Source organism: Dermacentor albipictus, unplaced genomic scaffold (assembly GCF_038994185.2).
Source record: "Dermacentor albipictus isolate Rhodes 1998 colony unplaced genomic scaffold, USDA_Dalb.pri_finalv2 scaffold_68, whole genome shotgun sequence".
NCBI lineage: Eukaryota > Metazoa > Arthropoda > Arachnida > Ixodida > Ixodidae > Dermacentor > Dermacentor albipictus.
Genome location: NW_027225622.1, coordinates 125596 through 269774, shown reverse-complemented (window position 1 = coordinate 269774; position 144179 = coordinate 125596). Strand labels below are relative to the sequence as shown.

The 144179-nt window shown below is 48.2% G+C and overlaps 2 protein-coding genes across 2 annotated transcripts; both read right to left on the bottom strand.

The window, feature by feature from the left end:
• Positions 1-78386: 78386 nt before the first annotated feature.
• LOC139053091 (uncharacterized) lies at positions 78387-79193 on the bottom strand. Its single transcript, XM_070530236.1, has 2 exons — positions 78918-79193; positions 78387-78839 (listed from the first exon to the last, which is right to left on the bottom strand). The coding sequence occupies exons 1-2, from the start codon at positions 79191-79193 to the stop codon at positions 78387-78389; spliced, it is 729 nt and encodes a 242-aa protein (XP_070386337.1).
• A 6950-nt stretch (positions 79194-86143) lies between these two features.
• Positions 86144-114716, bottom strand: LOC139053088 (protein argonaute-2-like). Its single transcript, XM_070530234.1, has 8 exons — positions 114522-114716; positions 114289-114415; positions 98987-99282; positions 94035-95144; positions 92081-93004; positions 90795-91022; positions 86686-87032; positions 86144-86225 (listed from the first exon to the last, which is right to left on the bottom strand). The coding sequence occupies exons 1-7, from the start codon at positions 114669-114671 to the stop codon at positions 86721-86723; spliced, it is 3147 nt and encodes a 1048-aa protein (XP_070386335.1). The 5' UTR covers positions 114672-114716; the 3' UTR covers positions 86144-86225; positions 86686-86720.
• Between the last annotated feature and the right edge of the window lie 29463 nt (positions 114717-144179).

The following is a 144179-nucleotide window of genomic DNA, read 5'->3' as shown; positions in this document are numbered from 1 at the left end:
TTCTCCAACGATGCTCCCTGTCGCGTTGCTGGCGATGCCATCGTGGATAGCGGCGCTGGTCTCAAATGGGCCAGATGTGTCGAAATCCTCGATTATAGGACGCACAGCGGGCTGCCCCTTACGCGTGTCTTTTCAAGAAAAACAAAAACAAACAAATAAAACCAGGGCTGCGAATCCGACTATGATAGTTTCCAACACCCTGGTTGCTTAGTGGCGTTGGCATTGTGCTACTAAGCCTGAGTTCGCGGGATCAAATCTCGGCCGCGGCGGCCGCATTTCGATGAGCGCGAAATGAAAAAAAAGGAAAAAAGAAAAGAAAAAACACCGTGTGCCGTGCAATGGGTGCACGTGAAAGAACCCTAGCGGGACCAAATTATTCTGGAGCCTTTCACTACGGCGTGCCTCATAATCAGATCGTTGTTTTGGCACGTAAAACCCCAGAATTTAATATAGTCTGTGCCAGTACACCATATAAATTATGCGTCGCGGAGAAAGCTTCTTAAAGGGACACTAAAGGTTACTATGAAGTCAAGCTAAAGTGATAAAGCAATGCTCTAGAACGTCTAAGGCGTCAATATAATCGCGAACAGAGCTTTAGTAACGAAGAAATTGAGGTAAATGCATGACACGATTTGAGACCAACAAGCGACATTCCGGTACTAGCCCGATGACGAAGGCACTCCTCATCACAATTTACGTCGCTAGTACCCAACTACTCGTATTAAGCGAACATTGTTTAACTGCGCGAACAAACGAACCACAAAGACAGCAAGGGACAAGGACGGGCGCAGCCTTGTCGGTCGTCGTTGTCCCTTGCTTAGTGGTTCGTTTGTTCGCGCAGTTAAACAATGTTCGCTAATATCTACCAACTCGCCCAACAAGTTCTTCTAAACTACTCGTATTAAAAAGATCATTTCATTAGGTTATAAGGCGGAAGAAAATGCTACTTGTCTACTTCTGTTCGATTCTAAGAAAAAATAACATTTTGACGTTACCCTTCAGTAGTATGGGTGGTCGAAAGGTTTCGTTTTCGCTCGACTCTGCGCGGCGCGCGCTTTGAAGTTTCAGTTGTTTCGTTATCACCTCGTGCTGCGCTGGTTCTGCTGGCTCGCGAAACTTGCATTTGGAACAAGCAGCGAGAATGCCACGTCCATGTGATGTCGTGGGATGCGCGAATGGTCCGCGGAACTTGCCCAAGGGCAGTTGCAGCGGCGTATCCAATGTTACTTATCGCTGTGTGCCAACGAGTGAACCTCTCCGTTCGAAGTGGTTAAGCGCCGTACCTCTGCCACAGCGCGTTGGCAAAAAGCCGAAAAATCGCATAGTGTGCTCGCTGCACTTTCGTCCAGAGGATTACGAGTTCAAAGCCGACTTAATGAAGTCGTGTGGAGTGCCTTTCAAAGCAATGCTTTCCCGTAGCGCTGTTCCGTCGGTCTTGCCTGCATTCTCCGAAGCGCAAGAACAACTGCAGCTCGAAGACGGGGCGGTGAGTGCGGCATTTGGTTTTCACGAAGGAAAAGCTACAAATGTGCGAATATGTACAGCCATGACATACAGTTGCCGTCGTATACGTATAGTAGTACATAACGACGCCGGCAGCGCGAGCCCTCAGTAGCAGGTCTCGTTCATCAGTGCTTAAATCGCTGAAGTCGAGCCTAGCATCGGGAGGCATTGTGTCGTTGTCAGGGTCGTCCATTGCAACGAGCGTCAAAGTTGGCGTCATAAAATAAAGAACCAGCTTATCGTCGCGCGCTTTCCCTTCCGCCAGCCACCATGGTTCCGTTTTCGCGCTGCTGTCGGCTCTATCTTGGGTCTGTTTCTGGCCGCGCGTTTGCGTTTTGCGCAGAAAATACGGGCGCCGTTTTACTCACCGACGGTGCAACGTCACTATGAGGCCGTGACGTCGCCGCTCCTCGATTGCAGGGCGGGCGATTTGAACTGCGCTAGAGGTACGCGGACGCTTCAGAACGCATTTTCTCTTAAAATAAGTATCTTGTTCGCATAAAACATGCGTTTCGAGGTTTCTGGGATGGTATTTCATCAGTCCACGTTGACTTAATATTAACCTTTAGTGTCCCTTTAAGAGCATCTTTCGTCAGCGAGGTGACAGTTTATTTTATTACAGTTTATTTATTATTTTACAGCATACTGCAGACCCTAAATGGGTCCTAGCAGGAGGGGCAAAACAAAAAAGAGAATGGCAATAGCAACTCCAAAGAGCATAGCAAAACATCATTGCACTAAAGAATATAAAAACAGTGGCACATATCAGGAACAGAAAACAATAACTCTGCAACTGTAAATAAGTAATTTTGTCAAAGGCATCAAAGCTGCTTAGTAGATCAGTCGGGAGTAAATTCCATTGAGTTATTGTGCGCGGGAAAGAGAGAGAGAAAGAAACGTTTATTATACGAAACAGTGTCCCGAGCGAGGCCTGGTATCACCTTAAGGTGGAAAGGCTCCTTAGTCCAGGAACCCTCTGGCTTCGACTGCCCTCTTGGACATGGCGACGAGTTGTCGTTGGTCTTCCCCGAGGGTTAGCTTAGCCTCCCACGTTTCGAATAGGTGGTTTGCGTCTATTGCTCGTTTTGCGTGCGTTTCTGGTTGCATTTCGCTGCATTCCTGCCACGGGCATTCCAGGAGCAAGTGTGCCAGAGTGTCGGGTACGTCGCAGAGTGGGCAGAGGTAGCCGTGGAGCGTCGGGTAGAGGCGACGCATTAGCGTTCCGTGCGTATACGTATTACTTTGCAGGCGTCGAAGGATCAGGCTTTCTTCTATGTCGAGTTTAGGGTGCGGTGGAGGGTACACTCGACGCTCGAGCCTGTAATGTTGTAATATGGCCGAATAGTTGGTGGGTACGGTCTCCGCCTCTTCTGTCGCGGGTCCGAGAGCGCGTGGGGAGAGGGGAGCCCGGCTTACGTGCTCGCGGCGGCGACGGGGGCCGCTTCGTTCCCCTCTAGTCCCTCGTGTCCGGGTACCCACGTTACGCAGGTGTACGGGAGCAGAGTGCTTCGTCTTTTTAGTATTTTGAGTGCATCGGCCGAGATGCGGCCCCTCAAGAAGTTTCTGCAGGCGGCCTGAGAGTCGGTGAATATAATTGCTGCGTCTGTGCATGTGGTGGTGGCGAGAGCGATTGCCGCTTCTTCAGCCGTTTCCGGGTTGCGTGCCTTGATGGTTGCCGATGCTAGCTCGGAGCCTTGGGAGTCTACGACGCTGAGACCGTACGCGTTTCTATGCGGATGCTTGGCCGCGTCGGTGTAGCGGGCATTCTGGTCATGCTTGAAACTTCGTTTGATGGCGTTGGCTCTAGCCTGTCTTCTACTCTTGTGATATATGGGATGCATGTTGTGCGGGACACGTGCGATGCAAATGCACTCTCGAACGCCCGGTGGTATTCGCTCTTTCTTGTCCGTGTCTGCGACATACGTCTCGCTGTAGTTTAGGTGTCGGAGTACTGATCTCCCAGCGGGCGTGAGCTTGAGTCGTTCCATCTGGCTGTTCTTGTGCGCTTCGGCGAGCCCTTGCCACATGTTGTGGACGCCCATCTTAAGGAGACGTGATGTAGAGGCCATGGCGGGGAGTCCCAGGGCGACTTTGATTGCCTTCCTTATCATGATGTTGAGCTTTTCTATTTCAGCGTTCTTTGAAGCCAGGTACGGCATGCCGAATGTGATGCGGCTGATGAGCAGTGCTTGTATTATTCTTGTAGTGTCTTGCTCCTTGAGCCCGCTTCTTTGGCTTGAAATCCTCTTGACGAGGTGCATGAGTTGCGAAAGGGTGCGTTCTAGTCTCGGTAGGCTGGCAGCTCCCGATCCGTCTTTGTGGATGTGAAGTCCAAGTATTCGCATGGTGTCGACTTTCGGGATTGTTGTCCCGTTGAGTGTGATGCTGGGATCGGGCTCTTCGTAGTTGGGTGGTCGGCCTCTCGTTCTTGCTTTCAGGACGAGGTGCTCAGACTTTTCTGGGGCACAGCGGAGGCCGCAGTTTCGGAGATAGCTTTCGATGGTGTCGACGGCTTCTTGTAAGCTACTTTTTTGCCTTCCAATGTTCGTAGCTCTGGTCCAGAGCGTGACGTCATCAGCATACATCGCGTGACGCAGATCTGGTATGGTCGCGAGGAGGGGGGTAGCTTGATCATAGCTACGTTAAAGAGTAGCGGTGAAATGACCGACCCTTGCGGGGTGCCTCTGTTTGGAAGTAGGAAGCTTTCACTGCGGATGTTGCAGATTCCGACTTCCGCAGTGAAGAAAGAGTATTTAAAAACATTGACTTTAGCGTTGTACGGTGTTAGGGATACCGCGTGATGATTTCTTGTTAGGCGTGTTGTGGTGGACTTAATAAATGGACCAGGACTCATGGAGAGTTTGTTATTTTTGATTAAGAAAAGTAACTTCAATCTTTGAATCTTTCTTCGTATTTCCAGTGTCTGTATGTTATTTTGTGCCATGAGAGTGGTGGGGCAGTTAGTAGAGCGGTATTTGTTAAAGATAAATCGAACAGATTTTCTCTGGATCATTTCCAACGCCTCAATGTTATGTTTTGTGTAAGGGTCCCAGACGGTGCATGCGTACTCGAGTTCAGGTCTGATGATTGAGGTTTAGGCTGAGAGCTTTGCGCTAGTAGGCGCAGCTTTTAATTTGTGCCTGAGGAGGCAAAGTTTCTTAAAAGCTGACGTGCATATGTTTGATATATGTTTATTCCAACTAAGATTATTGGTTATAGTAACACCTAGGTAAGTGTATTCATTAACTTCCTCGAGCGGGTGAGATGGAAGGTTATATGAAAATGGTAGGATACTCTTCTTATTGGTAAATTTCATGAAGACTGTTTTGTCATTCTTACGCATCATGTCCCATCGATTGCACCAAGAATGAATGTTCAGAAGGTTAGAATTAAGAATGACTTGATCTTGAGATGACCTAATATCATTAAACAATACACAGTCGTCGGCAAAAATCCTAATCTGCACTGGTTCATTAATCATATCAACAATGTCATTTATGTATATTAGGAAGAGTAATTGTCCCAGCACACTTCCCTGCGGTACGCCAGAAGTGACTGGAAAAATGAGAATTAATACTGACGAACTGTGTGCGGGTAGAAATGTAAGCAGACACCCAGATAATTATGAAAGAAGGAAGCCCAGTAGATTCAAGATTACATATTAGTTTGTCATGTGGAACAAGGTCAAACGCTTTCTTAAAATCTAGAAAAATAACGTCAATCTGCCCGGAGCCGTTTAGTGTATCAGCAAAGCTATGAACTATAGATGTTAGTTGGGTGACTGTTGAAAGTCCCTTCCTAAATCCGTGTTGAAATGGAGATGGAATGTCCCTGTCACTTAGAAAGGTAGTTATATAAGTGGCTACAATGTGCTCAAGAAGTTTACAAGAAGAAGATGTAAGCGATATTGGACGAAAATTTGTAACAGATGATGCGGTACCTTTCCTAAGTATTGGCACAATTCACGCAACTCTCGAATCCGAAGGAACGCTGCTAGTTGATAGGCTTGCACGGAAAATTATGACAAGAAATTTGGATATCATTTCACTATAACGCTGCAAAAACATATATGGAATCCCGTCAGGACCAGGAGACACTTTTGTTTTCAAATTTAACAACATGGATAGCACGCCTGCAGAAGATACAATGCTTGTTTCGGGAAGACATGATGGAGCTGTTTGTCGTTTTGGGAGTTCGATTTCAAAAAAACGCTGTAAAAATATGTATTAAAATATTCAGCAATGCTTGCTTTATCGGTCACAAGAACGTCATTGTGCATAATTTGGTCGATAGGCTTGTTTTTCTTGGACAAGTGTCTCCAAAACTTCTGCGGAGCGTTTTGAATATAGCTCGGCAGCGTGTGTTGAAAGTAATGATGTTTAGATTGGCTCACAGCTTGACGCAGTGCAAGTCGTGCAGTTGCTATAGCGTTTCGGCAGACACGTGTACGCTTTAATCGATTTAGTTTTTGTTTTCAATGCAAGACCCTACGGGTGATCCAGGGATTTCTTTTGTGCGTTTTCTTTATTCTATAGGGAATAAAATGTTTTATGCAGTACGTGCAGATTTCTTTAAACTTATCCCATATATATGCACATCATTTCCTTTAAAATCGTTCAGGGATAGATCAAGGTAATCAAGCATGTTTTCGTCCCTGGCACGCGAAAGCATCTTACACAGACAAGCTTTGTAGGTGGAGAGTTGTTGGGATTCTGGATGCTGCATCAAAAATACACCATATTGTGATCGGAGAGGCCTTTTTCCACCGAGGCACAAAAATTTTCAATTCATCGGCTGATAAACACCAGGTCGAGTATGGAAGCACAAGTATCCTGGACACGCGTGGGTTGTGTAACTACCTGTTCAAGGTTATGTTGTAACATAATATCGAAAATGTAAAGAGTGCCAGGGGCAGAACCAGAAACAGGACAATTCCAATCCAATCCAGGCAGATTGAAATCGCCAGCAAGAATTATTGTATCGTTAATGTACTTAGACATGTGACCAGCCAAGTCGGGAAAAAACGTTTCCGGTGAATCAGGTGGTCGGTAAACCGCAAATAAAAGCAAAGACCGGCCCCAGCAGCACAGTTTTAAAGAGACACTCTCGTGATGAATAAGATGCGGCCACACAAAAGCTTGGATACCCTGCTTCACCAACACAGCTACACCACCACCCCTTGATTGTCTGTCGCAACGAAACGCGTTATACATCGGAGGAAAAACGTCTTCGTCATTTATTTCATCTTTAAGGCAAGTTTCGGTGATTACCACAATATCCGGGTTATAATCTATGACTAGAGCTTCAAGTTGGTCGCTTTTATTAGCTATACTACGGGCATTAAGGTTCAGTAGGCGTAGCTCCTTATCGCTGGAAGCCTGACGTCACTCACTGCCTGAACTGGACTGACGTCGGCGCAGTTTGACCCTCGCACATGTGGCGTCGTCCCAAGCGTAAATTTCACTGTCCATTTTCAGCTTATCGTTTATCAGCATTATTTTCCTTCCGTCTTTTTTCACCCGCTTGGCACTAGCCCAAAGAAGCTTTCTTTTGCGAAGTGTCTCGCGTGAGTAATCGTGTTGAACCTCAAGTCAGTTCCTTTAAGTTTGTAAGCGTTTTTCGTAATTTCCTATTTTTCATTGCAGTTTTGGAAGAATATTGTAACTGGCCTTTGCTTTCCAGGTTTTCCAACTCGGTGAATGCTTCCAATTGATTCGCAGGTGATGCTAAGCTTTTCAGTAAATGTATCGATAACTTTTTGTTTTAGTTCCAACGCAGTTTCACCCGCGTCTTCGGAGAAACCGAAAACCAACAAGTTCGAGCGCCTGCTTCTGTCCTCTAAACTGACGACTTTCGCCTGAAGTGTATTGAATGTTTCTGCAATGCTCTATATTCTTGCTACACGGCTTTCCAAGTCGGCAAACTTAGAGGTGAAATCAGACATCAGTTTTTCCATGTTTGCCTTTTGTACCCGAATAGCTGCAACCTCGTCTGTAAGTTTATTCTGTCCAGCCAGCAACTGCCTCAGCAGATCTTTTGTACTGGGGTCTCCCGTATTCGGACCGGGATTTAACTCTACGTCTCCGCAGAGCAGGAGCTTGCACACGCTAAACACTTCACAAACAATAGAAATGCACCTGTCGTGGGCACGGCAGAACCAAGAGACAGCGGGAATCGCTCACAATCGTGGAGTAATAATCACTGACCTGCGTGAAGCAGAGGAAACCCGTGTTAGGCCACATGCCAATGCTCCGTCCGACGTGCCCACTGAACTCGAAGGCTTGTTGATAGCCTTTTACAGTAGCATTTGATGACGTAACGCCGCTGGTAGATGGCGCTAGGCTGGTAGACACGAATCACAGGAGGGCAGCAACAGGGCGTCGCTGATACGGATGAGGCCGCCAGGCATGCGTCGTTCGTTAAGTCATTTTGCTGAGGTGGCGTTCCGGCAAGGCTGACCAAAAAAACCTGCGTAAAGCAGAGGAAACGCGTGTTAGGCCACATGCCAATGCTCGGTCCGCCGTGCCCACCAGGGTTGGGTACTTGTGCGGAAACACTTTCGTTGGGATTTGTGCGCTTTGGTGTGTCTGAAATCGGTCTTGATCGTGATCTTCGTTCTGTTGCACAGAGCGGGAGCCGGGGACGGGACTCGCCAATTGTCCGACGCCTTCGCTGTCGTCTCGCCATCATCTCGTGCGATGTCAATGGCAGGCTGAATCGAGCTCGCGCGTATTTCATGCCCAGAACCGTTTCCGCCCATTACTACATCAGGTAAATAGGGGAAGAGAAAAAAAAATTTGCTGCCGATGTATAAAAAATGTTCAAAAGACGTACCACCGGCTGGCATGTACGGTACCGTGGGGCCGCGCAATGTGTGCCATTGGGTATGTGCCCCAAGGGCCAGCGGGAATCTGCCGCTCTTCAATGAACCTTTTTCGACGTAAATTCTTGGATCACTGCAAGTATCACAGCACCATCACACCTAGGCGGCGATATTCACGTAACGCGATTTTTCTTGCAAAGGAAGGTCATCGTCGACGAGATCTTTATTTTTTTTTTCGACTTGCCAAATCTGACCATCAACATCGCATTTGTGCTCTTTATGGGTTCGCCTGGATGATATTAAGCTAAAAGACTTTCGCCGCTAGCGAAGTATTTCACCAGAACTGTTTTTATTTTCCCTTTAGTCATACAAAGATCAAATAGTTGTCAGCAAACTGCGAAGATCGCCAGAGTGAGTGCTGCGGTTACGAGCGGTAACATGTAGGCCTGTGCGCTTGTTCTTCGGCTCCACTTGCAGCACTGACCGTTTCTTTGACGCGTGCGATCATTGTCTCTCAGCATCGCTACGAAACAATGTGAAGTCAAATCATTATAATGCACTATCGGCCAAAAAAGTAAACGGACCACGGCACAGCTGGCCGGAGCGGCTGCGGGGCCGCACCGGGGCGCTGCTATCTCGCTCCGCGCGCTGACGGCGAGAGTGCCCCGAGTGACGCCAGACTTCGCCCTCTCTCTCGCGCGGATCCTTTTCACCACGGAGGAAGGAAACTAAGGAGAGGCCCTGACGTCACTCTTTGTGAAGCAAAAGTGAAGCCGGAAGTTGGCGTTGCTCATCGCGATGCTCCGCCTTTTGTGCCACCCTCTTCTCTTGTTTACATCTTTCGCGAAACCACGCCGCGCTGCGCGTGGTTTCGTGCACGCTCGCTCAACATCCGGCAGAGCACGGTGCAGGTAACACAGCGCAACAAGACACGGTGACTAACGCAAACCCGCCCACACAGCGCCTTTGCCACGGCACGAAACCTATCAGAGCAACACGTGTGAGCGCTCAAAATCAGAACAACGCCGCCATTGTGGCCCAAAAGGCGTGGCCATAGAACAAAAAAAAGCAGCAAAATAATGAGAACCTACTACGTCATTTCCGCCACACTTTTCTCCTAGCGCGCGGAGAGGGTAGGGCCTCTCCTTAGTTTCCTTCCTCCGTGCTTTTCACGCTTGATAAATTTCTAGTTCGCCGTTCGGTTTCTCTGCTACTTACGGTCGCATCGCCGGTAGTTTAGCACATGGCGCTGTCGAACAGTAGTGGACGGCCGCGCGGCGTCAAACCGCGCCACTGAGAAGGAACGAATACTCGTTCTTAATGTTGTTTTGCTTATATTCACCATACCTCTCATATTAGTGCATTTCGCTGGCGTCTACCGCTGCTTGATTTTAGGCAACACCACGAAAGCAGTGGCGACGGTGGCTACGGTGACGCGCGCTTGCAGGTGCCAAGCTTTGCTGCCGGTGCGGGTTCTCTGTCGATATTACTTTTCCGGCATTGTCTCCAGCAGTGGGTTTGTTGGCTATAGCAGTGCGCCTCTCCACACTGCTTTATTTCGCTACTACAATACACAGTGCTTTATGAAACTTTCTTTACAAAAGTACCGTCAGAAAGAGATGATTGGAAAGAATTAACCGGAAAAACAAGTCGCTCGTGAAAGTTTATTCACGGAAGAAAATAAAAAATGGGGTTCCATGCGTTGACGAGGTCCTCAATGGGATGAAAATTCGCCGTCGACCGCCATTACTTGGCCTACTCGCCTTGGCATCGAGTCATAGAGCGGTGCTACTAGCTCCGGTCGTCCGCGCAGCGCTTCCCACCCTTCTTTCACGGTATGATGCAGCTGATCCGCGGTGCCACAGCAAAGGTGCCAGTAGGACACCGGCGTTCAATATTTCCTTTTTATTCTCTGGAACGGTGTCGGTGACGCGCTTTGTAGTGCGCGCTGCTATCCAGATGTGGTTGTGTCCAGCCATCGGACACTGGAAGACTAGGAAATGTTTAAAAACGAGAACGGTCGCATTCGTTTCGTAGCAAAAATGCCATCTCGGGTGCCGATCGAGGAGAGAAGGCGCATCGTGCGGCTTAGCATAAAAGGTGTCCCTCAGCAGGAAATCTGCCGCCGCACCAGGAGGAGCAGAACATCGGTGAACCGCATTATTCAAGCCTATAGGGATGAATACGGTAGAATTGCTGATGCTCAGCGCAGTGGGCGGCCAAGGCTTACAACGTTGGAAGAGGACCAATAGACAGTTGCTACCGCTGTTGTTGACCCCTTTCTGAACGCCAGGGCAATTCGCGACGCACTGGACCTCAGTTGCTGCAGCGAGACTATCAGGAGCAGACTGCGAGAGGCAGGTCTCATGAACTGCGTTGCCGCTCAGAAGCCGCACCTGACGGCGAAGCAGAGGGAAGAGCGACTGAATTTTGCCCGAGCGTTCGAGCAATGGACTGCAGAGGAGTGGCAGGAGGTCATCTTCACGGATGAGTCAACGTTCAGCACACGCTGGGACCAACAGCAGCGTCTGTGGCGTCCATTGAACAGCAGGTACGACCTGTCATCCTTGCAGCTGAGTGAATCTGCGGGTAAAGTTTGCATAGCTAGTCAGTGTTAAAAAATAGGGATAGTTTGCAACGCATACTAGCCTTAAGAATGCTGTACAGCCTCATTTCTCGTCTTACTGCATGATTACACGTAGGTGCAGTATTCACTTGGAAGTGTTTCTTTTGCGTCATTGCAGATCAGCGAGCTGAATGTTAGACAGGGTATGATTTTAGCCTTCATTATTTTCTTTTCTACAGCAGAGTGAGGTGGCTGCGCGTTAAGTTTTGTACCCGACATATGTTAATGACTGCTCTCTCATATGCCCAGATATGACCCCGGCCACATCCACAGCGTGCGCAGCAGCGGCCGCCGCTCGGTTAGTGTTTGGGGCGCCATCAGTAAGCACGGCCTTGGCCCACTCGAGCGGATTGAGGGCTCGTTCACTGGGTCGAAGTACTGCGAACTCCTCGTCAAGGACTTGAATCCATACGTTCTGGACGGGCCATTCCGGGACGGGTGCTACATGTTCCAGCACGACCGAAGCCCTGTGCACAAAGCTCGCGCTGTGAGCGCACTTCTGGAGAGCTACGCCGTGCGTCAGCTTCCGTGGCCGCCTAACGGGGCTGATCTTAACCCCATCGAGAACATTTGGCCAATGTTGAAGAAGACTCTTGCCTCGGCGCCTGTGTGGTGGCACAGCGGATCAGCTTTGGCATGCCGTGAAGGAAGAGTGGGAAGCGCTGCGCGGACGACCGGAGCTAGTAGCAGCGCTCTATGACTCGATGCCAAGGCGAGTAGGCCAAGTAATCGCGGTCGACGGCAAATTTTCATCCCATTGAGGACCTCTTCAACGCATGGAACCCCATTTTTTTATTTTCTTCCGTGAATAAACCAGCGGCGATGCGCAGTCCCCTTCGTCGCGACCGTCAGCAGCAGAGCAACCGAACGGCGCACTAGAAATTTATCAAACGTGACAAGGATCCGCGCGAGAGAGAGGGCGAAGTCTGGCGTCACTCGGGGCACTCTCGCCGTCAGCGCGCGGAGCGAGATAGCAGCGCCCCGGTGCGGCCCCGCAGCCGCTCCGGCCAGCTGTGCCGTGGTCCGTTTACTTTTTTGGCCGATAGTACATACCCTTTGCGTAGGCTGTACATGTTGAACACCATTTTGTGTATTGTGACGATTAGTTCATGTGTAGCTGTGCGTTTCCGTAGGTCTATGTGGTTATATGTTAGTGAGTGCGTACTCGGACACTTTTTTTTCATAACGTGTCATGTATACAATGCTTCGTACTTTGTATAAGTTATCGTCCTGGAGGAATTGTGACTCTGTGTTCGTATCGTGATGAACTTCCCTTTGAGCTATCATAAATTGTTTCTTTCCTGATTTCCTTTTTTCCTCTTTAAGTAGTTACTCATGGCAGTTTTCTTTTCCATTGCCGCCGCCCATGAGATTATATCAGCCTCTCTGACTTTCCGCTTGACGTTGTTTGTTGCTGTGTTGCTCACCCTACAGGCTTCATACTTGCTGGTATGCAACGCTCACTGTAGGGATGTGTGATCGCCCCCTATGAAACGGGGCGAATCTCGGCCGCGGCGGCCGCATTTCGATGAGCGCGAAATGCAAAAAAAAGAACAACAAAAAAAAACACCGTGTGCCGTGCTATGGTTGCACGTGAAAGAAACCTAGCTGGCCCAAATTATTCCGGAGCCTTTCACTACGGCGTGCCTCATAATCAGATCGTTGTTTTGGCGCGTAAAACCCCAGAATTTATTATTTTCTGTGCCAGTACACCATAGAAATTATGCGTCGCGGAGCAAGCTTCTAGAGAGCATTTTTCGTCAGTGAGGTGACAGCTTCGTCCCGCGCATGTTCGGGAACTTGTGCGGAAACGCTTTTGTTGGGATTTGTGTGCTTTGATGCGTCTGAAATTGGTCGGGATCGTGACCTTCGTTCTGTTGCACAGAGCGGGAACCGGGGACGGGACTCGCCAATTGTCCGACGCCTTCGCTGTCGTCTTGCCATCATCTCGTGCGATGTCAATGGCAGGCTGAATCGAGTTCGCGCGTATTTTATACACAGAACCGTTACCGCCCATTACTACCTTTACTAGCTGTTTACTACCTTCAGTAATTCCAAATGAGAAGGTTCTGCCTTTACTACGTGTGTAAAAGCTACTACCTCGCCTCAGCTGCGACGTTTAGATAAATTATTGTTTATATCAGTATGTTGGATTAATACTACCTGTGTGCTGCGTTGTCGCTCACATATGTGCAGGCTGTACGTTATACAAATACACGTTCGTTACTTTGTTCATTTATCCAATTACATAAGTGCCCACATAGGTGCACACCTGTGCTCCTAAATGCTATCAATGCATAAACTCAGAAGTTCGTTATAAGAAACAAGTCGCGTGTAGTGACGCGATCATTGCATGGTTTAATGCGTTGTTCCCCTTTCTTCGCTTCTTTCTCTCTAGACAGTAGCAGGTTTATTACACGTTACCGATCGGTCAACGAGGCTATTGTGAACATGTGAGCCAAATGTTATTGCACTGCATGCAGCAGAAAAAAAAATGTTCCTGTCACGGCCCTTGTGTGCCCTTATTTGACGGTATTATAGATACCACTAAACTCTGTGGCTATGTGATCCTCGTGTTTTCTTTTATTTTTATTTTCATCCGTATTGATAATACGTACACTCACAGAACAGAAGCGACCTAATTATTTCGTGGCAATTGAAGCGCCCATAGTAAGCAAAACTGTTGCCACTATTTTAATTGGGTAGCAAATGCCACCATATCAACATCATTATACTATATACGTACTACATAAAACTGTTTTCCCAAGCATGAGAGAAGCCTGAGAATGCACGAAAAGTGCCTCGAGCGGCCAGTCGCGCGGCAATTTTTCGTGTATTCGTGGGCTTCTTTCATGGGTGGAAAAACACCTTTATGTAGGACGTATTGAGCAACAGAAAGCTGTATCGGAAGTTTTTCATGTTGCTCTACAATTTTCTCGTTGACACATTTAATCTAATTGTAATGTTTGAGAGGTTGATTAATTAATTGTTTATTTAAATAATTATTTGAATAAGACTGATAATGGGATTAAGCGGAATGCGCAAAATATTTCAGCCTCTCCAAGCGACGGCAAACAACATTACCTTGGTTCTTTCCAGCTACGTGGCATTTGCGTATCTTTAACTCTTGGTGCATGATAGTTGAGACAGAATGTGTCCATGTGCCATCGTCGTCGTCGTCCTCTGGTAGTCATAATCATATCGTCGTCGTCACGCTCCCGTCATCGCTGTCATCATGTGGTCGTTCTTGTGTTGCCGAAGTCTTTATCATGGTTGCATATAGTTCAGGCTGATTGTAAAGGGTTGCCGGAGTTTCTCACAAATCTGGGGCCGTTAGAGTGAGTTATAGGAGCAACTGTGGTCGCAGTAACCGAGTTCAGAGGTACAGAAGTCGCCGAGGTATGCTAACCTTCTTTTTTGTTTTTGAAGCCTTCTTTTTTATTATTTGTAGTTCAGCATCTGCTGCGCGTTTAGAACACACGAGAGCGCACATTCGCTGGGGTCTGAATGGGAGCTGAATTAACACACGTGCTTCCGCAACCATATATAGATGCAAAAGAGAGTCGAGTTCACACTATCGAGCGCCGTGGAATCTAAACGAACGTTTAGCCGCTCGAAGACCACGTCAGGCGGAGCGGCGTTAATAATCCCGCAGTTCAGACCAGTGCGACGCGATCAGCACTACGCGACAGTGCGAGCTCCCGGAAGGATTTGCTTGTGCAAGTGCTTGTGCGTTGGCTTCCTTGTGCTGGCCGAGCACCGGGCCGGCGGGAATGCACTTGTACCTACTTTACAGGCTTTTTTTTACCCTACCGCAGCCCTAGTCTGCCTACCATGGCAGCGGCGGATGCTCGACTATTTCACCATTGCTGTGGTGAGATAAGAGGCGCCCAGATCCCTTTCAAAATTTTATGTATGGCCCCTTTCCAGATGAAAACCCCTTATGAATATGCCGAGCGCCGAGCTGGGCGACATTTCTATCCCATTAGAAAAACCTGCGGGCACCTGGCGACACTGGAATTCGATCTGAGTACCTCTCGCATGCGAGGCGTACGCATCGACCGTTTCGCCATCGTTGTGTGGTCTGTACGCATAAGCACAATGCACAGAACCGTCAACTCCAATAGCGCTGTTTTCATGGCAAACCGCCCATATCGGAGTCCCCCCCCCCCCCCCCCTTCTTTTTTTGTCATGGTTATTGTTTTCTGCTATCTCGCACGCTGCTGTTGTTGCCGATCGTTGTTGTTGTCGTCGTCGTCTTGTGTTCCTTTTCATGCGTGATGCGTCTTTCGTTCTAATTCCCGGCTGGTACGCACACTCAAGCACGAATGAAAGAGAGAGCGCGATTTATCGACCCCTCGGCTTCCTCGACCTGCGGCAAGTTTCCGAGCCCAATCGCGACATCACAAGATCCGTGAATTTGGCGGATAGCCCGCGTGATTTTCGCAATACCTTCTAAATACATGCCCTCCAGAAATAGCGCTGGCCGTGCGACTTTGCGTTAAGAAGGAGGAAAAAAGAAGGCGAAATTTGCGCAGCTGCGATTGTGCGCCGTCGTGGGGCTCAGGGGAAAAAATAAAGAAGATAGCTCCAGATCACGTTTTGCGCGACACGTCCAGCGATTTGCATCAGCATCCAGCATTTGTTATCATCTGTATAGCTCAGATGACGTAAGTGGGGACAGAGGGAAGAGTTGGCTATCGGTCGACATAGTAGCATGCAGATTTCAGATTATGCTCGTATTCAGCGAATCGCCTGCAGATTTGTAGAGAAATCTTGTTTTATGTCATCTGGATACAACGTGCCAGGGATATAGAAGCTCTCTTACGCAAATTGGAAACACATTCGACAATTGCTCAATGGAGTCAAGTGCTTACCTGATAATACGTTTTGAACGCATCGCTTCCGTTAAAGAAGTGGTCAATCGTGACGTGATATCATGACGTCATAACCAATTCGCGGAGGCGGCAGGTGGCGATAATTCGTGCCTGCGTTAAGAAAACGACCTTGTGTGATGAAGTACGCGCGTCGCCGATAAATTCGAAAGTTTGCTCGGACTTTACAGTTGACCTACGCGTGGCAGTGATCGGGAGAGCTGTTGTTCCGCTCATAGGTGCAACGTGAAGAGCCGAAAGGTCAACCTCTATATGGTATAACAGCTGGTGTAATGGCGCCCCTGTAGAGATTGCGTGCTCAGAACATACGACACCCTTTTTTTTTGTTTTAGCGGTTGTGACAATGGAACTCTTAAAGCACAGGAAAGCTGCACAATATACATCGTGGTAAGACGCTAACCCACTGCATGCCTCTATTTCTCGTGTGATTTCGTATCAGCGCTATATCGCGCATAAAATTAATTTATGAAACATGCTGGTGCTCCGATTTGTCTGAGTATAGAATAACTACAATGCTATAGACTGCTCTCTTCTCAACACCCTTAACCGAATGATTCGACATTACGAGAATACGATTACTATGTCGTTTGTCAATAATTTGCATGTTGCTCTGTATCCAGTTAACTGGTCGGTTGTCGAGGCAAGCAAGAGATGTTTAGAGTATTGGTAAAAAAAAAAAATACAGGGAAGAGAAGGAGGAGGGTCGTTACAGACATATTAGTAACAGTATACTGAGATAGAAGCTTTAATGAATACAGATAATATAAAGTGAAGATAGGGAAAATCCTAGACTGCAAAAGATGTAGCGAGCTGGATTAACTCAAGCTGGCTAAATGACGATTTGTCACCGCCTCGTTTCAAGCGGGCTGTAACACTAAGGATCATCATCATTATCACCACCACAACTATTTTATAGAACTTATTATTGCCAAAGAAACAGAGAGAGAGAGAGAGAAGACCTTTTTGTGGCAACTGGAGAACTCTGCCATGCGGTATGTCTTGCCTACCTCGCACTGGGCCAGCATCAATATCGAATATAAACGGGTTTCATTTGGACCGTACAATAGGTGTACAAAGGAAGAACGGTAACGCAAAATTGACCGAGCATAATAAATATAGTAAACGGGAGCATGCTGCTTGCGAAGCCAACTTATCTCAACGATTAACAGTTTTGGGGCTTGAGCCAAAATATGAATATATGCGCATCGCTGCAAAATGAACATTCATCGCGCGATTTCAAACCGCGCATGTAGTCGACTAAAGTGAAAAAGAAATAACTTCGCAACCGAAGACACGACCCACGATGCCTCCAACAATTAAGGTGCGCCGCAAAAAGACTGAATCGATGCGGTAGCCCAAAAGTTCGAATTTGCGCAGGCTGAGTGTGAAGGAACAGGACAAAACAGAAGAGCGAAATAGCACGTAGGCGATAGTGCAAACGGGTGCGGCTGCATACCTATACAGAGTCGGAGTCTCCACTCGCAATCTCGTAATCGACGCTTTGCCACGTCAAATAAAGAAGAAGCAAAAAAAAAAAGAACGTGAATCGGCGGACAGCTAATGCAGGGAAGCGCTTTCCCGTTGCTGGGCAAAGAAATTGCGGCGAGCGTGCGCGCAGCTCAGTCCGGTCACGATCCACGGAAGCGGCTGCGGCGAGCCGCTATGCAGGAGACGATGGGCGGCACGCAGCGGCCGTTCCGCTTCGTCGAATGCCGTCCGGGAACTCTCGCTTTCTCCGGCCGCTAGTCGCTATCGGAGGCACCTCCTCGCCGAATTGCGCCGTCCCGTGCCGCAGGCAGGGCAGCATCGGGTGCTCCTGGGCCTCCTGCCTTGATCGGGGCCTCACCGGAACACGAGACGACGTCGTGCGGCACTTGAAATGCGCGGCAGCTTCTCGCCGCACGTTTCCGTCGCCTGGTATAGTTTCGTCTTTGGGCCCCAAGTTTGTAATTAGATCACCCAGTACAAACAGTCAGTTTCTTCGAGTTTACCGGCCTCTTGTACGGCTGGTATGGGTCTGCCACTGCACAAGGCAAAACAAATGGAAGGAAGCCCGTCGTCTCAGGGTCCACCCTTGCGTGATAATTGCGTCCGAGACATCATCGTTACAGATGTGTAATACCCCAATCGACACACTTTTTTTTTACAGCGAAGCTCTATATGGCTATAGGAATCCATGTATTTGTCGTGTTTGTGCGCAAACAATAAAAAAAAAAGGTGAGCATGGGCCGATCCCGGAGATAGTGCAATACCGGGCCGACCCGTGGCGAAGGCGGAGCAGGCTTCAAGCAATCCCCGCTTATTATTTTATTATTATTATTATTATTATTATTATTATTATTATTATTATTATTATTATTATTATTATTATTATTATAAATCAAGATGCATCGTTTGAAGTCGATTGGTATATTGAATCGTTTGTGAACAGCACATGGACTCACGAGCAGGCGGCGTTGCCATATACGCAAAGATCAAAATATATGTACAACCACACACCCTTGACTCGCAAGAGCACAATGCCACCGTCTAAGGGAATGTCTGTTCCCTACAAACGAAAGACGGAAGTGTGATAACCACTGTGTATATATCTCCAGGCATACAGAAGCGGGATATACAGAAGTGCATGACCGCGGACTTTGCATGAGCTAGCCGTAATGACACTGCCCCTGTGATCATTGTTGTATATTTCAATGTGGAGAAATGTGGACATTTAAAAACCAGACAAGAAATGGTGCACTCAGTTTGTGCTAGAAGATTTTGGTTTGAAATGCCATACGAATCCAATAAATGAGAAGAAAGGCCAGCAAACATTGACACTAAGGACAACATAGGGGAAATTACTTGCACTTTACTAAATGCATTAAAGAAATGAACAAAAAATGGAAATGAAAGCAACAACATCTTGCCGCAGGTGGGGAACGATCCCACGTCTTCGCATTACGCGTGCGATGCTCTACCAATCGAGCTACCGCGGTAGATCATCGCATGCGTAATGCGAAGACGGAGGATCGTTCCCCACTTGCGGCAAGTTCTATTTTCATCCATTTTCATTTCCACTAATTTATAATTTCTTTAATTCATTTGATAAAGTCCAAGTAATTTCCCCTATGTTGTCCTTGGTGTCAATATTTGTTGGCTTCACTCAGTGGCTATGGTGTTAGGCTTCTGAGCACGAGGTCGCGGGATCGAATCCCGGCCACGGCGGCCGCCTTTCGATGGGGGCTAAATGCGAAAACACCCGTGTACTTAGATTTAGGTGCACGTTAAAGAACCCCAGGTGGTCAAAATTTCCGGAGTCCCCCACTACGGCGTGCCTCATAATCAGAAAGTGGTTTTGGCACGTAAAACCTCATTATTTTATGTTTGTTCTCTTGTTATGACACACCAATCCAAATCACTCAACAACACAGCAAACAACGGGCGTGCATAGATCTAACTTTGGCGAAGATCGATTCTGTCTAAGGTTGTAACCGAACCAATCAGTGTATATTGCAGTAATCCCAAAGCTATCGTCGTTACAATTACCATATGATGAAACTGAACACATGTGCCCTTGTCTAATCCTGTGGGGTGTTCTACAGCTTCGCTGGTCATCCACCTTCACAGAACGGAATATCTCCTTACTTTTTTTTTTTCTTGGCGGCCGAATGTACGAAATTTAAAGTGAATGAAGTGCATGCGTCTTAAAATGTAGAACACAATGGGAAATTCATTCCTGCTAAACAAGGTATAATTCTGATATTTCTTGCCAGCGGGTATGGTGTAGTATGGTCATTCCGATGCGGTCATGACGGCTGCTTTCTGCGACTGCGCAGCAAGGTGTCGTAGTCGTGAACAGCCGTAATAACGGAATCCTCGCGACGAGTAAACTCATCCATTGTGCGCAGCGCGTCCCCACCAGCAGTTGAAAGTTTTTGCCGCCGTACGTCGCTCGCACAGGCCTACGAGCAGAACAAGTATGGCAGTCCCCTCTGCTGCTTTGTATACTTCACAGTCCACAATGAAGCCTGACGTTGCATTGCGCATTGTATCATTTGTTGGGTCTTAGGGTCTCACAGGAGTACCGACCACCGCGGGTTCGAGCTTAGCTAGCCACAGGGCCGCGTCAGCCGTCAGCCTCTAGCGCCGCTGCGCGCGAGCTCAGGCCACAAGGGGCTACCGAGCGACGCACTCAAGAACACAGTATTGCCCTAAGTTGACGGAAACCGTTTATTGTCTCCAGCGGCACCCAACACTGCACGAACGCCCGGTCCCGGGACGGCGGGGATCCAAAGGGGTCCCGCACCAAGGGCGAAAAATACAGTTAGGGGCGCCTGTAGCACGTCGCTGCGAGAGCACAGGCTCAAGGTGGGACGCGCCGCTAGGAAAAGTCCCGGCGGCTATGCTACTTGCTCTCGCGATAACCGATGGGCCAACTCGCGAGAGCTCGGGCAATCTCCTTCGGCTTGCGCCTCAGATGAGTGCGGCTCGGCGAGGTACGACTCTCGCGCGAGCACTAGGCACACGTTCTTCGGCTTAGCATCGGGATAGGAACAACACGAGGTCCGCGCTCCCCGCACGGGCAAAGGCACCGTGCGTGAGCTCAGTCCCAGTCACAAAGGTGTCGGCGGACGAGAGGAAGCATGTACGTACCGGGCGCTGTCCCAAGGAGCAAGAGAGTCGTTACCGTCACGGCAGTAGCCACCAGGGGCCGCTCTGTGACGTCACTAGCTCCGCCCTCACCGCGAACCACCACGAGTGGAGCGCCACCGCTAAAACTGGTTCGGAGCGGGAACGAACGTGGCGTAAGGATTGCAGACATGGGTGAAATGCGCCCGCGCAATGGCGCGTCGAATTCCCCAAATCCCCACACATTATAATGATCAGTAAGAAGGCCAGATACGGTAGTATCTACAAGGTGCTTTGTCAGTTGGCAACGTAGAGCAGGCACGTCAGATTATATTGGTTGCGGGAGATGAAGAAGGGGAACAGATGGCAACAGTTGGTTGCTCACTCCTTCAATGGCCGGTCAGGATCATGAAAGAGACAATAATAGGGCCCACTGACCCCCTTTTCTTGCTCCCCGCTCCACTTTCGATGAGATTGTAGGAGAGGCAAACAGGGAGCTGCTTAAGGTGCACTCTCCCGAGGAAACGAACCATGACCCGAGGGTCGATTTAGTACAACGGCCATGGACGATGGAATGGCGCCTCTGCACTAGCGCACGAGAAAACATGCCCGGTTCGGAGGCCGAGTTTACATGTTCGTGAGCCACCCTTGCTTCGGGTACACCTGCAGGGCCCCCTTTCCGGATGTTTACCCTCGAGGATAATTTCACTTTCGCAATGTTTGATGTGAGTATCACCCGACGCAGCGGACTCTATATGCGGGCGACATTTTTGGAACAGTGCCAAACAAGATGTCTTAGCATAATTTCCAGGAACCCTGCCGGCTGTAGACGCCTGCGCTTTCGACGATAAAAAATGCGAGATCTGTGTACGAAGACGCCTCGAGGGTTTATCATCCAGTTGCGTTACCTACTTGATGCACAACCGTACCCGTGAAGAAAAAGAGCATGAGCATGCTAAACGTATTTGGGGTAAAAAAGTCTAGCTATTGCATCATCTCCAGTTTTTGTATTTCTTTTACTTTCCGTTTATCGTCCTCAAATGAGAATTTCCTTTAGCTACCTCCTGCCGCCCGATTCTTGGCCTATCTCCCTTAGTGAGTGCGAGCCATGACAGAGGTTCATCATCATCATCATCATTAAAAAAAACTTCTTTACCTCTAAATATAACACGAGTAAAATAGTAATTGTTCAGGCGGGCCGAAAGAAAGTCGCCGCGGCCAGTTTATATAGCCCAATCATGGTGCCAATGGTTCCGAGAGCGGCTGGTAGACGCGGCTTCTCGGAGAAGGCGCTCTAGCATATTTTTATTCTCGCAATAAATCCTCGTCAGCATTCATCTATATTACTGACGCTGAAGGGGAATGTCATGGCGCCAAAAGTGAAAAATACAGAAACTACCGACCGGCCATAACACAACCGAGGGAGAAGCATGGCGACCATCGGCATTTATCTTATCGAATATGAATATGTTGTTCCACATAACAACCTGAAAAGTATATGCAGTGGAAAAGTATGCAGTCAGAGCGAATGTCAAGGCAGAGCACCATGGACAGGAGCAAAGTAAGGCGGGTCATCGCGATGTGGACAATGTCCAGGGGCATCAAGTTGGTAGGCCTCGCTTCATCTGAGTAGTGACGTCTCCTATCTTAGCAAAGTCAGCGGCCAGGGTCACGCAACTCAGGCTGCCTGTGTCTTCGGAGATTCCCAGGCACAGGTGGTTGGCAGTGCGTTCACTTCTACCAAACACTTCTGTAACCTTCATCTCCAGATTCCTAAGTGTTGTGTCCAGAGCGAGCATCTGTGAATTCTGCCGAGGTAGTACATCCCGATGTTTCCTGTTCGCCGCTACAACTTCACACATCCTTTCGGTGTCTGCCAATGGTGAACCACCCCTCAGTGTATTCAGTGAATCGGCGCTCACCAGGCACATGTAGGTAGTTAAACAATTAGGCAACAGATGAACATCGAGTGATGGCACGGTAAGGACGATGCGAAGGTGGTCGACGTGACGTGCCGCCGTACTTGGCAAGAAGATAACCGAGCTTCAATGTCCAGCCTTGCCGAAATCCGAGAACGCGTTCTCCTTGCTCGTGGCTCGAGAGGCGAGCTCACGGGATTAGCGATGGTTACAATGACGAGTGATGATCGATCGCGATGATGATGACGCTATATTCGCCCACTGAGTGGATGGCATAAAAAAAAATTGGAGGACGCTTAAGCTTCGCCTTCAAGAGTGGGACGCGACAGCGTTCCCGTCGACCCGCCAAGGGGTATAAGACAATGCGCTACGGCACAGCAATCACTTACGATGCGCCCCGCATCGGACTTAGCGCTCACCTATCACGCGGTGAACGTCGAGCAACGCAGCGTTCGGCGCGACAACGAAACGTGCGCCTGAGCGAACGAAACGAACCAAAGAACTCGGTGTCTCGGAGGGAAAACGATCTACGCCAGCCAAACGTCGTGATCGGCACGGGCAGAGAGATAGATAGTAATCTAAACCGGAAGCACGGCGAAGCGTCGTCAGGGGAGAGGGAGTCCCGCGACGCGCCTGGCAGCGGTCCCAATGCGCGCGCGGCGCGCCTCCTGTCGGGGCAGCGCCGTACATTGAGAGGAGGGGGTCTTCTGTGTTTGCCGCAAGATGGCTCTGCGTGTGCGGAAAGCGCAAAAGAAATGCAGCGGAAACGCACTTCGCAACTCGTGTAATTGTGACTTCTGTACGTTACATGTTCATAATTACCGATATACACCGCAGTATAACTTTCCACGGCTGGTTTCGAAGGCAACACCGCATTCACTAGAGGCGCGTTTGCACCGCTTGGAAGCATCGAACTCGTGGCTGAGTGGTAGCGTCTCTGTCTCACACTCCGGAGACCCGGGTTCGATTCCCACCGTGCCAATCTTGGAAGTTGCTTTTTATTTATGAAGAGCCTGCCGTGATTTATCGCTCACGGTCAACGCCGCCGACACCCGACGCCGACGACACCGGCTTTTCTGCGACACGAGCTCCTTAACGCTATCGCGTTAAAAGGAAGGGGTTTCCGCAAGCCTCTCCGCCAAGGCACTCCCCGGAATACGCGGGGGCCCCTTGCCAGCTCTACAAGGGTTTCCGTGAACCGCCAGTTCTGAAGTCCAAGGTGAATTCTGGGCCGCTATTCTGTAGCGATGCCTTTTGCCTTATTCTATGCTATTCTTATCATCCACCACACACGGCCGCCTGATCCGGTTGATAATGCGGGCAGACCGTCGCTCTGACCACTGGCCAAGCGCGAAAAGCCTGAAAAGGCATAGAATCGGAAAAGGCATCGCTACAAAATACCGGCCCTGATATAAGATAGCGTGTCCGTGTTCGGTAGGCCCGCAGCCATGCACATGCAGCAGCTGTGCGTTGCAAAAGCGACTCTGCAGCTACTTATAGGTGTAACGAAAGAGAGCCCTATACAGTGTGTTGGCTCGAAAGAAAAGTCACTTCTTTGTCATGCAGCGCCTTTCGAGGTATATATAGACACGTGAACCGATTGACTATATTATCTTGTGTATGAACTGATTGACTTATACAGTCTTTCGTATGATCACGTAATACATGATCCTTTGAAATAAAGGCTAGTTGTCAGTGTAGCGCCCGTCCGTCCTGTCATATGTGCTTCTTTCGTATTCGGCTTTAGCGCTGTTCATGAATTATTATATATATATATATATATATATATGTTTGTATCTAACCACTTTCCCGCGTACCTGGATCACCGGGTAGTCAGTGATCGAATGCTTAGCGCATCGGGCTGCTACCTTGAGGTAACAAAGTTCGAAATCAACTATCAACCAACTTAGCCACTGAGTATGTGGCAATATACTGTCGTAGTTGGGCGTCCTCTACCAGTTTTTGAAAAGCTGCGGGCACACGCAAGAGACCGTGCGTGCTCTTGCGCCCTGCGCCTGCGCACTGTCGCCTCAGCGGGTTTGCTGCGTACGCAGAACTGTTGCGGAGGCCTAACTAAAACTGTCTAATGTGAACATACGTGTCGCTCTTCAACTAACCTCTTTCATCCCGATATGGACAGTGCAGGCGCACGGCTGGGTAGGTACTGCTGTTTGAAGCAACTCTTTGACGTCGACTTGGAGTACTGGGTGAGTGGCACTCAGTCTCAGTGCTGGTCTCCAATGAACTTTTTTGATGCTAGCTTGGGTCATTGGGTATGTGTCAGTAGGTGCCTGCCGCTCTTCAATGGGCGTCTTTGACGCCAACTTGGGCTGCTAATGTGCCACTGGGCATATGCCGCTTTGCAATGAACGCCTTTCACGCCAATGCTTTAGCGAGTTGCACCAGCAACTCACTGTGGATGTGCCACTGAGAGTGCGGCGAGCGAGGGAGCAATTCTCAGGGCTCGCAGGCACCGGCGCGCCACGCTTCTCGTCTCGGAGGCCATACGCGGACTTCTCGACAGCGCTACTAGATGGCACAGCGTGTCCAGAAGCCAGCGCGAGAGGTGGAGTGCGGTTGTCGTATCACGCGTTTTATAGCGAAGTTGTTAGCCTCTATAGTTGGTAGGGATTTTAACGCGACAGCGTTAAGGAGCTCGTGTCGCAGAAAAGCCGGTGTCGTCGGCGTTGTCGGCGTTGGCCGTGAGAGATAAATCCCAGCAGGCACTTCATGAATAAAAAACAACTTGCAACATGGGCTGGGTGGGAATCGAACCAGGGTCTCCGGAGTGTGAGACGGAGACTCTACCACTCAGCCACGAGTTCGATGCTTCAAAGGGGTACAAAAGCGTCTCTAGTGAATGCGGTGTTGCCTTAGAAACGAGCTGTTCTTCAGGCTCAGGCGTGCGTCGCTTGCTCAGGCGCACATTTCGTTGCCGCGCGGAACGCGGCGCTGCTCGACGCTCACCGCGTCCGATGCGGGGCGCGTAGTCGCTGCCCCGTAGCCCACTCTTACACCCCTTGGCGGGTCGACGGGAACGCTGTCGCGTTCCACTCTTGAAGGCGAAGCTTAAGCGTCCTCCATTTTTTTTTTTGAGGAGGCGTGCTCACCCAAAAATGAGGACCAATCCCGGAAACAGTGCCAAGAAGCAGCAACCGCACAATGTGATGCTTCTCCAAGAGGCATCCCATGACGTCATGAGTTCTATGAACGCGTGGTGGCTCTATGCGCAGAGCCAACTGACAAGTAAAGCTTACTATTCTTCGCCTCTGCAGACGGCAAATTGGCGTAATTAAACAGGAGTATGTTTGTATTCTAGCCACTCTAAATATGTTAACAGGTTGCTCTATATTTATTCTTTATTTACTCGTATACTTGCAGACATCCCTCTTGGAGGTGCAGAGCTGCGGCCAGCCTTGCTGGAGCGGCCGAAAAGCTATCCATAATAAAAATTTATGATATATAGTCTGTCCCACGTAACTTGAGCCAAACATTAAAAATATGCAAGTGCCATGTTGCTGGACAGAACCAAGGTAATGTTGTTTGCCGTCGCTTGGAGATGTATAATTTTTTGATTCCGACGAATTAGATAATTAGTCTTAAATAATTAATCAATCAACTTCTCAAGTATTATAGTTAGATTAAAAGTGTCAATCAGAAAATTGTAGAGCAAGATGAAAAACTCCCGATGTAGCTTTCTGTTGCTCAATACGTGCTGCATAAAAGTATTTTTCATAGCGTGAAAGCAGCCCAAATATATACGCAAAATGGCCGCGTGAATTGCCGCTCGAGGCATTTTGCGTGTATTCGCGGGCTTCTTTCACGCTCGGAAAAACACTTTTATGTAGCTCGTATTGGGCAACATAAAAAGCTGTGTCAGGAGTTTTTCTTGTTGCTCTGCAATTTTCTCATTCACACTTTTCATCTACCTATAATACTTGAGAAGTTGATTAATGAAGTTATAATTCTGCAAACAGGCAGAATGCAAAAAATTGTCTGAGTATCTCCAAGCGACGGCAAAGGCAAACAACGTTACCTTTGTTCTGCCCGCCAAGGTTGCAGTTGCATATGTTTAAACCCGGGTGCCTGATAGTTGCCATTATATATATACATACGCTTGGACCAGGAATCATTAAGAACATAAAAAGGAGCCTTGCGACACTAGGTTGCACAAAATACTCATTCGCCATGAAAAACCTGGCATGCATTTTAAAGAAAGTATCACCCGCCGTGGTTGCTTAGTGGCTATGAAGTTGGGCTGCTAAGCACGAAGTCGCGGCCACGGCGGCCGCATTTCGATGGGGGGCGAAATGCGAAAATACCTGCGTACTTAGATTTATGGTGCAGGTTAAAGGACCCCAGGTGCTCCAAATTTCCGGAGTCCCTTACTAAGGCGTGCCTCATTATCAGAAAGTGGCTTTGGCACGTAAAACCCCATAATTTTTTCTAAAGAAGGTATCTTACGGGTAAGTAGGGCATGGCTGTAGAATTTTTTCCTTTATTATTTTCAGTGTGCGCAAATAGACATATTTAAATCTGAAGCGAAAAGGATTCCAAAATTCGTAGCATGGGATCCGATCAGAATCATATAATACTCATAGCGTCGAAAAAAAAAACATGTTAAATGGTTTGCGAATACCCTCCGAATACGGTGCCAACATTTCGGATAGTTTTGTCAGCACGCCGCCTTCTTCTACATTTCTGGTCCACGTAGCCTCGATTCGGCAGGGAGGTCACGCGTTTCAAATCCGGTTGTAAACCATTTTGATATAATCGCGGTATATTCGAAAACGGTTTAAATAAATTCTAAAAATTTCAAAGTGCAAATATATCGTTCGATGACCTGATAAACACAGCAACTGCTCTATTCTAGGACGGAATAGAATAGAAAAGTTGTTCCGCTGTGTATTCGAAGCTTCGGAATATTCACGCACTGCTACTTGTTTAACAATCCTGGTACTGTCGTACTTTGGCAATTTGAGCCTGACTGTTTCGAATGCCTATCCATGATGCTAAGCCAGAAGTATAAGAAGATCCGATGGTCTCGATTTTCTTTTGTTAGTTAAAATCAAATGAAGAAAAAAAGTTAATAAAACCAGGGAACGCTGAAGCTAATAAGATGTAGTTTTCTCTGGCTTCATTGTCTGGTTTCTTTGTATGGTTGTAACTATCCCTTATCCTGTTAATTAACATGCGTTTCATAACACCGAGCAGAACTGAGGACACCATTGCTACTGACACCATTTCTGAAAATAAAAGGCGCTGGGGGCATTCGTTACGCACTGTCACACTAAACGCAACTGACGAATTGTCGTTCGGTTTTTATGTCGCACGTTATATACGCACTCACTAACATATAACCACATAGACCCACGGAAACGCACAGCTACACATGAACTAAACGTCACAATACACAAAATGGTTTTCAACATGTACAGCCTACGCAAAGGGTACGTACTATAATGATTTGACTCCACATTGTTTCGTAGCGATGCTGAGAAACAAATATCGGAACCGTTGTCAGATGGGAAGAGGACTTGGCACCTTTGAAGGCACCGCGTCCATGAGCATACATATCTCATCAACCATGCGCCGAAGAAAACTGTCACTGTTGCACATGGAGCCAAAGGACTAGAGCGCAGGCCATATAACCACATAAACCTACGGAAACGCACAGCTACACATGAACTAATCGTCACAATACACAAAATGGTGTTCACTATGTACATTATAATGATTTGACTTCACATTGTTACGTAGCGATGCTGAGAGACAAAGATGGGACGTGCCAAAGAAATCAATCAACGTTGCAAATGAAGCCAAAGAAGAAGCGCGCAGGCCTACAAGTTACCGCTCGTAACCGCAGCACTCACTCTGGCAATATTTACAGTCTGCTGATAAATATTTTGTCTTTGTATGACTAAAGAGAAAATAAAAACACTCCTCGTGAAATACTTCGGTAGCGCGCGAAAGCCTTTTAGCTTAATATCATCCAGGCAAAGCCCATAAAGAGCACAAACGCGATGTTGATGGTCAGATTTGGCAAGAACACGCTTTCTGATAGTCGAAAAAAAAAAAAAAGATCTCGTCGACGCCGACCCTCTTTTGCAAGAAAAATCGCGTTACGTGAATGTCGCCGCGTAGGTGTGATGCTGCTGTGATACTTGCACTGATCCAAGAATTTACGCCGAAAAAGGTTCATTGAAGAGCGGCAGATTCCCGCTGGCCCTTGGGGCACATACCCAATGGCACACATTGCGCGGCCCCACGGTACCGTACATGCCAGCCGGTGGTACGTCTTTTGAACATTTTTTATACATCGGCAGCAAATTTTTTTTTCTCTTCCCCTATTTACATGATGTAGTAATGGGCGGTAACGGTTCTGTGCGTGAAATACGCGCGAGTTCGATTCAGCCTGCCATTGACATCGCACGAGATGATGTCGACACGACAGCGAAGGCGTCGGACAATTGGCGAGTCCCGTCCCCGGTTCCCGCTCTGTGCAACAGAACGAAGGTCACGATCCCGACCAATTTCAGACGCATCAAAGCACACAAATCCCAACAAAAGCGTTTCCGCACAAGTTCCCGAACATGCGCGGGACGAAGCTGTCACCTCACTGACGAAAAATGCTCTCTAGAAGCTTGCTCCGCGACGCATAATTTCTATGGTGTACTGGCACAGAAAATAATAAATTCTGGGGTTTTACGCGCCAAAACAACGATCTGATTATGAGGCACGCCGTAGTGAAAGGCTCCAGAATAAATTGGGCCAGCTAGGGTTCTTTCACATGCACCCATAGCACGGCACATGGTGTTTTTTTGTTATTGTTCTTTTTTTTTTGCATTTCGCGCTCATCGAAATGCGGCCGCCGCGGCCGAGATTCGCCCCGTTCCAAAGGGGGCGATCACAACATCCATCGCTCCATCCCTCCAGCGAGCGTTGCATACCAGCAAGTATGAAGCCTGTAGGGTGAGCAACACAGCAACAAACAACGTCAAGCGGAAAGTCAGAGAGGCTGAAAAAAAAAATGGCTGTGGCTTAGCTAAGGTTAAGCCCAGGATGCGAAGCATACTAGCCTTTATTTTAACGCGACAGCGTTAAGGAGCTCGTGTCGCAGAAAAGCCGTTGTCGTCGGCGTCGGCTCAGGCGTGCGGCGCTTGCTCAGGCGCACATTTTGTTGTCGCGCCGAACGCTGCGTGGCTCGACGCTCACCACGTCCGATGCGGGGCGCGTAGTCGCTGCGCCGTAGCAAAGCCTCCTAGAAACAGTCTCTGTAGCAACCTGCAACCTTCGCTTCTCATTCCAACGAGCATCTCTGTCTACAGGAGGCATCTCACCACGTGAGTGTCTAGCAGGGGCAAGCGCAGCTGCTTATATACCGAAGCGACGCCGCGAGCGACGGCGCGAGTTGGAGCCCCGTTTCTCCTCTGTCGTGACGTCACGGTGGCACGTGGTATTGAAGGCGACACCGCCGCGCCTGAGGAGCTGGGTTGAGCTCTAGTAATATGCTTCGCATAATAATCTCATGGGCGGCGGCAATGGAAAAGAAACCTGCCATGAGTAACCAGTTAAAGAGGAAAAAACGAAATCAGGAAAGAAACAATTTATGATAGCTCAAAGGGAAGTTCTCGTCGTACGCGAGGAGACAATACGCGGGGGAGGCGAACCCTAAATTAGACGAAGATATAACGTACGCGGAAGTGTATGAGGCGGCACAATCCGCAGTTAAAAACTCGGCACCGGGCCCAGACTCGATCACAAATGCAATGATTCGAAACATGGATTCGGTAGCCCTAGCGAAAATCACAAAGATATTTAATAGCGAGTGCTGGGCCAAGGGAGACTTGCCCCAAGAGTGGAAATTGGCTAAAATAATCATGATCCCCAAACCAAAAAAGAATCCCTCGATTGATACACTACGGCCGGTGTCGCTCACGTCCTGCCTAGGTAAGCTCTATGAAAGGGTTATCCATAGCAGATTGCAGCGATACCTGGAAGAGCGGAGCTGGTTCCCGGACTCCATGATAGGATTTCGCACGGGTTTATCTTGCCAGGACGCGTTCCTCCTACTTAGAGACGAAATTCTCACTTATATACCGTACGGCGACGAGAGACTAGTCCTAGCACTAGACCTTAAAGGAGCCTTCGACAACGTGTCTCACGCCGCAATATTGGAGGAACTCGAACTCGCGGGTTGTGGTGAGCGCACATACAATTACTTAAGAGCGTTTCTTTCCAACCGCGAGGTGAGCATCAGTATTGGCCAAATCACTTCGGATTTATTTAAAATGCCTGACAAAGGAACACCTCAAGGAGCTATATTATCTCCTCTTCTCTTCAACATTGCGATGTGTCGCCTCGCGCGCGATCTGGATCGGATACCCGACCTAGGTTACATGCTCTACGCGGACGACATCACGCTGTGGACGAGCAGAGGTTCACTAGGGTATAAGGAATATACGCTCCAAAGTGCAGTATTAGCGGTGGAGAAATTTTCTAGATGGAGTGGCCTGAAGTGCGCACCCGAAAAATCTGAGGTTGTACGGATACACGCGAAAGGCTACGAATCCAGAGGATCGATTAACATCGTGATTGAGGGCCAATCAGTCCGAGAGGTACCCACGATACGAGTCCTGGGTTTGTGGCTTCAGAGCGACGGGAGAGCACTACAGACACTCAAGACCCTCAAATCCACAGCCAACAACATAGCCCAAATGATACGTCGCGTGACGTATCGAAAAGCGGGAATGCGAGAAGACGATACCCTAAGGCTCGTACAGGCCTTAGTGGTTAGTCGAATAACGTATGGCTTACCGTACCAAATCCTGAACAGGGAGGAGGAAAAGCAGGCTGACACAATAATCCGAACCGCTTTCAAAGCTGCTCTGGGCCTGCCTAAATGTACTTCAACGGAGCGCATGTTAGCTTTGGGAGTGCACAATACTTCCGACGAACTGAGGCAAGCCACCCTGATGCGACAGAGGGAGCGCCTGAGCTTCACAAAAACTGGTAGGGCAATATTGGCTAGACTCAATATCCCAGCATACCCCATTTATCTCACAGAGCAGGCCGTAGCTCTCCCTCCTTCGATGAGATCCAAAATTACAGTAGCCCCAATTCCAAAGAATATGCATCCAGAGTACAACAAAGAAAGGCGCAAAGCACGTGCACAACACATTCAATCAGCGTACTCTAACAACCATAGGTACAACACGTACTACACGGACGCAGCTATGCATGCAGAGGCGACCGGGCAGCGCTACCAAAGGAGGTACGCCCTGGCAGTCGTGAACGCTGTCAGCCAGCAGCAAATTACCGCGTCGGCCACGGCGGGATCCCCAACCTCGGCTGAAATATTAGCAGTGGCGATCGCACTCACTCACGCGGAGCGTTCGCAAAGGGACTCGGTCGTGGTCACGGACTCCCAGGAGACATGTCGCATGTTTCTCAAGGGGCACGTGACTGCGGCTAGCCTCGCGATAATCCCCAAATCCTTCAACCACCATCATCGCCTACTCTGGTGCCCGGGCCACGCGGGGGTACAGGGGAACGAAAAGGCTAACGCGTTAGCTCGAGGGTTCACTAACCGAGCGACGGCGCCCTCTTCTAACCCCAACCACCCGCACTACCCCTCACAAAATTCCACCAATTTAAATGCCAAAGACATCCTTGCTCATCAGCGTGGAGTCCGAAGAAAATACCCGCCGCCTCACCCACAACTTAACGGGGAAGAGGCCGCCGATTGGCGTAAAATACAGACCGGGGTGTTCCCCCATTTAAAATTGCTAAACGCCATGTATCCCACTCGTTATAGGGTCAACTGTCCTTGGTGCGGTGGCATACCTACCCTAATGCACATAACCTGGGAGTGCACTAAGCACCCTAATAGGCCAAACACCAGTAGGACAATGGAGCAGTGGGAGGCACAGCTCGCCCGCTCCGACCTGGCAGGACAAAAGTCCTTAATTAGCCAGGTCAGGCAGGCGGCAGAGGCCAGTGGGGGCCTGGACTGAGAGGCTCCAACCACCCCTCCTTCAAATCTTTAGAATTACAATAAAGTTTCTCTCTCTCATCACGATACGAACACAGAGTCACAATTCCTCCAGGACGATAACATATACAAAGTACGAAGCATTGTATACATGGCACGTTATGAAAAAAAGTGTCCGAGTACCCACTCACTAACATATAAACACATAGACCTACGAAAGCGCACAGCTACACATGATCTCATCGTCACAATATACAAAATGGTGTTCAACATGTACAGCCTACGCAAAGGGTATGTACATTATAATGATTTGACTTCACATTGTTTCGTAGCGATGCCGAGATACAAAGATGGGACGCGCCGAGGAGAGAGCAACCGGTACAAATGGCGCCAAAGAACAACCGCACAGGCCTACAAGTTACCGCACGTAACCGCAACACTCACTCTGGCAATCTTTGCAGTTTGCTGACAGATATATTGTCTTTATATGATTAAAGGGAAAATAAAAACAGTCCTTGTGAAATACTTCGCTAGCGGCGAAAGTCTTTTAGCTTAATATCATCCACGTAAAGCCCATAAAGAGCACAAACGCGATGTTGATGGTCAGATTTGGCAAGAACACGCTTTCTGATAGTCGAAAAAAAAAAAAAAGATCTCGTCGACGCCGGCCCTCTTCTGAAAGAAAAATCGCGTTACGTGAATGTCGCCGCGTAGGTGTGATGCTGCTGTGATACTTGCACTGATCCAAGAATTTACGCCTAAAAAGATTCATTGAAGAGCGGCAGATTCCCGCTGGCCCTTGGGGCATATACCCAGTGGCACACATTGCGCGGCCCCGCGGGTAGTACATACCAGTGGTACGTCTTTTGAACATTTTTCATACATCGGCGGCGAATTTTTTTCTCTTCCCCTATTTACATGATGTAGTAATGGGCGGTAACGGTTCTGTGCGTGAAATACGCGCGAGTTCGATTCAGCCTGCCATTGACATCGCACGAGATGATGCCGACACGACAGCGAAGGCGTCGGACAATTGGTGACTCCCGTCCCCGGTTCCCGCTCTGTGCAACAGACCGAAGGTCACGATCCCGACCAATTTCAGACGCATCAAAGCACACAAATCCCAACAAAAGCGTTTCCGCACAAGTTCCCGGACATACGCGGGACGAAGCTGTCACCTCACTGACGAAAAATGCTCTTAAGAAGCTTGCTCCGCCACGCATAATTTCTATGGTGTACTGGCACAGAAAATAATAAATTCTGGGGTTTTACGCGCCAAAACAACGATCTGATTATGGGGCACGCCGTAGTGAAAGGCTCCAGAATAAATTGGGCCAGCTAGGGTTTTTTAACGTGCACCCATAGCACGGCAGACGGTATTTTTTTATTGTTGTTCTTTTTTTTGCATTTCGTGCTCATCGAAATGCGGCCGCCGCGGCCGAGATTCACCCCGTTCCAAAGGGGGCGCTCACAACATCCATCCATCCACAGATTAGGCGAAAAGGTTGTTGAGCAACGACTACCGGGTTTAATGTATGCGGACGATATTGTACTGTTAGCAGTTAGCCAGGAAGATTTGCAAACTCTGGTTAATTACTGTGGGGACGAAGGAGACAGTTTAGGTTTAAGTTTTAGTGCAGCTAAGTCCGGTGGGATGTTTTTCAACGATACAACTGATCAGGAGCTTACAATACAAGGCCATGAAATACCCCGAGTGGCCGAATACAAGTATCTCGGGGTATGGATAAACGAAGGGCAGATGTACACGGAAAAGCACGAACAGTCTCTAATAGCAAAAGGGCGAAGAGATGCCGGGATAATGAAACATAAGGCATTGTGGGGTTACAACAGGTATGAGGTACTGAGAGGCATTTGGAAGGGAGTAATGGTGCCGGGGCTTACTTTCGGGAATGCGGTCCTGTGTTTAAGGGCAGAGGTTCAGTCGAGACTAGAAGTAAATCAGAGAGCTGTGGGAAGGTTAGCACTAGGTGCCCACGGGAAAACCACAAACGAAGCAGTACAGGGAGATATGGGCTGGGCATCATTCGAAGCACGGGAAGCTCAGAGTAAAATCCTATACGAAAAACGGCTGAGGAAATTGGATGATAACAGGTGGGCAGCTAAGGTGTTTAAATACCTATACAGAAAGAGCGTTGACTCACAATGGCGGAAAAGAACTAGGAAGCTAACCAGTAAGTATGCCAGACACGAGGACGAAGAAGGACAGAGCATTAAACGACAGGTTAAAAATGCGGAAGGTAAAAATTGGATAAATTCAATGGAAAAGAAGCATAGCGTAGAACTATATCGATACTGGAAACAGTAGATCAGGAAGGAAGCGTTTTATGATAACTTAGAACACGGAGCTATAAAAAGAAATTTAACGAAGAAGAAGACACATGTACTGTGTGTGGTAAATATGTAGAAACAATGGAACACCTCATACTAAAATGTGATGGTATCAATCCCGATGTCGATGCGGCCACAGTCACCCTTCCTGAGGCCCTAGGGTTCAGAGATAATGAAAGTCATGTAAATAAATGTGCGGTGGAAATTAGCAAAAGGCGATTGGAGGATTGGTGGCTCAAAAGCAGAGAGGTGACATAACGTTAAAAGGGTAGGAAGACGTATTTAAAGAAAATCGAGAAATTCAATAACACACAACACAGATAAAAATAAAAGGCAAAATAAAAATCTGAGCATGGTGGCAACTGCCATCGCCCCGTTTCAAAGGGGACGCTCCTACCTTCCATCCATCCATCCATCCAAACATTCATCCCTCCAGTGAGCGTTGCATACCAGCAAGTATGAAGCCTGTAGGGTGAGCAACACAGCAGCAAAGAACGTCAAGCGGAAAGTCAGAGAGGCTGAAATAATCTCATGTGTGGCGGCAATGGAAAAGAAACCTGCCATGAGTAACCACTTAAAAAGGAAAAAAACGAAGTCAGGAAAGAAACAATTTATGATAGCTCAAAGGGAAGTTCATTACGATACGAACACAGAGTCACAATTCCACCAGGACGACAACATATACAACGTACGAAGCATTCCCAGTTGAAAAACACAACAGGAAATTTCAGTCTGTCGTATTTTGGGACGTTGTTTCTGTAGTTCTGTTGTCTGTAGTGTGACGTCCTGCAGTAGACAGTTCTGTAGTTCTTTATCAATATCTCATTAAAAATTGACAGAGACCTCCTTAAGGCTATGTAAATTTGTTTGTACAAAAAAAAATAAAAGTAAAAAAATGAAAAAACATCCCCGCCAAGATTCCAACTTGTGACCTCTCGATCACGAGCCCGGCATCTTACCATTGCACCACTCCCCTTTTTTTTCTTTATTGCCGGAAGTTCCAACAAGCTAACACAAAGGGCATCATTTCTTGAAATAAGGTAAGCGATTCATAAATAAACACTAACACACATTCAACTTTGTGCGCATGCATATTGTGCGGTCAGTCACATTGTGGCTGGCCATGTCAAGTTTAAAATTCCTTTAATGTGGCGAGGGGCTCAATCCTCGCCAGCCAATCCGGAGGACATTCTTGTTCTTTAATTACATCAATGAACTTGGAAATAGCTTCCCGGAAGAGCAGCCGTGCACGCCGGCTGTCAGGCTCACAAAAGAAACCGGCCATTCGAGCCCTCCATAAACAGTGGAGGCCCATTAGCATAATTAAGTCCAATGGCATGCCGTCCTCATTTTCCACCGTCAAAAATCTAATACCTAATGGGCTTAAAGGCAATTCTTTCTGTAGTGTTCTTTAAAGAACGTCCCTAAAGAAAACCCCTGCCCAACAATGCAAAAAAGCATGGTCAATTGTTTCTAATTGTTTACATATAAGGCAGTTTGCTCCCCATAGTAAATAAAAATCATTCTCTTGTAAAAAGGCCCGTACCGGCAAAGTTCCGGTATGGAACTTAAAGAAAAACGATTTAGTGCATGGCTGCACCTGCACTTTCTTAACACGCTTTAACACGTCGTTTCCCTGTCCTCCACTGTTTATGGCTCTGTACATCGGAACCGGCATAATCATGTCAACTACGTCCCTGTACAATTTCTTCCGCGACACCGAAAAGAGATAATCATTAGAAAAACGTACGGACAGAAAACGGACACTGTTAACGACTTCCCTTAGGTACCCTCGAAGAGCACCAGGCATACTTAAATTGCAGACCACGTACATCGGCAAATGCTTGCTCAGTCGTAACTGGCACATTGTGCGCAAAAAGGGGTCATGCACGTCTCGAAAGAAAGAAAACCGGGTTACTAGCTGCTTCACAAAAAGATGTGACAGGCCTATGCCCCCGTCCTTGACTCTCCTAAACAAGTTCGTGTGACTGCACCTCTCCCATTCTGATGCCCCAATGAACACCGCAAAAACTCTATGGAACCTTGGCACATTTAAACGAGAGCAACAGAAAACTTGCATAACGTGCCATATTTTGCTTATTAAAAACAAGTTACATACAGTAGCTCTCGCAAACATCGAGATGTGAGCACCTTTCCAATTTGTTGTTTTTTCCTTGAGTCGTTTGGCCTCTTCTAGCCAATAGTCCTCATTCCGCCGGTAATGTTCGAGCGGAACGCCCAAGTATTTAGCTGGCGCTTTAATCCATCTAATGTTGGCGAACATTTCCGGTGTTGGCTGCCATTCACCATGCCAAAAACCGAGACACTTATTCCAATTTGCAAAGCTCCCTGTTGTGTTTCCGAAACGTTTAACAATGGTTGTTACCTCTGTAAAGCTTTCTTTAGTTATACAGCACACCGCTACATCGTCTGCATATGCGAGGAGTTTCACTTCGACTTCCATGAGTTTGACGCCCTTTATGCTACTGTTTTGAATAATTGCCAAACAAAAGCTTTCTAGATAGATGGCAAACAAAAGCGGGCTGAGAGGACACCCCTGGCGCACGGAACGCTCTATCTTAATGGGGGCCCCCAGTGTCTTGTTAATAATCAGCCGTGTTGAGCAGTTCCGGTACGCCAGAGCTACCCCATCAGCGATGATTGATCCTACATTCACGCACTCAAGATCTAATAACAAAATTTCGTGTGGGACAAAATCAAAGGCTTTTTCTAAATCTATCTGCAGGATGGCAACGGCGTATTCAAAATCGTCACAGCATTCCAAGACGCCTCTCATCGTGTGTACATTTGTCGCAATAGTGCGTCCTTTTATACCACAAGTCTGGTGTGGTCCTACAAGATCCGTAATTATTGACTGTAATCGGCTTGCAAGGACTTTCATTAAAACTTTGTAATCCGTGTTGGTCAATGAAATGGGTCTGTATGCTGTGACTAGCCTCAGCATTGCTTTTTGGTTCGTCTTAGGAATAAGGACGTTATGGGCTTTAGAGAAAGACGGTGGTAATCTGTTGGTAGCAAAAAATTTGTCAAACAACGCTTTCAACAAAGGCACCAACTCGTTCTCGAACGCTTTATAAAAGGCCGCGCCAAGACCATCCGGGCCTGGTGACTTATTAGGGCTCAGGTTATCTATAGCACTTTCTATTTCAGCATGCCTAATGGGTGCTTCTAGAAGTGACTTCGTTTCCGCTGATAGTTGAGGCATACGGGAAAGATAGTTTGCTCTGTATGCCTCGATATCGACTGGCTGGTATGCAAAGAGCCGCTCGTAATGCCGGTGAAAAGCACCTGCGATGCTCTCCCGGTCATTCAGTTCTTGGCCATTCTCTTTCGAGTGAACATTTTGGCCATGTCAATATAGAGTTTTAGCAGAGCGTTTACGGTCCGCTCCGCTCAGACAGGCCTATCACAACAATTGGCACGCAGGCGCTCAGCAAAACGCTACCGGGAACACTGACGCGCGTGCGCACAGCATACATAGCGGCAGCGGAACGTGGGACCGCTGACCACGTTCCGCTAGGAACCTGATTTAGCGGTGCGTCAGGGGGCGTGTAGATGCTTTCCTAATCGTTTTACCGTCAAGCTGAGAGCACGTCAGTGGCGTCTCTGGGAGACGCGCTTGTTAGATAAGCGAAATCAATGCATTCTATGGAGCCACCGGTGCGCGTGAAACGTGTGCGGAGCGGAGCGCAAGCAAACGCTCTGCTAAAACTGTCTAATAGTACGATGCGCTGATGTGTACATTTGCATTTTCTGAGCCAAGTTCCGCTATCACTCCACCGCGTCAACTGCCGCATCTCTAGAAGAGCAAAAGTGTTGTTGTTATCGACGGGTACATCGTGGAGTGCTAGAACATCAATTTTGATGTACGATATCCATATTAAATAAGAAATTCAGAAAAAGACAACGGTGACTGTTAGCGTTGTTACTGCTAATTTCTACAGTTGTCTCGTTCTTTACCCTTTTGAGCGCGCATATAATTCGTGTGTTCAATGCAAAGTAGCTACATAAACATTCGTGGATGAGTGTTCTTTCTGACAGCATACTGGCTTCTCACGACAGCGCTGTACCAGAATAATAAGACCAGAGCGAGACAGCTTTTCACGCAACTTTAAGGAACAACCCAATACTTCATTTTCGCTTCGCAAAAGAAAATGTTCTGGGAAATTAAGTAATGTGTCAGTGTAACGGGACATGTAAGTCTACAGGCCTCTGTGCCACATCTTACCAAATAAAGTAAAACGGATACCCAGCCATTCCCACAGACGGTATGATTTTGATGAGGCCGGTATGGCGTTTCTAGTGCCTCGTCGTAAGGCACAATTATAACAATTGGCCACGTCGACTTTAATACCGGTGTCGGTGCTATCAGCATTGCCGGCTTCGGTGGAGCACGATTGAATACCCTGCAAGAGAAAAGTACAGTGTACACCACCAATGCGAAACTGACATACAATTTTAAAGCGTCTCGACGGAAAGCGCTTCTGTCGAGGCGTCAGTACTTATGTCGCTGCGACAGAAAGTAGCACATTTCTGCGCAGTCCCGACAGAGAGTTACTGTTGCGACGTCAGAATCGCTGTTGTGATAAGAAGTTGTTGTTGCGACTTCATACACTCTTGTGGTCGCCACAGAACGTTTCCGTTGCGACTACAGAACTAACTCTTGGCCGTCGCCAACGAGTGTTTCTGTTGCGACGTCGGAATTTCTGTCGTAACGTCAGAATCGCTGTCACGATAGAAAGCTGTTGTAACGACTTCAGAACTCTTGTTGTCGCGACAGAACATTTCTGTTGCGACTTCAGAACTCTTTGTCTTCGCGACAGAATGTTTCTGTTGCGACATCCGAAATTTCTGTCGTAACGTCAGAAATGTATGTCGCAACTACAGAAACAACAGAAATTTCTGTAGTTGCGACAAGAATTCCTGTTGTCTTTTTCAACTGGGTTGTATACAAGGCACGTTTTGAAAAAAGTGTCCGAGTACGCACTCACTAAGATATAACCACATAGACCCACGGAGACGCACAGCTGCTCATGAACTAATCGTCACAATACACAGAATGGTGTTCAACATGTACAGCTTACGCAAAGGGCATGTAACAGCGCCCGTCAGACGGCGTACGGTTTTTAGAAGAAAACGCAAAACGCGTGGTCATGGAGAATCTGAGCCAAAGCAGAGTGCTGAATTCGCCGATGCAGCTGCATTTGGTCAGGTGGCGTCGACTGTTCAGGCATCGCGCGGCATCACATGGAAGTGGAATTCTACTTGCAGTTTGCGCGAGTTTCTCGAGCTAGCAAAACCAGCGCAGCCCTACGTGATAACGAAACTACTGAAACGCAAAAGCACGGGCGGCGCAGAGTCGAGCGAAAACGAAACATTTCAACCGACCACGTCGTTGTCAAAGGTAAGTTCAACGGTTTTTTTTTTTCTAAAAAGGAAATAGAACTGGATAAGTAGCATTTTCTTTCGTCTTATTATGCAATACAATGAAGTTTTTATAACGAGTGGTTCAGTACTAGTGACAGAATATAAATGAGAGCCTTCGTCATGGGGCAAGTACTTGAATGTACCGGTGGAGTCCCTAATCATGTCCTGCATTTACCTGAATCCTTATGAAAATTCTGAGTGCTATAAACGCACAGGACGTAGATACGCAACACACACCACACGCGCTCACTCACAACTGATGTTAATTTTAATACACGTATGGAAAAAATACCTATATAGAAAATGGAGGCATCACGCATGTCAAGACGAGGTACAAAACAAGCATACATCCAAGGCACATGTTAACACCGAATTATAAAACTGAATTCTTTGTCATGCAGAAATAAGGATGGTTGGCTTATACACCCAGTGCGGCGTTCTTGGTGATATGATAGGCTTCTGAGATTTCTCGTGTGGTTTGGTTTGGGTGACGCAACAAAATGACCGTGTTTTCGAAGATGGGTTTACAGGGACAGGATTTACAAAGTGAGACAAGATGAGAGGATGGTGTACTGTTTAATGAATTTATGTGCTCTCAGAGACGTACGTTGACACATCGGGCTGTTTGGTCAATGTACACCCGGCCACAGCTTAGGGGAATCGTATACTGCTATTGAGACAAAATTTAGCAGTTGTTCCATACGCACATAAAATTTCGCACGGCCTAAAAAATGTAGCAAAGCGTTATGGCGTTCGGTTGGCATTTTCTGCACCACACAGGCTTAGTCGCATTTGTTCCAATGTGTACAGAAGGGCACAGCCCTCACTATTGGGTGATAGAAAATGTAGCCAGAAACATGCTAATCATTTTTTCGATTGTCGATTCGTTTTGTCGATTTTGTCATGCCGTCCGTCAAACTGCTAACCATGGCCGCAGCCACAGGCATGGTTAGTGGCCACATTGCCGGGGGTGGCCACTCTTATCGTTTACTATGTTACTCTGTGGCTATACGAAGTAAGGATAGTAGCTTTATCGGCCTCAATAAGTCGCAAATATTCGATGGCTTACTAAATTAACAAGCATGGTGTCGCGCGCACACAGGCAGACATAAACACCAGATGCTTGATGTGGGCGAGTTGGTTTAACATACTTAAAAAAAAGGGGGCTCTAAAGACGCGGACTATAATAAGAACATGTACGACGGACAGGCGCCTGTCCGTCGTACATGTTCTTCTTTTAGTCCGCGTCTTTATAGCGCTCTTTTCGTTTCTTCAGGACATAAACACATCTGACTCGATGAGCGCGGGCACTCGCGGCCAAAACGCTGGCGTGATGAAGAGCGGCAGCAGTAGCGAGCGAATGAACCTTCGGGCTCCCTCTCGCTTCAACGTGAACTAAGCGGCGTGAACACAACGCACACGAATCTATCAGCCCTAGGTGCGCCCCTACTCTGTCGCTTTCAAAATACGGCCATCGCGGCTGCGCTGAGGCGCACCACACGCAGTGGCGGCCGGCGTGGAAACCCCCTCCCCGGGGTGGGGCTGCGCATGGTGGAAGATGGCACGCTTCCTCCCCGCGTTCCTCCTTTGCGCGCGAGGTCAAGCCACTGTCCTGGGTTCGCGTAAGCTTTCGCTCGCACTTACACCGTACAACGCGCCGCCATGGTGTTATCGAACTTGCACTTTATACAGAACATCACGGCGACGCCGATGGTTAACATGCGCCTGGAGTATCCATGTAATTTCTATCGCAGTAATAATAAAAAAATGAAATGCAGGTGCATTTATTACTCACTTTCTTTACTTTGACATATTTGAATATCGCGACCGCCATCAAGAAAAAGCAGCAGAAAGCAGCCTTTCTTTTCTTGCTCGACGTCCGCTCTTCGTGATGTTCAAACTGCGCCACAAAGAGGAATAAACTTGTGTTGTATTGTAAAAAAATTGACCAGAGAGCCATTGAGTGAAGCCATGTTCATTTGACTCCTATTACAATATTTCACTAATTTATACTCATTCTTGTCAACTTTGCAATATCATACAGCATCGAATGCCAGCCACTTCAGAGACGCTAGCTCTGTGTCATATGTCACTCAACACATTTGTAGCAAGTGGTGAGGCGAGGATTACTAGTCAGAGTCTCTATTACATACATGCATTCACATATACTTGGCTGAGAAGAAAAAAAAATCACCGATGATTACAATGCTCCATAATGCGAATATTGAGCGCAGTTGTTTAGGTGTTTTGAATTCGCGATGTATGGTGCCAAAATATTTGGTTCTGCACGACCGGCTACTCTGCTCCGGCAGCTCGTTTAGCAGCAGCGGCAGACGAAGCATTTCCACCGGTTGCGTCGCTCATCGTTGAGAGAAAGAAAGCGTGAACTCGGGAACGCGTGCTTCGCACGGCGCGCATTCTCTAGCGGAGGCAGCGCTGCAAGCGAAGTAGCGCATGCGCAGTGGGTCCGAAGCCCGCGCCATCGGTGTTTCCGTGCTCGCCGCATGCCTGGTCGCCGCGGCACTCCGCTTTCCTTTTCACCCTTTTGCCATCCTATCCTCCGCTTCTCACCTCGCAGCTCTTCGCTTTCGCCGCTTTTTTCATCCCCCGCTGGGCGCCGCATTCGCTCTCATCTTTCGCTGGGCTCTTTCGGTCAATTACAAGCGACGCCAATGCTCGCTACAGGAACGCGCGCCTATAAGAGCTGCACTCTAAAAAATCCGCTATGTAGCAGCTTAACGTGCTCACTACCTGCAGGTATGCATCCGTATGGCAGTACGCACAAAACGATCAGTATAAAATACAAGCGAAATATCTTATAAAAATATTTTAGTGATAAAATACATTCTATCATGAAGAAATATTGCATGACATGTTTTCAATACAGAACAAAGTAGAGAACAAAGGAGTGCACAAACAAAACAATAAAAAAAGGCTTTTAAGCGAACTGTGGGAGATTCGGCAAATCAAGGTGGGACTTAATTCGAACTTGTTGAGTAAAAATGGCCACATATAATTTAGACTTTGAAGACCACAATTTGTACGTGAGCGAGGTACATCATGTCACTATTCATAATGTCTTGTTGAGTAGTAGCGAGCGTTGGTGTCAAGCACCGCTATATCGGATAAGAATGCTGTGCGATGTTCGATGTATGACTTGCATAGCTGTAAAAGGCGGAAATTGTACAACTTGGACAGATGCATGATACGATAAGCTGCTAACAGTGGCAGGGAGGCTGTTGCAAGAGACGCGCTTGCAGTTGCTGTCAGCGCATTCTTTTGTAAAACCGTGCAATAGTTGTGTAATGCTTGTCCGTGTAGTACTGCCCCAAACCAGAGCAGAGTATCTGCTATGTGACTCAGAGAGTGAATGGTGCAACGTAAGCTTAGAATTCGCGGGCAACAAAAAATAATGAAATTTTCTGAAGCTGCTGAATACATGGGAGAGTTGCGTTCCATAACAAGTATTCGTTAAAGTATACCCCATACGTTTCGAGTAGGGCTGCAATAATAGTAACAAATGAGTGAGGCTCGGTTTGTCCAAGCGTTGTGTGAATGAACGTTTAAGGGAAGATGCGCAAAAACTAGAGAAAAGGCAGGATAAGGGCGCACATTTGGTGGCTCATGCTAGCGCGTGTGGTTGTGACACTCGATTTTCTGCGACTACTATTCTGGGCAGGAGCGGCAACGCTGGCAACGCCTCTTCCAGGCTCGCTCTTGAGGCCTTCTTTGTCAAGAAGAATAGAGAGAAGTGTGTAAGTGAGCCATCTATCACATTACTAGATGCCGAATTTAGCTTCTTGCGCAACCGCCTTTGATGTGCATGTAACCGTTTCTCTTCTGATTGGTAGCCGCATGCGTGACAAGAGGATATATTTATGTACTATCCGTCCTTCCATTAAACAGTTGTGAGTAGCGCTTGTCCTTGTCCGTCTTGTTTCCGTGTTTTTATTCGTGCTAAGTTACTACTTCAAATATGGACGACCAACTAGCCCAACAGTCAACTCTTCAGTCATCAGCTCCGACGGAACTCTGTACGGATGCCCGTGGCACAAGTATTGGTGCCGTCCAAGTACAACGCTATGGTGACCGCGAACACCTGGTCGCATATGCAAGTCGCTCATTAAGTAGGCCCGAGCAGAATTACACTGTCACGGAACAAGAATGCCTCGCGGTAATATTTGCGGTTCAGCGGTTTCGTTCTTACCTGTATGGACGCCCTTTTACAGTCGTCACCTACCACCCCTCATCGTGTTGGCTTGTGAATCTTCGTGACCCTTGTGGCCGCCTTGCGCGTTGGGTGCTCCGACTGCAAGAATACAGCTTAACCGTCTCTTATAAGAGCGGTAGAAGATACGCTGATGCGGACTGCCTCTCGCGTATGCCACTTAGCACTACGGCCCGTGACGCCGCGTTTTCTAGACTTCAACTGTTTCAAAGCTGAACAGCGAAAATGCGTTAAATTAACACCGCTCTTCACCGCTACGACCACCTCGACGACAGTAAACCGTTTCTGTGTGCGTGATGGACTCCTGTATGAGGAGAACTTTTCCAGCACTGGCGCACGTTTTCTCCTAGTGGTACCGGAGAGCCTTCGCTCGGCGATTCTGCGTGATATGCACGACGACCCGACGTCTGGCCATTTAGGTTCGGCGAGGACGCTCTACCGGATTCAGGAACGCTTTTATTGGCTTGGAATGCGACAGTCTTTTGAGACGTGTATGTATACGCATATGACGTATATGAGACGTATAGTATGTTGAGACGCATGCAGCTGGCCACATATATGTGGCCAGCTGCATGCAGTGTCAGCGCCACAAACTGCCATATACTGCTCCAGCTGGTCTCCTGCAGCCGATCCCGCCTCCAAGCACGTCTTTCCAACAAGTGGGTATTGACTTCGTGGGCCTTTTTCCAAAATCAGCTAAGGGAAATCATTGGATAATTGTTTGCGTCTACTGCCTCACATGCTATACTGCGAGACAGCGGCTGTGCCCTCCACAACTGCCACTGACGTTTCAACATTCCTGCTGCAATATGTCATCCTGTGACATGGTGCGCCTCGCGTGATCATCAGCGACCGTGGACGACAATTCACAGCGGATGTCGTAGAGGAGCTGCTTCGTTTGTGTGAATCCCATTTGCGTCACTCGACACCATACCATCCACAAACGAATCGGCTTATGGAGCGCACCAAACGAACAATTGTAAACATACTATCAATGTATGTTTCATCCGACCCCAAGAACTGGGGTCACGTACTGCCTTTTATCACGTACGCGTTCAACACCGCAAAGCACGAGACTACCGGCTATAGCCCTTTCTTTCTGCTGTACGCACGGCCACCCCGGTACACAATCGACACTGTTTTGCCTTTCTGTAGTCACGAAAATCCGACTGTCGCCGAGACTCTTTGCCTTGCTGAAGAAGCTCGTCGTATTGCTCGTTTGCGGACTTTAGCATCGCAGGACAGATCAAAAGCACGCTACGACATTCGCCACCATCCGGTAACCTATCGCCCTGGTGACTTAGTCTGGCTTTCGATTCCAGTACGGAAACGCGGGTTATGCCAAAAGCTTTTGGCCACCTACGATGGACCGTTTGTTATTATTAACAGACTCGCGGAAGTCACTCAAAGCAAAGCTCGCCTCACGGCAAGTGGTAGAAGAGCTGCTAAGACCCAAGTGGTCCATGTCGCCCGCTTGAAATTGTTCACTTCAAAACAAATGGATTGACTCGCGAGGCGGGCTTCGTCTGCGACAAGAGGAATGTTACGCGTGATGAAAACGAAGACCGGTGAACGTGCTTGCCGTCCGGAGCGAGAAAAGAGGAACAGGACGATGCTGAGTTCATCAACCACCTGGCCGCTTTTGCGCTCACCTTAACAGACCGTTTATAGTGTCCTTGTGTTTGGTGTTCCTCCCACACGTACTCAGTGTTTACTCTCTCTCTTTCTTCCGCTTTCTATTCCCCTTTCCCCCACCCCCAGTATAGGGTAGCAAACCGGATGCTGTTCTGGTTGACCTCCCTGCCTTCCTACCCTTGTTTTCTCTCTCTCTTCGCGACCTAAAGTAAACGGCCCCCTTGATCCGCAAGGGTGATAAATGGTCTCCTTCGCGCGCAACATTATATACATGTATATATTTTGCAATCATAGATTTAACTACCGGCTTGTAATGCACCCTTATCCATACGTTTCGAACAGCGCATTTGAACTTGTTGCGATGCATGATGCATCGCGGCAACGTCCATAGCAGATCATCCGTCGCATGCGGGATCCCTACTTGTCCCGAGTCCCACACTAGTCGTGAGACCCGCACGGGTGCGTATCCCGGTCACTCCCCTCACTCAGTGGTGAATTGTTATGAGCGAAACGGAATGTGATGTGCTCAGAGGCCATATATTTTACAGGCGGCCTCCATCTGGCACGTTTCCTGTGTTCAAGGGTGTGTGTGTGGGGCGGGGTGGGGGGGGGGGGTGCAGATGGGCCACGCCTTCTCCATCCCCGAAGTGGTTCTCTTCGCCCATTTTCGCAAGCGAAAGAGGAAAGCAACTACAAGCAGTGATGCATTCATTGCTCTCCCGCAATGAATAAATACCCGCTTGCGTGCGAAGAAACTAATTATTGCCATAGGCGGCCTACCAAATAACATTATCGCTAAAGTATTCGCTCTTATCGGGCAACAGCGTCTGCTATAAGTATCGCAGTTTCTTTTTCCTTTCAATACAAGCCTGATAATTTTGTTCTGGATTCACGCACAGCCACCGAGTTCGAAGTGATGGGCGAATTTCCATGGGTGCGCGGTCGGTATAGAGGAATAACGTCCCAATTATTCTTCACGTTCGGCAGGGGAGTACTACAGGCGAACAAGTTCATTCCCTATATTGACAATCTAAAAGGCTGTCTCGAAGTTGCAAACCATCGGACACCGAACAACATTATACAGAGCTTGAGTAAAACGAGAACAAGGGGAAAGCAGGCACCAACGTTTCGTCAAGTGGACTTGTCTTCTTCAAGGCGACATAAGGTTTTCTTGCCACAGTATATATTGGTGGGGTTCTTCTAAAGAGGAGAGGGCGTAAGGCGTGTGGGTGCGTCAACGAATGAAGGTGTGTTAGCGGCGAGGGTATCGAATCACGTGTCAACGGCCGTGTGTCAGCCGGCGTGTCTCGTGGTCGTGGGCTATCGTGTCTTTTCATAATAGAAGAAGCGGCAAGAACCGGTGCTCATAAAAAAAAGGAAATATAAAAAAGAAAAGAATATATTGAAATGGAATGAATACATAAATAAATAATAGAAAAAAGAAAAAAGAAAAAAAAAACACTAAGCAACAAACTAAGTGTTGTTGCCTATAGCTTGAAATTTAGCATAGCGAAAAGATTCTAAAGCTCCCTTTGAAACATTTATGCCTATTCGTTGCAAAGCCTCTAACTTATCGATAAGGTATGATTATCTGTATTTTCGTTCTCGCTCAGAACGGAAATTCGACTGTGAGATGTAGAGTTTAAGTTCGTCAAAGTTATGACCTGGTTGCTTGAGATGCTCGGCTACGGCTTTGGAAAGCTTTTTAACAGTGTGTGCGCGACGTCCGTTTAATCTGACGTTCATTAATTGTTCCGTCTCACCGGTATATTGTTTCTTACAGCAGCAACATTCAAGCATATAAACACATCCTAACTTGTAGAAGTGAAGCTAGATTTGACTTCGTGTGTAATGCTCGCCGCGGACTTGGCGCGCATAGACGACATAGAAGCGAGGCTGCCGCCAGCTGCGGGTAGACCAATAAGAACGATGAGCAAGCCCTACTCTAGACAACAACAACACAATCAGCCGCAGCAAAGCACGCTCACAGACGTAGAGACACAACCGCAGCAGCAACCAAGTCGCCTCGATGGCGACGGGTTAAATTAAACACAGGCATCATCATGGCTTCACATGCAACGAACCACACTAACACTGGGAAACAACAACAATACACCATCTGGCAGTGGAACTGCCGGGGCTACAGGAGGAAGCGCGCTCCTGTAGCTCCAGCAATTCATACGCAGCCGCGAGACAAAACCGGACGTAATCCTTTTACAGGAGACAAACCATCCGGTCAAACTAGCTGGCTACAAGGCCATAGGTGCGACCGCGACGGACAACAGGCAAAGAAGGAAACGGTCTACACCCCACGTGGCAGATGGCGCGGGGCCAGGGGCGGTGGTGGCGCGCCGGCCGTCGCCCCCGCCCCGCCCGTTGCCGGTCGCCGCCGTGCTCGTTCGGCGTAACGTCACTGTAGCGCAGCGCGAACTTCCCTCCGTAAAGATACCTCACGTATTCGTAGAATTAATTCCTAAGTGTGGCCGCGGACTCTTCGTCCTTAACGTGTACAGTAAACCCACGCTGCAGCACCGCTTCGCGGACCTGCTCCGGGGCGCGCGCGCGGCTTCTGGCGGCGAGCCTCTAGTTGTTGCGGGCGACTTTAATGCGCCCCACGGAGCCTGGGGCTACGCCCGAGAAACACCCAAAGGCAAACACCTTTGGGAAGACTCGCAAGACCATGGGCTTGAACTGATCGCGAATCCCGCCGATCCCACACGCCGAGGGAACAGCGTGAGTGTCGACACGCTACCCGACCTCGCGTTCGTTTCGAACGTAACCACAGCGCACTGGCAAAACACGCAAGAAGATTTAGGAAGTGACCACATGCTGATTGAGATGACGATAGGCACGGGCCCGAGCGGTCGTGGGATTAACCCTGTAAGCAAAGGCCGTAAACTAAAACTTGTGAAGTGGGACACGTTCCGCAAGAAACGAGAAGAAGCGGGGCGAGGCGACGAGCCGATTACGGACATAGACAAGTGGACCGAGACGCTCAGAAGGGATGTAGACGCGGCAACGAGCGAAGTTCCGCCCGAGGCGAACCTTGAGATAATTGACAGCAGGCTGCTACACATGTGGCAAGCAAAGCGAGCACTTCTAAAGAGATGGAAATGTCAAAGACACAATAAGGCTTTGCGCAAACGCATAGCACAATTAGACAGAGAGATCGAAGAACACGCACTCCAGGTATCCAGGGCACAGTGGGAAGACACGTGCAACGGCCTCGAGAGGCAGATGGCCGGGGCGAGCGCTTGGCGCCTTTTTCGGCGCCTATTAGATCCGGAGGAAACTAGGGCCACTCAAGGCCACAAGACTCGTAGACTAGTAAGAGATTACAAAGGTGATAACTTCTTCGACGCAATACGTGATCGTTACTTTAAGAAGGCCGAAAGCATCCAACATGCCGAATACGACGGCGTCGCAAACGAGAAATTGGACGCGGAATTTAGCGAAGCAGAAATTCGGATAGTCCTGTTCGAAATAAACACCCGATCGGCGCCCGGCCCGGACCGGGTTACCAACAAGACTCTCCGTAACCTAGACGACGAGTCGATCTCCCGCCTCGCAACCTACGTCAACGAGTGCTGGCGAGGGGGCTCCCTTCCCGAAGCGTGGAAACGGGCCCGCGTTATCATGATTCCAAAATCCGGCAAGCAAGTTACCCTCGATAATCTAAGACCGATTTCGCTTACGTCTTGCGTTGGCAAAGTCATGGAACACGCAGTTCTCACCCGCGTGACCGACTTTCTCGAGGATCGCGACGAGTTCCCGCACACCATGCTAGGATTCCGCCGTAACCTCTCCTCAAAGGACGTATTGCTTCAGCTTAAACACCAGATCGTAGACGACACTACCAGCTCCACTAAGGCAATCCTCGGCCTGGATATTAAAAAAGCCTTCGATAATGTTAAACACGAAGCAATCTTAAAAACAATTAGAACGTTAGGACTTGGCCAAAGAACGTATAATTACGTTAGAGATTTCCTCGCGTGCAGGCGTGCATGCATCGTCGTTGGCGACGACGAATCGCCGGAATTTGAGACGGGTCCGTCCGGCACGCCGCAAGGATCCATCATATCACCATTACTCTTTAATTTAGTTCTACTCGGTCTACCCGGGAAATTAACAGAAGTTGAAGGATTGCATCATAGCCTATACGCGGATGACATCACCCTCTGGGTTCCCGGGGGAGGATGTGACGGTCACGTCGAGCGAACGCTACAGGCAGGGGTACATGCCGTCCAGAATTACTTGCGTGGAACGGGCCTCGAGTGCTCGGCTACCAAGTCCGAACTGTTAATCTACAAACCCACAAGGAGAGGTCGTAAAACCCTGCGCGACGAAGAACGGGAATACTCCAAAATACGTATTATATTGGCAGATGATACTCCCGTACCGCACGTAGACAAAATTAGAATCCTGGGGTTACACCTGCAGGCAAATGGCCATATGAACGGAGAGACGGTGCGAAGACTTCGTCGTTCGGTAGATGACACGATCCGACTCTTGCGTCGCATCACGAATAGACGCAATGGTATGCGTGAAGACTGCGCGATCCGTCTCGTGCAGGCGTACGCGATAAGCCGCATAACGTATGTTGCCCCCTACCTTAAGTGGATAGGGTGCGAAAAAAACAAGGTCGAATGCATGATACGAAAATTAAGGCTTTTAAGAGGGCGGTCGGCGTTCCACTCAACGCGAGCACCGACAAGTTTCTGGAGCTCGGGCTTCACAACTCACCTGACGAGTTAATCGAGGCGCACGACATTGCGCAGTACGAACGATTATCTAATTCAAAGACAGGTCGATGTATCCTCGAGACACTCGGCATCACGTACCACACTCAGCATGGAGAAAAGATGGTGGTTCAGGCCTCGGTCCGCGACCGCCTGATCATCCCGCCGCTTCCAAAAAACATGCACCCGACGCACCACGCCGCGAGGCGCAACAAACGAGCCAGAGACCTTCAGAAGAAGTTTGGCAACAACAACGAGGCGGTGTATGTAGACGCTGCGCGATATGAAGGACAGAAAAGTGCACATGCGATTGCGGTTGTAGACTGCACGGGTAAGTGCCTCGCGAGCGCTACAGTGACCACAGGACACACGGAGGCGGCCGAAGAAGCCGCAATAGCCCTAGCACTGGCCACGGTGCCTAGCGCTGCGATCATGATCAGCGACTCGCAGGCGGCAATCCGCGGCTTCGCGCGCGGTCGCGTCTCGCGGGAAGCGGTCCGCATACTCCAAATTTGTGACGACGGCGGCTCGTCATCGCCCTCGCAACCCCAAAATTCTACAGTCTTCCTTCTCTGGACCCCGGCACACACCGATGTCCCGCTCGCGGGCAACGAGGCGGCCCACGCCACGGCTCGAGGTCTCACACGCCGAGCCGCCGCTGATTATGTGGCCGCCTCCGCCCCCGAGAGCGGGGCATCGGATATGCCGGATCGGGACACTACAACAGAAACACAGCAACAAGAATCACAATGGGCGTGGGGCGATCGCCTGACCACGTTCAGAGATCTCACCCAACACCACAGACTCCAAAGACGCACATTCCCGCCACCACACGACAAGTTAAACAGGAATGAGGCCGTAACTTTACGCTTGCTCCAGACGCACAGCTACCCTAGCCCCGCGGTCCTACATCACTTCTACCCAGGTTTATATCCAACAGATGCCTGTAAAGCTTGCGGACAGCGAGCAACGCTGCGACATATGCTCTGGGAATGTGCCGGCAACCACGGTAATGGGACCACATGCGTTCGCGACGCGTCCGTAATCGCGGCCGTTACCACAGTACGGGAAGCCTCTAGCTCGCTTCTCCCCGACGCCGCCCCAGCTGCGGGTCCCGCCGGGGACCTTCTCCATCGGCGTCGCCGCCGCTGGGAGGCGGCTCTCAAAAGTTCAGAGTTGGCAGACCAACTCTGGGCCGTCCGGCAAGCCAAAGATGCCGCCCGAGTTCAAGGACTTGGAGCCGCCACCTGAGGCCACCACAACGAAATTGCCGGCCATTCATTAATAAAGTTTCTTCTCTCTCTCTCTTGAAAGTGCCTGCAGGTTTGGAACCTGGGGCAACAACATGCTCTTATTATGCGGGAACGATGTTGGCTTACTTTTGCGTGCACTAACATGTTATTAATGTTCCTGTTGCGGTGATAGGTGACTCTTGGTACATCTGGGAACGTTTTTCTCATACGCTTGTTACTTGATAATATTGGGTGGTATTTTTGTAGGATGTTGTTTATGTTTGGGAGTTCATTAGAATATTTTCTTATAAAGGGTGGCGGTCTGTCAGATTCTGATGTCGGCTGCTTCTTCGCTAATTCTGACTGTCTCTGCAATCTTGATGCGACATCATAAGCGCAATCGAGAGCCACTTGTGCATAGTTTCTTTCTGCCAGCGTTGTTTTAAGGTCATTTAGGTGGTGGATGGGATCGTGGTCATCGCTGCAGATTCTTCTTATTCGTTTCGCTTGTCCAACAAAAATTCCTTGCTTGCCTCATACCTTATGTACCTCGTAGGAACCAATCCCAGCAAACTGCAATATATCCAATGCTCCTCAGGCGCCCGTATCCCTGCGTGTTCTCCACAGCAACGCTTTTTTGCTGTGACCAACGTTTGGCAGCAAATGTAGCTTACTCCAACGAGAAAGAGTGGATATGGTTTTGGCTCTAGGTGCGTCAAGTGGACATATAAGGCGCGCAATTGAGCTATTTCAACGCTGGCGTTCAGGTACGCGTCCGTGATCAATGACAATTGTGCGTGCATATGAAGCGCTGAGACAGACTGGGACTTTTGCGAAGAAACGACATAAATCTTCAATCCTGTGCGAGGACGTGGAGACAGATATTCTGTCAAAGTTTTCTTCAGAACCACATGCAAGTTTTCGTAGTGTGTGTGCTGAAGCTGGAGTGTCCAAGTCTTCAGTGTGGAGAGTACTTAAGAAGAGGCAACTTCATCCGTACCACGTGTAGCTGCACCAGATGTCGGAGCCCCGCGATTTCTAAAATCGAAAGGACTTTGCAAACTGGATTATAATTAAGACGGAAGATACTGTGGACGAAAATTCCACAGTATTTTGTTGACAGGCTTTGTCAACAAAATACTGTGGATCAATGAAGCTACCTTCTCACGTAATGCCCAAGTGAACATCCAAAACGCTCACTATTGGAGCGACGAAAACCCTCACTGGATTTTGAAGACACATCACCAATATCAGTGGTTGGTTAATATCTGGTGTAGAATTTACCGTGGCACTATCATTGGCCCCGTGCTTTTTGATAACACGCTTACGTGTGAAAGATACGGGAAGGACATCCTTGATAGGGTGCTTGAGGATTTTCTTTGCGAAGTTCCATTGGCTAGGATCAAGGATATTTGGCATCCGCATAATGGTGCTCCCGCGCACGGCAGCAGCAAAGCTTGCAAATGGCTGCACGAAGTATTCTCGCAGCAGTGGATTGGACGGCATGGGCGCATTGCTTGGCCGGCATGGTGACCAGATTTAACTCCCCTCAATTTCTTTCTCTGGGGCTACGTCAAGGCTCAAGTATACCGGACACCAATCACAACATCGGAGAAGCTAATATAAAAAATAAGACCAGTCTGCAACTCCATCCCTGATACCATGATCAAGAACGCCTCGGAAAATGTACCTATGAGATGCCAAACGTGCATTGCAGCAGATGGTGACCTCTTCGAGCGCGCATTATAATCAAATGGCGCTTTTTGGATTGAAGGTCACTGGAAAATCATTCCGGCCCCCTAATGCCGCCTGCCTATCCAACCCCATTACACTCCGTCGGCAGGCTGCCAGCGCTTGGCCATTTCAAGCATAAAAAAAATATAATAAAGCTATGTTCTTGTTCTCTTTCGTCTCCTTAAACGTTTTATCGCTTCGGCACCGCTCGGCCAGCAGCACGCATTTGCGCCGTCATGCGATAAAAGCCGCATGCCCAGATACCTACACCAGACATAACGCCCTGTCGCGGGCCAGTCTCGCTGCAGCTGACCTTGTTCATCCATCGCACGATTGAGTGCAGCACAATAACAGTGTGCAATCGCCCAGTCACGTATTTTTTTCATATATCGCGGGTGTTCTTTGGAACGTGGAAGAAAGGAACACGTGAGATATGTCGTGTTGGAAAGAATTTATTGAGAGGTTTCTCAAGGCGCTCTAGAAATTTGCCTATTACACTTGGAGTCTGCAGCCATTACCTAAAAGGTTCATTGATTAAACATAACTAATCCGTTAGCTAAGGGGAAAATAAAAATAGTCTGAGTAACTCTAGGCCAGTGCCAACGTTATGCATGTGATTCAACTCGCGTCTGGAGTGCCTTTCATTTTGAAAACTTTGGCTCAAGTTATGTGGGGCAACCTGTATACAGGGTTGCCTTGCGAGCGAGGCTTTGTCTAATTTAAATTGAAGGGGCTGAGCCAGCTACGGGCTTGGAAACTCTGCTGCACATGTATGACCAACGTTCGCAAAATAAATTACACAAATGCGAAAATACACGCAAGTCAATAAAGCGCCGCATGTAAGGTTATAGAGCAAATGCATTTTACAAATTATAATTGGGACCTATACATTCACATATTACTAAAAGAAAGTACAGCATGCCACCTTTTCAAGTATGCAGCGTTGAACTAGAGGATGCCGACATACTGCATGAAGTACTAGCAATGAACTTGATAAAAACTAAGAATATCTAATTGACTAATTGACCACTTTTGAGTTCAAATTGTGCAACACACATTATCGATCCTGTTGTTGGTCTATGTTATCGTTGGTATAACGTGAACATTATTTTTCTATCTTAACAGCTGACTGTTGTAAAAGTACTTAAAACTAGGATAATTCTCAACACAAGGGTCTGCTAGTAAAGAAAAAGCTAAAACTTTTTTTCTACACACAGCGGGTACATACATCTGAATGGTGAAGCAAAAAGAAGAGCATAAAATCTGGTCTCGGAACTTTCATTTATGAGTGGAAGCGTGTGTGTAACTAAGGAAATGGTCACGAAGCCTAACATATAGGTATGATATACATAAACATTGACTGACTTGTTCGTTAAAAGCTTTTCAACGAGTAATGGTAACGTTCTTGTATATCTAAGGAACTTTGGCTTCGCTGTGCGTTTCTATGTAAGCTTTATTTTACTGTTTGTGCATGTTACGAGAAAGATGGGTTAATGAACTGTTGTCATGCTGTTGGTGATACGGTCTGCTCTTTATTCCAACCGCAATCTTTGAGAATTCGCACGAACTCGCATGAGCATTCGATGCTTGAAGGTCATGTTCACCGACTGCGTGATGGCTCAAGTCAAACAAAGATAAATGGACGTAGAATTTGGTGTAGTCCGGAGTTGATGTCGCATCGACGTGGACCGAAACGGTTCGATAATTAAGAGTACGGTATTAATTACACAGTGAAAATTAAGGCATGACGCGTCTCACCATGACTGTCCACGTTAATGCCATTGGCATTCAAGCAATGGAGCGACACAATGTATTGCTGAAGTCGCGTTTATTTAAAGTCTGTAGTGGTCATTCTGACGCTTCCATAGCTTCGGCTGCATGCGACTTGTGTCTCCGGAATTGGCACACTTTGCTATGACACTCACTTGCCAAGGTCGCCCATGAGCATGACGACGACATAGTGACGATGATGGTATGATCAAGAAACAATGACGTCGATGGAAAGAAAGAGGCGTTGTGATAACGATGGCATGACGAGAATGACATGCAATTATGAAATGATGCTGATAGTTTTAGGACGGCAGTGTGTCACAGAGTTGCATGCCCGCGCCCCTCTCGAGTGGGCCGACATTGCCTCCGCAGCCGCAGCGTTGCTTGCACGGCGATGAGGGAGAGCGCTCCCCATTGTCCCCGAACCCGCCCGACGGGTTGATCACGTGGGTCGCCTGAGCGCGATGGAGGGACGAGGCGGCTCGGCGAGCGGCAGAGCAGCTTGGAGGACGAAGGAGCGGGGTCGTGCACCGGGAGACAGCTGAAGATGTGGTCGGCAGGCTGAAACCTCCAGGCCGAAGTCTTCGCCGTTCGACTGACAGACGGTGCAAGTCCGTCAGGATCTTCGGCAGCGAGGTACCAGCAGCCCGATGCTCTTCAGATCGGGATCTCGGCAAGCACGCCCCAGATAAGCCTCGTGTTCCAGGTCGCTCTCAGAACTTTCCGCCGGACTCTCTTTTCTAATCGCGTTTAATCTTTCATTTGTTTATCCATCGCGTGTTAATTTTTGTATGTTCTGTTAGTGTAGTGTTTGCCCTATTTATTGTCGCGTGTATTTTGTATTTATGTCGCGTATTTTGTTTGTTTTCGCGAGTGTAGGATTTCCCACGTGGTGGGCTTAGTGTCGCGCGAGTGGCGTCAGGGGGTGTGTTGTGTGACCCGCACGCCTTCCGCGAGCTAGGACCCACTACTGGAAGTTGTATGTTCTTTTTCTTTCATTAAGTCTCGCGCATGATTTTATTTTATTATATTGAATGTGTGTGTCGTACGTCGCCTCCCGTCTCATGCCTCTGGTTCACGGTCGATCAGGCGTGGACCTTATCGCCGGTCAGCAGTCGAACCCTCACTAAACGCACGCCCCATCCCCTCCGGTTCGGAGAGTGCGAATTCCCTCACCACCAATCTTTGACACAGTGCGACGATGATGGCTTGAAGACAATGGGATGTCGACGAATTCATGTCGAGAACAGCTTGACTACTACTTAACGGCAAAGTTTGAATGACGACGATGGCACGACCACGACGTTATGACGACTAAAGTATGACCACGAATGCATGACAACTACTGTCTGACGACGACGCATTGACGACGACGTCTTGACGAAAGCGGCATAATCACGACTGAAGGGCGAGAACATGATTTTGGTAGAATGACGAAGAATGAACGACGTAGATATACTGACAATGACGTACAAACTGGGATACATAGCGTAAGAATGACACAGGGACAAGCAGGAACACGGGACGAGCGCTACAATGACGACCGCATGATGAAAATGGGATTACGTTTCTGAAGTGATAACGATGATAAAACTTCAGTGTGACGACGATGCCATGACGTCAATGGCATGACAACGGCTTTGTGACAACAATGTCATAATGGCGAAGGCATGACGAAGTTAGAACGACCACGATAGCATCACGACTAAAGTATGACAACGAATGCATGACGATGACTGTTGACAACGCTGCATTGACACTAATGGCATGGCAATGGTATAATATTGAGATGACGAGTGTGCGATGACGATTGCGTAACGACGGGTTATTACAAATATTGTATAATGACGATGGCGTGACGGCGACGGCATGGCCATATTCGTATAATGAATGCGGAGTGACGATGGTGAAACCACCACGACGACGTCACGGCGACGGTGACAACGTATGCATGGTGAATGTATGACGACGATGGCGCGACGATGACGGCATCGACTAGAGCGGGATGACAAACCTGCAATGACGACAATGGAACGGAGACGACGGCATCACGATCAAGAGCGCATATCTAGTGGCCCAAGCTTTTAGACAACTTGGGTCACTGGGTCAGCGTAGAATCCGTGATGACGACTACATGACGAGAGTCGGAAGACATTATGACGACGATGAAACGACCACGACGGCCTCACGACAGCGGTATGAAAACGAATGCATGACGACTGTATGACGACGATGGCATGAAGAGAGCGCGAAGACAAACCTAGAAAGACGACAACGCAGTGACCATGACGGTATCGCGGCCAAGAGTACCATTTGCTGAAGCTATTAGACAGCGTGGGTCACTGGGTAGAAGGCGTGACGACGACTGTAAGACGAGACTCAGATGACGAAACTTTCATGACGAGGATGAAACAACCACGACGACGGTATGACAACGAATGCCTGGAGGTTGTATGACGACGACGACGTGATGACGATTACGGCATGGCGAGAGTAGAAAAAACAAACCTTGTATGACGACAACGCAAAGACCATGATGGTATCGCGGCCACGAGGCGGTACCTAACTGCACAAGCCATTAGACAACTTGGGCCGCTCACTCCGCGTAGGAGACGTGACGGCGATTGCATGGCGAGAGACGGATGAAGAAGCTTTAATGACAATGATAGAACGACCACGACGGAATCACGGCCACAAGCACATACTTGATGGCCCAAGCTGTAGACAACTTGGGTCACATGAAATAAACTTATGGCAGAATCAATCTCACTATGTCTCTCGACGGTAATGCGATTAGCAATCAAGCATTGCAGTGACACGAACTATTGCAGAAGTCCCTTTTATTTAAAATTTGTAGTGGTCGTTCTGAGATTCGACTTCGACTACATGCGACCTACACTGTCTCCGGCATCGGTCCACTTTTCTGTGGCACTCTCTTGCTGAGGAGAGAGAGAGAGAGAAACTTTATTGCAATTGAAAAGATTTGAAGAAGGGGTGGTCGGAGCCTCTCAGTCCAGGGCCCCACAGGCCTCTGCCGCCTGCCTGACCTGGCTAATTAAGGACCTTTGTCCTGCCAGGCCGGAGCGGGCGAGCTGTGCCCCCCACTGCTCCATTGTCTTACTGGTATTTGACCTATGAGGGTTGCTGAGGAAGTACATGAGCATGACGGCATTACGACGACTGTGTGACGACGTCGCGGTGGTGACGATGGAATGAGGATGATGTAACGACAAAGGAGGCATGACGACGACAGCATGGCAAGAATATTGTATACCGACGGCAGCGTGATAACGATGCTAAGAGGACAATGGCATGACTAGGAATCAACAGGTGAACGATGGCATCACGACGATGGTACGACAACCGATGCATGACAGCGACCGTCTGACGACGACCCAGTGACGCCGATGACATCACAACGGCGGCATAATCATGATAGAATGACGACAGCATGATAAACATAAAATGATGAACTAGTGATGGCGATAGAAAGAAGAAAGATGTATGACAATGACTGCATGAAGACAATGGGATGGCATTTCTGAACCGATGACGATGGTTAAACGACAGCGTGATGATGATGGTATGACGACTATGGTGTGACGACGATGGAGTAAGGACGGCGGCACTACAAAGTGAGAGTGAGGGCGATAGAACGACCATGAGGACTCACCCCAACGTTATGACATCAAATGCGGGACGACGACTGTATGGCGAAGATTGCATGAGAAAGGTATGAGCCCAACAGGATGACGATGATAGCGTAACAACGATGGCATGCGAGAGTACGATGACAAAGCTAGAATGACGACGATGCAATGACCACGACAGCATCTCGACCACGAGCGCATGCGTAGTGGCTGAAGCTATTAGACAACTCGGGGCACTGGGTCGGTGTAGGAGTGACGAAGACAGCATGACGAAAGCCAGTGGGCGAAAAATGACGACGATGGAATGACCTCGACGCCGTCACGACGACGAGCGCATGCCCATTGCATGCCACATGCTAATAGACAACTTGCGCCACTGGTTCTGCATAAGAAGCTGAATAGATAGATATATCGGCCCAAAAAGCCTGAAGTAGGCAAATAATGCTAATCGCATTAATATCAGCATCACTGGGAGCTTGCTATGGCAAATATGCCAAGGGACTTTTTTTTACATGGCAGTTAGGAGATGCTGTCGCCTTTAGTTGTCGCCGGGTAGGGCTTAATGCTCCAACGTGGTGGACCCAACCTTGCCGAAAAATATGCAACGAGCAGCGGCGCTTTTCTTCATTGCTTCAATTGAAGGAAACACGCTGCACAATAACAAAACTGCGTGGGAAGTTAACGAGAAGGGACAAAAAAAGAAAAAGAAACTGGGATATACATCAGGCCCCGGACAGTGTGACCATTTCCGTTTCCCTGCCAGTGATGGCGCCGGTGTCGTATATTGCGTGGTGGCCTAGTGACTATAGCTCAAAGCCATAGTCACTAGGCCACCATGGTGGGTATTTGTCGCTCTCCGTTCTGTCAGATGCGCGAGTCATGAACAACTCTCCCAAAGATGTACACCTCAACATAGGAGCACACAGGTGGGATTGTGGCGTCTACAGATTTTCATTCGGGGACTTCGGCGAGCTACGCTGGAGCATCAGGTACGCTCTAGCTCGGAGGGGAACATTGAGGCACCCGTATCAGCGGTGTCGTTAAGGATGTGTGCTCTGCGAATACTCTCACGTAACTTAGACAATCATCATACATGTGTTGTGTCAGAAATTTTTTTAAAATACTTGGCGGGGGTTTCTTCAGAGCCCGGAAAAAATAATCGCCTTAAAGATAACGCAATAAAAACAACTTGTTTCTCAACCCTTTATACAGTTTTTCTAATTCATGACCAAAGAAAATATTTAAGACTTTGCCTAACTGAAGCTAACTTTATTCGCGCTTCAAGAAATGTTCTCCGCAACTAAGTCGCTCGCAAATATTATTTCATTCGTCTCATTCGGCAAAGACGGAGCACTCTTTTCTTTGTTCATGTGGCGTGCAGCGTCCAGTATAAGACGCCCAGTATTAAACGCCCTGTATGAAACGCCCCGTAAAAAATGTGGGTGTTAGCCACTTGATCCTCTACGTAGCCCAACAGAGGCCTTCAGCTCAATGCAGGTTGTCACTACGGACAGCTGTGCCATGCTGTAACAGCCTGAAAAGAAAAAAAAACCGCATAGAGGACAATGTAGGGTGCGGCGTTTACCGAAGCTATTCACTACATCTCAGTAGATGTTACGCTTAAATACTGCCGCTAGGGGGTTCAACAACCTTGCTCCCATGACTGGAACTGTAATCAATCTGCTTACTAGGGGCCCCGGCTCTAAATAATTATTTCAGAGCAATATAGGGAGTGTTCAGACTAACATATTGAAGGACACTATGAACGAATACCGAATCCGTTCCGACTGGTAAAATAAATTGAAAACCCTGCTTTCGTTCATGTGGAGGCAAAGTGGTAAATTATTACTGCGGAAAATAAAGGCCGAAGCCTTTTCTTTTTAATTCCGCGCCTCAACTTCACCAGAAGTATGTCACTACGATATCGCGAATTTCGATGCATTTTCTCGCGCTTGAGTCACTTTGTCGCATGAAAACGTCTCGAAACTCGTTTTATTCAGCCATTGCTTTCTTCGGAATTAATTGTCGCGGTGTATGGTCAGTGGAGAGTTAGAAAAAGGAGAAATTAATCTAAAGAATCAAACTTTTCATAGGTAAATAAAGATAATCGAACTTTTCATTGGTTAATATAAGTAATAGAATGTTATATCGGTTAATACAAATAATTAAACCTTTCGTCGGGCGAAATTGCCCTCATAAAGTAGTAATTGGCGTGCCAAAGCCACGATTCGATTATGAGGCACGCCGTTGTGCGGGATTGCATTAATTTTTACAACCGGGGGTTCTTTAACCTGCACCCAAATCTAAGTACGCGATGTATGTTCTTTATTACAAGCTTGCCAGTATAGCTTGCAATGGCATCCTTCAAATGCGTGTTGAGCGACGACCCGTTGTTAAAGGAACAGACCCCGTTCGGCGTGACGGAGCTAAGCGGCCTGCTACGCTTCTGTCTGGAGAGCACGTACTATTTAATGTACAACCGCACCTTCTACAAACAGACGCATGGAACGGCAGTGAGCGTTTTCATCTCTGTACCCGCGGCAAACCGGACGATGGAGACAATTGAACACGGCACGGAGTGCCTTCCCTGCGCCGACTTAAAGTGTTCCTGAGGTGGGCGGACGGCTGATTCTTCACTCTGGACAAGGGCCACGTTCAACGATTTGCATCTGAACAGTATGAAGCCTTGCGCAAAATTCACCGCAGAAAAGTGCGCCGGCGGAAGAATCTTTTTGGCAGACGCATATTATTACGCGCTCGGACGCTGGTGTACGAGCAAAGTTCACCATCTACTTGAAGTCCATGCACCCGTCTGCTCACAGTCGTTCTGTCGTTACAGCGATGTTTAACCGTGTGATGGACTCATGCTCAACGGCTACAAAGTTGATAGTGGCGCTGAAGACAGTCAGGAATGATGTCAAACGCAACACCTCAGTAAATTGCCCGAGGCAATTTACTGAGGTGATGCTGCGGAAAGTCATGACCCGGCATTCAAGGCAGCAGCGGATCCTCGGAACCAAAACGTACAGCAATAGTCTATATTCATGAAATTATTGAACGGCTGCCTACAATTTTTAAGAAACACGGCGTCCTGATTACACATGTGCCGACGAGCAAGCTAATTAGGAATGAGCTCACCAACGGGAAAGACGCTTTGCCTCGCTTATGGAAGTAGGTTATAAGATTCCCTGTGCAGACTTCTCATCTGTCTACATCGGAGAAACGGGAAACTTTCAAAGACGACAGAAACAACACAGGAACGATGCAGTCAAGAGCCAAGTGGTATCCAATGCCATCATAGAGCACGTTGAAAACATGCGCCACCCTATAAACTGGGACGAGGGAAAGGTGATTACCACGGAAAAGAACTTTTAAGCAAGACTACGTCTGGAATCCCTGGTTAACTGTATACCACAAGCAAGCTCAATAGGACGCATGTCAACCTGCACAACGTGTATTCTCTAACCCTGGGACCATGTGCTCAAGCATTCATAAAATACTGTCATCCTTTGAGCTAGGAAACGTCCTTGACCGATTGACGAACGCTGGCTGTGCATTTCCTCTGATACATTGGTATCAATGAGACACTTTAGTTTGCTCAGTGTTGTGCTGTCTTTTCTGTATGTTGTACATTTGTGTGATGTACTGTGCATATCATTTTATTTTTCATCATACCCATCTGGAGTATCATGCTAGGCATGCCGTCGGGCGAACCTCTCCAGTCCTCATTAAAGAGCCTCTGTGTCTCATTGATCTGCAATGACTAGCTGATTTACCAGATATATGTTACAATTATTCTCAAGGCGCATTTGAGAAACGGGAATAGCTAGTATAAATGGCTTGATAGGCGCAATGGCTCACTCATATAGAACGGATTTCATACAAGCATTGCAAGCGCGTCGCCTCACCGCATATTTCCAGATGTCAAGCTGAAACCGTAAGAATGGCGCACGCCAGGAACACGACCAGGACCAGAGCTCACTATATCAAACTGCACGGTTGCCTAACCAACTGAGACTCTTATAGAAGGGCTAGTGCATTTTGCCCTTGGCGTTGCCAGGAAAGTGTCTCTATGGCACCGGTCTCGGCTTTCGCTTTAGCAAAGGACGCCAATTTTTTAGTAGTGTGACTGTGTGCTGCTGAGCCGTTCTTCTATAGAGGACAAGGTACCTCAGCGACACCTGCAGGGAGCACGCGTTCGCATTGTGATACCGTCGATAAAGTGAACGAAAGCTGAAAAGAAGCCACCGAGCAAGAGTATTACTTATGCCAGCTTTTCAAAGTGCTCAGCGTACGGTGTGACGTTGAAGACTACAAAACGCCACTTAAAACACAATATCAGGGTGTTTGCTTTGTTCATACCCTCCGCGGTAGCTTATTAGCTATTGAATTGCGTTGCTGAGCTCGAGAACATGGGTTGGATTCCGGTCGCGGCGGCCGTGCTTCTATGCGGGCGAAATGCAAAAGAGAGAGAAAGGATGCAGAGAAAGGCAAGGAGGCTAACGAGATGTAGTTCCGGTTGGCTACCCTGCACGGGGGGGGGGGGGGTAGAAGTATGGGGATAGAAAAAGGGAAAGAGAGCGGAAGAGGAATGCAAAAAAGCGCGCGTACTTAGACTTAAGTGCACGTTCAAGTATACCTCATGTGGTTAAAATGAATCCGTAGTCCCCCGCTATGGCGTTCCTCTTAATCATGTCGTGGTTTTGGCGCGTAAGACCCGGGGAATATGACTATATATATATATATATATATATATATATATATATATATATATATATATATATATATATATATATATATATATATATATATATATGGTAGGTGGGGAGTTTCCGGCCCCGCACCTCGTTACAATGTATGCCTACATATATATGTTGACTTGAGACGGAGAGAGAGAGAGAAACATTAATGATGTACTAAATCGCACCGGACAGCTTCCCGCCGGGAGTCCTCTGCCGGGATAGAGCCCTCAGTACAGGACCGCATCAGCCGTGATAACTTTAAGTAGGGGACCGGGTTGAACCCCAGAACCGTTTCTATGCATACGGTACTACAATGTCACGTGTATAGTTCTTCACTAGCTGCCTCTAGATGTGATGTGATAACTTTATTTGGAATCCGGCGATTGGGAGGCCCGGGCCTGGGGCCGCCTAGATGGCCACTGGGAGCTGCTGCTCCCGTGCGGCTTCCTTGGCTCGCTGGACGGCCCAAAGTTGGTCTTGGAATTCTGAGCTGAGCAGCACGGCTGACCCCCGCACCCGTAGATTTTCTGGGGAGGCTGCCATATTATTTTGGTATATTTCACATCCTCACCACATGCGTTGAAGGGTGGCTGTAACAAACTTGCATAGCTTGCACATATCGCTCGCGTATATATCGGGGTAGAAAGTTTTTAGCTGCATGGAACTCGTATATAAGTTGCTGTTTGTAGTCGCCTCCAAGTAACGGACTCAGCTCTGTTCAGTTTAGTGTGAGGCGGTGGTAATAGTCGCCTCCGATTTTGATAGAATTCGGTAATATCGCCATATCTTGTTAATCTATCTATTTATCTCCAGATTTCCTCCTCCGCATTCTCCTGACCGATGGAAGTCACTCTTAGCTCAGCTCGGCGAGTAAGACCTCGAGCTTCGTGGTGTGCTACCTTGTTGAGGTTGACTGCGGGAATGTCTGGAGACGTATGCGCTGGGAACCAGAGCAATTGCCTGCCGTTATTCTCTGCATTGGAGAATTTTGCTTCATTGACTTTGATGATGCGCCGTGCCTCAGGAGAGATCCCACCTTTTGCATAATTTCTAATGGCTGCTTGAGAATCGCTAATGATATAGTGAGCATTCGTGGCGACCAATGCTAGTGCAATGGCTACCTCCTCTGCTGTCTTGGAATGTTTGGTATCAAGTGATACGCTTGTAACGGGTTTTTGGGTGTGATCTACAATTACTGCTACGTAGCTATTTCTGTGTGGGTATTCAGCCGCGTCTACAAAGGTTGCTCTGTCGTCTGACCCAAAGCTTCGGATCATTTTCTCTGCTCTACTCTTGCGTCTGCCGTCGTTGTAACCTGGATGCATGTTCTTGGGTATATTTGGTACTAGGAGTTCGTCACGAATTTCTCTCGTTATCCTCCTCTTTTCCCCGTATAGATTGTGGTAATTCATTCCTAATTTGCTTAGTATATGCCGTCCCGTTTTGGTTTTCGTTAGTCGTTCTGCTTGAGATGTTTGTTGTGCTTCTATGAGTTCGTCCAGCGTGTTGTGGAGTCCTAACATTAGCAAGAGATCCGTGCTCGTACTGATGGGAATCCCTAGTGCTAGTTTGTATGCCTTTTTTTCAGGTTGTTAATTTTAGTCTTTTCAGCTGCAAACCAATTGTGGAAGGCTGCTATGTATGTGATATGACTGATCACGAATGATTGTATCAGCCGTGTGATACTTTCTTCCTTCATACCCTGGTGCTTGTTAGTAATTCGTGTGATTAATTTCGTGGTGTTTGTTATGTCTAACTTCTTTATGGTTTCCCCATTTGTGCCTTTGTTCACTATTACTAGACCCAGCACCTTGAGCTGGTTGACTATTGGGATATTCCGCACGTTCTTGGTGTGTAGCTTGATTTCCTCATAAGCCTTGTTTTTGTCGTATCCTTTGGGAGGCCTGCCCATAAGTGTGGGGCGATACAAGAGAAGTTCAGAGTTCTCTGTAGAGCATGTGAGGTCTGTTCCTATGAGGTGTTCCTCTACTGTGTTAATTGCAGTTAGGAGTCATTGTTCTATTGATCCGTCGCTGCCATCACAGGCCCAGATAGTAATATCGTCAGCGTAGATTGTGTGATTCAGGGACTCTATGTGATTTCATTTTTCGGGGAGTCCCATCAAGACGAGATGAAACAGCATCGGCGAGATGACAGCACCTTGCGGCGTGCCGCCCCCCCCTCCCCCCTATGCCGATATCGGGCGACTTGAGCCCTCCGACGGAGGTGACTGCTTTCCTATCTGACAGGAAGCTCGTGATGTAGTCATACGTCCGTTGCCCTAGTCCTATTCGTTCGACGTTTTCCAATATGTTTACGTGGTTGGCATTATCGAAAGCCTTTTTAACATCAAGGCCCGAGATGGCCCTTGTAGAGCGCGTTTTATAATCGATTTTCTGATGCTTAAGTTGGAGCATCGCATCTTGTGTCGAAAGGTTTTTGCGAAATCCTATCATTGTATCTGGGTATATGTTATTATCCTCTAAGAAGTTGTCTACTTATTACATGTTCCATTAATTTTCCTACGCAGGATGTTAGAGAGATTGGTCTGAGGTTGTCGATCTCAAGCTTCTTACCAGGTTTTGGAATGAGCGTTATTGTCGCTTTCTTCCATTGAGTTGCATGGCACTTCTCCCTTTACCCAACACTCGTTTATGTATTCTGTTAGTTTGGATATCGAGCCATCATCGAGGTTCCTGAGAGTCTTGTTGGTTATACCATCCGGGCCTGGGGCGGATTTGGTGCTTAACTTTTGTAGGCCCTCGCGGATTTCTGCCTCCGTGAGTTCCTCGTCTAATTTTGCGTTTGTATTCCCGTTGTAGCTAGGATAGTTGCAAGGGGGTGCCTGTGTTAAATATTTCTGCTGTAATTCATTGAGAAATTCCTCTTTTGTGCCCTCATATGCGTGTATTAACTTATTAATGGCTTGCATGTGATTTTTCTTCTTATTGTCATGGTCAAGCAGGAACCTGAGCATGTTCCAGGTTTTGCCGGTGCTTAATTGTCCGTCCATGGAATTCATATCTCGTCCCATTGTTGTTTGGTCAATTGCTTAGCATGTTCTTCTATTTTTTTTTTTGTTGAGGAGCGCTATGCGCTTCCTTAATTTCCTGTTATGCTTCTGACCGCTAAGTCTATTCTCAAGAGACTGCTTAGCTTCCCACATGTGGAGAAATCTGCTGTCGCATTTATCCAAGTTAGATTCAGGTGGTGCTATTTTTGTGGCAGCTTTCACGTCATCACTGAGCTCCTTAGTCCATTGTTCTATGCCTGCGATTGATCGTTGTTGTGTCGTCTCTCGCATTCTACGAAATAGTTCCCAGTCTACTAATTTGATCTGCCATTCCTTGGGTCTATTCGGCCCTTTTCTGACGTGTAAAATATGCGGTGGTCACTACCCCAATCTTCCAGTGGGTTGTACCACGTCACCTTTTGAATATTCTTGGTAAAGGTTAGGTCTGGGGTTGTGTCCCTGTTTAGCGCCGTGCCTACTCATGTTGGAGTGGCGGGGTGTGTGACGAGCGTGAGGCCTAATTCTTGAGAGTCGTTCCATAAGTCCCTTCCTTTTGCTCTGGTATATAAGTATCCCCACGTGGTGTGTGGGGCATTAAAGTCTCCTCCTATAACTATCGGATTTTCTCCAGCAAGTCTGAGTGTTTTCTGGAATAGGTTCTTGAATTTGTGTTTATGTAGCGTGGGGTTGCTATAAATGTTGAGAATAAATAAGCTACGTCCTATCTTTTTTTGTGGAATGAGCTCCAATAGAATATTGTCAATGTGCGTTATGCCTGTGTTGTGCTGCACGCAAGTTATGTTTCGTTTTACGAGCGTGGTTAAAGCCCTGGTGTCCCCTTCGGCATAGCCAAAAGATCTGTATCCTGCTAGCTTTGCAATCCCGTGTGTTTGCTGCAGAATTAGGACGTCCGGTGTATCCTTGTCTTTTAAATACTGCTGCAAAACTGACTTTTTGTTTTCGTAACTTCTACAATTCCACTGCCATATCCTGAACCCTTTTTTAGCGCGCCCCATTTCGGGTGCGACCATGGGAGTGAGACGGGAGGTTGGAGAGAAGCTGATCTTATATAATTATGTGGTTGTGAAGTGGGTAAGGATTGTGGTACTGCTGATATGATATGATATGATGATAGAGGAACAAGAAGAATATGATATTATGCTTTTAGTACACACTGATAGTCCCGCGTGCGGCACAGGCAAACTCGTTCCGGCGATGTATTCAACTTCGCATTCGGAGTCCGTAATTATGTAAGGATTCTTTTCATCCAGTTCCATTCATATCTCATCACCCGCTTCGCTGAGTGGCTCATCTCGGCGACAACTGGGGCACGGCTTCGTGCAAACCAATAACGAAGGGCAAGAAGAATGGAAAAGGGAAACGATCGTTACATATAACATGGGTCCAGGAGTTGTAGCACATTGTTGCACGTAGTGCGAAGCGTATAACTGCCGTCGAAGAAAATAAAGCTAGGAAAGTGCGCAAGTACAAAAAGTAGGTACCTGCGTAGGTACATGTTTGTGCTAATGCTACGTTTAAGTTAAAGATAGCTCATTTACCAGGGTAAACATTTACGAGACGGTTGGCATTATACTATATGTCCTTCATTTTGCAGTAAAACAATAAGGGTTGTCATATAAGAATCCAACAGTGCATTCTCCTACGTCACGCCGCACTGCGATGCACCCGACTTTGCACTCGCTTCCTTGCCACCAACTTTTCTCCCGCATAGTTACGCTCTTGCCGACACGCCGCGTTACGAAGATGACCGGAAGCGATAATAATTGGAACAACAGCTGTTGTCCGCAAAAGACAAAACTGCGCCGTTCAGTGTCATCTGCGAAAAACGGCGCGCCGTTCGAGCGCCTCATACATGAAAAACAAACAGAAAAAGTCGGGCTCGCCCTAAAGGCGTAGAAGTGATAGGGACAGCAAAGTATTACACAACTACATGTAATAAGCTTTATTGGAAGTGTAAATTGCAGTAAACATTCACTTACTAATTAAACTAACAAGCACGGTGTCACGCACTTGCACAGGCAAACAAAAACAGATCTCATTCTAAGACCGTGAACACATGCTGTCATGAAGAGCAGAGGCGAGCCTCATGCTGCCTCTTGCTTCAACGCGTTTTTGGAACTTGAGATTACGCGATCTTCAGCACTAACTGTGACAGAAGACAGCGCACACAAAGCATCAGCTGGGGCCGCATAATCTTCGCAACCGCAGCAGATGGGCCTGATTCACCGGAGTTTTGTACCCACCGTGCTGTCACCTGGTGGCGAGTGACGAAATTGGCTGGGTAATACAAGTCGTGGCTCTCCAGATTGAATTACGCTATCGCAGATCTGCACTGCCAATCCTAGGTAAATATACCTGGTAGCGAAGCTTCCATAGGAGCCCATACGTTCAAAACATGGCGGTCCATCGCCGGTTCATGGGGCTTAGCGCCATCTGTATGTGGTGGGAACACTTCCGGCGGAAGAAAAAATAACGTGACGCCATGTCCGTTAAAAGCAAAAGTGACGTCATTTTGTTTTCGAAGGCGCGAAATTTGTTTTGTTCTTCCTTTGGAGCTATATATTTAAATGCCCCGCCATTCGACTTGATGGGCGTTTCGAGCTTTCAGCGTGGAAAGCGATGCAGGAAAAGGCCAGCTGTACGGTTGTCGAAATCACATCCCTGCACAGAACATACTTTTTTTGGAGGCCGACGAAAGCTTTAGGTGTAGAGTGCTGATCCTATTGTCGGATGCCAAGCCCGTCGGCCAGTAGTCGCACGAAAACAACTACACAATTATCTGGCGGTCGTAACTCACTACTTTTGACTGAACAGATTAAAGCAATGAAGCTACCCGCGTCACCAAATTCAGGCAAACTTCGACAAGCAAGAAAGCACTAATTGTGAGGGGGGCGTATTTCAACAGGTGATACGAGTGCGCCGGTGCGCCTTTCTGCCCATTTCAAGACGTGCATTGCACTGCGAGTGATAGTGGCATCAACGCCCCCTTTAGCGATGGGCGCTGAAAAGAAATGGATTTATTATTAATAATAAAATTAAACGTATTTTCTTAACTCATCACGAATATGTAAAATTGACTAGGAATTTTATTTTCGTGAATGAATCTAACTGTGTCTCGTTTAAATTAAAAACGCGTTTTCCTTTCGCAATGTTTGTTCCCTCCAAACATAGTCGCGCTTCAATCGCTGCTCCCATAACCGCCCATGCTGATGTCGGTGACAATCTGTACTGAACCGCTTTTCGCCCGAAGCTTCGCGACCTATTTGGATCGACCTTGGCCAATCTGCGCAGTCGGTCTGAATTACTTTGTTTGTACGTTCAGACTTCATTTCTTAGTTTATTTGGGTGTCTAGCTACCTGCAAAGGCACCTACGTTCTCTGAGAAAAGCCTGTGGGACAATTCCTCGAGACAGCACTTTGTTTTCCGGTTAACCATGCAAAAGCTAGAGCAAAAATGCAGTCAAATCTTAAACCGCGTTTGATAGTGTTTTTAATTTATTAGTGGTACGAGCATCGAGTGACACTCTTGTTTCTTGCGTAGCACTTCCGGTTCACCTCCTGAGACGACCGGGGACGAAATTCCAAATAGATCACACACACAAAAAAAATAGTACAGCGCAAAATAGATGGGTCTCATTATAGATATATCAGAGCATAAGTTCAATTACAAGTTGACTTATTGAAGTGTCTGGAATAAATAGAATTAATTAGAAATCACTGAGACGCGCGGGAACAAAATTCAACAGAAATAAAAAAATAGAAGAAATAGAATAGTACAGCACAAACTTCATGGGCTTCATTATATGCAGGGCGTCCCAGCTAACTTGGACCAAGATGTTGAGAAAAACATATGCCTTCTTCGGAACAGAAATTACGTGAATGATGTTAGCCTTTATCTAAACTTACAGTACCATGTTTTTTGCTTGTCTGTTTTTTTTGAGTAATTAGCCGAGATAATTTAATTAGCTTTCTTTAAATATAGCAAACGTCCAGGCGTCAATAGAAAAGTTGCGCAGCTCCACAAATATTGCCCAATCCAGGTACTTCCAACGAGATAGACTTAGCGTGGCCATTTTTGTACGGGAAAAACGAAAGCCCGCGGAGTTTAAAAAATACCATTACCAGTGAATTTTCCCTTTCTTTAGTTGTCATGACTATGTCATACACGTCGTCCAGTTTTGTGCAATATCTCAATGAGTATATCAGAAGCTCTCAGTGCGCATATCAGAAGCTCTTCTACACTTTGGTCTTCAGGGCATTATATAAAAATCTATTATATTGTTACGCAAACGAAGGATTAAAACTGGAAACTGTTTACAAAATACGTTTACAAGGAATAATGCAGCGCTGGCCAGTTCAGCCGACAGCTCGAGAGCGAGAGAGCGTTCTTCCGCGTCTTTTCTCGAGTGATGGCGCCCACGTGCCTCGATATAGCAATTAAATACCAAACGCGTGTAGCATATCCCCTGGCGGCAGAAGCGATGTCCCGGAGCCTCTAAATGTCATCACTGGGGGGAGGGGGGAGGTGATACTACTTCAGTCGTGTAACGTGCATGATATCACTGGGCTGGGAAGCAGATGGGGCGTCAGGGGCGATCTCGTAGGCGACGCAAGTCACGGCACGAAGCACTCGGTATGGGCTGTCAGGATTAGGGCTCAATCCCATCGCTCGTGATCCGTTGTCAAGATTGGAGTCCGGAATGAATTCGAAGGTAGCTGGCCCATGCCGTCGTCCAACTTATCCACGCTGAGGACGTTGATGAAGGGAAGGACTGCTTCTCATCGAGAACGAGGAATAAGGGCTTATTTACAGTAGTTACATGCAGTTCATCAGTCTAGCATGACTGCGAGAGAAAGTACGTCAGTCTAACACGACTGCTTGAGAGAGTGTCTCAGTCTAACATGACTGCTTAAGAAAGTGTCCTGAGCATCCGCACTACAGCCGTTTATAAACAATCGGTCCTCCCCCGATCCCAAGGTGGCGGTAACGTTCTTCCAGTCATCGTAAACACGCCGCCTCTCCGCGGGACGGTTTACACACACACACACACACACACACACACACACACACACACACACACACACACACACACACACACACACACACACACACACACACACACACACGCACACGCACACACACACACACACACACACACACGCCGACGTCAGAGCCGACGTCAGAGGGGCTTCGTAGAACTCGGAGCCGACCCGCGCAGTGCGCCCGGGTAGCCTTTGTCTTGCGTCTTGGTCGGCGCCTGGGAAGCGGTTTCCGACGACGTTGCCGCGGCAACTCCCCCACTCATAGCAGATCAGGTCCGCGTCGGGGAGTCCGGTAACAATAGTTGGCCCGCCAAACTCATTCAGTCACAACGGCGACGAGGCTAGAGCGTAACGCCAAGGAAAGTTGCCGCTACTGTCGAAACTGGCCGGCAAAACTTGCACTGCAGCTGGCCATTCTTAACAGGGTCTGTGTAACGAGAGAGCAGTTTTTCTGACAGGCCGACCTGACGCGACGGAGACCGTAGAAGCACCGAAGAACCAGGCGGGAAATGCACGTCTCGGTGTCGCCGGTCGTACAAACGCCTTTGACTCTCTTGGGACTTCAGAAGGCGGTGTTGCGTTCTCCAAGGTAGCTACCCCACCGCTGCCTATCGGTTCTTGCGACGCCTGTTTATCGAACCTCGACCGACGTTACTATTGGGAAGCGTGACGTCGTCGGCGGGCTGCAGGCATCCGGCTAGGCCATGGCGACAAAGCAAGGACGAGACGATGGCCAGTGCGAAACTTGCATGGTTTATTCAATGGTTGGTGAAAGATAAGAGAATGAAGTGAAAGTGTACGTTTCGGAGCCCCTTTAAGTAGGCTCTCTAAAATCGCGAAACGGATCTTGCTCACGTCAACGTCGCGTGACAGGCACTGAGTCTGGTTTCCGGATGGGCGTCTCCCACTTTTAGTGAGCCGGTACGGGCCCGCCTCCGCAGGTACCAAGCCCCCAAGTCCGGGATTGGAGGCGCTTATCCTTTCTTCTAGGCGACGTTGGTTCGCGAAAAGGGCGCCTGGTCCATCTCCCAGTTGACGTGGTAAGCCCTCATCATGGGTTTGCAGCTGCTCTCGTTTTCAGTGAGCCTGTAGGTCCGGGAAGGGTGGCTTGATCCTTTCTTGTAGGCGACGTTGGTTAACGGAAGTTCTCCTGTAAAGCTTGACAGTTCGTGGAAAGGGCGTCTGGTTGGGGATAAGCGGCTGATCCATTGTCCCAGTTTACGTCTTCACGAGCGTGTCTCCGCTGGCTCCAGGAGTCCTGTCTAGTTCGCGGAAAGGGTGCACACACACAAAGGGGCCTGTGAACACTGCTGGGCGTCCGTCAGACCGGCCTCCACTCGAGATGACCATAGCAAATTAGGAATTCACCCTTCGTTTCGATGCAGCATGGTGGTCAAGCATCGCTTTCTCACGGGGTGTTTCACGCCAGCCGTAATAGCAATCACGGGCAATTTCCCTTGCGTGCACGTACAGCGGGCGATGGCGTGAAGTGCATATTCACTAGTCGGTGCCGCGTGAATAGGGAGGGTTGTATCGAGGGGCAGTGCTGGTTCTCGGCCGAACCGAAGGAAAATGGGAAATAACCGACTGTGTCATGGCGCGAGGAATTATAAGCAAATGTGACAAACGGTAGAGCGAGGTCCCAGTCACTGTGGTCTGAAGAGACCTGTTTCGCGAGCATGTCTGTGAGAGTGTGATTGAGACGCTCCGTGTGGTCATTTGTTTGCGAATGGTATGACGTGGATAGCTTGTACCTCGTGGCAAAGGATTGCAGGATGTCCGCGGTAACTTTTGATAGGAATGTCTGGCCACGGTCTGTGAGTTGTCGCTGAGCTCCATGTAATAAGATCACGTCGCGTAGAAGAAAATCGGCAACATTGGTGGCGCAGCTTGTAGGAAGCGCTCAGGTGATGGCGTAGCGCGTGGCGTAATCCGTGGCCACAGCGATCTACCTGCTCCCAGAGGTAGAAAGAGGAAAAGGGCCAAGTAAGTCCAAACCAACCCGAAAGAATTGTTTCCCGGGAATGTCGAGTGGGTGAAGGTACCCAGCAGGGAGCTTCGATGGTGTCTTGCGTCGCTGACATTTCTCACGCGCAGCTACGTATCTACGAACGGAGCGAGCAAGCCCTGGCCAAGAGAAACGTCGGCGGATCCGGTCGTAGGTACGTGACACAACCATGTGACCGGCAGTGGGGAGGTCGTGAAGTTCGTGGAGAACAGCCGAGCGAAGGTGTTTAGGGTTCACAAGGAGTAATGCAGGGCCGTCGGGGTGAACGTTGTGGTGGTAGAGTACGCCATCTTGAAGTGTGAATAAGCGAAGGGAACTGTCGGCAAGTGACAATTCCAGGCGGTCAGTGATGATACGCAAGGACGGGTCACAGAGCTGCTCGTCGGCGACATGGAGCAGGGGAAAAACAGAGAGAACATAGGCGTTGGTGTCAGTACCAGACGTAGAGGTCGCGTCTTCGACTTGGTAGTGTTAGATACGGGACCTTTCCCTGAGCCTCCTTCGAGTTCACCAGACCACAACGAATCGCGTCACACCTAATTAAGGAGCGCAGGAGCACATCTACCACGTTCCCGAGGAGCGGCCCGTCCAAACAAGTTGGCATCCCCCACCTCGTGCGCCGCATGTGGAGCTATTCACTGCTTGACTTTTCCCGAAAGTGTAGGGGAGCCTGCCAGGATTCCAGGTAACCTGGGTCCCGAGCGAAGCAGCTTTGCAGCTCTGAAAGGTCGCTCGAAGACAAACCGTCTCCTCCCATCCACCTATAGTGACGGCGCTTGCAAGCCGCGAGGCAACGACGGCCGTAATGCACCGTAAAGCCCTGGGAGCCGAAAACCCTTGGTCGAAAACTCTTGGCCGAAAATGAGGACACCTGAGTGGGCTCGCCGATTGGCCGAGCGTGACGTGACTTCGAGACACCGAAGGGGTTAAAAGCCAGAGACCGGGAGCAGCAAGACAGCATTCCTTCATTCACCTCTTTCGAGCATCTTGCCACAGGCCGCAGCGTCCGAGTTGCTGCCGGCCCGTAATGACTTTACGACTGTTAATTTCTTTGTACTCTCACTGTAAATAGTGTAAGTAAACCTCCAGTTTTTCATCTCAAAGTCTTCCTCAACCTCAGCCAACTCCCGCACCCAACGGCAAGGTCCAATATCTGGGGGACAGCAATTTGAATTGCTGTCCCAGCCATTCAGCATTTGAATTGAATCCCAGCAATTTGAATTGCCTGGGGGGCAGCCGCTCCCCCCAAGAGGGGGGAGGGGCTGCCCCCCCACCGAGACAAGTGGTTCTTGTGGGGAAAGGAGGAAAGGCTAGCACTATCTTCTGCAAACCATGCGGGAGCACGGCTCAGCGCCAGCAGGGTGGGGGCGCTGGGAGTAAAGGAGAGAGAGGGTAGGAGAGAGAAAGGTAGAGGGTCGTCCTAGCAGCATCAGAGCAGCCCGGCCGGGAGGGCCCAGTGGGTTCGACCGGAGGAGTAGGCTGGTGGTAGACCGCATAGGAGTTGTCCCAGTAGAAGTGAAGTTGTGGCGGATCAGGAAGCCCGAGGTGGTGGGATGGCCACTGGCTATCCGTCTTTGTAGAAATTTCCTATAGTCTCGCCGTGAACCCCGACGAGTCAAGGTACTCGACGACATTTAGGAAGGCTGGTAGCTGATTACGACAGCGGAAGAGGATATCTTCCTGTCGTGAACATGGGACCCCCAGGCAGTGGAACTCGTGCAGAAGTAGGCCGCGGTGCTGCAGGTGAGCAGGGCAAGCCAGCAGGAGGTGCTCCAGAGTCTGGTTTACCACAAGAGGCACAGACTGGCGACGTGGCTTTCCCAAGGTGGTGCCGGCGGGCAGTGGTTCAGTAGCAGCCAATTCGCTGTCGGATCAGCCATGGTGCGGTGGAAGAGGCCGTGGAGGCCAGCCCAGGGATACCCGTTTGTCCGGGTGGCAGGCGATGATGTGCCGGCGCAGCCTGTGTCTCGAGAAGTCTGCGGCCGTTACAGCAGGGCTGAGGGGGACTGTGAAGAAGTGCACAAAAAGTACCGAGCGCAAGAGCAGACGACATTGCGGCCGTCCTCAACAAGAGGAAAGGGAAGACGAAGGAGGCTCGTGCAGCGCATGAAAAAGGGGCTCGCGCCACGGAGATCGTTCGAACGCCGGCGCGACTAGGGCCACCGGGCCTTCGGAACCGACATCTCCTGGCGAGGTTCACCTGACCGGGCGTCCGTCTTCGGGACTGGGAACGCCTCAGGTCGCTGCCTTGCACGAGACCCCGGAACGGCCTGCTGCGGCCTCGAACCCGCTTCTACGCGCGAGGTTCGGGTGACCGGGCGTCCGTCATCAAAACGAGCGCCTGGGGCCTGCTCGAGACTTCAGAGTGGCCTGTTCGCGTCCACGGAGCTGTGGGCCGTCCACCTTTTCCTGCCCCGTGCCGCTGCGTCTGCTCTACCACCACGCCGGTCATCAGTCGACGAGCGAGTGTTCCACTTCAAGAACTCTACGCCTCACCACAGTCCGTACTTCTACCGCAACCTCGTGAGACTATATTTGTCTTGTTTACGAACAACCGTGTATGTGTGGGGCTAGTTTAAGATATTTTTTTCGTGTTCACGTGCCGTCCAATATAATTGTGTGTTTGCTCATCATGCACCGTCTCCTCCATCTTCCTCGCGTCACACGCTTTGCAACGTGACGATCCTAACAACATCACAGGGACGCTTGAGTGGTGGGCACTCTTTGCAAGAGTGTCCGCCTCTTCATTGCCGGGGATCCCCACGTGTTCCGGTAGCCAATGCAGGGATAGTGAGCATCCTGCGCCCTGAAGGGCCGTCAGTCTTGCAGACAGCAGCGCAACCCCAAGGCTAGCCCTGTCAGGGCTCTGCAGGCAGAGCAGCGTCGCCTTGGAGTCACAGAAGATGGCTTCCGGGGTCGCTGGTAGCTCCTCTGCCAGTAGGTGTCCAAGTAAGGTGGAGTCCTGCTAGCTCTGCTGCGTAGAGCTTGCATGTTCCGGGAAACGGCAGAGATTGCTCTTTTGTAGGGCTGGTGTGACGCAGGCTGCTGTGGATGAGCCCGTCTCCGGTATCACGGATCCATGGACGAAGATGTGAAGGTGGTCCCCAAGTCTCTTTTGGAGGAGAGAGGCTGCCGTCTGCTGTAGGGCACATGTTGCAGAACGGTTCTTCGGGACACCTGGCAGCTCCGTCGAGATAGGGAGTGGTGGTCGCTGTGGTGGGCGAGGCTGTACAGTATTTGCAGGCGTGTCCCCTATGACATCCTTATAGAGGCCACACAGCCGTCCCATGTGTGATGCTGGCCGGGAGCGTAGGCGGGTCAGGGGTGCTTGACCATCTGCGGCATGGTGTAGGTGATCAATGTGTCGCAGCCCCTATTGCAGAAAGAGTAGTGACAGGGGCCAGGCACCTGCCTCAGCAAGAGCGGCGGCCACTTGCGAGGTTCGAGGAACGCCAAGACAGAGCCGTATTGCTCACCGGTGCTGCAGCTGCAGTTTCCGCCTGCGGGGCGGGGGCAGCGCCACAAGAGGGAGGCTATAGAGTAGCCATGAAGTGGCTCACAGCTTCAAAGAGCTTCAGGGCCCACCTGGTGGTACAGCCCTGTCCACGGGCAAGGAGCTGTGAGATCGCCTTGCGGACGCGAAGCGTCTGGGCACAGAGGGCCTTCGTAGCCGGCAGCCAGGTCAGCCGATGCTCAATGCGGAGCCCCAGGTAGGTGACTGCCTTGCTCCATGGGATCTGGAAGCCCTCCAAACGCAGCCGGGTATCTGAGCGGTGGGCTGCTACTCTGGGATGTAGCAGCAAGGCCTCGGTCTTCCTGGCCGAGATGGTAAGGCTGATGCTGCACAAGTAGGCAGCCGCAGTGTCCAGGGTGTCCAATGCCGCACGTGCATTGCGGATGTGTTGTGGTGGTCCCCGAACACATAGGGCGATGTCATCCGCATAGATTGAGGACTGCACGGGGAAGTGAGGGTCGATCAGCAGGGCAGCAGGCAACCGTGCCAAGGCCAGGTTGAAAAGGAAGGCGCTCACCACTGACCCCTTTGGCACACCTGCAGTGACTGGACGGGGGTGCTCTTCGATCGACCCACATGTACCCTGAGGGTGCGATTGTGCGTGAACGACGAGAGCAACTCCCGCAGGTTGCCGTAGATGTCGAGGAGGTCCAGGCCCTGCTGGGCGACTGAGTGAGGGAGGGTGTCGAAGGCACCCTGTACGTCGATCAGCAAGAGCATCATGAGGTCCCCGCCGGCCTTGGCGTCCTCCAGGGTGGACGCCAAGTCAGCGATGGAGTCCGCAGTGCACCGCCGCCACCGGAAGCCCGTCTGTTGGTCTGCCAGGAAGCCGCGAGCGCAGGCCACCCAGTCCAGTCGTGCCACGGTCATGATCTCCATGGGAGACCGGTCAATATGATGAGAGTTCGCCAGTCGGTTTTCTGTCCTTGAGGATGGGTGCCACAATGGCTGTGCGCCATGCCTCTGGCACCTGCCCTGACTGCCATATCTCATTGAAGCACTCGAGCAGGCGCTGTTGCTCGCTGGCGGCCAGGTTGCGGAGCATCTGTGGCGTTACACCATCTACTCCTGGTGCGCTGCGCCGTTTCCCTCGCCTCAGAGCCACCTGGAGCTCGTGCAGGGCAAGTGCCTCTTGGAAGAGGGCAGTGACCTGGCTGGAGGTCCAAGCAGGGTGGAGGCTTTGTAGACAGGTGGGCACCTGGGCAGGGTGGTGTCCGACCGTCAGAATGGCTGCACTTTGTGGCACTGGAGGGGCAAACCGGTCCGCCAGGAGTTCCGCGAGGGCCTCTTCGCTGATTCCTAGTGAGATGGCCACAGCGAGAAAGGATTGACGGCTCGTCCTCTTATCGGGGAGTGATTTGAGTAGTCGCAAAGCTAGGGGACCCCTTTAACGGTCCTTGATGCTGGAGCACAGGCTCACCCAGATCTGGTTACTCGTGCGCCGGGCCTGTCTTCTACAGCAGGCGTCCACTCGTCTGTACTCAGTCCAGCGCTCTGCCTTCCCTGTCCGAATTGCTCTCCGCTCCGTGCGGCGCCAGGAGGCACGGAGACTGAGTAGGCTGAGATCCGAGGCAGGGGTGTCCGGTGGGGCACAGCAGTGAACGGTAGCCGCCTGGGCGCACTCCGAGATGGCGTCTAGGAAGTCGTAGCGATCGGCCGCCTCACTACAGTGCTTCCTAAACAGAGACCAGTCCATGACGTGGAAAGTTCTGGTCTTTGGCTTCCTTCCGTGCACAGAAGTGACCACAATGGGGAAGTGGTCCGAACCCCAAGTGTCCGGAGTTGTGTCCCAGGAGTAGGAGCACTGTTATGTGGTGAGGGAGAGATCGATGGCTTAGTTAACCCCTCGGCGGAGATAGGTGGGTCCTCCGCTGTTCAGGATCACCAGTCCGGCTCTGCTGATGGCGTCGCGGAGCCTTCGGCGTCCGCTGAAGCAGCGGCGGCTTCCCCAGTCTTTGTGGCGGGCGTTGAAGTTGCCATACAGGACTGCCTGCCTCTCGAGGCGTAGAGCCAGCTAGACAAGGATGGAGGAGTCCCATGGTTTTCCTGGTCGTATGTATATGCTCGCCACGGTGGTGTCTTGGCTGCTGAGACGCACCGTGACAGCACAACAGTCCAGGGGGCCTCCTAAGACGTCGGCCACTGGAACCACAGCGTGCACCAGGTTGCACCGAACCTAGATGGCTGTCTGTGGCTTGCCGGGCTGGTGGGCGTCGTCCAGGCACGGTGCGTCTGTGCGGTCACGTGTCGTGCAGGTGCTGGCGCGTGCGTAAACGATGTATCCCGGTAGTCGCAGGTTGTCGGCCATCACGTACCCCTCCTGCAGAGCAAGCACGTCGTAGTTGCTCTGCAGGAGATTCAGGGAAAGGTTCGCGTGTCGCCGCCGCAGAGAGTTAGTGTTCCACTGGAGAACACTCGGGTGGCGGCGATCCTTCCTTGCTGTTGGCTGATCAGCAATGGTGGTTGGCTGGCTGATGGCAAGCCACTGCGTGCAGGCAGTGTCTGCAGGCAGCGGACGGGAGTGGGTGGTCAGCTGGCAGCATGGCGCTGACTGCTTCCATGATGAGCAGCAGGCTCGCTACCAGCTGAACCACAGTAGTCTGGGCAGGATGCGCAGCAGTGTCCTGTGTCTCCTGGCGGCACGAGGCACAAGGGGCTGGTACCGAAGGCTTGGGTGCCGGGCTGGGGCCCTTCAGCGCGCTGGCATAGGACGGCGCCAGAGGTGAGGACTGCTGCGGCCGCTGCTCCTCGCGGACTGCTGCCCTGACAGCATGCCTCGACAATGGCGAGATGGAGGAAGCCATGATTTTGCCCACCTTGCGTTCTTCCTTCCATTTGGGGCAAGCAGGAGTGTCCGCCATGTGGGAGCCCCCGCAGTTCCTGCAGCGTACAGTCTAGCAGAAGACGTTCGCCGCGTGGCTTTTGCCACAGGAGATGCAGTCGGTCGGCCACTGACAGGACTCCAGGATGTGCCCGAAGCGGCCACACTGCCGACACTGTACTGGACGGGGCCTGGCTGGCCGCACCCTGAAGCCGAGCTTGAAGAAGCGTACGTACTCTGTGGGGACCGGTCCAGCGAAACGGATGGTGACGGTGCTCTCGTCCATCGTTGCCGACAGCACAGGAATGCTGGACTCGATGGCTCCTAGCAGGTCCGTGTCTGCAGGCAGCCCGCTCACCCCGTGCAGGAAGCCCGTGCTCTAGCTGCGCTCGACCAGTAGTCGGGCAGTCACAGGGATCGCGTGCAGGTCGGTGAGCTTCAGCAACCCCTGCAGGCACTCTTAAGTGGTGGTGTCGGCGGCCACAATGATGCGCATCTGGTTGACGCGAACTGCTGATACACCGGGCCGCGAAGAGAGGGCCGCGGCAAGTGCGAGGCCCTGTGATCCTCAGAAGGCTCCGCCGGGCGCCGAGGAACGGAAGAGCTCCATACCGACGACCGCAGGGTCCACCGGGAGCGCAGCATTCTTCAGGGCCCGTGCACGCCGCCTGGCCCTCTTCGACTGCACCAGAGTGAAGCCGTCTGACGTTGGCTCACGAGCAGGTGGTGTCTCCCTCTGCACTGCCGCTGCAGGCACGCTAGGGGTGACCGGGGTAGCAGGTGGGCGCCGCGAGTCGTCCGTTGCCTCGGGAGAGGAACACGACACATCGGCAGGCTCCTTTCTCTGCTTCTGCTGCTTCTTCTTCCCCTTTGGCTTCGGCCGCGGAGCAGCTTGGCGTGGCGGGTCCTTCAGGAACCGTGCCAGGGGGTGCACGGGGCCCTGCGGTGACGAGACGGTGTTTGTCTCGTGTGCCAACTCCATCGCGTCGGTAGCGTTTTCATGTGCAGCCGGACAACTGGCAGACGAAGCTGCGGGGGACGCGCCGCCATCTGGAGCAGACGATGCGTCGGGGGTGGTGCCAGACACGCTTTCGCTCGGAGGAGGCAGCTGCCGCTCATTCCAGAAGGGCTTGCTCCACGTGGTCGCTGGCTGCCGCATGCTGCTCCGAGCTTGGGACAGCGCTCGACGGCTGCTTGTGACGCCCGGCCACCTCCTTGTCGTCGCTCTCTGTTTCGCGAGCGCGTTTTCTGGAACTGGAAAGGTCCATGTCATCGTCATCAGAGGGAGGGAGCGGGATTGAAGCTTGGGGCTCCTCGTGTGCTGGGGAACCGTCCTCGGGGGGGCTCCGAGGCTACCTCGGGGGCTGCCGGCTTCGTGACGTCTCCTAGTGTATTCGCAGGCTGTGGGGGGACCACAGGCAGATCGACAGAGGTGGCCCGTTGACTGAGCCGCTCGCCCAGCATGCGATTGGCACGGAGTTCCAGGCCTCCCTTGCCCGGGGTTGGCCGAGGGACGCGGGGCCGAGTGTCACCAGGCTACAAGTCAATCTGTTCGGTGGTCAACATTTTGCTGTCTTTTACAGCGAAAGCTGCATATGACTAACCTTCCGTAGTTTTTTCGACGTCCCTCAACAGAAAAAATCATCACGTGGGCCGATCCTCCTGATAGTGCAGAAATGGTCCAATCGCAATGGCACATACTCCTGTCGGCTCGGGAACCTGTACGGCGCTCTTCGGGATCTTTGGGATGGGCCCAAATATGGGGAGCGCTTAACGCCTGCTTCACTTCCGCCGCTGGTTTGCCCGGCATCCCACTACCTTCGGGAAGGACCCACGTATCGTTTAACGCCTGCTTCACCTCCGCCGAGGTGGACCCGGTATTGCACTATCTTTGGGATCGGCCCACTTATGGGGAGCGCTTAACGCGTGCTTCACCTCCGCCGCGGGTGGGGCCAGTATTGCACTATCTTCGAGATCGGCCCACGTCTGCGGAGCGTTTAACGCCTGCTTCACCTCCGCCGCTGGTCGGCCCGTATTTCACTAAGCATCTAAATTGTTGTCATTTGGTCTGGGGGGGAACATCCTTCGCGAATCTACGAAAATTACACGTTCAGCAGAAAAGAATGCTCAGAATAATATACATTGTAGCATATGACCACCCATCTAAACCGCTGTTTATGAAAGACAACACAATGCCGATTCATGATCTGTACGCATACCGCTTAGTCACTAAATACATTACCGAGGTCAAAAATAACGTCTCGTTCATTGCACAACTGGCATCACTGCAGAAAAGAAATTTCGCCTACGCAACCAGAAACACCGATATTTGGCACATGCCACATGCATTCATTCAGAACAGGTTACGGACAACATATGCTCAGAAACACTCTTCCACATCTCTTAAACCTGTGCCAACATTACAATTTAAATCTCCAACGCACCCGGTCAAAAGATTTGCGTCATTTTGTTTCACTTATAAGTGAAAGGGCGGCACTTTCTGTTTGAAATGTATGACATTTATTTATTTTATTTATTTATTTATTTATTTATTTATTTATTTATTTATTTATTTATTTACAAATACTGCAGCCCAGAAGGGCTATTGCAGGAGTGGGTGAATACAAATGCGAGAAAGAAAATCATTATACAAAGGAAGCATACGTGAGTAACATGACTAAGGGGAGCATTCAATGGCATCCCCAAATTCTCTATGTGGTAAACAACGGATGGAACCAGGCAGGTCATTCCAGAGTTCAATTGTCCGAGGAAAAAAAACTATATTTAAAAGTGTTGGTGCGAGCAAAAAAGACGGATAAGTTTAAGTCATTGCTGTTTCTCGTGATTAGGGGCTTTGCACGGGCCAGATATGTGTTAGGGGAAGCATAATGTGGAGAGTAAAATAGAGAGTGTAGAAGTTTCAGAGAATTAATGTGACGACGGTGGGAAAGAGGGGTTAAACCAAGCATATTCAGATGAGATGACGGTGAAAACATTCTATCATATCGGCGGTATATGAAACGAACCGCCTTTTTCTGAACAGATTCAATTTTGTGGATGTCCGAAATTTTGTAAGGGTTCCATATGGTAGACGCATATTCAAGAATAGGTCTTACAAGTGTTTTGTATGTGATGAGTTTAGTTTCTTTGGGGGCAGCACGTAGAGTTCGGGTTAGATAACCAAGTTTTTTTAGTCCTTTGTTGCAAGTTGTTAGAATATGTTCTGACCAGGATAATCTTGGAGTTAAAAGGAGGCCTAAATACTTATATTCATATGCGCGCTGCAGAAAAGTAGATTTATAGGAGTAGTTGAAATATGAGCAATTAGCATGCTTATGAAAGGACATGGCGACTGTTTTCTTGAAGTTAATGTTCATTTGCCAGAGTTCGCACCATTCACAAAAACTTATAAAAGATTGATTCAGAGTGTTATGATCGTTAGGTGAGGAAATGACATTGTAGAGAACGCAGTCGTCAGCGTAAAGCCGAATTTTTACTGAAACAGAGTTTGGAATGTCGTTAATGTAAAGCAAAAAAAATTTCAAATTTCGGTTTACAATGCGTAAGGTATACGCTGTGCACACAAGTGTAAATGGTAATTTGTGCACAAGTGCTGGCTACGTGCAATTTTTCGCGCGACCGCAAGCGTGCGGTGCGGCTTGCGGCGATGAGCGGCTCGAGCGTAAATCGGCACGCCTGCTTCACCACCGCCGCTGGTCGGCCCTGTATTGCAGTAGCTTCGGGATCTGTTCCCGTATGGGGAGTGCTTAACGCCTATTTCACCTTTGTCGCCGGTAGGCCCGGTATTGCACCACCTTCGGGATCGGCCCACGCATGGGGGGTGCTTAACGCCTGCTTGAACTCTGCCGCGGGTCGGCCCGATATTGCACTATCTTCGCGCCAACCCGCGGCGACCCTTCCTAAATATCACTCACACACAGGTGAAGCATTTTGCTATTGGTTTGAGCGTTTTGACTGTCGTCAGTTTTCGCTGCCATTCCATCTTCTCAGAGTAGAATTATTGTCAATTTTTTCACTCCTTTGGGTGACGGTAGTTGTCGGCATCTTCTGGACTGTGAAGGCCAGTTTTCTTGTCGATTCGGAGCCCGCGTGATTAGCACGAGATGAATCCAGTTGTGAGCATATATTCAACGATCACGCCCATCGCTGTTACTTTGTTAGTTCAAGCTCCTTTGTTTAGAATGATCCAGGGACTAGGAATGGGATTCGGTTCATTGTCAGCTAGTGTGTATGCTCGCTGAACGAGTTGCGGCCGGAGAAAACGCCAGTTGCGTTTACCTTTTCCTTTTGCGTCATTATTTCCTCGAGTGACGGCTCCCCACGGCGCTGGCAGATCCTCGGAACCATATACCCGCGATACGGGTCAGATAAGGTAGAAAATTAAATAATGCGAAACAGCGTCCATCATGAGACTCTGCAATAATCGTTAAACCCATAAGCAATATGACTTCACCCGTTACCTCATCTGGCTTTTCCTTAATTGTATAGCACTTTTCGTCCAAAATTGGCAACTGGAAACAGGAGCCGCAAGTAATTGAGAAATTAAGCGATCTGCTAAGTGAGTGAGGGCCAAGGCAACAGCCGTACTGGAGGGAAAAGGGAAAATTAACAAATTTAACTGTTGTTTGCGAAAATATTTGTGGAGCAACATCTTTTAATTTAAAATGGAAGTAGAGAAAACGCTGCCGGAAGTGGATAATAATTCCGTGTGTTTTGAATGACACTTCTACGGTTATCAGTCGAGCCGCCTGACGTAGCGACTTCTCTGCTGTGCAAATGTAGTTGTTTTCCTAACCTTCTGCGGTGGGCGCAGTACGTCTAGAACCGCAGCGTCCTGCGCTCTACGCGGTTGTACAGGACTAGTGACCGCGCATCGTTACGCAACTTCCCAAATAATAAGACCAGTCGGTTTTGGCGCTTAACTTGGTAGAGCTGTAAAGGAGGGATACTCATGACCCACTACAAACGGGCCCAACTGGGCTAGTGCGGAGTAGGGTATAACCCCGGGTCGACGCTTGGCCAGCGTCACGACACGTTAAATCGTCGTATGCCGGCACCTCATTAAAGTTATCCCTATCCTATCCTATCCTATCCAAAAAAAACCCGGAGATTATTCCACAAATATATATTTCTCTAGAGTTCTTTCTGAGCTAATTGAAGAAACGGTACTAGAATTCTTTTACACTTTCGCTTGTTTACTTGTTCTTGGCAGTGTTCTTCCTGCGTGAGTTGATTTGATGTGGTTCCTTGTTTGCCAAGGAAAGGAGAGGTGTATCTCACAGGCGTAACTGTGAGAAACATCTTATTTTAATTCTTTTTTGCAGGTTTACGCGTCTTTATGGTGAATGGTGGGCATTATTCACATTTGTACTAGTAAAGGTACCTCCCCCCCTTATTTGCATGGAAAGGTTACCATGGGTTTGGCCCTCTACCTCCGAAAATGAAATTCTGGATACGTGCCTGCGACAAACGCTATTCTGAAACTGTCTAACCGCCGGTGCAGCAATGGAGTTTTGCGTCGCTCCGCCACGCATTGCAGATCCCGCAGAATATTGCGGCTGACAGTAAATGTTGTGATGTTATCGGAGGGGAAGTCAAACTGTAGATTATGATCGCAGGTATATACGTAATATACGTGTATTAACATTACATTTCAGACGTGTTCTTTCGTCTTTGCTCCAGCATTCAGGGTCCGGCTGTCGGCACAGTTGCGCCTGTGTAGTCAGCGAGCCCAGCCAGATGCGAGAGTGATTGGTTTGCATGACGGCATTTTGCTTTTAGGAAAACTTTATTTCAAACTCCCCCCCCCCCCAAAAAAAAGAAAAAAAAGAACTGCCCCACGCCGCTTTATCTCTTGAGCCTTGCACATGGATCAATCGGGGCAACCTGCAACAAAGGAATGTAACCTACAATGAAGGGCACGAAACCTTAATTGTAACCGTACGTGATTAAGACTACCACTCGATTTATGCGAGTGAACAGCAAATGACTGCGATCTCGATTAAGTTAAATGAAACGCGGACGTTTGTGCACAGCGAAATAATAAATGCCTGTCACTAGCATGAACGCTAACCAACATGAATTGGGCACCGTTCGCGTAAATCCCTTCACTGTTTTTAAGATATGCGAGCTAAAATAGAAAGACCCAGGCCGGAGAACAAGCTTGCTCGTGCGCGTGATATACGCCACCGGTGCCTGCCCTTTCCGAGAGCACGATGACGCGACATAACTGTCTGCGCTGTTCTCGGTCTACAATTACTACGCCAGAGAGAACTTGAATGAATACGTTGTAACCAACGGTTGTACTATGAAAGATGCAAGAACACGTTGTTTGCGTCACACAGACCAAATCGCAGACTGCCGGGCGGCAACAGCAGGAACTCAGACGAAGTACATCGAGGCCTGGAGCGCCTCCAGGACCCGCACAGCCTCGACATACTGGCTGGTGGCAACGGTGTCCCCGCTGCCCCCAGATGAGTCGCTGCTGGAGCTGGACACGTCTACCTTGCTGATGATGTGGGTTTTGGCCCGGAACGCGGCCAGGTGCGCGTAGTAGACGGGTGCTGGGATGCTCACACTACGGGCGCACCGGGCGTACGTGTGGCATAGGTAATAGCTGAGCTTCTGCAGCTCGTCTGCGGTGAAGTTCGAGTCGTCCCAGAGGATGTAGTAGTGTGCAGGGCGGCTGGTGCCCTGCGAACATCACGCGAGGCATTTCAAGGGGACTCGGCTGACCGATGCTGCGTGCTGGCGCCGATGCCTCATACACTCGTAGCGAATCAACGTATATGTAGCCCCGCGTCTACTACTACTACTATACAGATGTGTTCTAGAGAGCGCTGTTTCCCAGGGAACTGCGCAGTGAATCAACAAACGGCACCTAAACATGCTCAGGGCAACAAATATGCGCCATCAAGCGCATAATTCCTTCATTAAAACCAATATAGCTATGCCTGATTTTTTTTGGGGGGGGGGGGAGGGGGGGTAGTTGGCGCATCTGCTCGTTAGGCTTGAACCCGCCGTGGTTGCTCAGTGGCTATGGTGTTAGGCTGCTGAGCACGAGGTCGCGGGATCGAATCCCGGCCATGGCGGCCGCATTTCGATGGAGGCGAAATGCGAAAACACCCGTGTACTTAGATTTAGGTGCACGTTAAAGATGCCCAGGTGGTCGAAATTTCCGGAGTCCTCCACTACGGCGTGCCTCATAATCAGAAAGTGGTTTTGGCACGTAAAATTCCATAATTTAATTTTTTTTTCGTTAGGCTTCATGCCAAGTGGTCCGATCCGACAGACCGTGCAATAGCAAACTGGTTTATCCCGGAGACGGCGGGACGAGGGGCCGAAACCGATCGGGGAAACAGTAAACCGCGCTTGCGTGGTGGGGGTTTGCGCGTCTTGCCGAGCAGGTACGTAATAGTTGTGTTGCAACACGCGTAGGAGATGATTAACAGTTTTATAGCACTTAAGTGCGCCACGAAAAAATTTGTTTTATCCTCAGATTCCAAAGTGCGCGTTGAACATCCGTAAGCTTTCATACTCTAGCAAATCATGCTGGGAGAGTTTGCGCTGAAACACTTGAGGTGTTTTATTTATTGTGCGGTTTATATGGTTAGGAAATATGGTGATGAATGTAGACGGCAATTATGATAAATTTAAGACAATTTCTAACCTAATTTAGAAATATGTACGTATGCCTATAAATATATATATATACAGTGGACTCTCGTTAAACGGAACCTCAAGGCACCGGCAAAATATGTTCCGTTTATCAGGAGTTTAGTTTAAAGGGAGAAGGTTCAGGATTTCGCAATCCGTTCCAGACTGCTTGGTCCCGACGAGGCAGGCGTGCGCGCAATTGGCAGTCTCCGCTGAAGCGGATCTCAGGTGCAAAATCTAGGTATTAAGAGGACGGTAGGCTATGGGCACAAACTTTATCGCACAAAAGCGGTAAGCCATGAACTTTATTTTCAGAGCATTACTAAAATTAAAAAAAAATCTCAATAGTCCACTCATTCCGCGGAAATCAGTGGGAACTGCGATTTATTGGCTTGTGAAAAAGGACTTTATGTTTGCTTGTTTGAGCTCTCGCAACCGTTTTCTTTGAATGGCACCACTCATACTAGACAGGCTGCTCAAAAACAGCTCAGAACCTACTGCTCTTGGGGACGGCGTGCTTCGTCGCAAGCGCTGTTTTTGTGAAGCGACCACTCTCGAAGTCGTTGATTATCTCCATCTTCCTTTCCAACTTAAGGGCATTGTGAGGTCGCTTCTGCGCTGCCATCAGGTGCTGACTTCGCGACGAAATGTCGCAGACGACGCTAAACAGCGGATGTAAGGCTTAAAGCCTAACAACAGCAAGCGCACCGTGACGATAGCAAGCGATGCGGTTACAGTGTGCGAGAAAGAAGTAGTGGGGGAGACAGTGATGCGTACCCCGATGGGGCTCTGTGTGAACGTCAAGTTGCGGTTTCGAGTCTATTTTCGGTTCCGTTTATACGGTGGTCTGAGAATTCGAGTTCTGATTAACGGGATTTTTTTTACATTGCCTTAATACAAAACCAACCAACTGCCAGGCGTTTGTTCCGTTTAAGCGTTGATTCCGTTTAACCGATTTCCGCTTAAAGAGATTCTACTGTGTGTATATATATATATACATATATATATATATATATATATATATATATATATATATATATATATATATATATATATATATATATATATACCCTCAAAGAACATACAACTTGGTACAACAAGTACACAAACCGACTTGCTAACAAGAAGACGAGCTTTTTTTTTCTACGAGCAAAAATCTCGAGAAGTTTCTGATTGGTCAACATAGAAAACAGTCGCTTCAACGTGTTCTTCATTCAACTTTGAAATATATCAACTTTTCATTTTGAAAATACACTTTCAAACATGCTAAAAGCTAGCGCGACAAGCCCTTTGAATACGCTAAAGATCAATAATCACAAGTTAGCTTTACTTTATGCACCTGAGGACCAGTCCTTAATATCAACGACTTGCCTAATAACATTTATTCTCGAGTTTGTTCAATGACGATTGTGTTATTTGCCGGAACTTAACTAACGATTCGGAAGTGATATTACTTTAGAATAATCTAGATAACCTAACTCAGTGGTGCCACACGTGGTACATGGCACTTAGTACTGATAAATGCAAAAGCATGCGCGTAACTAGGCGTGATGTCTCGCCATCGTATTTCCTTAGCAATAACTCCCTGCAAACCACATGATCCTTGGTGTTTTCATATGGGACCACTTCTCCAGGAAGCACCATATCGATCTCTTAATATCTAAAGCGAACCAAACCTTAAGCTACTTTAAAAGAAACATCTACAATTGCCTACTGAGGCTAAAATTGTTACTTTACACTACCAACGCTCTACCCCTGCTAGAATACACCTCGCCATGTACGGGACTCGCATAACCACGGACTAATACGGGCTGTTGAAGCAGTACAAAATTACGTACGCTCGTTTATTCTTAGACAACTATAATCGCACTGCTAGCATCACAGAAATGAAAGCCATGCTCGTAATCTTCCCTCCAAATATAGCCAGTCGCAGAAAGCATTAACGCATTTGTCTTGCCCAGAAAGTGCATTCTCACAACCCCGCTTTTCGTTCCTTGTTTATACTTTCTGCGCCATTGCGCTCACATCACCTTCATCATCCCCCGTAAGGGTTGCGTACCAACATTTTCGAACAACTGCATGCTCACAATCATTTGTTCTTACAACCGCAAGGGACTGGAATAATTACCCGCCACCATAAGCTGATCGAAGTGCTTTTAAAAATGCGCTATCAAGCCTGCTATACAAATATTATACGAATAGTTACTTTTGTACTTTTACACGTGTAACTTAATTCACATTATGTTTTTTCTGTTCTCTTCGCCTATGTATGCCTCTCCCCTTTGTATTGCATTTAACACCAAGGGTACTGCAAATAGATAAAATGTTTCAGTGATACGTCTGTATGCTGTTTAATCTGCTTTTGAAAGTTTAATCTGCGATTCTGCACCGTGTCACGTAGCGCTCTTTCGCATGCATTCTCCAAGGTGCTTGCACCCCTCTTCAGGTGCATTGTTAGTGCTACTCATAAACTAGAGTTGATATTGTCTGTATTCTTCACCCCGGCTACACCACGGCATTATATGCCCGCGGGCAAAGAGCTTCGAAAGGGGGCAGCACTTTCCGCGAACAGAGTATCCAAGGTAACTCGCCCGCATGGAACCTGTGCTTTGAGAGTTTTATTTGCACTACAACGGCTTTTTTTTTTGAAGTAAAACGTATAGCGCAAGTACAGTTGTCCTCGAGCAACTTTAAAGATTGGCCACGAGTAAAATAAAGAACCCGCTGGTGAAACGCTCCGCGCGAGGTGCGCCGGAAGGAAACGACCCCCTCCCTCGCACAAGACATTCCAGTCATTACCTGGATGCCGAAGTGGCTGCAGAGGAAGAAGTCGAAGTCCAGCGGGTGCGTGACCACCGAGTCGACGGTGGTGCCCGGCGGCACGTTGTGGAACTTGCCGACTCCGTCACGGTCCCTGGCCGGCATGAAGCGCGTGTGGTGACGCTTCTGCACCACGATGAAGGTGAGCGCCGGCTCGTACGACTCGTTGGGCGACAGCTCCTGGCACGCCAGTCGGATGGCGCTCAGCTGCGAGGGTCGTCAACGAGACACGCCAATATAGGTCGCCATTTCTTATATGGCGGGAGAAGTGACTCCAAGTTCTTTTCAACAGAGCGATGAATACAGCTAGTTGGTGTGTGTTCACTGTTATTGGGTTATACACATTAACGGGGACAAGATGAACATCGACTGGGAACGAAGACACAAACTGACGAAAAAGGGCGCTCATCGTGTCAGTTTTCGTTTCGTTCCCAATCAGTGTCCATTTTGTGCCCGTTAGTGCGCATAGCGCAATAGCCCTGAATAGAGTTTCCTATCTAAAATTTAGTGAAATCTGGCATTGTGATCGCTCAGTTGCATCGTGGGAATGATTTAGTATAGCCCGTGGTCTACACTAATTTTTGTGCTTGTGACTTGAGACATTCTGGTGGCATTAACATGCTATGCTTGCATTCCCTATATATAGCGTACATTTCCAAGGAGTCACAGTTTCCTGCGCGCATGCATAATCGTTGAAAATTGTTGCATTTGAGAGCAATATTGTGTTGGATGTGATAATTGGAAGTCAAGTCATTTCCATGCTGGCCTAGTCGCCATGCTTATGCATTTCCCTCAAGTCTTCTTGCAGGAAACTACGACGTTAAGAGCTTCGATCACTGGATATGCGGTTGCGCTACTGCAATGTTGCAAAATTCTGCCGGAATTAAATAATTTGGCTCAAAATGGCTCAAAGCAACCGATATGCCCCTATCATTCACAATGATAAACTTACGATTGACTCGATCAACAAGAAATGTATTCATCGTGCAGAGAATTGCGGTGTTGAGCGCCGAAGTTCGCGTCAAGTCAAGCGCTAACACCAGAGCACGTATACGCCCCTCGGCAAGCGAAAGTTACGCAGCGAGGCGGATTCTGGTCTCAATCCGTACCACAATTCGAGCATTTAGTGTGCAACTATGGAGACAGATCATTGGCTCTCGACTAGCAAGAAGGCCGTGTGGCTATTTTCGCTTCTATATAGAGTGCTTTCGCTCTCCAGTAGTCCTCGTGAAAGACGCACCGACCCGCAAGTTGGACGCTCTCACCTCGCTGTTCCGTACTTCGAGGAACTGCCCCTCGCTCACGCCGTCGCGGTAGAAGATGATGCGCTCCGGCTTGTGCCTCGTGGCACGGAAGAAGGCCTTCAGCATGTCCTTCATCATCTCCTTGAGATCCTTGATGATCTCGACGCGCGCCTTGGCCTCGGCGTGCTCCATCTGGATGCGGACGGTGGCGTGGAACTTGGATGGAATCGAGTCGAGGCTCCCGACGCAGGCGGCGACCGAAGACCGGATCCTGTCACCGGGCGATGGGTGAGAGACGTCGGCGCCGATGATGATGACGGGCTTCTGGAACAGCGCGGGCTTCTCCTGTGCCAGCAGGCTGTTATTGGTGCCGCCCATCTTGGCGTTGATCTTTTGGCACAGGTTCTGCACGAGCGCCACGTTGCACTTCTTCACCACGTTGTTCTCCAGCAGGCACTGAGTGCGCAGCCCGAGCTCGGTCTCCGCAACCTGCTTGATCTCGGCGTAGTTGGTGGTCTTGGCGATCACAATGACGACCATCTGCAGCTTGCTATGCTTCTGCTGTTGCTCTTTGAGGATGGAGCGGATGGAACGCCGATTGTGGTCGGGCGCCGAGATCTCGATCGGCTGCTCGATGCGCATGCCCAGTTCCATGCCGATGCGCAAAAGCATCTTGACGAAGTTATCAAGGTGGTCGCGCTGCGCAAACCGGCTTAGACTGACCAACGTCCAGCGGTCCATGGTGGCCGGCTTATAAAAGTGCTGGCCCCGAAGATCCCACGTGCCCTCGCGCGGCTTGCTGACGGAGTTGTTCTCGAACACCAGAGACGGCGGCTCGAGCACTCGACCCTTGAGCTGCGTTGGGTCGGTGTTGATCTTGATGCTGAACTCACGCAGGTAATCCTCGGTGCTGTTCACCAGGTCACGCACCGACTGGCGGATTTCCTGCGTCGGAACAAAATTACGATGAGCTGGGAAAGCGAAAACTTACTCTGGCGAACTTGCACTCGGCGACAGCGACAAGTATGGCCAACAGCCTAGCTCTCATGGAGCTAACAATCTGACCCTTGTATGCAAAGGTTATTATATTTTCTTAAGAGGCTTACAGTGCTCAGCTAATTTCTGTTTAGTTGGCAGAAATGGGAATTTCAGGTGTTTCAAGCTTCCTACTATTGCGATACTATACGGGGTGATTCTACGAAGACAAAGTAACATTTAAAAATAGCCATATTGAAATAAAAGCATGGTACCGTCGGAGGCATGCCATCACTGGTGACGACCATGACGTTATGGGCGATAAATCTGTCGCTAATTAAAAAGAACGTTAATTGGCCTTTACGCTTTTTTTGAGAGGGCTCATCGTAATTGGGAAATTGAAACGAGCTCTCCGTACAAACGATATCAACTTTTGGATCTAGAAAAATGCGATTACCCGCAGAATAGCGGCACGACGAAATTGGGCTATGAGAGCGCGCGTAACAAACTGAGAGGCTGCAGCAAGCGCGGCCCTCGAGGCGACGTTCTGCTCAAGTCGCCTAGGAGCGCGCTGGCCAGCGGCCCGTTGCTGATTGACGTGTAAGCGGAACATCAATCGCATTTTGCTTGATCCAAACGCTGATATGGCTTATCCGGAGAGGTCGCTTCAACTTCTCAATTACGAAGAGCCCAATGAAACTGAAAGCCTAAAAGACATTTAATTACATTTTGCTAATTAGCAACTCATTACCACGCATCACCCGTCACCTCGTGGTCGCCACTACTGACGTCGCCGAAGGAACCGATCCTTTTACTTCAAGAGAACTATTCTTAAATTTTACGAAAATTCATCGTAGAAGCACCCTGTATACAGAGATTTTGGAAATTAACAGTTTTTTTAAATAAGGCGGAAAATGCGGAAATTTCTAGTGTAATCTATCTGAGCATTATGTTTCTATTCTTTTTTTGTTCGCGGAATGTATACACTTGTAAACAATACCTGGAAGCGCTTGAACGGTGGCTTGGCCGTGCGCTTGATCATCTCAGCGGTCTGGTTCTCGTCCAGCTTCTTGCAGCAGTGCTGGCCCTCGACCAGCTCGCACACCTCGAGGGGAATGAAGACTGGGTGCTCGACACTTCCACTCTGCACACAGGGAAAGTGCGGGTACAGGAGGCGGCTGTAACGTTTCTGGAAGTACTCGGCCACGGAAGTTCTCGTGCCGTCCTGGTCGAAGAAGATTTCCTTGGCTGACTCCTTGGTGACTCGCACGACTTTGTACTTGCGCGGGTAGGGCAGGTGTGTGACTTTGACGCGCAGCCCCTTGAGCTCCTTGTTGAGCCGTGCATGGTGGAAGTCGCGAAGCGTTCTGAAGTCAGCGGGCTGCATCTCGCGCCGACTGTCGCTGAAGATCTTGCACATGAAGTTGATGACGGGCATGCACTCGTAGAAGGCAGTTGCCGACATGTCAACGTTCAGCATGGGCTTCCACTGGGCCGCCCGCACGCTCGTGTAGTAGCCGAACCAGACCTCGCGGCCACCGCCCAGCGCGTTTAGCTCCTGCGGCGGTGGTGCCTTGAAGAAAGACCGCCCGACGGGCGTCAGCTTGATGGACGGTCCATGGCGCAAGACGATGTCAATGGCCTGCAACACCTCCTGGGGCACGGTGTTGACGCAATTCTGGTAAACTGCGTGCAGAGCGTCCAAGTTGACTGTGGCCGCGTACTGGATCTTCACGACGAAGTTCTGGATCCTCTGGTCCTCGTTCAGGTCAACCGAGAACGTGCGCTCACGGAAGTGTAGTTGGCGCCTCGTGTACAGGTTTTTGCGGCCGTCGAAAGCCGGTATGCAGTTGGAGAGGTCTTGGCGGTACTTCTCGACGAGCAGTTCTATTACTATGCGGTTGATCTTTGTGCTGAGGCAGCGGTATTTTTTCTGCTCAGGCACCTTGGCACCCGCGGAGGTCGCGGAGTAGATCTCCACGTCATAGTGATACACGTTGCCATGGGGGATGTCGATGTTGAAGTGATTGGCGATCAACTGGATCTGCCGTCCTAGCTTTCCGTGTGCGGGACGCAGTGGGAAGTGTGAAGGGAGTGACCGTTCCATCTCCTGCGACACAGTTACGCAAGTTTCACCAATCTGATGACCTAATAGAGTGTTAGCTTGACCGTAAACGTATTAGTGTTATATACCTAACTGCTGGCGCAAGACAGTCGGTACAGAGATAATTGTTAGCATAGTCCTTTTATGATTTTCCTTCGACGATTGAGAACACACGCAAGGCAACATTTTAAAAGCATTGTAGTTGGAAAAAGCGGCATATGTCTACCATTGTCGATACTGGCATACTCGGTAAACCGCACGCGGTATAAATTCGGAAACTATGCAAAGATGTTAGGCAAAGCTGCCGTCCTTTTGGCTTTACTTTCACGCTAGCTTACAGGCAGTAATTTTATTTAGCTAATCCCTTTTTGCGGCGCAAAAGTACCTTCGCATGCAACAAATTAGAAAAAAAAGGTTCATTGACCACGTGAGTAATGATAAGAGACATCTGCTCCTCTAATGAAGCGTCCTCCTGCTTGTGCATTTTCATAGAACTCCTTTTTGCCGCTTCAAAGGGATTTTCGCCACGACCACCGGCTGGAGAACAAGCTCAGTCCTCGTCCAAATTACAGAGGTCGCCCGAAAGGAGTTCTGACGTCCGGTGTGCTGCTTTCGCATCATCGCGAAGGTGTACGATACAGCGCACCGCACAACCATTCCTGCAGTATTTGAAGACGGCGGGGACGTCCCTCACTTGGTGCGTTTCCTCCGACATAAGGCAGCGCGAGACAGAGCGCTTCGCCCGACCTCGGAGGCCACTTTGTGCTACGTCTTTCATAGTCACTGTAAGGGGTGCAGTGTGGTTGCCAGCGTATGTGGCGTAATTAAGCAGACTCGTACAAGACAGTTTGCTACACGACGTTACAGGGCCGGGCATTGCTTAATCATTAACATTATCCATCTATCTGTATCGGCGTTTAAACTTGTTCTTGCGAATCACATGGAATAAATATGCTAGCAATCTTCACGCACTTTAAACGCCAGAGATTTCTTAAGCCGTACGATCTCCTATAGTCGGTGACAACGTAAGAATTACTATGAGATGCGTTCACAAAACCACAGCGCAGCTGCTTTCGCCTCTCTGAAGGAGCCGAGTTAGGCGGCGTCCGCGCACAGCTTAACAACTTTAATCTGCTAATGTAAGTGCCACATTTAATGGAATATAAAAGCGCGTTGTTGGAAGCTGAAATAGCATCTTGAAATAGCATAAATAGCGCTGATGTCAAGATCACCATAAAATTTGCCAAGACGTACATGTTTAACCAGAAAACCAGTTAGCGAAAGAAAGCACTGTACGCAGAAGACGTTTTAGACTAGTGAATTTGCATGAAGTCTCGGAAGTGAATGAACACCATTGGCTGGTGCAATATGCATGCATGTATATTGCGTTCGAATTCCGGCAGCGTACATGGAACCTTTCTACAGCGAAAATGTATATGGCTAGCGTTCCATGCATTTTGTTCTCCGTGAATAAAAACTATAAACATCAATGGCTCATACCCCCGTAAGCGTTCATGCTCCCGTAAGCAAGCAAAAAATGCAATGGCTCATAGTCCCGTAAGGCAGAGGCTACAAGCATTCAGCAAAGTTAAGCGAACAGTGCTTAAATTCTTTCTAATCACGCATACAACATAAAAGAACATGTAAAAAACTCATCATCAATGGCTCAGCCACGAAAACAATGGCTCCTACCCCCGTAAGCGAGCAAAAAATGAAATGACTCATTGTCCCCTAAGGTTTATGGCTACTCATTCTACGTGAAATAGCTGCAATTACCCTACGCCTATTGTCATTGTCATTGATTTCAATATGGGTGTGTCGGTACCGAAAAGTGAGCGGTTTACGCGCTTCGTGTTGAAGACACATCCCTGGCGATGCCACACCGATCAGGCCCCACCGATTAACCAGCGGCGTACGTGCATCGATGCGACATTATCAAAGGTGCGAGTGAAATAATGGCCACTGATCAAGACAATAAGGGAGTGTGCGTATTATTCCTCACAATTACCGCCCATCATCACAATAAATGAGAACGTACCTGTGTTCGAAATTATGCGTTACCTGCGCGTCGCGTGCTAAACAGCTTCGCTGGTCAACTACCTTCGCAGAGTGGAATGGTTCATGATTTTGATTTATTAGGTTGTCACCGACTATAGGTATCTTGCAGGCAGACCATAGCTACTTGATCGCCACCTTCAATGTCACCAAATGCGTTCTTTTCGTGGTGAGAACAATATATGGTCATTTCTCATCTGACACAAAGAAATAACTGGAAATGGTCAGACTTCCTTGGGGCGGTTGAGTTTCTCGAGCAGGTGGAAGTCATGATGAACGAGAACTTTGAAAGACGACCATCGCAGAGCAGCTTCAAGAGGCAAAATCAACAGCCACGCTTTCTGCGCACGATGTCGATCATTACGCTGTGCGAGTTATTTGCTTGCTGCCCCAGGGCATGTGCGACATAAGAGTGGCTGGCTGTGGACATAGGCGGCCACTTCACCATCAGTGTGGCCCACCGATAGTACCCAATATAAACCTGCTACGTTGTTATGTATACGTGACGGCGTCATTGAGAGGGACGCGAACATGTAGGCACACAGTGCTAAAAAAAGATATCATTAAATGCTGCTACTGTGGAATCACTGCCAAACACCGACGCGAACTATCTCACAAGAGCCAACCTCTGAGCCGAACTCGGACATTAATTGAAACTGAAGGGGAAGCTTTAGCTCGGGCCCAACTCCGGTGCCGCCTATTCAAATCCATGTAATAAGCAGAAATGCTTTCGAGATAAAGCATGGGCCGAGTGTAATGAAATTCTTTGCATTTGAGAAAAAGTGAAATTGTTGCGACTGTTCGAAGTGAAACTTTAATTTGGGGCCTGAGCTGTTCTATATGAATTACTGAACGTCTGTATGTCTGAAAAAACAACAACATAGAAGCGCGAAATTTACGAATTCATAACTTTGCACCAAGAACAGATATCGCAGTTCTGTAAACTGCATTGGCCAGAGTAGCCTAAGGTAAGGGGACAAATTTAGTGTATTAACTTGCAGCTTGCGTGAATTTGTCACTAATTTTACAAGGGTATTGCAATAGTTCACAAATTAGTGGTGCACTTAAGAGCCACGCATAATAGATCAATTTTGTCCGCTTTAGACGTAATGTTAGATGCTATTCCCACAAGTGCGATATTTTTCATCGTTAAATAAGAGTTGAAAGCTTTATATTCTCGTGCTTAAGAAATTTGCGATTTTCAACGTTTTTCATGAAACTAATGGCCTAAATAAAATATCCGCTTCCAAGCGTCTAGATTTTACGCTGCTTTTCATGCAACCAATGTAATCAAATTCGGCGGAGGCGGTTGCTGATAAAAAAGGATTTTTCCTTTCCCGTGTATTTAGATAGGAGCCCCCAAGCTAGAGCTTAATTTTAAGGTGGCTTTATTCAACAGACTTAGAAAACAGCGGCAAAAGAAAGTACAAAATATTTAGAACGAACATATTCAATTTTGTCTGAAATATATCGCTGCGATTGCTTAATTAAAATTGACTTCCTGGGTTTTCACCTGCAAAACTACGATAAGATGATGAGGCACGTCGTGGTGAGGCACACCGGAACAATTCTGACCATATCTGGGGTTCTTTACCGTCCACCTTTTGCATTTCGGCTCCACGAAACACGACCGAGATTGTACCTGCGACTTCGAGCTCAGCGGCGCAACGACATAAACACCAGGCTATCGCGAAGGGTTCCTGCTGTTATTCCCAAGTCGCTATTACATACAAAAATACCTGGCGCACCAGGTGTGTCGCATATGCCGCGTTCCATCATTCTGCGGAACCTACCATGATCTGCATGTCGTCGTTTGACGACCCAGTCAGGCTCAAGGTGGTGTCGTCAGCACCGGTGCGCGGTGGTGTCACAGTCGGTGAGACAGAGGCGGGCGAGATGCCCGCCGAATTACCGCCATCCTTTCGCGGCTTATGAAATCCGTTGGAATAGCTCTGGCCGGTTGTCGTCGGGCTCGGAGGCGCGATCGCAGTGCGGCTCGTCTGGGACATCGCCCGCTGCTGGAGCGCTTGTGCAAACGAACCGGGTGCAGTAGCCGCGGGTGGGGCCGCGGCTCCGCCGGGCGCCGCTGCTAATCACGGAAAAGAACCAGGTTCGGCGTCACGCTGAGACTGTTAAACAAGCTGGGAGAGCTCGTACTTGGGCTGTAGTTCGCAATTTGTCTCGGCTAAAGCTCAACATCGCAGAAAACACAAAGCGCCCTTGCTCGGGTGTCTGGGCATGCTGCGAGAAAGCTCAAGTTTGGAATCAAGGTAATCACTAAGTTTGTTTCGCTGTAAGGATAATGCAGTAATAGCCATATGCAGTCAACTACTCTAAACCAACAATGTTATACAAATCTATCGTATATAGACTTTGTAAAACGAAGCTTTCATGAATACGAGTTTTCTGCTAAGAGCCTAATAACGCAAGAACACTAAAAGGAAGCCAACATAGCGAAGCAGTGCAACGCCACTGGACAAGTGCCAGGGGTCGAGGCAAGCGACCACAGATACGGAGGCGAAGCGATCAAATGTGGTCGAAGAAGTTGTTGCCCTCAGAAAGACAAGTCGAAACATTGGATCCAGGAACATTCGTTGTTCGATCACTGTTCGTCACAAGAAAGCTGAATTGACACACAGCTGCCACTGTCCGCCGCGTTGGCTTTCAAAGTAATTGGTTGATCCACGGAGTTTAGCGCTCCAAGGCCACACTGTAAACCAATTAACATCCTTGAATGAGCATTTTCTTCAAAGTTCGAAAGGAAGGGGGCTTTCTAACTCGCATCCTTTGCGGGTGTGAGTAATAGATCGGTTTGCACCCTTAAGGGCCTTCCAGGGTGCGTTGTGACACGAGTGCGCACGATTCGACGGCGTGGATCCCAAATGTCAGCTGATTTTATTGTTATTTTGCTCCAGACCCCTTGTGGTTGCTCGCCCTGCCCTCACCATCGGTGGAGAGTGAAGACGGCGGGCAGAAAGCGGTTCGGAGGCGCGCTCGCTGCTCGCCCTTGCCCGCACATTGCGGTCTCCTCGCGGCGGCTACAGGTGCAAATCGGTTACTCTGGCGCTCTAGAGGCGCCGTGTACAAAGCGGATGACTCCGGATTGACCCCCTGGAGTTATTTAACAAGCTCCTAAATCTAAGTACATCTGCATTTGGCCCCCATCGGCATGGGGCTGACGGGAATCGAACCTGCTACCTCGTCCTCAGCAGCTGAGCGCCATAGCGTCCCCCTCCCCCCCCCCCCACACGAGAGAGATAGACTAGCAACCGTAATATTTATCCGTAGGGAGAGACTACACATATGCCGCGGTACCACCCTGGAAACATTTGCAAATTGCGCTCAAGATATGACAACTCTTTTTCACCAGAGACACGGAAAACTGTATCACTGATAGCATAGTTAACGAGAAGAAAGGGGGTTAACCGAGGGGCCCCGATTTTTATTAGTCATATCATAAGAAGCCAACAAACACTGACACCAAGGACAACATAGAGGAAATTGCTTGTGCTTGATAAATGAAATAAAGAAACGAAAAAATAATGGAAATGAAAGTGGATGAAAAAACAACTTGCCGCAGATGCGGAACGATCCCTCAACCTTCGCACAATTTCCCCTATGTTGTCCTTGGTGTCAGTGTTTGTTGGCTTCTTATGATATGATAGCATAGTTGTAGCTACAAATGTTTCGAAAACCTCGCGCGTTTTTCGTGGCCGATATCTTGCCAAGATGGTGCATCGGTGAAAGCCTTGGCATGCATCTGTGCGCCCTCGGGAAAATGACGCTTTCAAAATTCAACGCTCGTGCGCGTGTTTATACAAAAGGGCCGTTTCTTCGCTCAAGCTTTGTACCAACCGCTTCGACTGTCTGCAGCCAGTAAAACAATACAGCACTGTGTTGGTCATACATTGTCATCACGTTGTAATGACAGTGAAGTAAACACTGAAAAAAATGTATTGTATTGTATTGTATTGTATTGTATTGTATTGTATTGGGTTTTATGGCGCATAAGCGCCTTAGGCTATCATGCGCCAAACACATGGTATAACTTATTTCAAAAATTGGGTATCCTCAGCGAGGTCCTTGTCCGGACAAGGCCTCTGAGGAGCCCAACAAACCAAATGAAAACCTCAGCCTTCTTCTCAGAACTGAGAAAATGGGTGAGGTGCATCATAAGATGCGTGAAAAAACCGGGTAATAATAACTTTTTAAAATTAGTAGTTCTGTGATACGTTATATTTCGTTTAGGATCGCTGCGTCTTTCAAAAACCTAAAAACAGATGAAGTTTCTACTAGTGGGTTATCTCCTAAAAGCAGACTGGGATGGAAGGGAATGCGTTCATTGTAAAATACAGTAAAATGTTTTTTCCTTAGCCGTTCGAGTTGTGTGCACGAGAATAAAATGTGATTTACAGTGAGTTCATCTCCACATTTCTCACATAAGGGTTTGTCTTGTTTTGTCAGTAGAAACTTATGTGTTAGGTGTGTGTGTCCGATGCGCAGGCGGCATAAAATTACTTCTATAAAACGTTCCTGATGCCTGCATGATCTCCATTCTCCTAGAATAGGTTTTACTAAATGTAGTTTGTTATTTTCTTCGTTATTCCATGTACGCTGCCATGGAATAACGAAGAAAATAACAAACTACATTTAGTAAAACCTAAAAAATGAGAGATGTGATTATAACCCTTTATTGGACGAAGTTGCGCACGGAAAGGCGAGCAGCGCCAATAAATGATGGCGGCGAGCACTACATGTGGCCGTTCGTCGAATCTAACCAATGTATTAAGTACGACCGCTATTTACACGTTTACCAGTACAATCGAGAATATTCTTTTGTTCTCGTGTACGATCTTGTTAGACAAGACTTCCCCAATAAAATCGGCGACAATACTCGACATCGAGGATACGGTAAGGCGCGTCTTGCCCCAAGCGGTAATATTCAGCTTATGACTTCGGCTGCACGATCGAAATTAATGCGCGACGGAGACTGATGCGGGAGTTGATACACGATAAAACGGGCGCTTCTGAGTGACCATGGTCACTCAGAAGCGCCCGTTTTATCGTGTATCCTGCAGGGCCAGTTTGTTTTTATGTTTTCTTAACGGGACATTTCATTTGTTTGTTGTTGTCTTTTTTCAATCTTATTCTTCGCGCCAAGTGACCAATGCCTGCAATAATAGCAGCGTTCGAGTCAGTGACAAAGGGCAAAACGCATGAAAAGTTGAACGGAACGTGAGAGAATACGGGCCAGCTATTTTCTTGTCAAAAGAATTGACTGAATGCGCGCGTGTTCGCGCCTCTGCACACCACAATGAGCCGAACGTGAGAACCTTCGCCGCAACCGTTAGGCTGAAAGTCAATCAAGCATTCAAAGTGCTCATCGGAGCCCAGCTGATTGTCCGAACAAGAGAACGCGTTAAACTAGACAGAACAGCGAATGCAACACTCGCCCACTGCGTAACTGAACTTCTAAATTGTTCGTGCTCAATATACAGCGCACTGTCAAAAGCGTAGTAACAATCAACATAAATGTGCTCAAAATTCAATCGAACCGTCAAAACCATGGAAAATATCGTTCTCGGGACAGCCACGGCAACAGTAGAAGTTACGGCGGTAGCTGGGCATTGGCAGAAGTCCCCGAGTCGCTGCTTAATCTCTCGGTGGACCTACGAGAAACGCGACGACCATAGGCGAAATTTGCGTGTGATACACTCAACCCGATTCGTGAGGGGCGTTTGACATTTAGCAATCTCGCTTACGTGCATAATACTCCAGGATACATTCGCGCGACGCGACTGCTCAAAAAAATTGTGTAGTCTTACGTGCCAAAACCACGATTTGATATCGAGGCACGCCGTAGTTGGGGACTCCGGAAATTTGGACCCCCTGGGGTTCTTTAACGTGAACTTAAATCTAAGTCTCCGGGTGTTTACGCATTTTGTCTCCATCGAAATGCGGCCGCCATGGCCGGCATTCGATTCCGTGACATCGTGCTCAGCAGCCCAACACCATAGCCACTAACCAACTGCGGCGGGTGACGTAGTGCCCACAGCCCGACGTACAGTCGACAACAAACGTTAAAGAATGGAAAGAAAGAAAAAGCTCAAGCTGTAATAGTAAATTACCCTTCTACTATCGTGATGAAATCCACTTTTGCCACGACAGATGAGACGCGAAAACGAAAGCCGGGTAACGACATCACCTTGATGTTCCCGCACTAGCCAGCTGTGACGTCATGGAATTTGATGGCGTCTGCTCGGACATACGTTAATTTTTCATAGGCAAAAATGGACTACGTTTCGTCCTAAACGAACGAAAACGTGCATTTAACATGTTTCAACAACATTTACTGAGCCAGAAAAGCCTAAACACAAATATATTGAAATCATTGACGCCGCACTGACGTCCCGGAGGTGGGCTGTTGGCGCAAAATTTGAAAATTAGAACTTCATTGAGTTTGTCTGTTACAATCGATGTCCCCGGGAAATTACCGAAGGTAGATTTTTGAAAGAACGCTTTGAAATTCTGAAATGATTCAGTAGCCGCGCTTCGATGGATACGGTAGAAGCATATCCTATAACTTATCGTATCGCATATAGTCATACGCCACCGTTTACATGAATGTGTGCTTTCGAGTCCAGCAAACTAACGTCACGTAGTATTACATTTGAAAGCTAGCGCTCTTCCTTCCGATAAGCTTCTTTCGCTGCCTCGTGAAATGCACCGGCAGTTCGGCTATATTCCGTCAGGTTCTCTATTTGCCCGCGTGGACAAACTTACGCGACGTTCATTTGGTGGAAACGTACCGTGTTGAATCGCAATATGCAAATTCCCCAGCGCGTTCGCAACTGTTGCCATGTCTAGTGGTTTCGGCTTCTATCTCCTCAAAGCGGACTGGGCTAGTTAATGCAGAGAATCAACTTATGTTAATGCCATTTATTGTTGACAAAGAAGGCACTGTCTCATCGCGCGCAATGTACTCACGAGTGAAAATAAGCCGCGTGCTGCCTAATTCGTAAGCTGCCGTTTTTGTTTTGATGTCCAATAGTGTGACAGTGACCGTCACCGGTTGTCATCCCGCAGCGAATGCGTTCCGATAATTCCGGATAGGGTATACTCGTCTATTTACATGTGCCGCTGAAATACGCGTTCTCTATCCCAAAGTACCTCTACTTGATTTGAAGGCGCGACAACGACGGTGGACACACACAGGGCGCGCGGCGCGCCTGTGTGCGTGCGTGTTCCCTCTTCGTCCACCGCCTTCACTTCAGGTCATGCTTAACCAACACGCCCAACTATCCATCCTAACGAAATGCCTCTGCTTGGCGCACTTCATGTGATACGCCTTCCGAACGAATTACCTCGCTGACATCAGATGATAAACGCTTGAAATTTATTACGAGACACTTATGTCGCATTCATGTAAACGCGGCTAGAGTCTCTTTTTAGCGCCCCTTTAACAAACCACTTGGGCCGAACCGCATCGCCGCGTCAGCTGCCGTCGAAAGCAGCGCTGGGCCGGAGGTGTTCCCTCGCTTCCATTATTGCAATAGAAATTGTGGACACTGTCACCGTAAGGTTCCGGTAAATGTTTAGGTATATGCACGATACTTGTTTTTGCCTGCCGCATAAGGAAGGTATAGTATGGTGCAAGGTATCGTGTTATACTACTGAACCTCCTATGTTGCTGAAACCAGGCCTTACTTTCTTGACTGAATTATTCCTGAGAATGCTTTAGAATGGCAGATGTACCGCAACCACATGTCATGAAACGTAACATTCACAACGCATGGCTTTCATCTTAAATCGTCGCAGACTATTAAATATTAAAAGTGCAAAGCAATACCAGTGCACGAACCTGAACGGGCAGCATAGTGGCACCCTTCGCCAGGTCCGGCCATTTTGAGCTGACAAGCACAGAGCATACAGTGCGCGCTAACAATCGCCTATTACACTGCTACGCGCCGCGAGAAAAGCTGAAATTTCGAACCAAACGCCGTTTCCCATTCTCCTTGCGGGCGCCGCGCTCCCAGCCGGAGGGTCGACGTCAATCGCACAATTAAGTGCGCCTACGCATTCGCACTGCTTTGACGTCACTCAGGGACATGTCACTGAGAATTACTCATGGCAACAACAGTTATTTCATCTGTTGCTTCAACAGACGTACAAACATACAAACGAAATATTTGCGTGTCTGTTTTACTTCGTACCATAGCAGGAGGGGTATTTCTGTTTCTTATGCTTGTTCCCATGTCGTGTAGTCCCGCGCGCGGAGAAGGAAACTGACATTTTCTGCCGTGTTCCAGCGCGCGATCACGTTCTTTGAACCGCTCGCGTCTACTTTTGATGTGGCACTGACTTATACCACTAGTCTGGTGCCAGCGGTAAAACGATGCGATGTATCGCGGTAAGGATCCATGAGCCGGGCCGCGGCCTCTCCAAACATGCTCGCCCTGAGGGATCCATTCCGCAGAAGCAGCCAGACAACGACGTACCTGTTCTCGTGCACAGCTCTCAAGATGGCGCACATAGTTGGCACAGAGCGAAACGAAAAACTCAACAGCTTGAAGAATCGAGCGCGTGACCATCACCGGAACTGCGCCGCGAAGAAAAAACGCGCACGAAAAAAAGGCGATGAACGCGACGTGTACGTGACGCCATACCCCGACTCCTGTACGAGAGAAAACGCAGGGAAGCAACTTTAGCTAGACGGGGGCAAGTGGTGAAACCTTGCTGGCAGTGAAGCTCGCCTCCTGATATCATGGTTTCGCGAGACTTGAAACAATGCTATCTCTCTTAATGACCAAACCATTTGAAAAATGCTTGCGCTAAAACGCTCCCTAGAGGGCACGTAACAATTTTCATCGTATAACAAAAGGTTTGCTACGTGGCATGATGAAGGGCCCTTTAAGGATGCCAGAAATTTTGGCGCAACCGCGCATGTCGCGCGCGCGTTTTATAGTCGGACCAGCGTATATATGTTTAGAACGCCGTCCAAGGAGTTTAAGCGCAGCGCTAAACCTTGCTATCGCTGTCAGTGCTTGGCACTTTGTGCGAAACTGCGAAACTTTTTTTTTCTCACGAAGCGTTCTACTCGGCAGTCATGGGAAAGCTCTTTCATCTTGTCTCGGCAAAAGTATAATCGAAACAAATATATCGACACGTGTACATTTTTCGGTTTCCCGGTGACCGTTCTACACCGCTGTTGCAATGTTTTTCCACGGCGCGAGACACGCCTTTCATGTATCAGAACTTTCTTGAACGTCGCCAGTTCTATGGCGAAATAATTTTGTCTAATCAGATTGAATGCGCGAATCTAATAGTGGTGTAATACATTAGAAGCCATGGGAGCACCAGAAATTATGCTGGCATGTACAAATTGAGTCATGTTAGATAGCCGACAGACGTGCCCCGTGGTTCGATAACCGATAACTGCTCTCCGCTATCGTTGTGATTTGAACCGCGAACTATAGCGCCGACAGTACCTATTCTTCACCGTCACTACAACGCGACGATATCAGCAGCGTGCCAGTGGTCTGGAAGATCTCCACGAAAACGAGATAGTAGAAAAGCTTTTTAGGAGAAGAAAACGGACATGTATTAAGAGGAAGCTTTTGCTCGGGTGCACCCGAGCAAAAGCTTCCATTACATGTATTTTGATAGGAGCATGCTCCTATCAAAATACATGTAAAAGGAGAATTCATTTTTCTCAGCAACCACTGCACCTAATTGGGCGAGGTTTGTTGCATTTAAAAGGAAAACTCCGAATGTAGTGAATGCTGGTTTCGAATTTGTGATTTAGGTCGTCAATGTTTTATAAAAAATTGGCAAAAATCCAGATTTTTCTGAAAACGAAACTACCAAGTTTACAACTATTTAGCTCAACAACGAAAAACGGCAATACAATTCTGTGAATTGCACCTAATAGTACATCTAAAGCGGACAAAATTGATATTTTATACATGAATATAAAGCAATTTTGTATGATGGAAATACAGATTTTGCAGAACCTTTGTAACCAACGTAACTAATTCACGTAAGATGTAAAATGACATACCGAATTTGTCCGCTTTGAATGATCTAATGGATGCCATTTATAGAACCGCGATATCTGTTCTTGATGCAGAGCTATGAATTTGTAAACTTCGTGCTTCTATATTTTTTTCAAACTTACGAATTTTTGAAAATCTTTTTAAAAACATTCATGCCTTTAATCGAAATTCCGCTTCCAACAGTCACTAGAATTTAACTTTTTCGCTCAAATGCAACAAATTTCATTAAAAGCAGTCCAGGGGTTACCTCAGAAAAACGTTTTTGCGCTTTACATGTATTTGAACAGGCCACGTCGGAGTTGGGCCCGACCTAAAGCTTCCTCTTGACGCAACAGCGTTACAACATGTGTCGAAAATAAAAAATCCGGCGTCGGCGTCTTGCATCGGACGTCGTATCGCGAAAACTTCAGAGTGGCGCTCCATGCTGACGCGGCTTCTTCACCCACGGAGAAATAGATAGGAGCGCCGACTAGCTTGGCGCCTACACTCTTACTGTGGTTGCGCGTAAGTACACCACCAAATAAGGGGAACATATTTTTTTTTTATAAAATATGTCCCATTTGCTTAGTGGAACCTGCATGGAATGAGATTGAGTGTATACAAAAGCATGGCCTTCGAGGTGAGCAGTCAGAAAGGGGGGGGGGGGGGGGGGGGGAGGGTGATGCGATGTCAACTTCACATATGCATCTAACACGACACGTAATCCCATATAGTCACGTATAGAAGAAAATTGTGCAGAAACCATAGACGGTGATTGTCAATGCAAACGAATAGCACGATCAATGAACGTTTGCTTGCAGAGTCCAACCATCGATTATCAACCCCCACCTATCAACCACCGACCAATAACAAGCACGGGAGAAAGAGGCAAGGAAAACTATTCGCTTTAAAATATTCAGAGGGAAAGATAGGATACTAGTGTTTAAGGGGGCTGCGAGTATGGCGGTTCCAGCCAGCAAGCAAGTGTATATATATATATAAATATAAATAAATATATATATATATATATATATATATATATATATATATATATATATATATATATATATATATATATATATATATATATATATATATATATATATATCTGCCTAAACTTTATACTTCTGGCTTTATATGGCTTTGTGGCTTTGCAGATTCAAAGCTATTAACAAGATTTATCGTTATAAATGCAATAATTCGCAATGCTTACGCATGCGTGCAGAGACTGATTGCTTCGCAGTGTTTGGAAAACTATAAGTGCTAAACTCAAACAAATAATCTTAATATAAAAATAAAAACCGTAATAAATAACGTGACGACAAAGCTCAAAGCACAAGCGCAAATACAGGGTGTCTTTTTTTTTCTTTTTTCAGTTGCACCCCATTTTTTATATTGCCCATGGCAGTTGGCACAATTCCAACCCTTGATCTAAAATACTCGATGAGGCGGCCATTACTTCTACAAGAAATCAAAACATTCAATTAATAATTAGCATAATTATGCTAATTACAACATTAGTTAATTACTTTACGTCATATTTTTATATCTACGAATAACAGCAGCTGAGTTCACACGCCGCATCCACCTGGAACCAATTCTCTGGACAGCACCAGTTCCGAGATATTAGTTTTCAAAGTGTCCGACGAAATGCACTGGCGTCCCAGTTACTTTTTTGAACAAACTGTGGTTTTGTGCATTCGCAAAAGTAACTGGAACGCCAATTCATTCTGACAAACACGTTGAAAATTAATATCTCGGAATTGGTGCCGTCCAGAGAATTCGTTCCAAGTGGATACGCCATCCGGACACAGCGGCTATAATTCGTAGATTGAAATATGTGGCATAAGGTAATTATTTAGGAGTTAATTAGCGTAATTACGTTACTTATTCAGTTGAACATTTTGATTTCTCATAGAAGTAATGGCCGCCTCATCGAGTGATCTAGATTAAGGGTTAGAATTGTGCCATCTGCCATAGGCAATATAAAAAATGGGGTGCAGATAAAAAAAAAAACACCCGTATATTAGACGAGTTCCATGTGCTAACCATCATTCGCATGATATGATGATGCTCATTCATTGCCATCTCCCTTGAAATGGGGCGGAGACAAATATTCGGGTAGCCTGCTTGACCAAATGAGGCTATCTATGCATGCAAATCAGTCTATAATTTCACTTACATCGTGATCGTTCTTCCATTTCTCTTTTCCTTAAAACCTCCTCATCACCCTGTTTACCTACACCTGTTATGGATATGGTCGTATCGATCTTTTCCCTGCTTTTTGTCACCAATATTCTAAATATTCTAAACGTGTCTCGCTTTTCTCGACTGCTGACCGGTTGATGCTTGCGTACACTTTAAGTTCAAGCGCTTTTGGAAGTTGTACGTTACTTATACGGGCCTCACTAGGTGAATCCCTTCACATTCCATTAGGATGCGCGTGGTGGTCTCCGGTTTTTTTTCTTTTTTTTTTTTTTGCTGCAGCATACACATGCCTCATCTAGTTGCGGACATTTGCTTCAGCATGTGTTGGTCCCTGGGCAACCCGCTCGTGCCTCAAATAGCCCTTTGTGTTATCGTATTCTCCCTTCTACTTTCTTTCTTCCCATTCTTGCAAATCTCCATGGTCTTTCTTGTTTCCATTATTTGCATCCAAGTCCCTCTCTCTCACTTTGTCTTTGATGACCCCTGCTTGTGTATCTACACTTTCTGTTACCCAGTACTTGGGTTGCCAACTTTCTTGACCTCTTCCTCCATTCTGTGTCCCCGCTTTTCAGGTACAGGTACATGTGCAATTTAACCACTCATTTCTTTTCGTCCATGTTTCCGAGTCTTTCTTCAAAACTGATTGTGCTCAGCGCTTCTTTGACTTGGAGAGGCCCAACCCATGTCACCCTGCATTGCCTGATTTGTGGTTTTGACGCGCGCTCCCAAAGCCAACCAGGCTACCGATCTTTGGTTAACTTCCTACCCCGACAGGTTATCTAATTCCGAGCCCACACTTGCGAACGTTAGTGCTCGCACCGTTGCTACCTAGCTGAGCGGCGGCCGCGCCCTCTGTAGGATTTGTTTGTATGAATTTCATGAGCTCTCTCCCGTTCCTTCCAGTGCTAGTTAGCAATATAAGGCCGGTGACACATGCGCGCGCGTCATTGTACCAACCATACAGTTTCATACATTTAGTGAAGGAAATTCCATGGTACCAACAGAGCAGCTAGAAACAAAGAAATGCTTGTGCGCAAGGAGCTACAGCGCTCGTGGGCCAGTAGGAATGCGCCGACATCGAGAAACTTGGCGGCAATCGATATGAAGTATGTCTCTATTTTTTTTTTTTTTTTATGCGAAAGCATTATATGACCCATCACGCGAAAATCGGTCGGCGTGAGTGAAAGAGGGTACCGAATATGGCCGACGCCGCCAGGAGCCAAAACAAGTCATAAAATGCTCGAACCCGGGCCTCCGAGGGCCGAAACGAGTCCGTTTCCTCTGCGCCACTTCGGCTCCACGCTTCTGGTTGACTAAGGGGTGTCTAGTGCGTGCGCAATTGCAGACGTCACGTCGCAGGGCCGGCTAAAGGGACGCTTCCCCGACGCCACGGCTGCTCCACGGCTCTGGCTTACTAAAGGCGTGCCTCGTGCCTGCGTTCATGACGCATTCATGAGCGCATTCGTTACGTTTCGAGGTCTACTAACGGTATAGAATGCTCCGAGCTCCCACACGTAAGCAGGCTTACGCGTATATCCCGAAATGTTTAAGCTCTAGCTCGTTTTATTGGTGAGTACAGCCGAGTACCGTTAATTGGACGCCTTAGTTAATTTGAACTCACTGTAAATAGTCCCGACTCGCGGTGAAAAACCATACACTGCTATGGAAGGAAAACTGGTTCCGTTCGAAAGCATACCGCTTACGTTGTTTCCACCACAACCGACCGGAGCGTTTGCATACGTAGTGTGCTGCAGAGGGCGTAATTATCCCACGGTGAACTTCGCCTACACGTGACACCTGCCTAACCTGCTCCTTATTCTCACAGCACTGAAACTCTGGGAAACATGCAGGTGGGTGAGTCGGCTAGGATTCGTTGGAAGTTCAAAATAAAAAAGTCCATGACCAGTTGAGTACACCAGGCACATCCGGTGAAACCTACTGCGCGCGCTCATGACAGGGAGAAACCGTGAGTTCAGTCATTATCTTCAAAGTTCCCAACTGAGCCAGAGACGTTGAGCTTTCTGCACACATCACTCCTAACATTAGCGTTATTTAAACGGAGGGAGTGCTTATTGTCATGTGCAGTTCTCGTACAACCCCGGGAAACATTGTGAGAAAATGTCCACGTAACGCTTTCGAGCACTTGCCCGAGGAATCTTTTGCGCGGCCCGCAATTAACTGACGCTCTCAAAACTTTGCCCACGCGTCACCTACGTCACCCTGCGTCTCCATAAAATGTCAATCTCGGGGCACATTACCCGCCGCGCTAGATTGATGGCTATGCCGTGGCGCTGCTGCGCAGGAAGTCATGGATTCGATACCGGTTCCGTCGGTCGCATTCCGCTGGCGGGCGGAATGCCAAAACGTACGTGCACTGGGCAGTGGGCGCTCGTTAAAGAAATTCAGGTGTTCAAAATTTATCCGCAGCACCAGGGCGGCCCCCCATAATCGGGTCGTGGTTTTGGCACCTAAAACCCAGAATTAAGCTTAGTGACACATTTAGTGCTTTTCAGAATATTGGGAAAACTACCTATGCGGTTCGTATATGACACACTCCTAAAGTTCTGGAACGCTCGAATCAGTAAGTTTCTACAAAGGCTGTAATCAAGCTACGCAATTCAAGCTTTTTTGTAACATCGGCCGCAACACGCTTCCTAGACGCGGGAAACGGGCGCGTGGATCAAATTACGAATAAAATAGGGAGGAAATGAATATCCAGTAGCTATTTCCGAAGTGCCTGTACTTAACTGAGACAGTTCGAACTTTGCGTACTCACCGTCCATAACATAGCCCCAATTCTCTGCAAATATGAAATTGCTATACCTTGGTTCTCCCAGGAAAGCGACGAAACTTAAGCTTTCATATAACCCCTCTAAACAGGCAAGAGAGTTCAACAATTTTCATCTAGCCCCTATTTAATCCACATGCTTCAAAATTTGCCTGAATTCATTACTCTCCCTCCTCCCTGTTTTTTCTTCTTTAGATATTGTTATGGGTGGCGTTAATGAAGTAGAGGAAGAATACGATCGGCCGACTGTCTTCTGTTTTCTTTTTTATTTTTACTTGGTCAATTACAAGGTTTGCCTGCAAAACAAGGCAAAAGGGGGGGTATTATTCTCCTCTCTAAGGTCTTCGCCTCGTTAGAGCAGCTTCCTCGCACATGCCGAGTGCGCACTTATCCAGCAAGGATTGCTACGACCGCCGCCACCGACACGTTCGCTTCTTTCACTCTTCTTTCGTCCTTCTCCGGAAACGCTGTCATCGTGTCGACGGCCTTTCTTAAAAGCGGCTATCGCGTTAAAAAGTTTCACAGCAGGTTACGGTGGTGAACTGCAAAATCGTGCCGCTGGGAAGTGCTTCAACGTCTTTCCTCCACGCATTGGCGTTGGTCATGCCCTACAGCTCACACCGTACTTTTCAGCCCGCTCAGCGCCTAGACGGCGCTCTATCCGGCTGGGAGGTCATGTGTTACGAGCCGCTTCCATGAATTTCAGAGGAAGAAGCCGACCGGCCGAGCGTTGTCATGTCCCGCTTGCGCCCCCCATATGGTTTCTAAGTCTGTATACATTCCTTGTACATGAATCTTCCGTTACATAGCACCCATCTGTCTCCCCGCCACAGTATCAATGGATGACTGAACTCTTGGTTGACAAGCTGTCGCTTCGGTCTAGGTTGGGGGGCCAAGGAAATTTAAGTATGCGAATGGGTTGAAAGGGAGGTACAAACACATCACGACGGTCAGTAAATTGCCTGCGAGAGCATAAACTCGGAGAATAATGCAGTTTTTTCGGGGCAGCGTGAAAAAGCATGCATATAACGTTGTTGGGCGCTTCAGGTTGCGCTATTAGTTTCGCCGTAAAGACAAAGAATGTTTCTTTTTTTTTCAGCGAAGCTGTATATGGCTAGCTGTATATGGCTAGTTCGCCCGTCCATGCATCTGTCGGTCGCCTGTTCGCCGAAAACTACTCCGGCGCAAGCCCATGCGCACGCGCAATAAAACAAAAAGAGAAATTGAGGCGCGCGATTAGCCAACACTCTCTAGATTACACAAGGCTTGTTTACTCCGATCCATGACGTCACGCTACCTGGCCCGAAATTTCCATTGACAAGGCTTGCGTGATGAAAGCGGTGACGTCAAAATCACGCCTCCTCGGTAGCATCCCCATTAGATTCCGTGGCGGTCGGGCCAGGTATTACGTCATGGATCGGAGTGAAAATGCCTTGTGCTGTCTAGGTTGTGTTGGATTAGCTGCGCCAGTACTGACGTCGTTTCTTTCTGTCGCAGCCGAGCGCGCCCACAGCAGTTTCTCTCCGGCTTCGAAATGGGTAGGCCACGCGTCATACGTACTCCGGAGGAGCATGGCAGCTCTCGATCAGGAACGCCGCGAGCTGAACCGGGAACGAATTCGTCTACGCCGTGCCGATGTCGATGCTCGGGCACAACAGGCTCGTGCAGCCGAGCGCGAGCAGCAACTGCGTCCGAGGATCCGGTATAGCCTACCAAGCCGTCGTTTAATGAACCGTCGGGATTAATCCAGTGATAAACACCGGGGCCGCACGTTTCCCCTTCGCTGGTTAACAATCTCTATGGAGTGCTTGGGCTGCGATTTTTTTTAGAGCTAAAAATCAAAGTACTATTGCAGCGAATTTTACACGGACGCATCAAAGTCACATGCTGGCGTGTCTGATATGGCACTCGGTACGCCCTTCTCGGAATCTCATGTACTCCATCCCGAAACCAGCATCTTTACCGCAGAGGCCTAGGCAATACGATCGGCGGTGAAACACAGGTTAAAACTTCAAAAGGATAAAATATTCCCTTTTTCTCGTTTTTTTTTCCGGGACATAGGTACCTGCTTTTGCAGCAGCCATGACGTCTGTTCCTCGTGCTGCAGATCTTCTGCTGCGGGCGCCATAACATGGCGACTGCTCACAGGTGCGTGGAGAGTCTCGAAGCTCTTGCCTGGTCTTGACGTCTGCCTGCGAGTCGAGAAATACAGGAAGAATGAAAGCAAACATGAAAAAAAAAGAATCCAAGGCTACCAGCGAAAAAAAAAAAACAATCGCGAGAAGGATCTGAACTGACCACTCGATCTGAACGGTTCGACGGCGAGCTGCGGCTTGCGCTGCTCTCCGCCCAGTGCTCCTGAGGAGGACGTTGCCTCGTTGCAGCCTTGCCCGTAGCCCTGCGAAGAGGTTCTTCTGCAGCGGTTCTTACCTTCCGAGGTGGAGCCATGGCTGCTTCCGAAAGGCGGCGAGACTACGTGGCGCGCGTGGCACGTTCCTTGTCCCGTGCACCGATGCGATGAAGTTAACGATGAGAACGATGATTTATTGGTATCCCCTTCGAAACGGGGGCGGGGACAAGCAGTAACCTAGCCTGCTTGATTTAATGAGGTTTGCTATACATGTTTTATCTTTTATTCTAGCATTTTTATGCATATCCCCAATTTTAAGAACAAACCTTACGGCGCTAAGCAGATGAGGACGAAGTGAAACACAAACGTTGTGTCTCGCTTCGTCCTCGTCTGCTTAGCGCCGCAACTTTTGTTTCTAAGTCGTGAACGAACTAGCTCATCAACAAGTTTTCTTAAATCTTTAATCTTCTTCCTCAAACGTTCTCTGTCTACCTCGTACAGCTAGCTACCTATGCTGCATGCATGAATGTTATGAGTGTACTCTTTGGAACGGGGCGGTGGGTTGGGCCTCCAAGCTCTTATTATTTTGTTTAATGTCCTACCTATCCTTAAGAAAAACAAAAAGAAGCGAAGAATTCCCATTACCAAACTTTCTGCACGCCTATTGGGAACTTTGTTCTTGTACGCCTCCGTTGTATGTCGTTTCCCTACTTTTATTCCACCAATCTTCCTATCGCCTCTTACTAATTTCTATTGCGGACATCTTTACTGTCGGGCCTGCCCCTCGGGCAGGCCCGACACGGCCCTGTAGCCCTGGAGCGAGGCGGCGGAGACTAATGTTTCCTCGAGAGCAATTACTTGAGGTTTGACAGCGAAAGACCTGAAGAACTGCTGCAGAGGGGCTTTTTTGTTAGAATACCCCCGGCAGTTCCATTGCCAAATGCGAAAACTCTCTTTGGACCTATCCATTATGGCGGACCGGATGGACTACCACCTAACGGGGCAGTTAGAGCTGCACAAAGACTGGGACCTCCTGTCACCACCCTGGTGGGATACTGAAGTCTGGCTTTCTTTAGTATGGCGGGAGCGGTGACCGGTTGTACGACGGAGGCGAATGAAGCCATTCGCGCCTCAGTGGTGTCGGTGCGATCAGCGAGAGCTCCGAGGCCCCTGTTGGGGTCTCCGACTGCAACCTGAATTTGACGAACGTTATCGGTGAGACAACTGACGCTAGCAGTGACCTGTTTGAGGCCATCTGCCAGCCCAATGAGAGTTTGCTTAATCCCCCTGACTTCTGCGGACAACGCTCCCGATTCACCTGTTTGTTTTACTACTGCTCTGCGTTTGGAGGACGTCGCAGTACCGTCTACTGGAGCTGGGATTGGAGTCTCTGTGGCCCTGCCTGGCGCACCGTTATCCGACGCATTCGAAACGAGTTTCCTGATCTCTGCCATTTCGTTAACTAGCCTCTTGATCGTGCTCTTGAGGTCGTCGTTCTCTTTGCGTAAGCGAATGACTTCCGCGTCCCTAGCTTGCTCTTGGTGCGGGTCGTTACGAGGCGCCTGAGCAGCTTCTATATTGGCACCGGGCTTGGGACGTGCCAGATCGGCCCAAAGGAGGGTCAGCTGCTTCCCCAAACGTGTGGAGGCGGGCTGAGGTCCAGATGTTGGCTGGGTTCTGCAACCCGGGCGGCCCCTGGAACCGGATCTGGATCTGGATTGGACATGGGATCTTGACATCGATCTGGCCATGAAGACGGAGCGGCTCCTGGCGCGACCCCTGGAGTGGCCACGACACCTGGGCCTCCCTCTGGACCGGGAGTGGCTGCGACCGTATTGGCGTTCAGACGATGCTTGCCGGGCTTGATTTGCGCCCTCCATGGGCGGGAAATGTCAACGGCCGTGTATCTGCCGGAGTGTCAACGGCATGCACAGCACCCCTGTATTACCTGCTTCACTGGTGGACGTGGGCTATCGCGTCTCTGACAGAGATAATTAAAGAAGCGGTCGAAACCGGTGCTCGTGAAAAAGAAAATATATGAAACATTCAAATGGAAGAAACAAATACATAAAAGGAAAAAAAGTTCAGAAAGCAAACGAATAACACTAAGCAACCGAACTAGGGGCCAGACAATATCTTCCTTACCTCAGTAAGGAAGCCTTCGTTGCAGTGAGGCTACCTTACGTCACTCTTAAAGCTTCCTTACTGAGGGGCCCTCGGTGAAGGCTTCCTTGGTACTTCCTCAGCATAAGGAGCCAAACAATGAGATCTTCCTTACCTCACCAAGGAAGCCTTCATTGCGGTGAGGCTACCTTATGTCACTCTGAAAGCTTCCTTACTGAGGCGCCCTCGGTGAAGGCTTCCTTGGTACTTCCTCAGCATAAGGAGCCAAACAATGAGATCTTCCTTACCTCACTAAGGAAGCCTTCATTGCGGTAAGGCTACCTTATGTCACTCTGAAAGCTTCCTTACTGAGGCGCCCTCGGTGAAGGCTTCCTTGGTATTTCCTCAGCATAAGGAGCCAAACAATGAGATCTTCCTTACCTCACTAAGGAAGCCTTCATTGCAGTGAGGCTACCTTATGTCACTCTGAAAGCTTCCTTACTGAGGCGCCCTCGGTGAAGGCTTCCTTGGTACTTCCTCAGCATAAGGAGCCAAACAATGAGATCTTCCTTACCTCACTAAGGAAGCCTTCATTGCGGTGAGGCTACCTTATGTCACTCTGAAAGCTTCCTTACTGAGGCGCCCTCGGTGAAGGCTTCCTTGGTACTTCCTCAGCATAAGGAGCCAAACAATGAGATCTTCCTTACCTCACTAAAGAAGCCTTCATTGCGGTGAGGCTACCTTATGTCACTCTGAAAGCTTCTTTACTGAGGGGCCCTCGGTGAAGGCTTCCTTGGTGCTTCCTCAGCATAAGGTAGCTCCAAGCTACCTTCATGCGTCCTTGCGCCGCTCCTGGCCCTGAACGAGCGCTTCACCTCACTGCTTAACCACGTGGCATTCGCTTGCGCATGCGCACTGTCGCCCACCTGCGGATAAGCGCGAGCACGGTACGTCTTGCCAGGCATGTTCGTTTCAGTCACGCGTGCGGCATGAAAGCATTGCTAGGCGTTGCTAGGCGTTACAAGACGCCGGCGTGCCAGCGTTGCTGGAGCACAGCAAGTTTTGCACTGTAATGCGCAACTTTTTTTTAACTTTAGTAAACAAAACTAGAAGAAAGCGTCCACGCTTCTCTATATTAGCTATTCAATTGAAAGATTGTGCGACGATACAACATTTTTTAATAGAATAATGGTGTTCGCGGAAAGCTTTGAAGAGATCATCTCGAACCCAGGCACGCGGCAACCGCTCCTTAGGTGAGGACGGGTGAAGGGAGCTTTCAGAGTACGCTTGCTTCCTCCATCGGTCCTTCGCTGTAAGGAGTCCTCACGTAAGGTTAGGAAGCGCTCGAAGGAAAGGAACGTTTCATTGTTTGGGCCTAGGTGTTGTTGTCTATAGCTTCAAATTTAGCATAGCAGTTTTTTTCCCTCCAGACGCTGTGAAGTGCTGACAAAACACAATGTCCAGCTGGTTCGGGAGTTGAGGCAGCCGAGATTGCCAGACTTCGTGACCAATGCGGTAGCACTCCGTCCTTGTTACTAACAAAAGAAAAAAGAGCTTGAGCTTTTACAGGTACGATCATTATCTTGAGTGCAAAAAAGTGCGTGTTTCACATGATGTGCAATTATGTGTCTGTCACAAGTGAGGGCAATTGTATGAGAAGCCGTGTTTCTTTCCAATAAACATTATGGAAAGTCAGCGCTTCTGGGGTCGTCTTCTCGCGTCCCGTCTACGTGTTGTGCTGTTAACACGAGGAACTTTTTATCGGATCGAATTGTCGTGCGGCTTCATCGGGTGTCTCGTAAAGTAAGCGAAAACGCCCTTTTGTCGCTGCAGTGCTCGTAATCCGAAAAGCTGACTTTCAAATAATAATGCAAGCTTCCTAAATAATGGTGATGGGCTCAGGTTTCCAGATTTGCAGACGCAGGCTTGACGTCCTTAGTCTCGGTTGGCCTCGGTTTACGAGTCCATTTACGCAGCTTCGCGCTGGCGCCTGGGGCGAGGTCAGAGTCCAAATTGTTCGAAGCGCGCGTTCAGCTTCGCCACACGCGACTAGCCTATAGACGACCGCACGCCAAGTTTCATCCTAGACGCCAGCGCTCGTTTCTCCCCTGGCGGCACGATTTCATCTCCAACGGTGGTTTCCGTCGCCGCTTTCCTTCGCGGTCGCGCCCGCGTTCAGTTCGCGCTGCGCGCGAAACGTCTCATGTTTGCGACGGCGCCTCTTCAAATGACCGGAAATTATTATTGTCTTGTTAACTGTCACGACAGCAATGTAAACATGAAAAGGTTGATGCCACCAGTGAAATTCTGCCGATTCACAAGAAAATGGTACGAAAGAAGCAGACGACAGACATGGATTACTGCGGTGCGCCGAGCGAAGTAAACATCTGGCAAACGAAGCGAGCTCGTTCATTGATCACTCCTGAGTGTATGACGGTTTCTATATGTAACCCACGTGAAATTAATAATTACTCGGTACATAATCCTTTTATTCATATAAAAACTAAGTTCAACGAGCGCTTGTCCTGTCTTCTTTCTCGTGTTTCGTTTGTGTGTGCGCTGCCCAAGAATGGAAACCACGTCTGTTGTATGCGCTAGCAGTGGCCGAAGTTCACGCGTGCCGAGAAATTGAATATGTGCATGATGCATTGAACATGACCGGAGTTCATTCCCGCTTCACCACTGCACCGATCGATCGGGTTACTGGACGATACACACCCGCGTCTTGGTCGCGCCGGCATTGCTGAAGCAGGAATGATTAATAATACTTTCAACTTCCGTCTCTTGAGTACTGTTAAAAAATGGCCAAGCTGTCTACATTGCTGCCTCTATTCCATATTGTAGGAGACGTACTAGTTAAAGTTGTGTGCGCATGTCGTACTTGTGCTATGCAGCGATATATCTTGTTTATTTCCGCACAGTGTCGATAGAAATCCGTTGTCGCCATCAGATACAACACGGATTTGTAGCAAACATAATGTGAGAAACTGCAAAAATGACTTTAGCTCGTAGGTGCCGTATGTATGTGCCGCATCGTATGTGCTGACGATTTTTCCGGCGGCACATACGATGTCGTTTCCAATTACCTGCTCAGCGTCACTTACATGGTTAAGCAGACGCTGCCCTTTCGCCGCATTGCAGCCATCAAAATAATCGTCAAGCGTACCGATCTTCTTAAAGGCAAATATAGCGTGTGCAATTTGTTTCACACTAAGGGGAAAACTCGGAACGTATTACATCGCGATGCGGCAAGCAATGGAGTCGTGCGGCGGCAGCAGCTGGAGCAGGCGCACACGCTTGAGGGGCGGTGTCGTGATCTGCGTCGTCTGCTACGGCGGCGGGCGCTGGCCGCATTTTCGGGAAGCGTGGTACTGTCAGGGGCAGTGCACCGATTTTATCGGTACTGCGGGAACTGAGCTGATATTCTTTACTAAACGTTGTGCGTCGCCAAACTCTGATCCTTCATTGGCGATAATGGAGTTCCACAAACTTCTTTTGACAGCATGGTTCATTTGTTCTTTCGAAAGGCCGGAGTACTGAGCGTGTGCACGTATATTTCTTCACTGTGTGTGCTACCGTAATGAGCAGCGACAAAACGCACCAAGATGTGCGCGCAACGTGCTCAGTCTTTGTTTGGCTCGAAAAGAAAACAGCACTCAACAATGGGAGTCGAACACGATGAAACAAACGGATACGATTAAATGAAAGTTTTAGGTTCAGACAATGAGCTGGAAGTGATTTTTCTCGATAATCATTCGCTACACCAGACAGACCCTGCCCACCGGTGGGGAATTGGACACGTCACGCTCGGAACTTCAGTTAGTATCTCGTCATGTCCCCAGCGGCAGCGATGACAGCGCTCATCCTGGAAGGCAGTGAAGTGTAGAATGACTTGATCAGGGATGTGTTTATTCGCTGCACGTCTCAGTCACTGACGATGGTGGATCGAAGCCTATCCTCGGGCGACTGATAGAGGGGATGTTGCGCCAGCGATACTTTCAACGAGCCCCAGACATTTTAAATGATGTTGGCGCCCGGGGATTGAGGCGGCCGCTCCAAGAGAGTGACTGCGCGCTCTTCTAGCAGTTCTTGCACAGCACGAGCAGTGTGGATCGGCGTCCTATCGCGTTAGAATATATAGTCGCCTTCCAGAATCGGGCCGTCAAGAATGTATGGAATCAGTACGTCGTCTATGACTGCCATGCAGCGATGAACTTACATTCGAGGCGTATCAGTGGGCGTCGCGCAACGCTTAGCAAAGAATACCGGCTCCTTTCACGCAGTAACGATGTGATCAGCGCCCTGCACCTGACAGTAGAACGTTTCTCGACAATGCGGCCAGCGTGTGCCGCCGTAGCAGACGACGCCGTTCAAGATCCCGCCCCTCGAGCATCTGCGCGAGCTGCTGCGCTTCGAGTTTTCCCCTAAATGTGAGAGAGACTGTACACCGCCCTTCGAAGGAAATGTCCACGCGCACACACCGCGCGCGGCGCGAAACGTGCCCAAACACGCGCAGTGCAGGAGGCAATCAAGGCGGCGCGAACGAGAGATGGGAGAGGGGTACCACCGCTAATAGAATTTTGCTCCGCATGCGGCGCTCTCAACGCCGGCGCAGCAGCGCCGCTCTCGGTGCCGTTCTTGTCTATAGTCCGCGCCGACGTCGTCATGCGAAACTGGACGCAAATTGAACGCGCGTTTCGAACAACGATCTCCGATGGCACCCCTGTGGTCGCGACATGCATGGTTCCCTGCCACAGACATCGATCTCTTCTTTTGGTGTTTTTGCATAGGTAGCGTGTACAAACCGAGCAACTTTTTTGAGGGCTTGGAAAGCGACAGGAGCAAAGGCAGAAATTTATTAGTGACTTGTCAATGTTCAAAGACCTGCTTCACTGAAGGGATGCAGGTAAGGCGCAATAATTTAAACAACCTGGAATGGTGGTTCCGTTCTTTTCGAAAGCTCGCATTAAAAGAGGACGTAAAAAGTTTTTCGCGTCCTTTTGTACACGGAATGCTATGCCGTACCCTTGCCTCCTAGGTAAGCATTGGTGAAGCTGTAATGAAACCAAATATAAACTGGTGCACAGGACCAACTTAAAACATAGTGACAGAGCGTCTGCACTGGCTTAAGAGGCGACTTTTACGTGCGGGACATGCGATGGCTAGGACATCACATTTCGTAAGAGAAACACCGCAGGTAGAAAAAAAAAAGGGAACTTAGCACTATCTTGTAAAACATTTTATCCCCTCAAACTGGCCCAATAGGACAAATACCGAGTACCTCTTTCGATATCTGATCAAAAATGACGTTTTCGGATGGGTCTAAATATCGCTCCCTGCAATATGATCGCATTAAATCGATTCCGACAGTGCGTGAGATCCGCACTTTTCTTTTGCGATTGAAGACGTTTTAAGCATTCCTGCTTACGGAAAGAGCCATCCTTTCTCTGTGTCATCCGTGTCATTTTTTTTAGGCGCCGACGGCTCGCCGCTGCCAGGACTTCCAAAAGCGGAGCGCGTCGCTTGGGTTTTGATGCAATGTTGTCTGGTGTTCACTCGCAAAAATTTATCATGTTAACGTTATCTTGAAAATATTGGCTAAAATAAGCAGTATATAATCTGCTGGACGACTTCAGGTTAACTCTGCCATCAATTCCAATTGGAAGCTTCCTGTTTCGTCTGGCAGAGCACCGCCAAAGTGGCGGACACTCGCTGCGGTGACGTGCACTCACTCAAAGGGTCACTGAAGTTGCTCGTCTGACTCCGACATAAGCCTCATTTTTTTTTTTTACCGAAAAGACCCCACGCAAACTTCATACTTCACTTTCTTAAAAAAAAAAACATATTCGATTCGACCATCGGAGGTCTTTTTTCTTCCTTGAAATAATCGTATTCGATTCGAAAAAAAAATTCACTAAACAAACACACCTGCAATGCAGCTTACACGACACGTGAGTTCCACAGCATTTTCGCCATGAATCTTGCATTGTCACTTCCTATCCTCCGTTTTTTTTTCTCTTTTCCTTAGCATATTTCTGAAAGGTTCTAGCCAACCTCACAGGGATGATAAACTGGCATGGGTAGTTGCTACATCGATATATTACTTGCTAGAGCTATTGCGGCACATGCGTCGCGCATAAAAAAAAAAACAACTACATCCAGACGAAGATGTGCACCAACTTCTCCTCGACTGAAAATGATTGACCACAAAGCGTATTGCGAGGCAATTCATTACATTTAGACAGGAGACCATTCACTCTAAAAAAGATACTTGGTCCATGGCCAACAGCGAGCCTTCAGAAAAGAGCACTTCGTGCTTTGAAATAGCTTTTCGAGGACACAAGCATTTTGTGGAAACATTGAAAAACAGTTTCTCCTAATAAGCTGAATGAGTGGTATAAACGTGTTCCAAATTGATTGATATGGGGATCGCATTTTTTTAGACTATGTGTGATTACTCGTGTTCTGTATCTTGCAGTGTAATTACTTGTGTTCTGCGTTTTGCCCATTCAAAATATTTGACGTTATATATGCGTATGCGTACTGAACCCATGCACAAAACTTTGGGATTCATGTACTGTTGGACTGTATTATTTTTATACATCTGCGGCCGAATTGACAAAGCTTTTCGTTCGTGCTGCTTTTTATTGGTTGATCGCCTTCGCTAATGATGTGTCCTACATTACTATTGGCTGGCACGACCGCTTTTAGCGTAAGAACTTTTTGTGAATACGGGCCGTGGTGTTCCACTAACTACCAGATTTGCTACATCAGTCACTCTTTTTGCGCATATATGGTTCCTTTTCTAAGTGACAAGGAGTAGCAGAAACCGCCATAAAAGCGCCAGCCTCTTTCATAATAATCATTTGAGTAAAAATATATTTGAATAAACGATATGGCTGACTCGATGGATTCGCAAGGTTAACAAGCAGGAGGCAGTGAGGCACACACCGACTCCTTGCTGCGTCCAGAGCCTTTTGCATTTCGGCGGTGTTGTGCACCCAGCCATGACCTTCATTAAGTTAATAGCAGCCCTGCGTTGGCAGCGATGTGACGCCACGAGCAATTAGATTGCGAAAATTTCGTATGTCGCCTATCCAGCGCGCAATCGTCGTTCCTACAATGAATATCGTTTGCGCGCCAGTAGTCTTTTCATAACCTTGTTACTAGTTTCATTGTTCGACCGATAAACTTACTCCGCAATAGCCTTGATCCTGCAGAAGTGTGGTATAGCCCACGTACTGAGCCACACATGTTATGACACCAAGAGGCTTTCAATTGAAACGTCGCTTGAGTACTTGAAGCAGAATCTGCAATATACAGCACAAACGGAAATATAGAAAGCCCAGCGACGTCAATGCTGCATTGATATACAGCGCTTCGGAACTAAGGCGTTGAAAAGGACGGTGGAGTAAGAGTGCTGTCGTTGAATTCCATCTAATATAATCGACAACCTTTAGTGACGTGTGAACGCATATCACCGCTCTTTTACGGCTAAGCTGGCGGCGTACGCCTTTATAGATCTGCCGCGGACTAGCAGCCACAATTGATTGCGGGAATATTTAATCACCAGTTTCAATAGCCTGCGTGTGTCGACAGCATGAATGCGAGCGTAAGTAAGCTACGTGACGGATCTTTCGTAAAATATGCCATCGAGTAGCACTTTGTAGCGATCAAGCAGGGTGCCACGAGTGCATGCAGGTGCACGTCGATACATAGAAACCTGCATGTAGCGTTGTCAGCCGGCTATGAACTGGACTTAAGTCGCGAAAAGCCAGTGCAACATCATGAACATTCCGCAAAATGCCGTGCACGCAGGGCAAAGGTATTTTATTATTTATTTTATTTTATTTACAGTACCCTCAGGGCCCAAAAGGGCGTTACAGAGGGGGGTGGGTACAACAATAATAAAAAATACATGCTCAAACAATTATTAGTATTAAGGTGATAAATTCAAAAGATAATCAGTTATTGCAGACTTGAAAGATGATGCCTCCTCGATGCAGGCGATGGAGGGGGGAAGGCGGTTCCACTCGGCACTGGTTTTCGGCAGAAATGAGTCAGAGAAAACATTTGTGCGACAGAAAGGAATAAACACTTTAAACCGATGATCAAGACGCGACGACATGTACGAAGGCTCTGAAATTAAGTCTTGTTTAAGCGAGCTGTTTTGGTAAAAGATTTTTTGAAAAAGGCAGAGACGGGAAATTTTTCTTCGAATGTGCAAGTTAATAAGGCCAAGGTTCGACTTCATTAAAGAAACGCTAGATGTGCGGGAATAATTAGAAAGGATGAATCGTGCTGACCTGTTCTGAACTGACTCAATGTTATCTGCTAGTGTTTTTTGACCAGGGTCCCACACAGATGACGCGTATTCTAGCTTCCGTCTAATTAGTGTTTTATAGAGCAGTAACTTCAAATGGGGTGGGGCTTTTGAGAAATTCCTGCGAATGTAGCCAAGAGATCTGTTTGCATTGTTCGTGATATGTTCGATGTGCGCATGCCATGAAAGATTACTGTTTAGCTGGATTCCAAGATATTTATAGGAAGTCACGTGCTCAAGGTTAGTTTCATTGATAATATAGCCGAAAGGAATTGGTGAGTTCGAGCGACGTGAGGCAGACATAATTTTGCATTTAGTCGGATTTAAGAACATTAGCCATTGTGAGCACCACCTTGAAATGTTATCTAGATCTTTCTGAAGAATAAAGTTATCATGCTGATTAGTTATTTCACGGTATAGAACGCAATCGTCGGCAAAAAGTTTAATAGAACTATTAACTACGGCAGGTAAGTCGTTTATATAAATTAGGAATAATAACGGTCCCAAGACGGAGCCTTGAGGAACACCTGACTTCACGGCGCAGCGCGGGGATTTGGAATTGTTAGCTGTTACAAACTGGGTACGGTTGTTGAGAAAACATTCTATCCATTTCAGAATATTAGGGTCAATATTAAGAGTACTAAGTTTAAGAAGCAGTAAGTGATGACACACCTTGTCAAACGCTTTCGCAAAATCTATAAAGATACAGTCAATGACTTGGCCTTTGTCTAAAGAGGAAGAAATGTTATGTATAAGCGATATTAGTTGTGTTTCGCAGGAGTAGTTTTTGCGAAAGCCATGCTGAGATGAAGTGAAGAAAGAGTTGGATTCAAGAAATGAGACAAGATTGGAAAATATTACGTGTTCAAGGATTTTGCAAGGCACGCTGGTAAGTGAAATGGGTCTGTAATTGAGAGGAGAATGCGGGTTACCTGATTTCAACAGAGGGACCACCTTCCCCACCTTCCAGTCTGCGGGCAAAGTTGAGCACTCAATAGATTGGGTGAAAAGATACATAAAAAATATAGAGGAGTAGACAGCAGTATTCCTCAAAAATTTAGAATTAATTTCGTCGGCACCACAGGAAGACGATAGTTTTAAATCTTCAATTAACTTCAAGATCCCCCCAAAATTGACAACAAGTGGATCCATGGGAAAAAAATCTTCTTTGCGCATGTGCGGCACTGTATCAACAGAGCAAATTGAAAAAGATTGCGCGAAAGTGTCATTTAGGACATTGCAACATTCTGCATTGCTCATGGTGTTACCATTCGTATCTGTAAGAGATATGATATTTTTCTTGTTTATTTGAACAGTGCTCCAAAATTTTGACGGATTTGTAGAAAGGAGTGAAGGTAGATAGGTATTAAAAAAAACATCCTTCGCTTCTTTTAGTGCGGTACGATAAGCATGCAGCGCACTAGAATAATCACTCCAACGAGTAGATGTTCGACTGCGTTTTGCAATACGGAAAAGGCGTTTTTTCTTGTTTGACAGTCTCGTTAGTTTCGTGGAAAACCAGGGAGAGCGTTTCTTTCCGGAAAGTCTGCGCAATGGCACATATTTAGCGACAAGGGACGTGGCTTTGTTTTTAAACAAGTTCCAGTTTTCTTCCACGGTACGGCTGAAAAATTCTGGTATACAGTCATCAATGAATACTGCAAGCTCATTATTAATTGCAGTGTAATCCCCGCTCGCATAATCTCTAATAAATTTTGCATTGTTCTTCTCACATCTAACGGGGCCTGTTACAAAAAAATGCAAAAAACAGTGATCGCTTAGTCCTGAGAAACAGGTTAAAGAATGTACTAAGTTTGGTTCAGTGACAAGGATCAAGTCTAGAGTGTTAGATGAAGTAGTGCCATCTCTAGTTGGCGTAGAAACAAGTTGCGTAAGATTAAAGTTCAGGCACAAGTTAAGGAAAGATTGACTTTCTGTGGACGTGCCGACAACAAATGGCGATACCGAAGTCCACCTTATTCTGGGGAAATTAAAATCGCCTAAAAGGAATAACGGTGAATGTGGAAATTTTGAGACAAGAAAATTCAAAGTGTCATGCAGTTCATCGCAAAAAGTAGATGGTGCGCTTGGCGGCCGATAACACGCACAAAGCAATGTGTTTTGGTGGTTTATGACAATACGCACGCAAACCAATTCTAAAGATGACGCAAGTGGAATCCTATAAGACACTATATTGTCGGCGACGGCAATTAAAACACCACCGCCTGATTTTAGGTTGCGGTCATGACGGTGAACAACATAATTCTTGTCACAGTGGAACAGCTCTTCGCTAAGAATTTTATCGGTCAACCAAGTCTCCGTCAATACAACCACGTCAGCGGCACATGAATCGAAAATAGATGCTAGAGCGTCAAGTTTATTAACTGCACTTCGCACATTCGATAGTAAAAAAGAGAAATCACGACAAGGTTGGCTGCGTGGCCGGTGCCTAATTTCTGTTAAGAAAAAGATGCGTCAGAATGGTGATTAGTAGCAGTGGACGATAATTCAACAGCGCAGGGAACATTGCCCAAATGAAGTTCACAGACACTGTCGTTTTCAGGAGAGTAAATATAACATTTTTTGTTGATATATAGCTTGTTGTATTTCACCGTGAAAAATTGACCGCTTTCTTTGCCAAAGTCGTACAGTTTAGTTCTGACCGCTCTAGTTGCCTTACAAAAATCTTCACTTACGGAAACACCAGTTGTCTTTAGCTTACTTTTAGAAGAAAGAATCGTTTCCCTTAGCTTAGACGATAAAAATCTGACAATAATTGGCCTGGACTTGTTGGGGATAAAACGGCCAAGTCTGTGTGCTCTGGAAATGCGGTCGTCACTTTTATTTAGGTTCATGCCTAATGCTGAATTTAAAACCGAGCAAATTTTTTCTTCTGACTGCGCCCAAGTTTCCGCAGCGCTATCTGCTACCCCATGAAAGGTATTGCCCTAAAAGTAGCACTGGAGTCCACTCAGAAGGTTCCGTATACCGCTGAACACTGAGACGACCTAATTAATTCAAGCATTTGCATATTACTGCGAATCTTAGTTGATTGAGCGACAAACATTTTACGCGTTCTCCTAAATATCTCCCTGTGCTGGCTGGAGCAGTAAATTCCGCTCGACGGACAGCTGCAGTGCACGAAAAGTTCGAGTTCACACGTATCAGTTTTTGTCTCGGTTGCGTTGCCAGCTGGCTACTTTTCCGCAGGCAACACCGACTTTGGCCTACGGTGCCGGATGCCGGTTCAGCTCCCGCACAGTGTCAGGATTGGGGGCTCAATCCCATCGCTCGTGGTCCTTTGCTAAGATTGGAGTACGGCATGAATTCGAAGGTAGCTGGCCCATGCCGTCGTCCAACTTATTTACGCTGAGGTCGTTGATGAAGTGAAGAACTGCTTCTCATCGAGAACGAGGAAAATGGGTTTATTTACAGAAATTAAATCAGTCTAACATGACTGCTTGAGAAAAAGAGTATCAGTCCAACATGACTGCATGAGAGAAGTGAATCAGTCTAACATGACTGCTCAAGAGAAGTGTGTCCAGCATTCGCACAACAACAGTTTTTATACACTCGGTCCGCCGGCCATACGAGGCGGCGACTGTTCGTTTACTCATCACCAACTCGCCGCTGCTCCGCAGATCAGTTTACGTACACAAAGGCAACCGCGTTCTGATGCCCGACGCCGGCGTTGGAGGGGTGCCGTTCCGGGAAGTATCGGCGCCCATCGTGGGTAGGATCGTTGTCTTGCGTCTGGACGAGCATGAGAAGCACCAAAATACGGCTTCCCCACGGCAGCTTGTCCATGCGTGTCATATCAGGTCCACGTTGGGGAACTCCGGAACCATTGTTCACACACCGAACTCGTCCCGTCACAATGTCGATGGGGCTGGTGGAAGGCGGCGGTTTTCAGCACAAAGGCCGCTTCTTCGAACGCCTCCTAGCTGCAGTGACGGAGAGGGTGCGGAATGCGCGTCTTGCCCCCTTGTCGTAATTGGGTGGCAATTTTGCCTTCAGCCATTCTTAACAACAGGTACGTCATTTGCCGCTTTTACGATTCTCGCTAAATGGGCACATGTATCGCAAGCGCTCTGTCAGCCGTTCGTACACAACAAACAGCTGAATTGTCACGAGCGGATGTATTCCTAATTTCTGGGGTTTTTCACGGTGGGGAAATCGCATATGTTATCCGAAGGTGGGAGACCAAATAGTCAGTCCTTCCATTTTATTTTTTCTTCTGGCCTTTCTTGATCGTCCGGCTTGGCCGTTACTTAAGAAATATTGCCGAATTAGTATGGAACATCTTTACAGTTTCAGGCTCTGTTATATGGTGCACATTGAAATGAAACAAAAAGCATTACTTACGCCTACTCTGGTGAACATACCTAAACTCACATATCTACAACTGCAGACATTTTGAGTATTGGGAAGTGCATCGCAGCATAACTAATTACGGGGAAGATAGGTTATGCTGCATCATCGTTAGAATATCAACTAATGTTTAAAGCAAAGCTGGACGGCGCGCGACATGACCCGCCGGCCCGAACAGGGCAACGCTTCTCCCACGATAGCGAACACTCCTCTTGCAGGACGGGACAGGCTCCCTAGATACAACGACATAACCAGTGCATATTTGAACGCCAGAAGGATATACCCCCCGCCGAGTCCAAAATTGAACAGGAGGCAGGCCGTCGCCTGGCGACAGTTCCAGATGAACACCTTCCCTAATCCATTCCGTCTGAAACGTATCTTCCCAGATAAGCATCAAGACGACACGTGCAAATTGTGCCAGGAAGGACCAGCAGCACTCAAACACATACGCTGTGGGAGTGCAACGTAGTTATAGGAAGGATGGCAGTTGCTCCGAAGACCCTGTCGTCGAGGTGGGCCGCCGCTCTTCGCAGCTCAGCCCTCGGCATCCAGACGTGGGCAGTCAAGCAAGCAGTCGACACTTTACATTTAAACATTCGTTTAGTTCAGTAATGCACTTGCGTTTGGCGCAGCGCCTAGGAGAATGAGGATGTATGCTGCACTTCGGCAAACGTGCGTGCGCGCGTGACGTACGTCGCTTGTGGTGGTGTAACCTCGGCGTAACCTTGTGTAACCTCGTGTAACCTCGGCGCCAGCTTCGCCGTACATCCACTTTCACAGGGTGGGATGGAGGCGGATTTTTCGCACTCCGCCTCATCGAAATGAAGCAGCCACGATGGGGAATCTCACCTGTGACCACAAGCTCCGCAGCAGAACGCCATAGCCACAGAGCCATTGCGGCGAGTCGAACTTTCCTTCAGCCTACTTTCTCGCATGGTATGCAAAAGCGACGGCTGGTACATTCAGAAGGACTCTGTCTTCCTCTTACACGTAATTAAATGCTTAGGAGGAGATTCTCTTTTTCAGTCACAATGTGCCTGTAACAGCATGGGTGGTAAGATTTCATCCACCAAGTGCTCCAAGTTTGCTTGATCAACCTGGTCGAGGTTGACGGCCTCGACGTAGTCGGCTTGCAAGCACCCCTGTTAAACGTAAAATATAGTATATAGGACAGCTGCGAACAGGATCGTTCTGCACAGTGCTATTACTGAAAATGGGCTGGCATGGTAAATTACTTAGATGCGTGTTAAATTGCAGACATAAATGTAATCAAAGCTCAGTGTTTCTGTGATGAAAAGCGCACAAAACATAAGGAAAACACTATGAAACGGTACACCACAGCTTGATGTTTTGTTCTTTGTCAGCATGTCAGCTCTTTGTCAGCTTTGTCAGCAGTTATTTACAGCAATGTAATATACCTACAAGCCCCAACGTCCGTTCTAAAAGAATACCGCTTGGCCTGTTAGCGCCAGCTATGCACAAGTGTAGCCAATCTGCAGAAAAAGAAGGTCTTGAATGTCTGGGTAGAGATCTTTCTTTTTTTTTACGTTGCAGCAGGGATGTATCTAAAGAATTCACCGACGATAACGATATTCCCTAATGCAAAATTTGAGTGTCGCTATATACGTTTTCATTTCGCATGTCAGTATTTTGTATTATAATGTTAAGGTACACGGTTTATATTTGAAAGAGAACGCTGTGAGTAGCATAGGTGGCGCGGACAATCTGTCTCGTGCAGCGCATTGCAAACGAAGCGAAGTGGGGCACGACTGCCTCGCTAATCGGGAGATCGCGCAAGGCAGCGCGTGGGTGACGCGTGCGCGCGATTCACAGCAGCCGCCATGCAGCTCATGCAGTGCTTTGTTTACATACGGGCGACGCGCGCTGCTCTGGCGCCATATCGTAGCCATTGTCGCCGCACAGCCCGTCTTGCGCGGCACTACGCGTTTCTTCGCACTTCGTCGGCCCTTCGTCGCGGCGAAATCGTGCCACCAGTGTCAGCGGCGAGTAGCGCTTTCGTTAGCACGCCTATTTAAATCGATTACTGGTGAACGGTGCATTAGATCGCCAATTTCGACCTATTGAAACCGTGTATTATCCATATAAGGTCATCCAGTAGTTATTACAGGCACTGCACTTTAAGAATCAGTTTAAGTTTTCGCACTCTGGCGATGTCGTGATTTTTGACGGACCCTTTTGCGTACTAATGTGCGTGTGTTGTAGCGAAAAGAGGCGTGGCTGTCAACTTCTGCTACGCTCGAGAAAAAAGCACGCCGCTCACGATTACGCCGCACTAGCAACAAAATTTTGTAAACACATGAGTCCCAGCATGGCACACATTAAATTACATCGCCAGATTTTCCATCCAACAGTGAGGAGCGGTGATAATTAACCTAAAGTGACGCCACCTGTTTACTAGTGAGCTTTGGTTTGGAGGATGAGCTGTTTTATTCCACTAAAGTCTATTTCTGAAGGTCTGCCGCATGTCCAACATGGGGACCCTGCATTTGCAACCGGCTTCCGAGAGTTTCGGTAACGCTTCCCTCGTAAAATCCCAGCAAGGGGCGCTGCCGGTGTCACTGCGCAGTTATCGAAAGTCGCTGCCGTCGCCCTGCGCGGCGGCGCCGCGAGCAAAGCGTCCTGCTCGAAACTATGCTGCACCCATCACTTAAATTTAGTGATGAGTATTTGAGTTATGATTCCCAAGATGACAGTAAAGAAGATTCAAGCTCTAACGGCGACGATGTCTTGAGTAAACATGGGACATCCGCAGCTATTCACCGGTGAGCTTCCTTTTCGTCCTTGAGCGGTCTCCTTCCTTGTGCGCGCTTATCTGGCGATCTTTTTTCGCGTTTTGAGAGCTCTACTGATTATATTCAGGGTGCATACTTAGCTTGGTTATTATGTGCTGCCATCGGCTGCAAAGAAACTTCCGTTCACGCCAAGAAAGCCGCCTGTAGTACATCTCGGCCCAGCTCGACGGATCAGTGCAAGACAGTTTACAACGGCGTGGGATTTCTTTCTACTGCTCTTCTCTGCACATGTGTTAAAGACAATGAGCAAAAATGCAAACAGATATGCTTGGATGTATAATCTTGTAGTTGCCCAGCTGCGCTGAAAGCGATCGGTCTTGCACGATGTACATGACTTCAGTTGAACTGGTGAAGTACGTTCCTTGGACTTCTCATCGGACCATCCTCAGAAGATGCCGAAAAGGCGTAACTTCATAATGTGTTACGAGGAGCAAAGTTGAACAAAAACCATACGTTTTGTGGGAAAATTGTGGAGTGCACCTCTGCTTCACAAAATCCAGGAACTGCTTCACCGCACGGCATGAGCGGTGAACTGGTCGTAGTTTATTGTTTGTATCCGCAGAACAGCGGTGTACTGAGCATTTATTTTTTCCGACATTATAATTTTTGTAGATATCATGATTTTTTATTGTTGTTTTCATCAACTGGCAGCAAAAATGGCGCTTTAAGAATTTTTGTTTTACCTATTTTTTGTTTTGTTTGGCAACGCATGTTTTTCGAAAGAGCATATCATTATGCACAATATGCTATGCTACATTCTGGGCTGAAATATTATTTAAAGAATGTTATTGGCTCTATTCATAAGCCTAGCTCATTCAACGCCATGGAAAAACGAGGTAGTATCATCTGCATAAATGATAAAATTCGCAAACTCTATATTTCTGGTTATATCATTAATAAATGTATTAAACAGTCATGGCGCTAGTATGATGCCCTGTGGTACAAGTGATGTTATGCCTAATAAAGAGGATCGTTTCCTTCACAACTACTGATTGTTTCCGTTGCATTAAGCATGCATGACTTCAATAGGCTAAGTGGAGTTCCACGGAAACCATTGTGGCTTAATTTCGCATACAGAATTTCTTGGTAAATTCCATCGATTTAATTCGATTTAGTAATTCGCAAGCATTTAGTTAGAGAATTTCTGTGCCACTTGAATTCCAAGAGACCGTTCGGGTCTGTTGTTCTCACGAATTTTGCGTATAGCAGATTTTCCTTGTGAATCCTTTCCAGACATTCTCGTGTCATCCATTGTTTTCGACCTTTCTTGGTAGCCTTTATTGTTTTGGTAAGTTTTTTTAACGAGCCTAAAAGTCTGCCATACGCCTTTATACACTAGCGGATTCGTAAACAGTATTCCAATTTGTTTGACTAATCTCACGTCTAAAGTTGTCTAATGTTTTATTATTTATCTCCTGAACTGCGTAATGTACTGGAGCTGATAGTTTTGTGCCATTTAGATGTTCATTGCACTCATAAAACATGTAAGTAGGGAAATAATCACTCATATCTGCAACAATGGAATGAGATAGTGTTGCGTCACCTATGTCGCTTGTAATAAATAAGTCAATAAGGCTTACAGCATTACAGGTGATACGAGTAGGCTCCGTAATTTGATTAGTAGAAGCGAAAGGAATGAAGGAGTAGTTGAAGATAACGGAATGTCCTTATTGACTCTAATGTTTTATGTTGTAATCACCAGCAATGATGAGGTGTAGCTTGTTAGAACGCACATATATGGGCAGATATTCAAGAAAGCCAAGAAACGCCTCTATTTTGCCATGAGGTGCACAATACAAAACCACACATGCGTACTTATAGTGCATAATGCTAAAGCTTCCTAGTCTGGTGTTATCGCGAAAAAATCTTACAGTAGGTTACAAGCTAAGTGTTCCGAAATAAGTTGCAGCACGCCACCGCCACGACTAGAGGGTCTGTTCAAAGAAAAGTATTGGTAGCCTAGGAGGCGAAGTACGTCGTTATTACAAGCATACCAGGTTTAAGAAATCATAACGACATCGAGCGTAAACGAGAATTTGTCAAGAAACGTGGTCATATGACCGTACTTGTTCCATGCTGATCTCGCGCTAAAATGCAAAAAAAAAAACTGCAGTGCCCGTCGTCACTTGGCCTTTTGGCATCACGAGGTGCTATCACCATTACGAGAAGGAAAAAAAAGTCAGAAACAAAGAAAAAAAAGGGGCAGATCAGACAGTCTTACGAGATGGTCCGCTGCTGCTTGTAGGGACTGCATGCATTTTTTGCAAGTCGGCTTCATGCGTGATTCGAGGTTCATGAGATGTTTCTCTTAGACGCGCGTATGTTTTACCACCTTTTACCCACGTGAAGCGCCAGTTCATTTCCCCTTTCCGAGTCATCGTCATGCCCAGCAACTTCTTCAGTTGCGGGGGTGCTCATTCAGGAAAACCGACTGTTTGCTCGCAAATCCGAGTTGGTCCGCAGCGAATGTTGTATGTCCTCCGTGCTTTCTTAGTGATTGCGTGTCTTTTAGCTCGGCGATTAAAAACAACCACAATGTTTCCCCTCCGAGCGGAATTGTGGCCGTCACCACTGCCCTGAGCCGAAAGAGCGCTTTCGTCAAAGGACGCTTCATTACGCTTTGCAGCATTTTCGTCTGAAGACACGTTACTGCGTGAAGTGGTACTCCGCCGCGACAAGCGGTGGCAGATCTCTATGTCTTGGTCGGTTATCGGTTCTCCCCGGGCATTGCCAACTTCGGCAAATAGGTGCAGAAGTTTTTCATTTGCAGCACGTGGAATCGCTTTGATTTCTACGCTTTTGTTGCGAGAATATTGATCCTGAACGGTCAGGCGCCTAAAGTTTCCCAGGCGCTTGACAGCTTTATCGCCAATAAATATGCGACGCATACTAAAGTGCTAAAGAAGGAATTGTGTATATAAACACGCTTTAATGAGAATACCAAAAAGAATCAATCTTTTACGAAGTGGACTCCCAACTCAAGTGCCAGCTAGATTACAACTTTCAAAAAGTACCGAGATAATAGTTCTTCGAATACACCTTGGTATAGCCTTCCCAAGGCATCTTCTGTATCACATAAAACGGGCTTTTTTCCGGGGTTGTTCCTATTGTAACGACAACGAGGATGCTCGCCGTCTACCCCTCGAATGCCCCACACACGCGACGGATAAACGGCAGCCAGAACAAGAGCAACAGTTCACTGATCTTCACCGAACATTCTCACTGCCAAAATTGCTGAACCCTTGGCCATCGACAGACTCAGCCATCTTTACCGAGTACTAGATGCCATGCACACTGAATAGTAACAAAATGCGAGTACAAGTTGTTAATATCATTTGTATTTATAAACACCTGTATAGTTTGTCTTATACTCTTTTGTATTCTGTGCTGGGGCATACGTTTGACTGTCAGATCTTTGTGCGTGCATTTTTTTATCAGTGCGCATTCCTCATCTCTTTGACAGCTCATCGCAGACGGTGTCAAGGAATTTTGTGTGTGCTTGGGACTCCTCATATACGCTTATGTGTGCGAACCCAGTGTGGTGCGACTTGCCTTCGCCTTTCATATCTGGCTGTGTGTGTTTGTGCGAGTGCGTGTGTGCGTTAACGAATATATACCACGCCTATATATACTTTTATATTGTTGGTAATGCTATGAAAAAAAGGGGTAGAGGCAACGCTTATTGGGTGAATACACCTTTCTTTTATTTCCGTTTGAACAAAAAAAAGTAACTATTATTTTTCGCGGTATCCAACGCAGAAGCCTAAAATAAAAACCACATTGGGAAGGCGATTCAGCCGCTCGTTGAAATCGACCAAAGACGGGGGTTAGATGAAAGTTGGGGATGAGACAGCGGCGCCGTTTCACAAAGGATTTTCATTGCTCCGCCAACTCGCGGAATCGTGCGCAAGCGCAATTGCTAGCTCAGATTTCATGTACCGCTTCTGTGAGATTGACGCAGATATAAGCAACCCTTTTTGCCAAGTTTTGTGCCCCCGACGGTTGTAGGCGTCCACAGAACCAAGACAGCTAGAGCAACTATTAGCTCTACTTATGAATTCATACATTACTTTTTCTTTCAGAAGTGGAGAAGTTCTAGAAAATTTATAGTTTGTTGTGACATTCTGGAATCTAAGTTAGCTTTCTATGTACGAATTAGATTCTTGAGTCAAAATTGTTTATGTGTTTTACGTTTTCACCTTGCTTAGAGACATGCGATAGTGCAAAATATACGAATAAAAATCGAAACGGTAAACACGGAATTTAGTGCCCCATTGTTTGACTAGGAAATAAATCGTCTTTAATTAATCCGCTCTAAATGCATGATGCTACGCACATGAAGACAACACGGAGTGTTTTTCCTGTCGACATCAGCGCACTTCAGCATGTTTTACGAAACCGGAAGTAAATTAACTATGCGAAAGCAGGAATACAACAGGAACGAAGAAATGCATTTGACACGACGCATTGTTCGTGCGTACAATGAGCGAGCTAACCACGACCGTCGTGAACGCTCGGGTAAACCACGCTCGCATGTTGTGGCAAAGCGCGGCTTGCGAACATAGCCTCTTTCTTCTCCTATTGGACTCACCGCCAGTGACGTAAACAGTGCGCCGTCTTCCTATGCTTGCGATTTGTTTAGAGCATAGTACGTTTGGCAACCGCCAGTGGTGGAAGCGGCGCTGGCGCGGCCTGTCGGCTAAAGTTTCAGGGGCTTTACTGTCGGCATGCAACCGTAGCCACTTTCGACGTCACAGCGGAGGTGTAGGGAGTCTGCGCTTCCTGGCTCCGCTTGAAAGGTGTGCGGCCGCAGGCAGTATCGGCGTATAGGCGTTGCAGAGGAATCCAGCTTCCGGTACGGCTAACAATGGGATGCGGCACAGGCGGGAACCGCGAGCCAACGCCTGCTCATGCGTGTCGCAATTATTGGCCGCGCCGCCAGCAGAGGTCACTCGGCGCGACATGCTAGTCGAAGTGATTATGATGGAAGGAGAATAATAATAATAATATTTGGGGTTTTACGTGCCAAAACCACTTTCTGATTATGAGGCAAGCCGTAGTGGAGGACTCCGGAAATTTTGACCACCTGGGGTTCTTTAACGTGCACCTAAATCTAAGCGCACGGGTGTTTTCGCATTTCGCCCCCATCGAAATGCGGCCGCCGTGGCCGGGATTCGATCCCGCGACCTCGTGCTCAGCAGCCCAACACCATAGCCACTGAGCAACCACGGCGGGTATGGAAGGAGAACATACACGGGTTATGGAATAGAGCATTTCGCCTGCCGTGTGATTATGTGCAGAGAGCGTACAACATACTCGGTGGGGCGCTTCCTTGCGCCTGTCCAATCGTGGTCGAACACGGCTGGCTATACAGTGACGGAATATGACAACGGAAATTAAAAGACGGGAGATGTTAAAAGAACTTGCTCGCAAGTTAGTATTGTTTACTAGAGTTTACTATAATTACACGAAGGTATTTTGCCCTCGCCAGCAGCAGTACTTGAGATAGCTATTCTGGCGGCTAGCTTCCCACGCTATGCGTGCCGCCCTCGCACCTGTTTAAGCTTTTCCTAGACGCTAGAGCTATACTATTGCCGCGCAACCTTGAGCGATCGGAAAGCGCGTTTTCCACTCTTGGCCGGCGGAGAGGGGAGGCTTCGTTCCGGCCGCGAAGTTCTCCACAACTCTGTCAGGTGCCCGGTGGTGGTCTCGTGCCGACGACGCCTTCTCGGTGAGCGCATATTCCCCCCCCCCTCATCTTTTAAGAGGTTCAATACATACAAGCATTTGTCTCGCAAACCAGATTTATTTCAAAGGAATTTTCCACGTCTCAATAATTTCTCTCGTCGTATTCGAGTGCTGATTGCCGTGTTATACTTTGTTAACGAAGCTTTCCCTCAAGTCAAAATATTTTAAGGCAGATTTCCTAGTCTCTAAAGCCGCTCGAGTTCACGCTGCTCCTCTGGCGGCCATTTTTCCAAGAAATTATGCCTTCCAACCACTCAGAATCAGCAAAAATCGACTGTCGCGGACAACATCAATCCCTTTCCACATAAGTATGAGGCTCGGAGCAGGAGCGATGGCGCTTGAAAGTAACTGGTGGCTTGACGAACCAACCGACTGAGCTACCTTTCCGGGCAACATTGAAGTTATAATTATATTCGAGTGCTGATTGCCGTGTTATAGTTTATTAACGAAGCTTCCCCTCAAGTCTAAATATTTTAAGGCAGTTTCTCGTGTGCGTATCATGGACACGCATGCTTATATCGCCTGCCGTTTCCCTACCACGGTTGCGCTTTAAAACCACGGCGCTGAAATATTGTTTTCCTCTCCTTCAACTACTACACGTAGAGACAAAGCAACAGCGCGCGCATGCGATCCCATAGATGAGATGAATACATATATATAGATATGTATCAGTCATAGCTCTCGTAGTATAGCCTTCTGAGCCGTTTCCTTTTTTTTCTTTTTTTTCTTTGAAAGAAGTCCTATTAGGGTTATTATAATTACACGAAGGTATTTTGCCCTCGCCAGCAGCATTACTTGAGATAGCTATTCTGGCGGCCAGCTTCCCACGCTATGCGTGCCGCCCTCGCACCTGTTTAAGCTTTTCTTAGACGCTAGAGCTATACTATTGCCGCGCAGCCTTGAGCGATGGGAAAGCGCGTTTTCCACTCTTGGCCGGCGGAGAGGGGAGGCTTCGTTCCGGCCGCGAAGTTCTCCACATCTCTGTCAGGTGCCCGGTGGTGGTCTCGTGCCGACGACGCCTTCTCGGTTAGCGCATATTCCCCCCCCCCCCCTCATCTTTTAAGAGGTTCAATACATACAAGCATTTGTCTCGCAAACCAGATTTATTTCAAGGGAATTTTCCACGTCTCAATAATTTCTCTCGTCGTATTCGAGTGCTGATTGCCGTGTTATAGTTTGTTAACGAAGCTTTCCCTCAAGTCAAAATATTTTAAGGCAGTTTTCTTAGTCTCTAAAGCCGCTCGAGTTCACGCTGCACCTCTGGCGGCCATTTTTCCAAGAAATTATGCCTTCCAACCACTTATAATCGCAAAAATCGACTATCGCGGACATCATCAGTCCCTTTCCACATAAGTATGAGGCTCGGAGCAGGAGTGATGGCGCTTGAAAGTAACCGGTGGCTTGACGAACCAACCGACTGAGCTACCTTTCCGGGCAACATTGAAGGGTCACGAGTTCAAATCACATATCATGTTCCTTTTTTTCTTTTATTTTAATGCCTTTCCCTTCATTTTATTACTGTACGGAAACCCTCCTAAAAAAAATTATATATCCTCAATTATGTGTGGCCACACATGTGGAGGTCATAAATACCAGGTTCTCTAGCCGAGTGCCATCCAGGCGGTATAACCGAGCTCAGATTCGTCCACTTTGACTGATCAAATAGGGCACCACTGTAGGCTAAATGAGGCGTACAACTTCTGCGGACCCGCCGTTGTTGCTCAGTGGTTATGGTGTTAGACTGCTGAGCACGAGGTCGCGGGAACGGACCCCGGCCACGGCGGCCGCATTTCGATGGGGGTGAAATGCGAAAACACCCGTGTACTTAGAATTAGGTGCACGTTAAAGAACCCCAGGTGGTCGAAATTTTCGGAGTCCTCCACTACGGCGTGCATAATCAGAAAGTGGTTTTGTCATGTAAAACCCCATAATTTAATTTTTTAATATAACTCCTGCGGGGACCGTAGAGTATCCGTCTCCAGTGCAAGAGGACCGTGATTCAAATCCCAGTGCCGCGCAATTCTCCACCGGCAAATACAAAAAAAAACCGTGTGTTGAGAAAATTGCACAAACAGGCCTGGAGTGCGGCCTGATCCCGGTGACCAGAACCGGTAACGCACTCTCTCACCAGAGCAGGATTGGCCACCCTGGTGCAGTACTTGGCCACAACCTCCTATATGAATACAACAATCAAACCCCGGCCCTCAGTCCCCAGCAGCTGCGAAGCAACTGACCACGGCGGCGGTCAGATCTGTGACGCTGCAGAGGGTGCTAAGAATACCTGGCTGCGGGCAGGCCGCCATTGGAATCTGAACCTGGCAACGTTTAACGTTAGAACGCTATCTAGTGAGGCGAGTCTAGCAGTGTTATTGGAGGAATTAGAGGGTAGTAAATGGGATATAATAGGGCTCAGTGAGGTTAGGAGGACAAAAGAAGCATATACAGTGCTAAAAAGCGGGCATGTACTATGTTACCGGGGCTTAGCGGAGAGACGAGAACTAGGAGTCGGATTCCTGATTAATAAGGAAATAGCTGGTAACATACAGGAATTCCATAGCATTAACGAGAGGGTGGCAGGTCTTGTTCTGAAACTTAATAAGAGGTACAAATTGAAGGTGGTACAAGTCTATGCCCCTACATGCAGTCATGATGACCAGGAAGTCGAAAGCTTTTATGAAGATGTAGAATCGGCGATGGGTAAAGTCAAAACAAAATACACTATACTGATGGGCGACTTCAATGCCAGGGTAGGCAAAAAGCAGGCTGGAGACAAGTCAGTGGGGGAATATGGCATAGGCTCTAGGAATAGCAGAGGAGAATTATTAGTAGAGTTTGCAGAACAGAATAATATGCGGATAATGAATACCTTTTTCCGCAAGCGGGTTAGCCGAAAGTGGACGTGGAGGAGCCCGAATGGTGAGACTAGAAATGAAATCGACTTCATACTCTGCGCGAACCCTGGCATCATACAAGATGTAGACGTGCTCGGCAAGGTACGCTGCAGTGACCATAGGATGGTAAGAACTCGAATTAGCCTAGACTTGAGGAAGGAACGGAAGAAACTGGTACACAAGTAGCCAATCAATGAGTTAGCGGTAAGAGGGAAACTAGAGGAATTCCGGATCAAGCTACAGAACAGGTATTCGGCTTTAACTCAGGAAGAGGACCTTAGTGTTGAAGCAATGAACGACAATCTCATGGGCATCATTAAGGAGTGCGCAATAGAAGTCGGTGGTAGCACCGTTAGACAGGAAACGAGTAAGCTATCGCAAGAGACGAAAGATATGATCAAGAAACGCCAATGTATGAAAGCCTCTAACCCTACAGCTAGAATAGAACTGGCAGAACTTTCTAAGTTAATCAACAAGCGTAAGACAGCGGACATCAGGAACTATACTATGGATAGAATTGAACAGGCTCTCAGGAACGGAGGAAGCCTAAGAACAGTGAAGAAGAAACTAGGAATAGGCAAGAATCAGATGTGTGCGTTAAGAGACAAAGCCGGCAATATCGTTACTAATATGGATGAGATAGTTCAAGTGGCTGAGGAGTTCTGTAGAGATTTATACAGTACCAGTGGCACCTATTACAATAGCGGAAGAGAGAATAGCCTAGAGGAATTCGAAATCCCACAGGTAACGCCAGAAGAAGTAAAGAAAGCCGTAGGAGCTATGCAAAGGGGGAAGGCAGCTGGGGAGGATCAGGTAACAGCAGATTTGTTGAAGGATGGTGGTCAGATTGTTCTAGAGAAACAGGCCACCCTGTATACGCAATGCCTCATGACCTCGAACGTGCCGGAATCTTGGAGGAACGCTAACGTAATCCTGATCCATAAGAAAGGGGACGCCAAAGACTTGAAAAATTATAGACCGATCAGCTTACTGTCCGTCGCCTACAAAGTATTTACTAAGGTAATCGCAAATAGAATCAGGAACACCTTAGACTTCTGTCAACCAAAGGACCAGGCAGGATTCCGTAAAGGCTACTCAACAATAGACCATATTCACACTATCAATCAAGTGATAGAGAAATGTGCAGAATATAACCAACCCTTATATATAGCTTTCATTGATTACGAGAAAGCGTTTGATTCGGTCGAAACCTCAGCAGTCATGGAGGCATTGCGGAATCAGGGTGTGGATGAGCCATATGTAAAAATACTGGAAGATATCTATAGCGGCTCCACAGCCACCGTAGTCCTCCACAAAGAAAGCAAAAAAATTCCTATAAAGAAGGGCGTCAGGCAGGCAGATACGATATCCCCAATGCTATTCACAGCATGTTTACAGGAGGTATTCAGAGGCCTGGAGTGGGAAGAATTGGGCATAAAAGTTGATGGATAATACCTCAGCAACTTGAGATTCGCTGATGATATTGCCTTGCTTAGTAACTCAGGAGACCAATTGCAATGCATGCTCACTGACCTGGAGAAGCAAAGCAGAAGGGTGGGTCTGAAAATTAATCTGCAGAAAACTAAAGTATTGTTTAACAGTCTCGGAAGAGAACAGCAGTTTACGATAGGTAGCGAAGCACTGGAAGTGGTAAGGGAATACAACTGCTTAGGGCAGGTAGTGACCACGGATCCGGATCATGAGACTGAAACAGCCAGAAGAATAAGAATGGGTTGGGGTGCGTTTGGCAGGCATTCTCAAATCATGAACAGCAGGTTGCCACTATCCCTCAAAAGGAAAGTGTATAACAGCTGTGTGTTACCAGTACTCACATATGCGACAGAAACCTGGAGGCTTACGAAAAGGGTTCTGCTGAAATTGAGGACGACGCAACGAGCTATGGAAAGAAGAATGATGGGTGTAACGTTAAGGGATAAGAAAAGAGCAGATTGGGTGAGGCAACAAACGCGGGTAAACGAAATCTTAGTTGAAATGAAGAAAAAGAAATGGGCATGGGCCGGACATGTAATGAGGAGGGAAGATAACCGATGGTCACTAAGGGTTACGAACTGGATTTCAAGGGTAGGGAAGCGTAGCAGGGGGCGGCAGAAAGTTAGGTGGGCGGATGACATCAAGACGTTTGCAGGGACAACATGGCCACAATTAGTACATGACCGGGGTAGTTGGAGAAGTATGGGAGAGGCCTTTGCCCTGCAGTGGGCGTAACTAGACTGATGATGACTAGAGCCCGAAAACAGCGTTTAGTAATAACATATCCACCTGATTTCAAAGGAGAGCAGGGGCCTTAAGTTGAGCTAATTCGTCACATTAGGAAACCAAAACGTAATGACACTAATTACCTCCCCCAACAAAAATGTATACACATTTTACCGATTGCATATCTTAGACTGCATACTACCTATAGGCAGCACGTTTCTCCTCTGCCAGGAGTGCCGGCCTGCAGTATATAGGATCCGCGAGAGCACGCACACACACACACACACACACACACACACACACACACACACACACACACACACACACACACACACACACACACACACACACACACACACACACACACAGACACGCACACATGCATATATATATATATATATATATATATATATATATATATATATATGTATATATATATATATATACTCAAAAGGAAGAGGTCTGGACACCGACCAAAAATGGTTTAGAAGCGTTATTAACTCTTTTAATAGAGTTATAATAACTTTTAAACCATTTTTGGTGGGTGTCCAGACCTCTTCCTTTTAAGTATGCATCATCCCGACCAGACGGGCTTCCGTCATACTCTCAACTTCATATATATATATATTTGTTCTTCTAGACATAAAGATGGTAAGTGATGGTGGCACGATATTCGTAGAGCTAAAGAACAATAAAGCCAGGTAGTTCGTACAATGGCGCCAGGTACAGTGCACATTACACACATTCATGACCTGCAAGTTAAAAAACGATTCTTGTAATTACTACTTGCTTGTCACAATATTTACTACCTTGGTATGACTGAAGTTGTTGTAACCGTTCAGTTCGTAATATTACTGAATAAACAAGGCAGCCATGTTAGGGTTGGCGTCTGACACCACGTGGCGACAGGAATTTCGCCTGACCTTCTACCAGGATTCGTCGAAACGAGGGTTGACTTCTCCTGCGATGGTTACAGTCAGGCACCTTGCGCACAAAGGGCCTTCTACCAGGATTCGTCGAAACGAGGGTTGACTTCTCCTGCGATGGTTACCGTCAGGCACCTTGCGCACAAAGGGCCTTCTACCAGGATTCGTCGAAACGAGGGTTGACTTCTCCTGCGATGGTTACAGTCAGGCACCT

Excerpts from the sequence above, each read along its gene's own strand:
- LOC139053091 (XM_070530236.1), bottom strand. The coding sequence starts at position 79,193 with ATGGACTGGTCTCTGTTTAGGAAGCACTGTAGTGAGGCGGCCGATCGC. Across the intron at positions 78,840-78,917 it reads GCACGAGTAACCAGATCTGG|AGGACGAGCCGTCAATCCTT; the intron begins GTGAGCCTGTGC and ends CTCCCCGATAAG.
- LOC139053088 (XM_070530234.1), bottom strand. The coding sequence starts at position 114,671 with ATGGCTCCACCTCGGAAGGTAAGAACCGCTGCAGAAGAACCTCTTCGC. Across the intron at positions 99,283-114,288 it reads CATGGCTGCTGCAAAAGCAG|CAGCGGCGCCCGGCGGAGCC; the intron begins GTACCTATGTCC and ends TTCCGTGATTAG. Across the intron at positions 91,023-92,080 it reads TCGAAGTACGGAACAGCGAG|CTGAGCGCCATCCGACTGGC; the intron begins GTGAGAGCGTCC and ends CGACCCTCGCAG.